Here is a 121,183-nt window from a genome sequence, read left to right as displayed (position 1 = left end):
AATCGACATCTCTTTCACAAGCTTACAAATGCCAAAATGTGGATGCAGTCGCTAATTCCACTTAAAACTAATACACAGCGGCATCACTGAGCTTTAAACAGGGGTAATCAATTTCAAAGCATTATAATATCTCCCATCAATTTGGCAGTTTTGTGAGTCAGAGAACGAAAACCAACACCTTAGTTTGTGAAAAATGGCTCAAATCACTCCTTAGCCCATGTTTCACAATGACTTGAGTTGTTTATGGTTGGTAATACTGTAAGCACATTTAGTGGCTTTTAATTTGTGGTGAAATTATGGTTACAAAGTTCTGCTTTGGCACCTTCCTTTAAAAAGACCATCACAGAATCAAAGGGAAAAAAAAAATGATTGAATACGTACAGAAAACCCCACAATTTGGAGAGCTAGTCACGATTAACTGCTTCCTCCTTTTATTCATGTTGGAATACAGCTGCAAATAAAACATATTAGAGATGCAGAAGTACATTGTACATGCTGCAAACATAGGAAGAAAACATGACAAATCAACCATGAAAACAAAGCCAATATTGATAGACTCTCAGAACGATAGAAAAAGATATAGTTTAGCCACATGAAAGCAAGGTGCAGTACATGTCACTTGAAGATTTGTTTACATTTTTTTTTTTCCAACACTTAATTTACTGTGGTTGCATTGGTTTCTCCCCCCCCCCCCTTGTTTTTTACAGCATAGGAAATCTCTCAAACAAGCTCAATCCTGACTTTTTTTTTTTTCCAGTCAAATCATTCAAAATGTTTACATCTGTCCCGTCTGATAAATTATGGTACAACAAAGAAACTTGGGAATTGTATTGTAGCTACATGTATTTCACAACATCCATGAAAATGAGTACTGCAGAGATAGTGCACCCCGACACAGGAGCAAATCAAGATGACATCCTATTTTTTTTTTAGAATACACAAGGATCTTTCTACAAGGGAAAGATCACCAAGAGATCGATTTAAGTTACAGCAATACTTTTTCTCTTAAATAAATTCAACTCTTCATAAAGTTACTCAATAGTACAATTATTCATTCAATACAAAAGATTCTAGTTACATTTGGCAAGAATCATGAGATATTGTTTGCAAAGCGGCATTGAAGTTGTAATGAGTTCATTTAGTTCAAAAGGTACATCTGTTCATACTTAAAAACACAAGCACCCTATGAACCAAGCTGGATCACAGGACAGCAACAGAAACAAAGTATCCAGGAACAGGACCATACAAAAGAAATTATGGTTTCTAGAACACTTAATTGACTTTGGATTGCTCTTTAAGGAAAAAAAAAAACATGATGAACAAATAAATGCTCATGCTCACATGACTTGTCTTAAAATACTGTAAAAAGCCGTCATTTTCGCATACAGATATTTTCATGAATGAGGAGGTTACAGATACTTTCATGAGTTGTTGTTTCGGCAATTTGACACTGATGCTATTGTTCACTCCGGTACTTCACTATACCTGGCAATATTTTTGCATGTCATTAAATTTGCGAAATTTAAACCCTTGCGATAATAACAGCTTTTACAGCATTTAATGTTGATTGTCCAACATTATGAGCATTGCATGACTGGATATCTCTGCACTTAACTTATAGTCTCTTCTGCAGTCTTATCCTTTCCATCGCTTACATCCCTCAACAACTCGGTCATAAAACCAAAACTTGTAGACTATGATCTGTTTTATATACACATCATATATACCATATACATATAAATATCCGATAGTGACAAATAATTTCTTAAAGCTCAAAAGAAACTCTATCATGATAAACATACACCGTATGATACAACAGAAAGCAACACGTGGTCTACTGCATATCAAAGACAAGAGGAAAGAAAAATAAAAGGCTCGTCGGAATATCAGTTTCATCAGTCAAATAATTGCACTTGGAATTTGATTTGATCACGATGAATCGAAACATACACACCTTGAAGCAATCATTTCTAAAACAATTACATGTAACAAATGTCCAGAGACAGATCTTGTTTGGACTTATCATAAGTTCATGTGTCAGAAGTCACTCATTTCATTTCTCACACAGGTTTGATAAACAGATCATCTTTTGCCTCTGTGCACAATGCAATTTAACTACAGTTGTATGCAACATAATATACCTATATAAAGCACAACACTAGAATCTGTCATACTTTCAGATTCTCGGTAGCAATTTCACAGGAAAAGTGTTGAAAGTGACCATAAATGGCCCTTCTTTTTTTCTTTCCTACATGTAATCCTCTCATAAACTTACCCAATTGCTGGAAAAAAAATCAATCACATATTTTGACTAGAAGCAAGATTGTCCATCTGTAAAAATCTGAAGAGTTCTATTGCTCAATCCCTCACGTCCTAGATCACACACTAAAAAATGGGAATCTTCTACACTTGTACCTCGACAGATGGTATATTTACATACTGACAGTAGTACTACATGACTATCACATACAAATGGTGTAGGTCATTTATGAACATTTCGGTCTTCTTCTGTGACTATTCTTTTTTTCTCAAATTCAAAATCCCTACTACCCCTTGGTTATGAAATAGCTACTCCCAAGATTGTTAAGTTCTCACAGTACTGTAAAAGTGGAAATTTTCATGGTGTTCAAATTTTTGCGGTGTTGAAATTTTCGCGCATTTCGCGCAACCCGAAACTAGCGCGAAAATAAAAGCATACAAATATTTTTGTTTGCCATATGTTCCAGCAGTTGATGACTTGATTCCACGGAATTAAAAACATGTGAAACTCGTCTTACCCCCCGAGCACAAAAAATTGAAATATCCACTTTTACAGTAACCCAACATTTTGTCAGCCATCTTTCTTGAACCTTGATGCAGAGCACTGAAATAGATACCATCAGTAGCAGTTTTTCTGCCCCTATGTTATACAATGCAGTCCTGACACCCACATTCATTGAATATAATTTCAAATTGACTTCTGCCAGCATATAAGGAATTCTTGCCACGTCTTCTTTAAGACATACAGGGTATGGCAAAGGAAAACATTTTGAGCCCAGAAGTGTGGTCACTATAAACTCTGCAAACAAGACTAATGCCAGGCTGGAAAGGGAACTGCTTTCATAATCACTAACATTAAGTTTCACAATGCTCTACAATTATATCTGAAAGGGAAAATGTCTCCAACAATCAATAGCACCTGGATCGGTAAAATATTTAGATGTGACCTACATCACAAAACCACCAAACGCTGCCAGATATGGCTTTTTAGATCAGGGTATATTCTGAAAGAGCAGACTCTAAGCTTTAGCATGACACATGACTCGATACAACTGGACTTTTCTAACCCATTTAGATAATGAAAAGAAATTACGCCCTCTGAAAAAGTGTTTTTTGAGAAAGAGGCTTTGAAGTTTAAGGTCTATTCAAGGGTTTATCACAGTGGGTTTGTATTTCACACATGCATTAAGTACTTTCTATTCATGACTTATCCCAACTTTCAATGTAATACCATGGAGCTACAATTTTGATACCATCATTCTTTCAAAAGTAACTGAAATTGAAAACCAAAGTTTAAAGGGTTTCTTGAGCTGTGAATCTATGAACCCAAAAATGCCTACATCAGTTTAAAAAAAATTGTTCTTGAAAACTGAAAAAAAAATTGTTCTTGAAAACTGAAAAAAAAATGATAATTTGCCTTTTGTTTTATAATCCCAAACTTCACGATCACACAGAAGATCAATTGCTCTTTCAGAAAATATAATAAAACGAACAATGACTTTCAACGTTGAGCTTTTTCATCTATTTGGAGTCCTCACTTAAAACTGAGATGGGCAAGTTCTTGTTGACTTCGTGGTCAGGAATCATTATTCTCTTCAAATCGACCAAACACAACTCGACTCAACAATTTAATTCCAGAAATGATGCTAATGTGATCTTTGTTAGACCCTGCAGTATGCACATGGGTGTGTATCAAAATGATTTGTATCTACACTTGGTGTGATAATATGTGGATGTATGGAATACTTGCATAAAGAAGCTCAAGTACAGTGTACATAAACTTTGCCATTCAAATGCCCTGCACCGCCTTATCCAACATTTTACAACACATGCGTAACACAAAAGTAACAAGGTTTTTTTTTTTTTTTTCTTTTTCTTTTTCTTTTTCTTTGTTCGTTTCTGGAGGTGCTGCTGACTACAATTTGAATTCATACTCTTTTGTTCTTGATGGAAAAAGAAAACAAGAAGTTGATCTTGAGGCATGATTCTGAGATTTACATGCACCACAACTTAAAACTGCTTCAAAAAAAAAAAATAGATAAATAAATCACTGCTTAACATTTCAAAAAACCATGATATCAACTCTGAGGCAATACCATGAATAGACAGAGCTCAAAACCTTACAGAATGCAAGCACAAAGAGTTATACCTGGTAGGAATGAGTGCATAGTCACTGGTTCACTTGGGTACAAACATCCACGATGAGAACAACAAATGAGTGCTCTTCATCTTGTATACAACAACAAACTCAATGCACATCAGTAAAAACACAGTATTGCTTGGCGGTAACAATTGCAAACCTCCTCCCTTTCTCAAGTTGCATTTGAACCATATACATGAACAATGTACAATATGACTCTTCCAACAAAACAAAATATGATTTGAAAGTAGATGTTTTTATACACAATGTACAATATGTGTGATACGAACTTCACATTACAAGTACTAAAATGTGATACTATTGTGTGTTGGCATAAGAAGAATAAGCTCATATGAAATCAGTATGAGCCACTCGAATGATGCTGACAATAAATCAAGGCTAACTTCCTGACATAAAACATTCACGAAACCAGCAAAAAATTGCATGCACTTTTGACAAAGCTTGTCTACCAAACATGTTCATCAGGACTCGTTCGTCAGAGTGCATGCATAACAGCAGTGTATGCAATTCTGTGCAGAACAGCTTCAAAAGTTTACCTTGCCATGAGTGTACAAACGGAATGGTTCTAACAATTGTAAAAAAGTACTCTCTTTTCATAGACTAATTTTCTCGCCTGGAACTTAGAGGAAACAACTTCTTTGCCAAGGTGTTATAAAAAGCATGGAAGAGACACAGTACCCTGTTCCCCATTAAGCAACTGACAACCTGCAAGAAATTATGTGCCTGTGTTTGACTTTAGCCATGAAAGTAGTGTGGATATGGGCATGCAATATCCATCCATGTGAACAAAATACTTTGTTTCTAACTTCATAAATTCAGTCGACCAATGCACTGCTCCACAAACTGGCTGAAATCTGTCCTTGCACACTTTCTTGTCTGCCACATGGAGTCTTGGATGTATGGCAAGCAGATCAGTACTGGACGAAAGTCAAAAACATGTGTGCAAATGAAACAGCTCATCTCTACAACCCCTAACAGACAGGATTTCAAACTACAAGTATCACAGAATATCCCTGTCTGAGGAAACACAACCTGTTGTTCCTACCCACATCGACATGCTCGATTCACATCTCACATACTTTACATACAAGATTTCCATAACGGGTCTCTTCCTGCAAAGTCAACGGCACACGCAGCACCAAGCTCCAACACCAATACTGATCAATCAAGTGAGTGGAGAAATATATCCACATAGTACTCATTACTGTGAAAGTCTGCTGAATGTATGGGGTATACATAATATACAATCTGCATTATGGTGTTCAAGCAATTGTTACATCTAAAAAATGTTTTGTGTTGAGGTGACATCATTATCTTGCCTTCATGTGAGTGACTAAATGGTACATCCAACTATCGGTCCTTTCAAAATGAAAATGCCAGAAGGATGATGAATACCATGGGCACCTTTCATTTCATTACATAAAACTCTTTCTCCTTCTTACAGTTACCAAGCTGAAACATGTGTAGTGGCACTCCATTGATACACAGTGTGATGAGCCATTTGAAAACTTACTATACATTCAGGGAATTTGGTACAGTGCACAGGCACAGGAAAAAAGAAAACCAATTGTTACACATGCAGTACCGGCATTCACCATTTGGATGTTACATATGGCACCCCAGTCAACAGACATTGCACCTTCAGGAATGATCACAACTTATATGCAGCTCCCAATTAAACAAATGTTATACATGAAAAGTGTGTAACTCCCAACATATTTGGCACATGATCAGAACACAAAAATATGTGTATAACAGATAACACAGGTCTAAACACACATGGTTGGTATTCTTGAAGGCAAGGCAAGTTACAACACACTTTCACTTAATAGTCTAGTTTACCACTTTGTACCAATGGCAACCCTCTTTATCTTCTGAAAATGACCCCCCAAATCCGGCACAGAACACAAAATTTGATCTTCATTCACAATGCAAAGAATTGCTATTTCAAATTTTTTCTTTAGTTTAATGAAAAAAGGAAATGTTGAAATACAAATAATTGTTTTTGATATTTGAATTGAAGTGATTTTGCTTTCAGCAGCTGCTAAAAAGAATCAACGAACTGTTGATAGCAAAGCAACCGCAGGGCGTGCCAAGTCCCTTCTGAAAGAGTTGGCAATCAGGATGATAGTGCCTCGCCACGGGCCTGGGGACTTGTACTGAGGACCTTGTGATTGACAGTTTGTGAATGATATCCACCAAGCAACAGCTGCTTCTCACGGACCCACATACAAGCCACAGCCTGTAATTTTGGTGTAATATAAAATCAAACCATAAATGTCTGCAAGCAGGTGAATTGCTTCATTATTTTTGCCGTAGAACAAAGGGACTTTGCCTAGAAGGAGATGATAATGATTTGGCATTATGTAGATGTGTAGACAAACCCTGTCATCATTTTTTTTTTCTGCTGGATTTTACATCCTGCCTTTGGCTTTAATATATACTCTGCATATCCCACATACATGTATTACATTAACACACAGTCACACACGCTTATAACATGTCTGTAGACCTCTGCGTCATACGCACGACTCCGTTAGCACGCTGTCGTTGTCGCTCTCGTAATCCTGCCAGTCTCGGTGGGACAGCGGCGATCTGAGGTTCCCTGCCACGCTCCGTACGAATGGCCTCTGGTGGGCGTCGAATCCCCCGCTGTCATCTGCCATGCAAGGAGGTAAAACATACACTGTACGTCAAAAAATGCTCCATGTTTTAACTCTTCATTCCAGGTCGATTGGGGAAAATTTCCAAAGGATGACCAAGTCAAGCTTGACTTAAAGGCATTTCTTGCATTAGCAAATATCAAACATTCATTTGCCAAGTGAGATGTACTCAGGCAAATCTAGCAATAGCTCTTTTAGAATGCATCTCCAAAATGAAAATGTCTCAAACTCAAATACTGCAAAAAAAGAGCATAAAAATTTTATGAAAATATGAAATTCAGTACATAAAAACTACAATAAAGCATTAACTCAAGAACATACTTGTCCACATGAATCGCCTCATGTCTAGAATATTCAAGGGCTCTGTTTATACTGAAGAAATCACACTAAGCATCTCAAAGCAAACATTCTATGACAGAGCTGATGGATTTTCTGTGCCTCTGCACTTTTGAGTCTAAATGACTAGCATGACACAGAGTGCTATTAAATGTATGCAACTAATTTAAGATGTCATCTTTCATTTCAAAACTTGACTGCATAAAGTATAGTTAAAAACCAAGAATGGAATCACACTCGGACATGGGCTTGTGTGAAATACAATGCAATCCTCTGAACAAAACAAGAACACACTTGACAGCTATTGTGTATTTCTTAACAGCCTTTACAGTCTCACACTGTATGTGAGCATGGGGGTCCAAGCATAATTGTCAGCACACGGAATGCACTCACCGTCATCAATCAAATCCCGTGACCCTTGCCACGACCTATGACCTGGGGTCAGCCTCCCACTGACCTTCGACCGCTCATGCTCGACGCCGTCCCGTGCCCTGTCCACCCCGTTCTGGTTGTACCACTCGGGAAGGTCCGGCCGGCCGGTGCTGCCGGTCTTGTGGCCGGGCTCGCCGCCGTTCTTGGCTTGACCGAATCCCCAGTGACCGTTGCCCTCTACGGGTGCCGTCTCGGACGTAGGAGAATTCCCGCCATGGGACGAGCCACCAGATGAAAACACACTATCCTGTATTCACAACACACAGGACATTGGGATCATAAGACGAACACTGAACTCTAAAAACCTTGTCAGAGTGTTGTTGGTTTGGTTTTTTGGTGGGTTTTTTTTTGTTGTATTTTCAGTACATGACATCCAACAACACAGGCTGGTTAGGGGTGCCACCTGGACTTTTCATGTGGAGCTTGGTGAAGTCAGTCACAATCTTGAAGACTACCGGTTGTTTGCAAACTTACTAAACTTAGGTGCATATTATATAGATGTTGATTGACAGGGGAGGGAACATACAAAATGTGCCATCCAAAGAGTTTGCAACACTACTGAGGGACTTACACTGTATAAGCTCTTGGAAACAATGCATATTTTTGCAGTCAAAACATTACGTGGACAGGGACAGAAAATTACAATCAATAGCAGTTACCTGATAAGCCATGTGGGATACTAGCAGTAAAAGTACTGTGAGAAAACACACCTTTAACTTGTCATGCAATCTCTGTTAAATATGAGGCTAATTGTCTTCAGTCACTCCCGAGTCTTACAATTCCATTAGACATAATCTTGTACATTTTGTAAATTGCTCTCTGTCGGACCTTCATTTTGTTTTCCCTTTTTTCAGCACTCTGCACTATCAATTATGCTAACAACATGTTCTTTATGGTTTTGTATTGCTTTCTATTAGTTTGCAACAACATGAAAATATTCTCTGCCACTGCAAACCATAACAAATTTTTTTATTTATTTATTCAGTCTTTTTTCAACAGGGTAGCCCCATCAGTAGGCAAGTACTGTTCTTACTGGGGGCCCTGCACAAACAAACATTACAGTTGACAAGACAGAGACATATACATCAAATACAACACACTGTATGTGGACAGGTACAATTCTTCCACTGAGTCCCCTACATACAGTCACACAATAACTATACACTGACAATTACACGTTTACTAGTCAAACAAGCGATAATAACATGGTGATGGGCCTATTAAAACTTTCACTGAGAGTGATAAATACCCCCACCCAAAGCGGGAAGAAATGAACCCAACCAGCAACCATCTTATTATATTCTTGCTAATAACAAACTTATGAACATAATAATATGTTACTCAACATAAAATAACAATACGAATACACTGCCCAATGGCATTCACATATACAGCTGTATATCATATATCCCAATATCCCAAATATCCCAAACATGATAATGTTTATCCAGTCACAGGCATCTATTCTTATCCAAGTAAACATACATTGTATTGATGCCTTGCCAACTGAGAAAAGTAGGAGCTAAAGGTTGCGAACCTCTCGTCAGCCAAGTTGCGGTCCAAACCTACCTGGCCAGATGAGGTGTTGCTGCACTGCCTGATGTACGCCGGCATGCGATGCACCCAGTGGTCCGACCCCGACGACGACGACATGGAACCGTCCGTGCTGGTGGTGCTGCCGGCGGTGTGGGTGCGCCGCTGGTAGAACAGAAGGTACGCCGCCTTGCTTACCAGGCGCTCCTCCGGTATCAGGGTGACTTTGGCGTCGTCAAAGTGGTACCACTGACCGTCCAGTGAGTTTCTGCAATAAGCTACCGGTCACAGAAAAACAAAAATAGGTAAATAGCAAATGGAACGTTAGAACATAAGCCTGTGACGTGGTCACAGTGAAATGTGAAATACATCACAACTTTGATATTTCCTAGCTTGGGACCATTTTCTTCCATTGTGAAAGTAGTAGAGGACTATATTACTATAAAAGAAGAAGAATTTTTTTTGCATTTCTTGCGAAAGTGACCAGAAACTAGCGCGAAAATAAAAACATGCAAATATTTTTGCTTTTTACATGTAACACTATTCAATGTTTTAATTCCACAAAATGGAAAACATTCAAAATTCATCTTACATGGGCTGAGAGCGAAAAAATTACTTGCCTGAAAACTTTTACAGTAGTTACTTGTGAAACTGTAATAAGAATGCAAATTTTCTCAAAACTTACAATCAGCATCGTCTGTGTGAGCATCAGTTGAGAGTACATGACTTCTCAACCAAGCTTTTCATGTTTAAATCTTTTTGGTTTTGTTTTTGCTTTTTCCCATTTTACGAGCAAGGAAGTACAATGTACAAGTGTGTGTGTCGTATCTGCTCTAATTCTTGCACAACAAAAAGTCATGCCTGGGAAGTGATTCATTGTGGCAATCGTGGTAAAAGATCCGCAAGATTCCACTGTAAGGTGTTTTAAAAATATATACGTGCGGCTGGAGATGTATAATATCCCCTAGCATCTCCTTTGACCACATGTTTTCTTCTTTCTTTCTTTTTTTTTATTTAGGGGAGGCAGAATTCTAGGAGGAGACAAGATCTGACAGTGCTTGAGACGAATGCAAAAAAAAAAAAAAAAAGTTTCTGCCCGGTGAGTTACCTCTCTACTCCCAAGCCATTGCACTTTTATATTTACCAGTGTAATGCCCTCCAGAGAGGCTCCCTGAGTGATTGCACACAGCGTACAGATCGTACACATAGTCCCCAATGAGTGTCGACGACCTGCCACGCCCACTCTGCTGTTTCCACGGCGACCATGAAGTCAGTGAATTCAGCAGGGCAGCCTACGTAAGAGAACATTTCCACACATGAGAAAGCAGAACCCATGTCATCCATCACAACAAGAAAGTGTATTCACCGGTAATTCTTTACAGATAAGTAATTAAGACTGGATTAACCTTTCTGTTTTCTTTTTCTCTCTTTATAAATCTTCAGTTACAGTTGAACCTCTCTTATCCGGCCTCCCTTTATCCGGATCTCTCTATTATACGGACGCAATCTCGCCGTGATTTTTTTTTTTTTTATAATTACGGGAGGAAAGGGAGATTCCCAACTCCTCGAGAACTCCTACACAAACACACATGAATTACATATTACTTCCAACATTAGCATACACCTCTATTTTGGGGTCTGTTACTGAGTGTAACAATGAAAAGGTTGCAGTATACACATTACTACATGTGGTACTACAATGGGCTATATCAGTACATGTGTATGTATATGTACATGTATAAAGCATTGAGTCTCCCGTATCCGGCCAAATCCCTTATCTGGATGAGCCCCGGTCCCGACTTGTCCGGATACGAGAGGTTCAACTGTATATACATTTCACCCATCGAATACTACAGCAGCATAAGACAAATTTCACTAACAAGCAATAATACGAGTATAATCACAAAACAAAAAGTAATAGGAATTGAATTTAATTTGAACAGTATGAAGAGTTGCATTTTTAGAGAAAAAAATGGTATACATTGTGAACAGTCCAGTGAATTGGACAATGAGAAAGGCAGGGGAAAGAGTAGAATTTTATGTTAGAATAAAGCATCTAAACCATTTGGAGTTGAGGGTATCACTGCAGAAAGCACTTCTATGGCTGGAATATTGCAATACATATTACATACATGTACATGAGAGCAAAAGACCAGACTCATATCCAGACAAGTATTGTACAAAAAACGCGCTTCAAGTCTGGACCTGAAGCCAGATAACTCCCCATACAAAAGGTGTTAAAAAAATTTAACCTGAGCTAAAGTTAGCCCTCTCTAGGAGGTGGTTCAGGTCTGCACCAAGCCATAGCCAACATCAGTACAAAAAGTATCTCAATTTTAGCTTGGTCTATATTGGGTGACCCAAGCCTTTGATTACGGGGTTTGTTTTCAATTGTGTTACATTGATTGATCCTAGATGGGCGCATTAGGTGGTCGAGAATGGCAGAATAAAATAACTTATCCCGAGACTCAAGTCATCTCACTTCAGAAGCGCGATAAACGTCACATGCAGAATAAAAGGGGTATTAGAGAGACAGAGGGAAGCAAAAGCTTAGTCCCACACACACTGACTGACCTGCGCGTTGCCATTGGTGGCCAGGCCCTGGGACTGCCTTCGGTGTTCCAGGTACTGGCCCATGTTCAAGTTGTGGATGGGGAAGTCTACCTGAGTGGAAAGCTTGGTCCTCGTTGCCCCAACCTATCACACAGTGTGAAATATAGATTTACATTGTATATCAAATGGTCTCCATAGATACTGGTTGGTTACTGGTCGTAACGCATACATGTGTACATGTGACTGACGCAGCAAGGATTAAAATCATCACATTGCCTTCAATGATGCGATATGTCAGATAATATGATTCCAGGCTTTGACTGGATGCCGGTGGAGCTAGAATGAATGATGTGTATTCATAAAGACCATAAATACAACAAAATATTGCATTGTCTATCATTAGTATAAAACACTCAACAGTCCCTTTTTTAGGAGTTATATTTCCCTGAAGGAAAATAAACTCTCCTGGGGAAAATATAACTCCAGTGGGGTTGTCAAGTGTTATATTACACTTTTAAAAAAGGCAATATAGGTAAATTAGATACATATGATAGTACATGTATGTACACATGATAAAATATACCTCTTACTGTTACTGATGTTTTTGTCTCATTTTTTATATAACTGAAAGGATGTCAAAGTTCAACATTCTGAGAATGTCTGTGAAGAATGTCTGTGAAGCACGAATGGCACCATTGCTCCTGAAATGATCAAGTGTTTCAAAAATGGGAGGAGGGCACAGCAAAGTTAGAATATCAATGGACAATGCACCGTGTTTGCTTGGCTGTCATTCCAGAATGCAATACATGTGTGTGTGTATACAACCTACAGAAACTCTAACACTATTACTTGTGATAAGCATGGGACTTGCTAGAAATCATTGCAATATGCCTCCACTAGACACAGACTGACGGCTGGGAAATAATTCACATCTTGGGATGATTAAAATCAATGTTTCTTCGAGCAAGTCCTGAGATCTATTTTGGTGCATGCTTCCAAATGGAGTACTGCCGCCGGCACATTGAGATATGCGTCAATGTTCTATGCATAATTCTTTGATGCTGCTCTATTTATAGCGCTGACACAATTTTATTTGACCTTGGTGAAATTCCTTTCTATCTACACTGATAATCGATGGTTTGGATTCACCTGTTGAAATTATTGGACTTCACTATCTCTTACCCTGAAAACTTAGGATTTCTCTCATATCAAACATTTTGAAACATGTGAACACACTGCAGAATCCAAATTTCGAGTATTCTAACTCTAAACTATGTCCTTCTGGTTTTCTGCCATACTCCATGGCAAACAATTTTAATATGCAAAACGCCCGGCCACATTATTGACGAAGTTCTGGCAAACAGACCTGCTTGAATCTCTTGAGGTGTAGGATGAGGACGTCCGGGAGGGACCACAGGGTCAGCTTCTTGGTTCCCTGCTGCAGCCGGCGGCAGTGTGAACAGTGCCAGGCATTGTCTTCACCAAGCTGGCAAGGAAAAAGGGGATTGTTCACACTTACACATATTTGTGAATGCAATGTCTTGAGATTGTCAAGATTTGATAGCTTTCATTTCGACTTTGCACAATTTTCTTTGAAAGTTACACGATGTGACAGTTTGTGTTTCTTCTAGTATTATCTGTTCTTCTTAAATGTCAGTAGGTTGCCTAAGGGCCATGTTATGGAAGAGCCAACATATTTAGAATGATCTTAAGTTATCAAATGAATAGTGTGTATTGTGGCTTAACTTTTACATGTGATAAGGTTCACGACCTATGGGTGTAAATTGTGCCACATTACGCCGACATACGCCAACTGATGCACAGATAAGAATGTTTCCCTGCCAGCACAGACACTTTTAATGGCTCAATTATACACCATTAGGGCAGACAGTAAAACTAATGGCTGAAAAACAACATTGACTACAAAGAGAGGGCCAGAGAGGGAGAGAGACGCTGAGGTAACATAAAAAATGACACAGGCAGTCCATCGGAAAGAAGGGTGGGGGGAGAGACAAGACAGTAATAAGTAAAAGAAGAAGGCATATGGATGGCTAGGTACAATGTATATAAGCCAATGCTTCTCTGTTGCATGTGGCAACATAGGCCCTACAGCTAACATGAAATTTCAAACACTAAAAAACGCTTTTGATACTGAACCCTAGTAAGTTTGTTTTTAATCACAAAATCCACAGGGGAAAAAAATGGCTGCCCTTTGTTGACTGCAGTTCAGAAGGCAAATCCCTGAATGGGTGGACTCCCAAATTGACTTGTAAAGAAAAATAATAGCGCAGTTATATCAATATTGGATTAGTATATCCTTGCACTTCTTTTTTTTTTTTTTTTATTGTTCCTCATATGGGCAAAGCTAATATGCAAGTAATTTTACTATCGAAGCTTGGTTTTGTAACATTCTTCTATCCATGCCTTACTTGCTCTTTTACTGTAAAAATGGAAATTTTCGCAGTGTGGAAATTTTTGCAAATTTCATGTGACCAGAAACCAGCAAGAAAATATAAACATATGAATATTCTTGCACATCATAATTATTTTCCACCAATAAAATGTCTTGATTCTGCAAAATAAAAAACATGCAAACTTTATCCTACCCAGCTGAGTGCGAAAAATTACTCACACAAAAATAATAACTTTTACAGCATTACGTGAAGCTGTCTTCTATACAATCATGTCGGGGAAAGAGGAGAGGTTTTAGTCCCATCCAGTGTTTCCCCATTGCCATAATCAGGGTACAATGGAGGGACTAGGTCCAATGGCACACACACACCTTTTCCTCCTGCGTGTAGAGGTCGATGCAGTCAAAGAGGTCGGCCCGGACCGGCTGCTGGTGGGCGGAGCGCTCCCTCTGAACACTCTCATGCTCCTCTATGTAGATGCTGAGGGCTCTCTGGGAGAACCTGGGGGGTACGAAAGAGGAGCAAATAATAGTATTAGTAATAGTATTAGTAATAGTAATAGTAGTAGTAGTAGTAGTAGTAGTAGTAGTAGTAGTAGTAGTAGTAGTTATAGTAGTAGTAGTAATAGTAATAGTAATTGTAACAATGCATAATAATAATATTAGTAATAATAACAATAATAAAAATGATGATGATGATGATGATGATAATAATAATAATAATAATAATAATAATAACAAAATAGAGAAACTACACACAAACAAAGAGAGAGAGAGAGAGAGAGAGGGACAGGGAACAAAGAAAGAAATCACAAATTATACCCTCCAATTACAATGTAATACAGTTTGATATCTCCCTTCCAACTACAATGTAGTTCGCTTACTTCACTCACATTGTTTTCATTATGGTATTTGCCATCCCATGTGTCTTAACATGAAGACAGTAAATAAAACAAAAGCCAAACAAAAATGAAAATAAAACAACAGTTTATTTCTGTTTGAAACACATTCTGGTGATTCAAATCTTGAACTACAACATATCACACAGATAGGCTGGTAAGCAATTGCATGCTCCTAAACCTTTAAAACAAGGGCTCTTCCTCATAACTAGAGAGCTGAGCTGGGTCTTGCCCAACATAGCAACAACCGCAGCATGCAACCTGGATTCCAAGTGTTAAAATGTATACAGCGTCTTGGCACAGTAGCTCATGAAGAACTCATTACTAGGTCCCCAGAGAAAGATGTCTTATACAATGATTTGAATACATCATGGCAGACCCAACCATTTACGATCCAGTGAACAACGAGACTGCACTATAAAACCGCTATTCCCTCTCATCCTCCCCCAGACTGTGTCGATAAGACATCTAGACGTCTGTACTGTTGCCATGGCAACCCCACATGTAGGCATCACATGCGTGCATTGTCTCTGACATGATAATGATGGAGAAGCACATATTAGCAATACCTGGTAGTACACATACAACTCAGTGAGTATACTTGGTGACATGATTGCACACTTGTACAAACTAGTGTGGTTTGGACTGAAACTGAATTCACTTTTTTCTGTGTTCTTGTAAAAAAAAAAAAAAAAAAAAAAAAAAAAAGTTTATGTGGCATGCATACTGGGCTGCTATTTGCACCTGACTGCTCACTATGTACAGTGTATATTGTGTTGTGAGTTGATAATAAAGTTGTTGAATATTTTTGCCTCATAGGGTCTCACAGGAGAACTTTGTGGAAAGAAATAATAGGGGTAGGAAACAAAACAAAACTCCTTGAAATTCACAATACCAACTCCAATCAATGCCTATACCAAATGTGTGACATATCATAATGCTTAAACTTATGTATTTTAGTATTTGTCTTCTATTTGGTTCAGTGCATGTGATATACAGTGTATTCATTAGATGCAGGACATGTTCCGTGTAAATGGTACAGAAGATCTAACATCTTCACACTTGCACAATTGCACACATATTTCTTTGACAGTCCAAACTGATGACTTGTGCAAAGAAACTGACCAAATATGTGCTGTTCCATTTTGGCTACACATTGGTCCTACACAATGATGTTCTATTTCAGGCAGTCTCAACTCTAAGGTGTAATAATTAGCTCCCATTCTTGACAGCGGGATTATTGTTAGGTGTCCCATCTGTTTATTTGACAGATTATGACCCAAAGGTCAGTTTTTATGTTATACCTGTTAAGAGAGTGCTAAGTCTGTTTATCTCCACAATTGGAGTAAACAGTAACTGTAAGGCCCGGTATAAAGGCAGAAGGCAAAACAAAATTCCAAGATTGCGAATTGGCTAGTTCACTTTGAACATCTAAAAACAAGGCATCTGTTTTGAGACAAATCGAATGACCGGGTCACTGGGTCTGGGGCTCATCTCAGTATAATGCACTAACCTCCCCCTTCCCCCCCCCCCCCCCCCCCCCATTCCTGAGATGTTATGAACAGGAGTAAATATGATGGACTGGGCCAATCTTAAAGTCACTTTTTAACATTGGGAGCAGCAGTTTAAAAAAAAAATGTTCGAAATATCACATTTGATGCCTATGATACGTTAACTTGTATCACAAAACACCCTAATATACAAACGTTTTGAAATACAGCTGCAAATATAAGGAGATAGCACTTATTCTCTCAATAAACCGTCACGGAGATGGCTTATTAAAAAAAAATGGTTTTTAATGAAATCACTGTTCACATTTTGTACATGTATATTAAAGTATCGATTATAATGATAAACATGTTCGTGTTGGTTATATTTATTCCTAACTCACATTTTAGAACTATTTTGAAGCACTAAAGCTGTTTTTTTTTTTTTTATCTGCAAATGTTAGCAAGGAGCTGTAAGTTCATTTTACTGATTCACCATCACTAAAAGTAAGACATTAAATTATAGTTTGAAAGAATGTACAATAGCAGACATCCTTTGCCCCTCATAATGCAAACACCAATTTTTTTATTTTTTTTCAACTGGCACACTGTCTCTGTATTGACCATTCTCCCTCAATCTTTCCTTCTTTTCATCTTTCTCCTGTTATCTTTCTTCCTGTCCTCTTTCCTTTCCAACTTCTCCTCCTGTCTTCCTTCCTCATCTTTCTTTTTCCTCCTCCTCTTGTTATTCCTTCCTCCTCATCCTCTTCTTTCTTTTTTCCTTCTCCATTTTCCCTTCCTCTTCAATCTTTCCTCTTTCCCTTTCTTCTTTTACTCATCCTTTTCATCTTTTTTCGTTCATCTTTATAATACTCTTTCCTCTTTCTTCTTTATTACTTGCTCCTTCCCTATTAAGCTCTCCACGAGAACATTGGCGTGTCCATTTTTTTTTTTTTGAGGTGCATTCAATGTTGCCAACAGCAATTTTCCCCACCAATATCCTATCTTGTGGGATACACTTTCATTCACCTTCACATCCCGAGAAGCAGCACTTGTTTGAACATGTAACCAGATGCTGCACGTGGCGATGATTGCCGGGCAGGCCAAAATCTCATGAAGTGCTTATTGCTCCTCCGCGGTGTTTAACCCACCGAATGCCAGCATCTCAAAATGCTTAAAGGGATGGTATAATTTTGGTTGGGATGGGGGATTCAGATTTTAACTTTTTGCGAGGTAATTAGAAACTCCTAATTGAATATTAGAAAGCATACAATTCAAAGAGGAATTCAATGTTTGTTTGTTTTTTTTCTGAAAATCAGTTTTAAATTGGCTGAGATATCGAAAATCAAAGAGGTCCTAATGAAAGGTGGGACCCATCTTCCATTAGGACCACTTTGTTTTACTTTGTTTTTGGATATCTCAGCCATTCCAAAACCAATTTTCATCAAATAAACTTTTAATTCCTCTTTAATAGAATTGTATGCTCTTTAAAATTTCATATAAGTGGTGTCTAATTATCTTGCAGAAAGTTAAAACCTGAATCCCTATCTCAACCAAAACTATACTATCCCTTTAAGGCACTATGCACATAGATACTGGGAATGATGCTGACTCAGCTGTATAAAAGCTGGCTGGTTGGGAAATAAGTCCTTTGGGTACTGATAAATGACATGGAGTTGTCCATGGAGGTTGCTAAGGGAGAAACCCTGCATCCATTAACTCTCAGAGGGCCATGATTTCAAAATGTCAATGATAATGTGTACAAGGAGATGGGGGAAATAATACCGGAAGGGTTAAGCCAGCAGGGAGATGGAGTTTGATAATTTTGAGTCAACACTGAAAAAGTGTCACATGAGGGGTGTTGCATTTATCAACCCTTTAATATAAGATTGACATGAAAAATGCCACCGGCAACATGTAAGGGCAGGTGGCTACATGAACGGCAATGACCGAGTTGATGCTGTTTAAACCTTCACTGCACATGCTCATATATCCGTCATATTCCACCTGAAGATGGTAATCAGCATCAGATAACGATGTGACACATCCATGATCAAACTGTGCACCTCCGAGCAAATCTGGGACTTACAAAACAAGAGAAATCCCTCCATTTTCTTTCATTTCTTCCACGGGGTGTTGTTGAAAATGCACATTGTATCTTACTCACCTCACATCCACAAACTTCATTTCTGAAGGCAATGTAACGTAATGATCACTGGTAGATTTGCTGGATAGGCATATGAGAGTATTGTTTTATATTGTTTTTTCTTCTATTAGCAGGCATGCCAAATTCTACTCATGACCAGCTTTATTCCCCTTGTAAATTAGGATTAAATATCTTTAACCCTTCAAGTCTGGCAGTAACCTTACTGCAGAATTCCCAGCAGAAATTATTACCTCATCCTCTCAAATTGGCAACATATCCTATACTACAGGAAGAGTACTGTAAAACGAGATATTTTCACGTGCATTAAACTTTCGCAAATTTTGCGTGAGTTGCGACAGTAAAATGCATGCAAAGGTGTTGTCTGCAAAATGCACTGCGTGCCAATGGCAATTTCCAATAGTTTCATGCTCCGAAAAAGAAAAGAAAAAAACAAACAAATAAACACTAAAACAAAGGAATATGATTTCTGGGACTAATTGTCTGGGAGGTGTGTCAGCACTGCCGTCTGCTCATGCAACATTCAAACATGTTTCCATGGCAGTTCTTGCTGTACAGCAAGCGTGAGCATGAAAATGAGTCAGAAGGCAGGATCTATCTAAGGTAGATAAATAAATGAGAGGGGGGGGGGGGAGGAGAAAGTAGTTGAAGACCTGATACAAATGGAGCTGGTATGTGATGCGTTCCAGCCCAGGAGAGAGAGAGGAGGCAGGATGTTTTCGTTGAGTACGACTGATGGCACACATTTTTTCGGCGCAGCACAAACAAATGCCAGAGGGAGGAAGGGAAGAACAGTCTCGCAGGAGTGGGAATGGGAAATTGAGGTTACGCAGATGCCCAAATGATGTCCAAGACGATCACATGACAACCCCCACCCCCATCCCCCATAAGAATCGAAGGTAAAAGCCAAAGGGTTTCCTCCCCGCTGCAGATCCCGGTAATTAAGTCTCTTTCATATCTGCTCCATACATCTTGGAGACCACTCTCTTGACGAGTGGTTGGTATGTTTATGCCTTTATTCCAGACACTTGATGACGGCATTAAATTTTATGTGGCATGAATATTGTAAAACGCCCTCGATGATCTTTGCGTAAAAAGCGATCTCACCACATAATACGATGTAAATGACAACTGAGGAGAGACCTAAAGGGACGTTTTTTCGGTATGCTCTCACGCCAGAACGCTGCACAATTTCAAGTTTTCCAGATGCAACCTCCCTCCGCTGTATGAAATATTCACTGGCCCAGTGGCAAGGTGATCCATTGTGCATCTAGGTTTTCCAAGAATTACAAGAGAGCAGCGCAGGGGCAGATGCTTACTTCACTCAAGTCAGTCATTAACTCATGTTCACAGTGATGAAAAGCTGCAATGCCATACTGTATACGCCATATATTTGGCAAATCTAATTTTTTGTGAATCGAGACTTCCTGACAATTTTGCGAGTGGTTAAATCTGTGATAGTAGAGTACAGTAATAAACAGAGAAATGTATGCTTGCACGTTACCTTGATGTCAAGATCAGAGCTAATAAATTTCTGTTTTTAAATTCGTGACTCGCACCCGACTCACAAAATTTGTAAAAATAAAAGCCTCGCGAAATATATGATGTATACAGTATTACAAAGTATACGCATTTGTGTGTAATATCTCTTAGCAACAAAAGCAACAATATTTTGGCCTCCACACCAGAGGGAGTATTCTTCTTCCTATCTGGTAGAGTCCACCGCTGGCATATCATCGTACCTTTGGTCAAGAGCCAAGATGGTCAAGCTATGAAGGTAAAACATTTCTCAAAACAAACATACAATATAGAATAAAGAACATACAAACACACACATAGACATACATAGGGAAAAGTTTCTTTGAGACTCACGTAAACCTGAAGTCCCGCTCCCACTCCACAATGGCTTTGACGTGGGGCGGTCCGCCCTCCTCCGAGGTAGCTTGTAACATTCTGCAGGGGGGAATAGATGCATCCAAAGCATGATTCTCGCAACAGCATGACTATTGTCAGTATTTACACACTTTGGCAAGTCAGATCTGACCAAAAAAGAGGTAATATGCATTTGGAGTGGTTGCGCCCTTGGTGTAGTGAGGACTAAGCAAATGTTTCAGAAACGTGCCTCCAAATATTGATGCTTCTCCTGTCGACATTTTTTGTATTTTCTGAAAGTCCTTATTCCATTTTAATTACTTTTTTTTCTTTTAGCATACAGACCATATCTAGCCTTAATGTACAAAAATGTACACTTAAAAGTTTGCAATAATGATCTACATTCTGTTCAGAAGGCAAATGGTCACAATTTTCCTTTTAAACGTTTATTTTGAGAATATTGCAATAGTATTTCAGTTTCACCTTGGAAAAACATTCCCATATTCACTCTGGCAAAAAAGCAGATTATATATTTGAATCTTACCCAAGACATGCAGGGTATGTAAGAGACGACATGCAGTGAGAAGAAATAATGAACACATTTTTTTTTTTTTAATCAAACTTAGAATTGTCAAGAATGAAATGGAATAATGCAAAGACCCAGACAGAACATACTGGACTCAATGAAACATGCACAAAATGAAGAAAAACTTAACCAACAACAAAGCAATATCAAGGAAGTTCCCTTCCAATATTCAATACAGAGAACTATGACAATAACAAGACTGTAATGACAAAGAGAAAAGGGGGGGGGTGAGAAAGAAGAACAGACAATTACAAACATGATTACAGACAAGTGACCCACGGACTAAAGGAGTTCATGGTGGGGAGCCTCTTATAGCGTCTGACCTTGTGATCGTAGGGTTGTGAAGCGGGCGGGCTTCTTCTACCGGAATGTAGTGTCTGCTTCCCTTTGCATCCAGAACAATCCCCAGTCGCAGGACCGGCCCCTGGGGGTACACAAAGAGACAGACATTGAGTCAACAGATAGAACAATCATTCTTTTCTACTCATACATGTAGCAGTCTCTCCCTCTCTCTCTGCTTTCTTTTTTGTTAAGGTCAATATCTTCTTTTTCCACGAAACTCTGTAGAAGACATTCTGTTGATAAAGCCCCTTCCAGGCGTTTGCCAGTCCACCATGTAAATAAATTATTCTTGGAATGAAGGGCGTGATGTAACTCAGACTGTCAGAAAAATGTCATAAAAATTACTCCAAATGTTGCAGCACATTTGCTTGAGGGGGTATGTAAGTGTACTTCAGTGAGCTTTAATTTCTTTTCTAAATAGCTCCCCCCCCCCCATTATACTGACAACACGTGAACAATTTTGAAAGTCTACTACACAGCTGAAGTTTGAGCAGACAAATGTATAGCTCTTGCTTTGCAAAGTGTGAGATTCCCCAAGCTGCAAAGCAAAATCATATCAGTAACATCGTTCACGGACATTTCTTTGTGGAGGAAGGACACTATGAAGGTTCCTTTAAATAGACATTACATATGAGATATCCCCCAGATATCAACTGCAATCGGAGCCAGTGGAAAATTGTAGGCAACATTAAATTTGTCCATCTCTTTTTCACACTGCACACAAACCCCTTCCACACTCACCAAATTAATGATAGCACACAAAACTCACTGGACATTTCAAACTTTTTTCCCATGTAGATACACATACAAATATTGCACATCTCAGCTGAATGGAGACAATGAATTACACACAGATCTCTGAGATGTGTATATGTGGATATATTGCTTGTTTGCCACAACTAAAATTTGCTTTCCTCAATTTCAGCATGTTACAACAACTGTGTATTGTCTTTCATTAGCATTTTTGCTCTTGACACAGATTTCTAAGGCATTATCTAGCTGACGTTTTGGGTAGAATTAAAAGTATCTGATGTATTCAAACTTGACATTTCACTCCCTACACTGTAGATAATTTCTAATTATGTCTCCACCCCCCCCCCCCCATGAAATAAACTCTATTAAAGCACACAAACTTTCAGTTTTATTCACATAGTTCCTTTGAAAGTTTTCTCAATAATCCTTCATTTTCTTTTGTCCATTTCATCCCTTTATCATTCTCTTTTCATTGTTATTTTTCCCCTTTGTAAGAAATATCTACATTAGCCTCTGGCCATTCTCCATACCCTAGAAATTAGATATCTAAAGTATTTGTGGGGTATTCATTACAACTGTTTTTCAACAAATTGTGAAGCAATTTTTATGGACGACAAGAACAGGAATTTTACCACTGTAAGGATATCTAACTTTTTTGTCCACTATTCCTGTAAAAGAAAGAATCTAAATGAGATGAAAATGTAGTAAGATTGGACAAAGACAGAGCTCCCAAACCAATTCATACGCACAGAAATCAAATGAAGAAGTTTGTAAGCAAAGACATGAAGAAAAATGCAGTCAATCTCCATAATGTGCTGTGAAATATTAAGAAATTCTGGTTTTTATTTTCGTACAGTTACTGAAAACTGCGACCAAGCAAGATACGAAAACAGGAATAGAATCAATGAAAATTTCAGTCATTCCCTTTTTCCCAATCTAATAATAGGTGACCTGCAATTCGGATACGCGCAGATATGAAATGTAATTAGACCACAGCATACTAGTACTCTGTGAATACTGCCTAAATTCAGGGGGGGGGGGGAGAGATGCTACCCACTAACTCATTCTGTCTTGACCACAGGAACACAAAACTTGGGACATTCCTCCGCATGGAGTACATAAACATGCTGAAGATAAATTAAAAATTATTGTTTTCCCTTTTGACTCTTGTGTGTCTTCTCTCCCACAGTATAGCCGGAGGAAAAATAGTCCTCTATGAATTCCATCAAAAAACCGCAGAAGTCGTAGCTGAAAGCAATCACATCCATCTCTCCGGGCATTGCCCACATTCCCCTGCGCAGGGAAACTGCTGCTTGTCAACTGCAATCAATTTCATGAGATATTCCTCCAATGAAGAACATTTTCTTTTCAAAGTGGTGACTCACGCAGCAGCTATTTCTGATATAACTCAGGTCGTGCTGGATGCTGTCTATTTTCTTCAGCACATAAACCTTCTTCGGATATATCTCTCTCCCCCTTTCTCCCTCTTTCTTTCTTTCTCTCCCTAATTCGGGTCTTTGCTTATATATTATATGGTTAGCTGAAAACCAGAAGGACTTTACTGCAATTTGGGGGGGGGGGGGGGTATTGAGTAATTGGTATCATGTTGTAGAGCTCAATCTCCCCTACATTATGGTGTCATCTTTCAATTATTATTATTTTTTTGGTAAATTGTTAAAAATCAAAACCACAAGGGTTCTATTTTGCCCTATATTAGGAACAATGCTTATAAATCTACCCAATTTTGATTTTATAAACTCTTTATTTCATGAAAATTGATTGTTTTGTTTTTATCTTTGATGACATTTTAGAATGCGATAACGCCCTTCTGGCTCTCAGCTGACAATATCTGTTACCATCACCTCTCCCCCCCCCCACCCCCCCCCACCCCCCCACCCCCCGATACAGTTATTTTCCAATCTTTCCTCCTTTTCCCTCCTCTGTCTCTGTTTAAATATCTATTATCATCCCTTTTCTACAAAACCAGTATCTACTAAAATACCCTCTCTTTAATGTCTGATCTCCCCATCTCTCTTTCTCTCTATCTTTCTCCATCTCCCATATCTCTCTCTCTCTCTCTTTATCTCTCACTGTTTATACATCTCTACCATTCCTCTATACTCTCTCTATTCATCTGTGGATATATTAGTCGATCACCGTGCCCACTCCCCGAGACAAATTTGGACCAGTCACTGCCGATGTGCCCTGCGATTAATACAGATCCCTAATGGAAATAAACCGTGGGGATGACGACTGTAACAAAATGTGCCAGAAGAAATCCCAAGTCGCTTCTACCGTCATCATCATTCTTGGGGGGATGGGGGGATGGGGAGAAGGGGGAATCGGAATGCCGGAAAATTTATTTTCGCAGCCATTCTTGGCGAGTCCTGCGATGATTGGCGAAGTTCGCTTCAATTTGTGTCACAGTCCTTTCCAATCGGACTGGATACCACAGAAAGGGGGGGGGGGGAATAGAACTGTGTATTGGGAGTTAGAAAGCATGTGCCCCTGTCTTCTAAGGTTGAGGGTAGAGCTTGTACCTCACATTATATGCAACAAACTGCACTGGTTTCTTACCATGAAAACCATACAAAACAATGCGGTGCCCAATACTCCAAGGACAATCCAGGGACTACCTAACTTTTCATATAAGATGCTAATCATGACAGTACATCTAAGTCTACTTGTAATGATAACAATCTACCCTCAAAATCTAATCTACTAACACAGTCATAAAAAAGTGGACAACTTATTTTAATGAAGGATTCTACCAAAAACCCTCACACAAGCATATTTATGCGTGAAAACAATTTCTTTTTCGATGGAGCTCGTATTCACTTACCTGCATATCACAAATGTCATCATCATTAGAGGTATCAAAGTAGTTGTAAGAATCATCAATACTAATATGATCATGAGGATCAACAATACTGCTATCTAACAGTTGCCGCTGCTGTTTTTGCTTATCCTGAATGATTAAAAGTCAAAAATTCTTTCCTTCACCATATGAAATTAATTCAAAAACTAGATATATCGCTACGGCTACTGATATGCCTCCGCCATAATGCATGGTTCTCCTAATAGGTCTATAGTACAATGTCTTGACAATGTGTGATGACAGTTTCACACAAGTGGCAAAATATTAAAATGACAGGTTTGACACAAATGTGCTGAATGTTCACTTTCCTACCGAGAACTAGGTTCAATTGGATGAATGATTAAAATGTCAGAGTGCAGGTATTTGGGGAACTGATGATTTTTACTTGACTTTTGACCCTTTTATAAGTTTATGCATTGAGTAATTTTCAAGGTATTGAGAAAAAGCATAATTTCAGTATCAAATGGGAAAATAGCATTATCTAAACCTGGCCTTTGACCTTTGACCTCACAGTTCCAAAGATAATCACTGTTAGGTTGAACATGCATAAATATGTAAGTTTCATGATGATACCTTGAGTTACTTTCGAGATATGGAGGAAAAAGTGCAATTTAGCACTTTCACTTGACCTTTTACCTTTTGACCTTTGACCTTTCGGCAAGAAACTTCCCCAAAAATATATATTGGGTAATACATGCCATACAACAAGTTAAAAAAAAAAAAACCTTCAGGCATATTGCATTTTAAGGAAAGTACTGATATTTTGAGGAGTTGACCTTGACCTTTGACCCCCCTGACCTTTGACCCATGACCCCCAACTTCCCTAGATAATCATTGCCCATCAGTACAAGCATATATACTAAGTTCCATGAAGATACCTTGAACCATTTGCGAGATATGGAGAAAAACATGAAATTTCAAATTTTTTTTCACAAAATAACCTGTGACCTTTGACCTTTGACCCAGTGACCCTAAAATCCACACAAAGTATTATCCCCCAAGGATATACCCTCATACCAAGTTTGATGTAAAACCACCACACGGTTCTTGAGATATCGACAAAAACAAAACGGGACGGACGGACGTACGGACGGACGTACGGACGGACGGACGGACGTACGGACGGACAGACGGACGGACGGACGGACGACCCGAAAACATAATGCCTCCGGCCACTTCGTTGCGGAGGCATAAAAATGAGAGAGAAAGAAACTCCTGAGTATGAAAAATAATCATGTTATATGTGCCATAAACAAAATTAACAATAGCATCAAGAAAAAAAAAAAATCTTGCATCAATGTTACAGTCACGAGCAGAGACTAAGCATAATTGAGTTTACAGCTGCTATTTATTTTTCATCAATCACACATGAGACTGTTATTCTGGCCAACACCAGTTGTGCCTTTGCCTGTGTCTGTGGTCAGCAAATCTGCGGGGCAGAAACGAGTTATTCAATCAACCCTGCCGCAAATATCACAACAGTCAAGATTTCACCCCAACCGATTTGTCATCCAGCACACTCCAACACCCATGATTAATAGGGGTGCGTCTGTTTTTCTTGTCGTTCTTCATACTTGTTTGTTTCTTCGGGTCCATTTATTTATTTATTCCTTCTTCTTTTTTTGTCTCAAGCCGCAAGGCAAGCTTAAGTTGATTAATATTCTCAAGTCATGCACAGTATTTCTGTTATCTTTCCTTTTACAACAAAATATTTGAGCTTTCTTTCATTCTGATGTTTGAGCTAGTTTGATTATAGTTAGGGTACATATACACATTCCCCGTTGCAGAGCTAATTTTGTAAATTTTGTCTAAATCAAAACTATCATCAAATTTCACTGGATATGGATACAGGCCTGTGGGAGATTAGCAATACTCAAGTGAGTGAATATTATATATGGTTGCTAATTTCATAAACGATCTTTTTGATTATTCTCTATATCAAAAAAATAGATAAAAATCATGATGTGAATGTTAAAAGGGAGAAATATACACTGTATCAATTCTGCCCAAGAACTGTTCAAGTAACTATTTGTTAAAATGCAAATTTTTTCCTACAAATTCCTCACTTACGACTTCAGTTCTCCATTAGGAAGCGTACTCCTTTATCAAGTACATCGGCTACAAATCAGACATTACAGCTACCCCTTTTTATTCTGCTGGTTTGTCGTTGGAGTGTGCTTCCCCCCCCCCCCCCCCAAAGCAAACCTCGTACAACTGTTCCCATCCTTGTAATGATTACAGCAATATGTCATGATGATTTAGTGAGCTGCTGCCACATAAAGTTGGGTGTATATATATATATATATGCGATGACGACGAGAAGTCTCCGCCATTTGATGGGCATGGATCGCTTCTTCCCCCTTAGGCCAGAGTAACAGACTCTCAAGCAGTTAGCGGAGGGGGAGGGAGTGGGGGGAGGGGATGCACTTCTCCCCCTCTCTCGAGGCTTCAGCTGTAAATTATTGAGCAATCCCTTACAACCAGTCTCTTGGCATGTACGATAAAGCTGAGCTTCTACAAATTTGTAGCTTGCTGGGGGCTGCTCACAAAACTGCACATGCACACATACACACATAAACACATACATACACACATACACTGTCTGGTGTCGCATCCTAAATATAAACATACGAGGAACGAGCATTAATCAATGTCTGTTCGGGCTCAAAAAAGACCAAACCTCTCCTCTATTTATTTCCTTCCCAGTTTTACTGAGCCCCACATTCCATGACCCTGCACAGAAAGTATACACTGCACATGCCAGCAGCATTCTGTAGGTAAAAATATATATTACATGTAGGATCGCATTAAAGCAATTTTTCCCCCTACGGTCTTTTTCTTCCAAACACTGATGCATTATTTTCATTGCCACGAATTCATGAGAAAGTGCATGAATAAAACATGTCAGGTACGTTTTTATATAAACTTCATCGAGATGGAGCAATTCAGTTTGTCCATGCTCCTCATGATTCATTTTACTGTGCCTGACAAAAATGATCATAATACCCATATTATCCATATTTCTGTATTCTCAGTTTTTCCTCAGCAAACTTATTTGGCTTGCAAACAGCATTGAACGTGTCACACAAGGTGCCTTGTGAACATTCTCAAAGAATACAAAGTGTGACTTTCTGCCACATAATTGTTAACCACTAATCAAAATTCACCTTCTCACATGCACACACACACACACACACACACACACACACACACACACACATATACATACTGTAAATTGAGCATGTACATACAAACGTATAAGCTGGCGCAAATTATTGGGTACTTACACATTCTACAGAAAAATGACTACTGCATACAGTAAGTATGCCACATGTTAAGTGAGTCTAATTTTTGGTGACTCGAGACTTTCGGACAATTTCACGAGTGGTTAAATTGTGCAATTGTGGAGTGAAGCAATAGACGGAAAAATGTGCATCTGCATGACGCAATCATATTGGGATTGAAGTTGATACTTTTACGTGCTGTGAAATTGCAAAAATAAAACCCCTGCACAAAATGGTGTATACAATAACTGTATTATACAACACAGCCTGCAACATGGTTAGTGCATCTGTGCTGCACAGCAGACCATAGTAAATAAATACCAAAGCCCATTTTAAACCTGGTGAAAATCTACCAAAACCTACTTAACTTTCCGACCAAGGCATACCGTCTGTTTTCTTGCTGTCTTTGTTCAAACTATGTATCTTGCAGGTTGACTACTAGGTCATACAAGTTTTTTGCACTGATTATCAAACATTCAAATATATGTCATCCCTAGAGTTCATCACTATGTTTCTGTATCTCCCAATATCACAACAACAACAACAAACTGTGGAAAGGGAGACAGACTAGTATCACATACTGCCACCTCCAGGCATTCGTTGAATGGCAAAACCCGCGAGACACGTCATCTGTCTTGCAGGGACACGTATCGTCTTGGCAATGAGGGATGCGGGATGCGGAGCAATGCCAGAACAAAATATCATATCTGACATTTAGGCCACGAGTGCACTTTTACGGCATGACTTTTGATATTCATTTATTTATTTTCTCTCACCCAGGTGCCTCTTAAATGAGAGAGAGAGGGAGAGATGGGGCATAGATGGTGACAAAGAGTGATATGTATCCTTTTAACGGGAAAATCCATGAAGAAAGGAAAGGGAAATATGGCAAGTGTCAACCCTGCGATAGCACAGACACAATTAGCAATGTTCATGCATTGCTTTTTCTCTATAACACTTTATTGTTGATCATTAAATAATGCCATGTTTCTGATATATCTCAACATGGAAATGAAAGAGATAAATGAATCAATCAGTCTAAATCAGAGAAAAATAGATGAATAAATAAACATGTGTATATGTGCAGGCAAAATCAAGAGTAAAATAAATATGAGTAAATGATACAATGCATCAATGCCATTGAATTGCATTGACTGTTTGTGGCTGGTATACAGAATATACATGACATGTTTGAATATGTAATTGACTGCTGTATCACAATTCATAAAACACTATGGTCTTTCCAATGTTTTCTGGTCATTCGCATCATGTTATTTATCATTGAGTATTGCTGTGCATCTATTTGAACAAAAATCCACTCATCTAAATACAATGTATAATGGCAACACATGCGCTTAATGTGAGAGCACTTCAAGTAACTTGATGCTCTTGTTTCGCACCAAAATAGTCAGAATCTGAATTCATTATCATTATGTCGTGGGCGCACAACCAATAAAAAAAAAAATCCCTAATGATCTTTCCATAACAGCATGTGCAAATTTAGAGTGTCGGTCGTACAGTTACAGTCAAACTGGGGTCATGTGCCTAACTCGAGAAGACGTGAAGCGTGTCTCTCTCTCTCTACAAGATATTGTTTGTCATCAGCCACTTCCATGCACTACACGAGGCACCTCACGGCATACGCCGAAGACGTCTGCATCGTTTTGACGCGGGTCTTACCGTCTGCATGATCTTCTCGACGTGCGTGCATCCCATGGCCCGCAGGATGACGAGGATCAGCTGATTGTTGGAGACGCTTCTATCAACCTCGATTGCCATCGGCTGCCCGAACCTGCAGTGAGTCATGGACGGAGCGGAACATTACCATGTATGTAAAGAAACATGTTTCACGAAAACGGTGATACTGTCTACCCCAGTTTCTGAGACGGTTATTGCCAAGCTATTAGAAGGATCTCAAGGAGTAGACAAATCTTTTGTGGATTCCTCATCATATCATGAACACATATATTAAACATAAAAGAAAATATATAGCAAGGTTCGACACTAACTACTTGAGGGTCCATTCATGCTACTAAAATCTCTAAATTCAAAGGAAATATAAGAATCCATTTTTTTAATATAGTTATCCAATTGGGCCATCAAAATATAGTGGTTGACAACAATTTTTAGTGGCCCCAGACCACCTGATCACAGCTACTGTTGAGTCCTGTTATAGATGTAAGCAGTGAATATACTACTCTCAACATGTGATGCAAAGAAGAATACAATCTACTGATAATTTGTATGGAACAAACTCAATGACACAGGTGAAATAAGCCCCAAATTCGCAGCAACTTCAGCAAACTTTGATAATTGTTCAGAAAGTTATGAAAGCAAAATGCTTTGATTGTAAAAGCAAAAGCTGATACTGTGGAGATCACCACATAAATGTTGCACAAAATAATGTTTTCAAGTCTAGGTACCTCGAAGACACTGTTCAGGTAGACTTTTGTCATATTTTCAATAGACCCCAGAACTCCTATACATTTCATGCACAGGCATGGAGCTTGCCCACTTAATCTAAAATTGTATGCAAAATGTCTAACTAGAGATAACAGCTTATGGGTAGCTTGATGCTACAGTCTGTGGTCATGTGACTTGGAGAGACCTTGTCCTTTGCTTTGTACACAAAGTGGAGCACTTATAAATGTGACTTTTCCTAGAATTGTTTGAGATGCTGTTCTTTCTATGTCAGAGCAGCTGTAGCATAACATGTCCTTACTACGGCAGGAGAGGGAACATTTTACAGCTGTCACTTGCCAATAAGGTCAAGTCACTTATTTCTTCTCGATCACTGTGGTAGATAAGTGTACGGGCAAATCCATAATTGAACTCGCACTACTCAGAGCACTTCCCTGCAACTCAATATTCCTTCATTTTCCCCCTCACAGATCTATGCGTAAAACAATGCACTGATCATTGATATCTTGTCACTCAACTTGAGCCTGATTACACATCATTCGATTCCTTAAAAGCTTTTGAGAGTGGTACAGATTTGATGTCTCCGCCCACTCCAGTCCCAAAAGCTCTTTGCGGCTTGCGATGCAGTGCGACTGAGTACACAGATTAACTCGTACAATCACAGTCTCGTCGTCAAAAAGGATATCATAGCTCTGTTAAAATCAACACGGGACCACTCCAACAAGATACCACTGAAAAATCCTGCATTACAGTTTATAAAGAGTAAAACTTACAATCTCCCCGCACATACTGATCTGCATTGGACCAGTTCATATTCATATTCTAGTCTACAAGCTTGTCCCCCTGTCCCCCTGTCCCCCCCCCCCCCAACCTAGTAATGGCTTATCTAATTCGCCCATTCTCACCAAACAAATACTTCTCAGTATTTGAAATGCAGTTTGCATGAATTATATGTTGCCATGCTGGGCAGGTCTCGAGTATTAAAGTGTTAAGGTGGTGAGAAACAATGCTTCCTTTACCAATCCAGCTTGAAATTACCATGTGGGTAGATAGGCTAGGTTTGTAAGGAACAACACATGAGGAAGTGTCAAGGAAAACAAATTTAAGGACATTAATTGGCATTGCATCATTCTAACAATTCACATTTTATTATTGATGGCTACAATGTGACTTGGAATGGAATTTAGACCAAAGCACTTCACAGCACCCTGAAAGGTATCATAGCATTAAACATAAAAACAAAAACCAGACAACATATACTCCAGGTACAACCAATATCTCATGCTGGCCACAGAGATGGGTAACAAATTTCATCTTTTACCGTTTGATCTATTATCTTATTTGTTTTGAAAAACACCTTTCAAAAAGGCAGAGACATTTCTGTCCTAAGTTGTTAATGGCACGATCAATCATGTAACACTTTGTATACCATTATTGCATCTTTCAATTTCCTGACTGTGGCCATGTATGAATTATTTACTCAACACTGCTCCTCTTATGCTGGGTCCATGAACAAGACAATAATGGGAAATAGCACAGCTACGACTTTGTGCAATCCCATGCAGAGTGCAGGGCAGATTGGCCATGGATGTCGCACTTGCTCATGACATGCACAAAACCTCGGCAAAAAAATCACAAGCACTTTATGATCATCTCAATCCAAGTGTTTTGCGATCAGATCAATGTCGCATCCAGGGATTTCTCTGCCCGACACAAAGAGCACACGAGCATAAAGTTAATTAGCTCATCTCAACGGGATCACAAATATGTGTGATCACATCATTACATCTTCTACTGGGGCTACAGGTACACTCCGTTCCAGGTATTCCTAACCGCAGTGACGTCAAAGCGAAAAAAAACTTTATCACTTGATCACGCAAGTGCCACCATGCCGATGGGGGACAAGATGGGATAATGTTTCTCGTCATCCGGTGCATTATCGCATAAGACTCAAATAATGTGCGCTATCAAACAATCGCAAATACCTCCGCATTCTCTGAGCACTCTGGGGGGAAAAAAAAAATCATAATGCCTCCAGCACCCTTCTGGGTAGATGCATACAAAGGAGACAATTCTGCTATTTGAAAAGGGCTGTGACTGAATGGATATATCCTCTGTCTTTGACATAGAATCACACTAACATTCTACAAATTATATGTGCTCAAATAACATATGATATTGCAGCAACAGACAATTTGAATCTTCTAATTTGTCACTTGTACACCTAACCGTACATATTAATGAATTAGACTCTTCTCAGGCCATGCTAAATGTAAAAGAAATTACAGTTGTATTTATATAGAGCTGCCTTAAAACTACTTTTACATTTTGGTACATCATACCTAAATGCTGTGATATAATAACAGTGGTTTACTAGGTAGTGCAGTAAATTGTTAAGATTATTCCAGAAAACACACAAAATGTACATTGCACTTGTGATCACAAATTTTGGGGTAAAAGGACTTGACATATTTTATAAAGCAAAATACATGTAACTTCCTTTTCTATGCAGTCTTGTGGTCAACGGCAATGCAAAAATTTCAGTGGATTGTGTCGAACAAAATGATGCAAGGTCAAGGCATATCATATCCTGTGACATATAATTTCGTCCTCTGAGTTAGGCATTGTGAAATCAAAACCTCTTCATTTTCAGTAATCTCTCTCTTTTTGTGGTCACAAAGACTACTCTTAATTAATATGGCCATCACAATGAAACACTTAATAAGCATCTATAGCATAAATAATATTTATCACCATAGATGTGACTGTGCACCACAAAACCAACAAAAAGTAGCACAACCCAATTTCATGGGTGAGGACTCTAATACAGTTGTAGTTGAAATGGGTCAATGCAGCACATCTTTCTTTTTTTTTTATATCTCTGAAAGATCAAATCTTTTTCTATGTAATTCTAAAATTCAGCATTAAAACTGTAAAAGGAAACTGTGTTTTACAGCTTTTCTAGAAAATAAAGAGGATTTGACTGTTTTCAAGCTTGATTTTGGCACTGTTCTGATCTTTTCCTCCCCATGTCCACCCTTACCAGCACTGGCAAACCAAAGCTGTGACCTTTGACCTCTCACCTCTTGCCTGACCTCCCCGTGCCCTGCTGGTTGATGACCACCATGGTGATGACCTCGATGGGGCGGCTGCAGTGGACGTGGAGGTAGGGCTTGACCTGGCTGTTCTGCAGCATGCTGTGGGGGTTGTGGGGCGTCTCCACGGCGTAGACGCTGTCCCCGTCGTGGATGTCCGCCAGGGGCTGGGCGTCGCTGAAAGACCGGTAAAAGCCGTCGATGTACACCTCTGTCAAGACGATCTGGTAGGCAAAGGGAAGAATGACATACAATATTGTAGGTCTATCATCATCAATCAGATTTGAATAATCTACGCAACAATCATCGATTGCATTGAAGCATTGAAAGTACTAAAATCATTACAAATACGAGAAATCACTATGCTTCTATAATACCCTTTCATAAAAAAAAAAAACAAAAAACAGAGACTCCAACCCCAAGCACCTTGTGATCTGGAGATTCTCGCGCCTGAAACCCCTAGCAAACGGGAGACTCCAAGCACGAAGTTCCTTGCAGCTGTGGTCTAGGGCCCGCTTAAGGGCCCTGGAAGCTTTAGGGTTCTAGATGCTCTCTCGTGCTATCTTAAGGCTTATTTTTCAACTTACGATGGCAATAAAGTAAGAAATCCTTTCCAACGGAAGACACAGAGCCAGGGCGGGAGAAATTAAATCTCAAGCGGGAGAACGGGAGATTTTGCAAAAATGGGCTTTAATCGGCGGGAGATCTCCCGTTGAAAGCGGGAGAGTTGAAGTCTCTGAAGAAAGGGTGACATTCCCTTATGCTGTACGTAGGTCATTGTGATTAACTGTAACTTCATGAAGCTCATGAACTTAAACCACATTTGACAGCATCTAAACAACCAATGTGTAGCCATGTGCAAACTTTGTTAGTGGAGTGAAAAAACAACAACAAACAAACAAACCACAAAACAAAACATTCTAGTCTATCAACACATAGTGTCAACTACAAACTGTATCTGTAATTTATTACTAGACGTCAAAATGTTTCACTGAAAGCCTGTTGCATCTTAAAGTGATCCAGTCCTTTCAAATAAGAAACCTGGTTCAAAAATGTCTTTACAGGTTGAATCTTCCTGCCTTAATGCCACATTGATCATGGATGAACCAAAATAAAAAGCAACAACAACAACAACCATGACATGGCGTTTGATGCTTCTTCATTCACTCATTCTTTGAATAGTGAGATTTGTGTCAATGTAACACTTAATGTGCCCAGACATTTAGCTTAACTGTCCATGCTTTTCCATCAACATTTAGGAATCCATCTAAACCTGACCTAGTTTGCAGCATGAGCAAGCCGTCTCAGGTGTAGCAATTCATGCCTTGGTCAAACAGCAAGGCCACGTTGACACAATACGGATTAGGAGGATTACGCACTCTCAATCCACTGACAAGTAATGTTGAGATGTCTGTGCCAATCGGCCGAGAAAGCACTCCAGCCTGCGTGTCAATCGCCTAACAAAGCGCAGCAAGGGATAATCAAATGCCACTCAAATGCCAATGTCAATCCAGACGCATTCAGAATTTTTCACTTTTCTTCTAGCGACTTGAAGAGGCATGACCTAAAACTCTCAAATACTGGTTTGTATTATCAGATTAAAATCTTATTTGTATACCTACATTGTACATACAAACATATACATATTTGTGTAGATACATATGCAATACATACATTCATTCATTCATTCACACATACATACATACATATACATTCATAAATACATACATACACACATACATACATACATACATACATATACATACACATAATATGCAAACTAAAACTTTGTACTAGTAAGTTCTCATCTACTGCTGATATCCCTTCTTCTCAGATCATGTCTTCTGCTCAGAACAGATGGCACATCACTCAAAATACAGAGGAAATATCTTTTGGAATACAGTCAACTCCGGATACCTCGAATTCGTCGGGACTGAAGAAAATGGTTCGAGGTACGTGAAATTCGAGGTACGCGAAATTCGAGGTACGCGTACGTACATCGAATTTTCTTCGACTTATCCGACGTTTATCGATTTTCAACATGGTATCTGTTATAGTGCCTACCGATTGTTTGCATGCTTATCAATTGGAATTGAATCGATATGTTATATGAATGAATTGAATGAAAATCGGAATTGAAATCAGAATATCAGAAATAAAGATTTTGGTGGCCCTATCGCGCCACCAAAAAAGTCGGATGTTTGCCTCTACTTTTGAAAATGAATAGCGGTAACAATCGGCTCCGTAAGATATTAAAATAAATGTCGGATGTTTGCTCATACTTTTGGAAATGAAAAACGACAAGACTCAGCACCGTATGGTGCTAAAACTAATGTCAGATATTTGATTTTGCGTTCGGAAATGATTAAGGACAACATTCGGGTCCGGAAGACGCTGAAATAAATGTCGAATATTTGCTTTGACGTTCGGAAATGAAAAACAATATTCAACTCCGTACGATGGTTAGATAAGTGTCGGATGTTCCCTTATACTTTCGAAAGGAAATAGCAATAACATCCGGCTCCGGAAGATGCTGAAATAAATGTCAGATGATCGCTTTTATGTTCGGAAGTTCCAATAACATTCTGCTCCATACGATGCTAAAATAACTGTCTGATGTTTGCTTTTAAATTTCGAAATGAATAACAGTAACATTCAGCTGCGTTCAATGGTAAAATTAATGTTTGATGTTTGCTTTAACGTTCGGAAATGAGTAACAATAACATTCAACTCCTTACGATGATAAAATAAATGCTGGATGTTTGCTTTTACGATCGAAAGTAAATGGCAATAACATTCAGCTCCGGAAGATGCTAAAATACATCTCGAATGATTGCTTTTACGTTTGGCATGTTTGAAAGTGAATAGCAGTAACATTCTGCCCCATATGATGCTAAAAAAAGTATTGGATATTTGCTATTACATTTCGAAATGAATAACAGTAATATTCAGCTACGTTTGATGGTAAAATAAACGTCTGATGTAAGCTTCGACGTTCAACAATGAAAAACAGTAACATTCGGCTCCGTACGATGATAAAATAATATTGTCAGATGATTCATTTCACTTTCGGAAGTGGACAGCAGTAAAATTCGGCTCCGTACGATGATAAAACAAATGTCGTATGTTTGAAATGAATCACGGTAATATTCTGCTTCGTACGATGCAAAAAAAAAAAAATGACAGATTGTTGCTTTTACATTTGGAAATGATTAACGGTATTAATCCGCTCAGTTAGATGCTGAAACAAATAGCGGATGTTTGCTTTCACTTTTGGAAATGGATAAGGATAGCATTCAGCTCCGTAAGATGCTAAAATGAATGTCTGTTGTTTGCTTTTACATTTAAAAATGATTAACGGTAATATTCGGCTCCGTAAGGTGCTAACAGACTAATAAATGTTGGATGATTGCTTTTACAATAAGAAATGAATAACGGTAACTTTCGGTTCTTTACAATGCTAAAACAAATGTCGGATGCTAACAGATGTCGGCAAATGCTCCCACTTTTTCATTTCAAACGTAAGTTTTGACCTCCTAAATTTTTAGGCATCAACTTTTATAATAATCTATACGCCTATTTGCTAAATCTTAAAACACAAAATAAGATGATTGGATTTTCTAATTTTAATTTCGAGTAAATTCGACCACCAAAAAATAAAGATTAGTGATACTGGTGGCCCGATAAAAGTTAGTGTGAAGCCCTGTCTATTCTATTCTTTATCATGCTCGGCCTATACTTCCACATCATGTTCCACAATATTTTCATAATCGCATTGCTGAAAAAAAAAAAAAAAAAATCAGTGCTTGCGTTCTCGGGGAAGAATAAATGAAACATTACTTCGTGAAAGGCAAAAAAAAAAAAAAAAGTTTAAAAAAGGCACTACGCAGGAGATTGATGTTTGGACAGTGGACCGTGATTAATGCCAAAGATATAACTGTCAACACCCAACACCTACGCAGGTGCGCCACGACGGTTTAGAAATCTACGCGCGCGGTATGACTATCATGATCAAGAATTAAAACACAGTGGTTAAAGAAAAGAAGATGATGGGCAGAGCGTAGTGCTATCGTAAGCACTCCATTGGCAAGGGTGCTATGTGCATACTGTGTACGTGTGTAGGTAGGTGTTGGGGATTTATCTTGTCAGCTGTGTACCGGGTATTTCTTTGGGCGCGTGATTGTTCTGGTCGGGAATATTTACAGTCGAGTGTGAAAAGATTTGTGACATGTCTTCTTCGCTGTCCACGCGCGCTTAATCGGAGATGCTGAGTGATGTTGCAATTCGATTCGAGCTACATGCTGGGAAAAACAATAAGTTAATTAAGATCGGGACAGTAGATTTCACTTCGAGGTAACCGAACTTCGAGTTATTTCTTCGAGCTACGCGAATTTTAATACACGGAAACTCCATAGGAACAATCGGGACTTTCATTTTGCCCCCGAGGTAAGTGATATTCGGCTTATCCGACGTCGAGGTATCCGAAGTTGACTGTACATACATGTACGTATGGAGTACAAGTACAGAATGACTCATAAAGTGTACATACTGTAGTGTGTGTACAGTTTAGTCACAATGAAAATTAAATGCATATTGAGGCTTTCATTTTTTTCTGTGATACTGCATTTGATTCTGTGTGGATGAAGTGAACAAGTAACAAGGGTCAAAACAGGAAAGATAGAGATTCTGGACGATTCTTTCCACAAAGTGACCATCAATGGCAGATATCACCTGGATGTTTCTGTAAAGATAAATACAAATTTTTCAATCTGTATTGTTATACATACACATATTTGTACACAGTGTATAATATGCATGTGATCATGCATTTGATTGCAAAGAGAGTGGGTTATTCAAGTGTGAGACACATTATATTTCAAAAGTATCATATTTAATCACACAAATTAATGAAATGGAAATTCAAGACACATGCACACATGGTGAAATGTGCTCGCCATTGTCATTACCCAGTAATCGCCAGAGGCAAAGTAAAAAGTTAATTTCTTATCAAAATGCCTGCTCCCGCCACGATGAACAAGTGATTCCCGGTGAATGATTGCTAATAAGCGTGCAATGATTATTAATGCAACAGCAATTCAGCGACAGAATTACATTTTGATCGCAGATGCGGTGGGTAGAGGGTTGGTTGGGGGCAAATAACTGGTGGAATTATATATGAACTAGAAATGTCGCTTTGGCGACTGGTATGCCTCCGCCATAATGCATGATTTTCCCAATAGGTCTAGATAGTACATGTGGACAATGTGTGATTACATTTTCACAAAATTGGCAAAATATTGAAATGACAAGTTTGTCACAAATGTGTTGAATGTTCACCTTCCTTGACCTAGGTTTAATTGGATGAATAGGAGAGCATGTATCTAGGGATTTAAGGACTTTAACTTGACTTTGACCCATTCATACATTTAGGCATTGAGTAATTTTCAAGGTACAGGTGTGGAGAAAAAGTGCAATTTCTGAATTGAATAGTAAATTGTTACCATTTTCATCTGGCCCTTGACCCTAAAATTCATAAGATAATCACTTTCAGGTAGAACATGCATAATATGTACTAAGTTTCAAGATAACTTGAGCCACTTCGAGATATGGAGGAAAAAGTTAGTTCAGCACTTTCACTTGATCTTTGACCTTTTGACCTTTGAGGCAAAAAAAGAAGAAAAAAAAAAACTTTCCAAAGAATTTCTATTAGGTTACACATGCATACACCAAGTGTAAAAAAATAATAACCCTGCTGGCATTGCATAAATATGAGGGAAATAGTAAAATTTTGAAGTGTTGCACTTGACCTTTGACCCCTGACCTTTGACCCCATGAACCCTACATTCTCTAGATAATCACTTCCAGTCAGTACATGTATATACTATGTTCCATGAAGATACCTTGAACAATTTTCCAAGGCACGGAGAAAAAAAAGAAGTTTTGATATTTTTACTTGACCTTTTGACCTTTGACCTTTGACCTCATGACCCAAACTTTCACCAGAGAATCTTGATTGGGTAATACATGTATACACTAAGTTTCAAGAAAATATCTTCAGGCATTCAATAGATATGGCGAAAATAGTGAAATTTCATGTATTTGACCCTGACCTTTTGACCTTTGACCTTTGACCTCATGACCCAAACTTTCACCAGAGAATCTTGATTGGGTAATACATGTATACACTAAGTTTCAAGAAAATATCTTCAGGCATTCAATAGATATGGTGGAAATAGTGAAATTTTATGTATTTGACCTTGACCTTTTGACCTTTGACCTTGAGCATGTGCACCCAAAAGTTGATAGGCACAACTTCACCCCCTAATACACATACATGCCAAGTTTCATTAGGATACCTCAACAGGTTTTGATAGTTACCTTGTCCACAAAATTCATTACGGACGGACGGAAGGACGGACGGACGGACGGACGGACGGACGGACAACCCGAAAACATAATGCCTCCGGCACCACTTCGTGGCGGAGGCATAAAAAAGGGCTTTGTCAAGGATCAAACCGGATTTATCATGAGACACTTGGGCGATGCCACCACCTGCCCTGGAGACGGAATCATGTTTCATCAAATACTGTGACTGTCACAAGCAAACTTAAAAACCCATCCCCTCTATCTACCCCTAATCCATTTGTACTTTATATAATCATTTATATTAGAAACAGGAAAAATGGAGGGGGGGGGGTGAGAGAGGGAGAAAATAACACAAGGGAAGAAAAGTACAATTAGAGGGACATAGAGATTTAGTAGAAAATGAACAACAGACATCTCCTACACATTATATCTTCAATAGAGATTTACTGAAGAGTAACAATATCCAGTAAATGAGGTTAATTTCAAGTACATTGTTATATCATACATACATGTATTAAAATCTGAGCTTTTATGCTGATGCTCCCATTTAAGCCTCAGCCTGGCACTCAAGCTACCTCCCCGTCCCTGTCTTACCTACTTATAGATTTTACTGAAGAGTGATGATATCCAGTGATGTAAATGAGGTCAATTTCAAGTACATTGTTGCATCATACATGCATGTATATTAAAATCCAAGCTTCTATACTGATGCTCCCCTTTAAGCCTTTAGCCTGACACACAAGCCACCTCTCTGTCTTAGCTCCATATAGACTTACTGAAGAGTGATAATATCCAGTGATGTAAATGAGTTCAATTTCAAGTACATTGTTATACCATACATGCTGTATTAAAATCTGAGCTTCTATGCTGATGCTCCCCTTTAAGCCTGACACACAAGCTACATGAACCTCTCTGACTCTGCCTATCACATCTCCTGTGTGACTGATGCTATCTTGTCTTCTTCTACGGGGCCATCTCATGGCAATGTCATATTACAGCCTCATGTATTTCCACTCCAGTCTCCTGATTCTCATTCTTCCCTCCTCCTCCTCTTCATCTTCCTCCTCCTCTTCCTTTCTTACTTTCCTTCTCTCTCATTGGCATTCTTGACATCTACAAGCAAAGAATTACTTCATTTTTTTCTTCATTATGAAAGTCCTTCTTAATTTCCAATATTATTTCTCTACAGAGAGAGGTAAATTCTGTATTTATACCTTTCCCTCTTTTTCTCTGGAGTAGCTCTGTGTAGCAAGACTCGTATCATCATTCCAATTTTTTTCAGTCTCATTTTCAATCATTTTGGAGCTATTTTCTCTCATCTCTACCCGTCTCTCAATCTCTCCAGCTCTGTGCATTATACAAATTTTTATCTGTCTCATAATGAGTGTTATCTTGTATCCTACATTTTGTAATGAACTTTCTGTTCTTACACCAATTTACACTGTTCTCTTATTCAAATTTAAGTACTAAGCTCCCTTTGTCAGATTCTAGAATATATTGTATGTCTCTCCTTTTTTTTACAAAAATCCTCCTGTTCACTTATCTTATATATGATGCCAACTAAAATGGTATGCATTCATCTCTATTTCCTTTAATTCACACAAGTATTCATTTGAAGATTTCTTAACCTATCAATCTTTTAACCTCAGTATTTGTTTGTTTGTTTGTTTGCTTGTTAATTTCCATCTGCGAAGATGGCTGGATAGCCCATATTCAGCTACGTTAAGCTGGTCTTCCATGGGATCCAGTTGGATGTGAGGTGGGACCACTTCACCGGGTTAGACACCCTGCTCTTTGCGATGAATGAATGAAGCGGGATCTTTTACGTGCATGAGTTATTACTCTCTCATACACAGGACCTCCATTTTATGTCCTATCCGAGGGACAGAGTGTTTTTCCTCTTGCTAGAGGGGACGGTATGTTTACACACAACATTGCTCAGTCCAGACTCGGGTTCGAACCCGGGCCGCGTGATCGTGAGGCAGACGCGCTACCGACTGAGCCAACTCACCGCCCTTAAATGTAAAAGTAATCACCGCCCTTAAAAGTATGTATTCTTCACTCTTTTCTCTATCTATATCTATCTATCTGTCTATCTATCTATCTATCTATCTATCTATCTATCTATCTATCTACCTACCTATCTATCTATCTATCTATCTATCCATCCATCCATCCATCCATCCATCCATCCATCCATCCATCCATCCATCCATCCATCCATCCATCCATCCATCCATCCATCTATCTATCTATCTATCTATCCATTTATATCTATCTGTCCACTATGTAACTACATACCTGCCTCTCCATTTCCTCTCATGTTTCGAGCACCACTTGCCTGTGGTAATCACTCTCGGCAAATGGCATTGAAAAGGGAGAAGTCTTCAAGGTCATAATCCCCCTCGTGGGGAAAATACTCTTCTTCGGGTTCACAGGCATTGAGCACAATTACTAGACACCGTCATCCACCCTGGGAATTTATCAACCCTGGCTGCCTCAGTGCGAGAACGAGGAGTGTCAGACTTTGAGTACATCACATAAACTTTCACTCTATGCACAGTAATCATTGCCGATGCTGCAACACTGCCTAAAAAGGATTTCAGAATTTCAAATTATTTGCAATACTAGTATCAAAATGACAACAACATTTTAGGAATTTGAAGTAGGTGAAATTGAGCACGAAGCAAATATTCACGGGTGAATTACTGTGAATAAATGAACAGAATTGAAAGTGAAATCTGCTTGAGCAGCGATCCATGTAGGAAGACCACTTGTCTGTTGTGACCCCTCAATTAGATACCAATCAAACCCATTAAAGATAAAACACAGTTTCCATAGAAACTATTACTTTTTGCTATAAAGTGGAAACAAATTGATAAGATATGAGAAATGACACTGTGATAACATGACTACAGATGGGTAATGCCGAAAAATGCAATTAACCAAAGAGGTACACCAGAAGTAATACAATCTCAGAGCATAACCAATCATGGTTGCTACAAGACATTTTTAAAATGATTTTATATTTGATTACATTAATAACAATATATTGGGCCATGGTGGTATCTGTCACACGAGAGTGAATAATGCAGCTTGATAGCTGCGTGCAAGTCAATACTACTGCTAGGGCATAATTTAATTATCACATACTGGTAGCGTTTGACATACACACAACTAAACTGGGAGGGCGTTTCATGAAAAAAAATCGGGTACACCGACTTTTACCATATTACACTCTTGATCTAAAAAAAAGCTTGATAGCTGCGTGCAAGTCAATACTACTGCTAGGGCATAATTTAATTATCACATACTAGTAGCGTCTGACATACACACAACTAAACTGGGAGGGCGCTTCACGAAAAAAAAAAATTGGGTACACCGACTTTTACTATTATTACACTCTTGATCTAAAAATACTCCACAGCAACTCATCATTCCTGCCAAATTCTATCAGCCAGACAAATTTCTTGGTAGAGTCTTCCAATATATTGCAAGCAAATTTCAAATGGTGGAAGATGAATTTTGAGCCCTTCTGAGAACTATGTATTAGCCTTAATGTGGTGGAATCAAATCTTTTGTATGCAGAATACTTACCCATAATTACCATACCATCTGTCTCTCCTGGGTGATATCTACAGGCTAATGTAACTGAGAGATTCTACTTCCCCCCTCTACTTTTCTCTGATACGGCAAAGATATCAAGACATAAAAAGCATCTGATCAAATATGAACCCAAACCCAAATGTCGCAATAGGTCTTTGGTCGTAATTAATATGATGTCTTGCAGATCAGTGCAAGGAATTAACGATGAGTGCCTGATATCATTCGCCCTGTAATGTGAATACCCATCGTTATTCATTCACCTTCGATAATCCTGCTGATATATAGCTGAAAGATCATCTGTAATCATGCGATAGCGATGGTCATTAACTGATATTTACCTAATTCACACAGCATGGCGCAGTCTTCCTTTACACTTTCAAAATGCCCTGAAGATTTCCAAGATGCAATTACTGCTTGTCAAGCCTGCTATACCGGTAAATTTGCATTTATGCCTCGAAATCCTCCCTTGAAACCACAATTAACCCTTGCATCCCTCAGTTCACAGAAATTCACTAATAATAGCAATTGACATAAAAAAGGATGCACTCGAATCCTGCTGAATTTCGACTAACATGCAAATCAAATGCAATATTTAGGTTAAAGAGCATGCTGTGGAATACCAAACAAAAAAAAATAGATAAGACAGCTCCTCTCATTATGAATTAAAATGGAAAATGAAACTTTTGGGAGTTTCTCTCAAAATGCAACCTCATCAAAAAATAAAGATAAAAATCTTTTTTTCAAAAAGCCATGTCTACATCAAGATTGAAAAGAAGGCCCCGACACTATTGCAGCAAGAAAACTGAATGATTTTAAACTTTTAACATTTTCTGCATGTCTGATTTATACTGTATGAACCTTCTGTACAAAATTTTTTTTAAAAATACACAAATTTCTTTCTTTTTTTCAATCTCTAAGAGGAATACCCAAAGTCTATAGCACATCGTCTCTTTAAACAGTTTTCAAATTGACATTGTGGATTTTAACAGATGTGACTGTTTACCTTGGCTACTGGTGGACTTTTTGGCGGGTTCATAAGGGGTTGACTCTAAATTTAGTTCATGAATCACTTCCCTGAATATTACTGCCAAATATTTATCATTGTAATCAATCCTAATGTCATGGACATTTGGTGTCTGAGTAAACAGTGATAAAACCCTGGAGGAAAAACGAAAACAAAATGTGCCAACATTTTCATTTTCTGTAAATCATTTGAAAACATAATTTTTGTTTTCATTCAAAATATAATTGATTGACCTTTAAAGAAGAAATGGATGAACTCTTTAGCTCTTTCATAAGTAAAACCACAGTCATAAGAATTCCATAGCAAGTACAAAATGTTTCTTCAAGGAAGACCAATCAATTATATCTCACTGTGACTACTCAGTTTTGATCAAAATTTTATTCAGAGATATATCAGCATGAGACATGATAAATTCAGTAATTGACAGCTATACTAATACCTTAAAATCAGAACTTTGATGATTAAAATCACAATTTTGATAACTGTTTATTAATTGATAATATCACTATTATTACTGCATATTGATTTAAAGATATGAGTTTAAAGTTATTTCATTGGAAACTGTTTTGAATACTTGGAGAACCAATCAATTACCAGTTTTGCAGATAAGCCTTTAATTGTCAATGCAAGCCCCTTATGTTATGGTAATAATGTCATTCAAGCTTTGCATGACAAGCCTCATTAAACTTCTACATCTCCAATAGTAAGGTTCATCTATATAACAGGCAACTTCGGTGCTCATCCATTCTTATAACTGATTGACAAATTGACCTTCAACAACGTAAATAAGCAACGATTATTCAGTGTTTTATATGTCATAGTAGCCATGATAAAAATCATGGACATACATATTCAGGTTGGATTCAAACCAATGATCTCCTGATTACTAGACAGGTACTGTATCCACTGGACTACGAAACTTCTACCCACCAACCAGTGCTGGTTCTGATTCTTGTAGCAGTTGGTACTGTATATCTATTGAAATCAATGAATTTTTTGCATTCATACTTTCTTATTGCAACTAATTGACAAATTGCCTTTGAATGTTGTAAAATATCCATTCAATGTGACAAGAATGAAATAACACATATATATTATATTCAAAAATATTAAAATTCTTTCTATCTCTCTCTCTCTCTCTCTCTCTCTTGTACTCTCTTCATTTTCTTATCTGTTCATTTTCTTAGTTCATTTTCTTATCTGCCCCTGTACTTCTACTAATTAAAAACTAAAAGTGCAATTCCGACAGGGTTGAGTTCAGGGTAAATATTGACTGAAGAGTTTTGGCTCAGTCACATCGTGTGAGTGGGGTGTTGTTCTCTATTCCAAAAGGCTCCTGATGGTACTATCATACCATACAAATTACTAGTCTTTTTTAACAGACTCTCACTTGCCTTTAAACAACTGTATCAGAAAATAGTTTTGCACCTTTTTTGTGTGTATTAAAGTGGGCAACGATTCTATAGTTGGAGGATGTAACATATGAAACAACACGCAAGGGTATTACCACCTCTCCTTACATTTGGTGTGGTGCAAAGAGCATTTCATGCACACCAGTACAGACAATTGTTCAGCACTGTCATAAATGTATCACTTTTTGGTTTTGATTCAGGTTTGTCTAAACAATCCAGACACAAGTATCAACATTCCAAATGAGTCCTACACCAGTCGTTTGGGAAATAGCTCTGTAACATGAAACTTTTTTTTTTCATAATAAGTTGTAAGAGGGTATAAAGGCTATCAAACTGAGCAATTTCTTTTTTTTTTAATGTCATAACTGTTAAGTGCATATTCAAAGTTGCTGTGGAATATCACACATATCATTTAGAATGCATCTACTTAGATGGTATTCTAATGGCATTACATGGTAATCACTCAACCCTACAGCAAAACAAGAGCAACAAAAAAATAATGACAACCAATGTCCTCAAATAATAAAATCAAACTATCTGGACCCCTCTTTTCAAGTAAACAAATGAAGTTCACATTTCTTTTCATAGGTGGATTTCAATTCTTCGATAGAAACATCTACGCAGTTTGCATTAGGAGACTATCAAGCCATTCATCGATCAAGTAGGTACTTATCGTATGTATTTTTTGACCTTGGAGATAATTTGACTGCAGTGTTGAATGCACCACGAAGTGGGATCTGAAGTAGTGTTAGAACTTGCCTTATGTGACACTGTACCAGCCATGTCTCCGAACATGTCAAAACTTCACACTGACAAGTAAACCTTTAGTTTACCTTTGGCAATTATGAGCACTGAAAGGCATGGTGTAGAGCAACAGATACTGTATATATGACATATATTTAATGGCCCAAATTCACGAAGGTGGTACAAATGAAACCATGGTTTGAACCATGGACAAAAACCATGGAGCGCCAAGTTTCGCATGGAATATTTCGTTACAAAATCAGTCATTTCGTCGATGAAATGATTATTTTGTAACGAAATAATACAATTTTGTAACTAAATGAACATTTCGTCCACGAAATGATAATTTCGTTAACGAAACGGTCATTTTGTCAACGACATGACCCATTTCGTAATGATATATTCCATGCGACACTTGGCGTTCCATGGTTTTTGTCCATGGTTTAAACCATGGTTTCCTTTGTACCACCTTCGTGAATTCGGGCCAATGAGTCTAATTTTTCGCGAAACGGGACTTCACAACAATTTTGCAAGTGGTTAAATTTGCGATTGAGGAGTACAGCACTGAATGAAGTAATGTATGTGTGCACATCACATTCATGTTAAGGATCAGAGTTAAAAATTTCCGCATGCTTTTAAATTCGCAAAGAGCACCTGACAAATTCACAAAAATAAAACCCTCGGGAAACATTCGGTGTGTACAGTAGATAGCTTGATAGATAGAGTATACCTTTTACATCTTCTATAGACAGCTAGATAGATTGATATACCTGTACATACATATATATCAGAATGGATTTAGTAAACACTGGTTCACTTACTAACTGCAAATGCAAGCAACAATCCATGTACATTTATCTCAACATTTTCTCAAAAATAAACAAACATTGGTGCTTTACTAGGCTACACCAAGACTGAATGTGTGACCTTTGCAGAAGATACATTGATGCATGACCCAAGAATACACTGCATTAGTACAGTAATAAGCTCCCAAATTGGTTCACATGGATGAGCAGGAAAGTACATGCTCACCGGGAAGACTGCAAAAGATTAGAGTCAAAGGCATGATTCCAGTTGATTATGGGATAAATTACAGTGAAGACTAACCAGGAAGGTGGATGTTTCATTGAAATGATACATAACCGAAGAAAGTCATAGGAATCTGAACATTTTAAATTAATAAATATGTAATTCATACACAAAAATGCACACACAAAGACTAACAGCAAAATGCACAAGATCATAAACATCCAAACATACAGCTGCATACACATAAATAATGTCCAATTTGAGTGTCATCATCGGAGACTAAATCTGCCTACCCTGGTGAAAGTGCCACAACTTCCGTGGGAACCAGTACCATGCATCCATCAGCAGCAAACCTGCTTTACATCATTAAGTTTTCATGACCATTTCTGCGTCGTCACGAACTGCAATTTTCGACACTCATTCCAAATATTCACTGCACAGCGCTCTGAAAAGTGCATGCACATTTGAAGCTTTCTATAACTTATCTTTTTTTATTATTACTATTCTTTTGTGAATGTGTATGTGTGTATGCTCTTTTCTTCCTCCTATCATGGATTAATCGACTTTCGATAAGCGTGTACTACATCAATATTAAGCAAGTGCAGTTTTGTGGGAATCAGGACTTTCCAACAATTTCGCGAGCGTTTAAATTTGTGATCGAGGAGTATAAAGAGTGGAGTGATGTACATGTACATACTTGTGCATGTCACACTGATGTTGGGATCAGAGTTAATATTTTCACGAGTGGTTAAATTTGAGAATATTGACAAACTCATGAATTTTGCAATTTGAATAAAAACCATGTGAGATACATGACACACAACAGTAAATTCACAAGCTGCATGAAATGATCGATGTAAGACAGAAAAACAAAAATCATAGACTTTGTATCATGACTCTACAGGGATAATCACAACCAAGGTTTGATGCATCACCATAACAATACTTCTCCCCCACCTCCCCCCATTATTCTTTCTTTTAGGGAGAGAGGACGGGGGGGGGGGGGGGGGGTGAGAAGACATATGAGGAGAGAGTGTTAAAGCACCTTGCCATCACCATGCTCAACTGCCACAGACTCTGCCTAGCTGTGTCAGAGTCATGTTTATGCATGGCCCGACACTCTTGCACGCTCCCCGGCTCTGCCGAGAATTGATTCGGACACCAGAGAGGGTAGGGAGGAAAAAGAAGAAGCTGTTTGCAGTGACACCGAACCATTCTGCATTTTACACATCATGCAGACAGGAGGGAGAAAAAAAAAAGGAAAGTCAGCCTTAGGAGGATTTTAAAGGGGAGAGTTTGCTACTTTTTTTTTTTAAGTTGTATACCTCAAAATATTGTTAAAAGATGCATTTGCAACTATTTTTTACAACTATATATCTCAAAATATGAAACTTGCAAGCATAAAACAAGCATTTACTATTCAATCTAGAGCCAAAAGAAGTAAATGATAAAAACATCAAATTAAAAAATTGATGAGATACAACTTATCATCTTAACATACAGGATGACAAGTGATTTTAATACTCTTTGAGATGACACAGATAAACTTTTGGGTTAAGACTGTTGGGGAAGTATGCCTACTTTGTTATTTTTCTTCTTTTTTTTCCAAAATTAACGTGATACCAAAGTACTGATCAAATTCGCATTGAATCATCCATCATATCAAAGTTAGCTCTACTAAAGTATGAAACATACATGAATGTTCCACTTTCCTGCACGCAACGCTATTATTTGAACACCAAAAAGCATCCAAAACTTTCAAGACCTTCAATTTAGGCATGCTCTTTACCGTTTTGATATCACAGCATAATGTGTCTTATTGAACACAGCAAATGTATAGACCTAGAGTGAACTCCCCTTTGTTTTGTCCCACCTCGTTCCTACCAAATCTTATTTGATGTATTATCTGCTACTAGAAAAGCATGTGTATCTATTTAACATGCAACAGATTTTGACTGTACATCAAACCAGAAATGTGCGAGTGTGCTTCTCCAAAATCCTCCCTTATTTTCCACAAAGGTTGCTGCATCTCCACCATGTTAACAATTCACACTACAGCATTCTCCAATTACAGGAAACTTGCATGATGGGGGTGCCCCAACAATGTCGGGTGTTTGCAAACACAGATGGAAAAGGGAAACATCCCGAGGCTCTATAAGACTGTCCTCTAAAAAAGAAAGACACAAACAATGGACATGAAAAAAATTGCTTGTGGCACTGATATATGCCAACAACACCCTGCATGGGCAGCTTAGATGAGATATTATGAAGGAAGTTGTGAGGAAAGGGATAAAGACATTAAAGGGAGATGTCATTTAAATTCCTTATGATCCTGCAGAGACAAAACAAAAACAAAAACACACAGAGTAATACACCATGTTTCACTATACAAATGTGACCCGCGACAACGGTTTCAGGCAAAAGTCGCAAGAGCAAATTCCCTCCTAGGCGGGGTACAAAGATTTTGACCATTATTTTTGTCGATTTAGGTTTTTTGCAGAAATGAAATCTTTGATATGTTTTCTACATCTAAACTAAATTTCATTGCATAAGACTAAGTTTTTCCTATCGAAAATGGAATTTTAAGCACCCTATGTTGGATCGCACTTGTCAGTTTCGAGCTTCTTTCGAACGCCGCGCCAATATCCCCAGCGTTGCTACGGCGCAGGGTCTCGCACGCGATTGGCTGGTGCGTCGCACACATCTACATAATTCGGCTTTCGGAGACACCAGTTGCAGCGTTTGGGAAACGCTTTGTCCACGCGTGCATGATTACATGCTCCATTGTTCTTGGTATAGTGGTTTATTTACGCTCGCTCTGTATAGTGCGTGCTCTTCGTTTGGCTTTCTATCCAAACTATTCTACCGCAATGTTCGACAACGGAAGTGAAACAAAAATCATGTAGCATAACATAATTGTGTGAAAAGAAAACTACAGTGTAAATATTCTCAAATTTGTCTACTTGTACATGTAGTATAAATTATGACAGCAGACTGACTCAATGGAAGGTAGATGAGAGGAAAGGAGCGGTCACATGTGACCAATTATATTCAAATACTACACGTCAAGTTCGCACCAAACTTACGAGTCGCGTTTGTTTGTTTGTTTGTTTGTTTGTTTTAATTCAATTAGCACCACAGAGCAAAGCAACATTATTATATATATGCATGCCTTGTAAAAGCAAAACAAACAGGAAGCGTGACCCTTGTCAGCACTAGCAATTTTCTGCCTTCAAAAGGGTCGTCAATGATAAAGACAAATCAACCACAATGAAAACGCGATTTGTAAATGTGTGGATTCGCCACCGCTCCTGTTACATGCACACGGACATGGCGTGTGGATGCCATTGCATAATGCGTGCACCATACACATGTACATGTACACCATACGTGTAATTATCGTATTCGCCATCTTGAAAGACGTACTGGTAAACAAACCCGAGCGAAACGCATTGTTTTTCGGCTCCATACACTGAGCTCCGAGGAAGGTGCCCGGGAAATTTGACTCTCTCAGTGAGCCAATCAGAAGGCGATGTGGTTGCTAGAGGCGGAGCTTAACATCAATTGGCCCCATCGTACGGATGGGTGATTCTCCCCTCGCATCGCCGCTCGGACATTGTCTTTGAGAAAGAGGTGAATCTTCAAAGCCTTTTTTCTCGCAATTTTGTCAGGCTAACAACTTAAAAAGTGTATTTTATTTCTCTTTCTATGCCCACTTATGGTGCCGAAGAATACAAGTGTTCTATATCAATGCAAAGCTTACGAAATGGGCAATGTGATTCAGTGAAAAAATGAATTTTCAAACTTCGCGACTTTTGCCTGAAACCGTTGTCGCCGGTCACAAATGCTGCATTAGTGGTTAGGCTTATCAAACAGTGCCCTATTCAGTCGAACAGTTGAAGCCGCATTCTAACAGACGTTTCCTGTCATGGCCAGCCTCACTGACTCCAGTGATTGGTGGTTTCTTGTCCCCATCATTGTTGAAACCCTTCTTTCAGGGCTGCCGATATTCAACGCATCAAAATCGGGGGGAGTTTCCGCAGATCAAACCAGACAGATTTCACCCGCATCTCAATGGGTAAATATAATTCCCAAATACGGGAGGCTTTTTATACACTCTCCTGTAATGAAACAAAGAGACAGATATGTCAAACTGCAGAGAGCCTCTGGCTGGACGGAAGGGACTTGGCAGCTCTGCGGTCAATAGTGGTTTTAATTCCTGTCAGTGGTCACTTTGTATGTTTCCCTCAACTAGTGACCAGACATATCAACTTGTCAGTAGCATATCTTGTTTGAAATGGTACCTTTTGCTATTATTTTTTTCCTTTTAACATGTTTTCTTTATATGGATATCATGTTATTTACAGATATGAGTGCACTAAATACTATACATCTATATTCAATTTTATCTTTGGAAAGTAGTTCCCCTTCATATCAAATTATGCCTCATCCATTGATATTTCATTACTTACAATGGTGTTTAAACAAACAAAGAAAGAAAGACTTGTGAAAAACAATTTCACAAAAATGAAACTTTGAAATGCACCCATGCTCTCATACAAAATTCAAGATACCAAATGTAACCCACTTTTCCCCTCTCTATCTGCAAACAAATGATCTCACTTGTCCAAGAACAGAACAGAGAAGTGGCAAAGACAGTTGACACCATCTCTGTTGTTTTAAACAGTCGGGTTCGTTCCTTATGATTATTTTATCTAAAACTTGAGCTCTACTTGTAGTCTCCTAATCAATTATCACAGACAATATCATCACATACAAGGGGGGGGGGGGTTGGTTGGCATATAAAAGGCAAAGGTTGAAAAGAGTAGGCTACATATGAATCGTTGATGGTGCAAGACTGATAGCAAAAAACATAGCCTTTTCTGATCTGGAGCACCATCTTTAAAGGTTACAGTATTACAAAACTGGCAGATCATGTTTGGAAATCCCATACATTAATCCAGCGCATAAAAGATAGACTGCAACATATTCCTACGGTGTGATTATGAAAGTCTGACATTATGTTAAAGTGCTGGGAAAATTGCAAAACAGCCCAATGTCGTGGGGGCATATCTCGGGAAAGTATCATGCTAATGGTATCTACTCTCGAGTAAAATACTAGCCTTCTGAGTCCCCACACCACTTTCTGGGAAAGGAAAAGAGCCTGTTAGAAAATAAAAAAGATTGTCTTTGTTTCGAACTTGAGCTGATACTGATTGCCTGTAGTGTTTTATCCACTCCTCATGACAATTTTTAGTCCACGCTATCCATCATTACAGATTGGAGGTTTTCCGTACCTTCTCCAAATCAAAATGCAACACATCCATAGAGAGTGTGAGTATGTGAGATACATGTATATAGAGAGAGAGGGAGTGGGGGTGGGGCGGGGGAAAGTGGGGATGGGAGGAGGAGAGGGAGATATATACATACGAGGTGTGAAAGGTTCATAATGTGTTTCCTTGGTAAATGCCAGGGATTATTTACTCTCAACCGCTCAAACTCCATGGCAGGCGTTAACTGGTCGTTAACTTTGATGACAGGGCTGGCTTCATCTGGGCAAATATCAGGGGTCAGGGCCCAGCTTGGCATAGTTAGCGGCAACCAAATCTGGACTATATCAAAAATTTAACTTGTGACTGGGCTATCTGACATAACCAGACACTGCCACACAGGAAATTACATTTGGATCAATTGCTATCCTGCACTGAAATTGCAGTTTTTACTAAAGTGAATGGCAAAATGTTCAAATTGACTTTTGAGACCTTTCACTTTGTTTCTGTTATGTGTGTAAGTATGTATGTGTGTGTGTGTGTGTATGTGTATGCCTGAGGAAGGACATTTCATTTTGTTCCAAAAAAGACTTTCTATGCATGGCCTAGATTAGCAAACCTCTTCAAAAGGTGTCCGTAACAATGAATGTGAGCTTTGCAATTTCGGTTTTTTAGTGATATATATATACTCATATGTGTGTGTCAGATAGTCCTTGAGCTAGAATAATCATATGAGCATAATTAACCTAAATTTCTGACAACATGCAACATAACCACTAGAATATACACAAATGGCACTCCTCAAAATGCACAACCATTAGGTCTTTCATAATGCAGAAAGTCCCCATTCCTCCCCCCCCCCCCCCATAAAAGTGTAAAAATACATGTATTTTTATCATACATTAATAAGTGGTGCAACACCCAGCTCACCACTGCATCTCAATTCCTCAGATTATTGACAAACATTCTTTTTTGCCCTGTTAGTATGAAAAATACTTTCCCAGCTTCTAATGACAACTTTGGAGGTCACTGGCTGCTATATGAATACGTGCCCTGCCTGTCAACACAGTTGATGTAAATTGATCTTCATAAGATGTGAAAGTATTAGGAGCAGAATGTTCGACTGTCTTTATACACTGTACACATTAGTGTAATTTAAGGCCATTGAGGCCAGACTGATTTTGCTTTAACACGCATTTCCCATAGACACCTGCCCGAGTATTCTCGTGCAATGTTACTATAATCCACAAGGTCAAAGGGCAAACTCACTCAGTCACTCTCTAAAAAAATCGAGTGAAAGTATTCACTCTTAAAGGAGTGAATTCAAAAAAGAGTGAATTTAGAGTGAAATAGGAGTGAATTTTGAGTGAAAATTTTCATTTTCACTCATTTTGGAGTGACCTCAGGGATCACTCGAAGATTTTGGGGTGATCCCTGAGGTCACTCTAAAACGAGTGAAAATGAACATTTTCGCTCAAAATTCACTCCAATTTCACTCTAAATTCACTCTTTTTTGAATTCACTCCTTTAAGAGTGAATACTTTCACTCGATGTTTTTTAGAGAGCATGTTGTATGCCTGCATCAGGTATAGGAAGATCATGGTTCAAACCACGGTGACACTAGCTGGACCAACGCCACAGGCTAAAGCACGCAGTGAATGGACACGAGTGCAATAGTACAAGATCTCACGCAAGGTGAATGATAGAGGTGCTCTATTCAACGAGGCGAAGTCGAGTTGAATAGAGCACCTCATCGTTCACCGAGGGCAAAATCTTGTTCCATTGCATGAGTAAAAACCATACACTAGTACATGTTTGTAAGCACACTTGTAATTGTTGACTGCGCGCGGCAAATGTTTGTTTATTGTGACATCAGAAACGTGACATGGGACAAAAACTTCCGAGTCAATCGTAAGTTTGAACACGGGAGTAAATGGAAATGGGTGATGTCAGCCATGCGCTATCCACTTTTGCTCAAACAAAATTGCACAGCGGACAGCCACAGCCTGAGAAGGTATCTTTAACAGAATGTCACATGATGGGCAATTGACCAATCAGAGAGCTACATTCATTTTAGGTAATGTGTATATATGGGGAAATACTTTATCTCGCATGGGACTGATAGGACATTAGATTAATGACATGTGAGGAGGATAGTGATAACCCACACAGACAGAGAAGATACTTCACTTTTCTTCTTTTCATTCTTTCTTTCCTCCTTTCTCTCTTTCTTTATTAATTTATCTATCTATTTCTCTCTTCTTTTTTTTTTAAATGGAGGATAAAACACCAATGAAGTGGTCCATTTAACTTGCATTCTAAATCGAGTAAAAGGCTTTTGAATGCTACCGATACCCTTGTGTTGTTCCCTGGGAGACTCGTAATGGAAAGAGACTAGTCATTGAGTGGTATCAACAAAGTCTTAATGTGCCATACAAGAAGACGAAGAGGAAACAGGAAAACGTAACGGACGTTGGAGATGAAGTAAGAGAAGAAGATTGAAAATGAAGAGAAGACCTCATACTACAATTCATTCTCTACTTTCAAGGCATTCAATGCTTGCCGGATGTTGTTATAATAAAAGTTTGCACATAGAAATCTGTACCAGTACTCTCTTATCAGTGGCGGATCCAGAGGGGGGCACACCAGGTGCGCGCCCCCTCTTTATTTTTTGGTTAAAACAAAAGAAATAAAAAGAAAAAAAATGGGGGAGGGGTTGCGTGCGTTCCCTTTAATTTTGCAAAGGTGCCTCCCCTATACGGAATTCCTGGATCCGCCCCTGCTTATGTCCTGCATACTGTCAGCAAGTCAGTTCAGTAAAGAATGTCTTGGCTTTGAGAGAAAGAACACTGCTGAGCATGGCATATGTCTGCAACCAAATATCCCAAACTGACTCACAACAAAGGGGACTTGTGCAGTTCATTCAAGTCAAACAAATTTTCAGCATTCAAATTAATGAATTCTTGCATTGAGTTGTTTCTATTGCAACTGATTGGCAAATTCTATTACCATTCATCAATGTAAATAAACACCGATCATTCAGTATTTTAATCAGTTGCAATGAATTTTCAGTGTGCAATCAGAAGAATTCTAAAATGCACTCATCAATACTCATTTCCACAGCATGTCATAATACCTATATGGACACTGATCTTGCAAATAATGCACTAGAGCCCAGGGATGCTCCAAGCAGAAAGAAAAGGAACATTACATTCAGAATTCTTTTACTTTGGTAAAAATTCACTTCAGTCTAATGTCACTCCTTGGCCACTAACCCCTTTTGTACAATTCTGTATCATTCTTTAACTAGCAAAGGCAAAAAGGAAAGAAAATTGGAGTAAATGTAGCTGGGTACTCTACGGTTTGTATGTGAGTCCTTGCAATCAACCTTCACCATCAAATCCTTTAGAAATACAACCACTATTGTCTGGAGAGATGCATGTTTGGCCGTGCCTGAAACACTATGCCCCTGACGCCTCATTCCACTCTCAGCACTCTAAGGGAGCAGCTGCCGGCATGCGGCAAGTCTACAACAATTTGGACTGGCCCTAAGCCTTAATTTCCACAGGCGTGAACGAAAAGTGAACAATGACATGCGTAGCGACAGTGATGTTGTGTTATGTCTGCCGCCACATTACCACATTCCTGTCTTTCTCTCTCTCTCTCTCACTTACTTTCCTCCTTGGGGATCATGTGCAAACATGCAAGACGTGTAGAATTGTTACGCATGAGCGCATAATTGCATTTGGTATTCCACTGTAGTCACAGATACTGGAGTTCTCACAGGCAAGAAATGCACTGCGGCTGTATAAATTCCCACTGAAATCGTATTTACTTCCACAGTAGATTGGATAATTGGGAAAAATCAAAAAAAAAGTTGAGAAATGTTATCTGCCAAACTTAAGTCTGTGACACACAATTGAATGTCAGAAAAATAAAGTTTGTTTCACAGACCAAGTCCTTGTAATTCGGGATCACTTCTTGGCAACCTCGTCTTCGTATTTTCATTCTCCCCTAAAAACTCCAAATAACTGAGCTCGACCTACCCTGTACGAACTATCCCGTTTGTCCATATACAGTGAAGTTGACACTGTCAATTATTTGGAAATAACTCAGTACAGGCTTGATGCAGAATTAGTGTATTTCTGAAAGAAGAGAGTAGGAGTATTACCGAGTAATCTAACATTGCGTCATGTGATTTTCCTTTTCAATCATTTCTAATGAATGCTCATTATCTAGATTATCAAAATACAGCATTCTGACCAACTGTCTAAACATAGCTGTAGCTATGCACTTTGTTTTATTATCATTATTGTGGGAGGACAGGATTGTCCCCTCCATCGGCACCATTCAATGAGCACATGGTGCATGCCCTCGCGGTTACCATGGCTGCCTGGCAAAAGGTGTGTGTTGTTTAGCAGCATGGTAAAACCATGCACCTTTGTAATTTTCTGTCTTTAATTACTTTAATAAATACGCAATCATTTGAAGTATAGAATATTATTGTTTTCGAGTTCTTCCTTTTCACCTTTTCTTCAAGTGTATGAGCCAGAGATTGTTGATATTTGTATGTGTGGTAGAGTAATTTCAATATGTACGTATTCATTCTGTCACATTATTATCATTATTATTCCTCATCATTATCATTATCATTATCATTACCATTATTGTTATTATTACTATTATTATTATCATTATTATTATTATTATTACTATTATTATCATCATTATCATTTAAACACATCTGCCTCCTTCAGTCCTACAGATTATTTGAGATACATGTAGTATGTATATGAATACAACAGGGGCTTGTAGGTGTACAAGTGCAATGATGTAGGGTGCAAATACATTTTCTTTGCTATGATCGTCTACAATTAAGACAAAATTATGTCGCATTAACCCTAAAATGTACATATTTCTAAGAATAAACATGCAATGCCTTACTACCTTCTTGCAGGAACTCATTCCTTATTGGTAGCAGGTGACTATTAGATTCAGACCAGTACAAGGATACGAAAGGTGGCTTCAACAAAAGGTTACTATGTCACGTCTGTTGATACTTTAATAATCTCAGGAGGATCAGAACAGTTCTGCCATTGAAAAGGTTATCACGCTTCTATTGTCCCTCCAGGAATAGTTCAAGCCGACCGGCTCAACTCCAACACTCTGTGCCGGCGGGGTTCCTTATCTCCTGTGCTACCTGAAGACCTGGAAATGTCAACACACGCAGCGAGAACGTCACACACGACGACGAATGCAGCGCAGACAACGACCCATCAGCTGAGAGCACTGCCTTGTTTGCGCAATGTGCGCATTAAATGATAGAAGTGGGTTATTAAAACTGCATAATCCATGTAGGTGGTGGGTTCATGGACCTTTTGGCAGTGCATAGTGCAGAGATCAGAGAGAACAAACTTTGTTAACTGTCGTTGCCAATTGTTATCACACATATCTGTCTCTCTCTCAGACTTCTCTTTTTTATCCATTTTTATTCGTACATTGCATATTTCAAATGCTTAAGCTACACAGCTGCCAAAAGAGAATGAAAATTACAGTCAAAGTTTCAAACTGAACTTGAAACTGGTGATATCTGACATATCAATAAAAATTTGACCATATCGGTCAAAGTTAAGAAAGAAATGTGATTGCATGTGAGTCATCTGTTAAGAATTAATTTCTGCACGGAATGGTTCAACACTCACTTCTTTTATATCTTAATTCATTTATTGGAAGGTTTGGATGTTTGTTACTGTCTTGTTGTTGTTGTTTGTATATTTGTGGTTTGTTTTTGTTTTTGTTTTGTTTGTTTTATCTTTTTTTTTGGGGGGGGGGGGAGAGGAAGAGGATATTTCTCATGAACAAGTAATACTACCAGGCTGACCTCATAATTCAACATAGGGGACTGACTGAGCAGGTACATGTATATTATGGCATTATTTAGCATCTGGGGCACGGGGACACTTGAAAATGCAAATAATTGGGTCAGTGACTTCTCTGGAGAGATCACGGTGACATTGATGGAGCATGAGGGTGCATTGAATTGTGTAATGTGGTGCTAAGTTGCCTAGCTGCAAAGTTCTCAAGATACAAATTGGACTTGCCCAGAGGAGGTGACTCTTCACTGTAATACTATTCTGCATTTTTATCTCTTGACACCAAGGAAGGAGGGTATGTTTTTAGCGGTCTTTGTTTGTTTGTTTGTCCATGTGCAAAATAACCCAAATAGTTGCAAACGGATTTGAATGAAACTTGCAGGAAAAGTTGATAATGAAAGAAGGAATAGATGATTCAATTTTGGTAGTGATCCAGAACTTTTTATGGATTCTTAAAGAACTTTTGATCTTTTGGCATATAGGGTCAATGAGCTTGGGAGTTAAAGCTGTGCATACAATATATTTGAGGTTTACATATGCACACTAAGGCGCATGCCGGGGGGGGGGGGGGGGGCAGAGCGGGGCTTGTACCAATTGATAAGAGCACATTATATTTAGTTGTCTTTTGTGCTTAAACTTAAAGGTAATCTATAAATTTGGAATGAACTGGGAGATCAAGGATGCTGTAGATTGTGTCTGATGCACTCTATCTGACTGGCGTTGGCTTTCCACTCCAGAGGAGGGGAAGTTTGACTGAATCAGTGCCGACGATGCAAAATGATTGATGAACCTGCAAACAACGCAACGCAGACTAATTTCCATCCCGAGAAACACGAGTCCACGCTTATCAACATCACGGCTGGCTTGCTCCATTTCCGTCAGCAAGATACACATCCTTTGATCCATTTCTTCCATCTGTCTGATTCTAAAGTTTCTCCGAGGAAGGTGTCGCCTTGTTACTGTTCAACCCCCACCTCCCTTCCCAACTCGTGACTACTGTATCCTCCTCTTGGAGGAAGGTTTAGTTTTCGCGGGAGGCAAGAAAACATATTTGCCAAGTTGAGCTCATCGCATAAAAGCTCGTAACACAGAATGTGCATTTTTTTCTCTCCCTCTATTTTGCTTCCTCGTCTCTCGGTATCATGACTTGTACCGATTCTTCTCCTCCGGCGGATCTCTCATATGTCTAGATGGTGAAGCTCTCATACCCAAGGGGCCTATTATTAAACAAGCTTTGCCTGTATAGATATGATTCATACCATAAAATATCCTGTCTTATTCATATTCCGGCACAATGCGTCAAATTTTGTTGACAAGGATGGTGGCTAGATTGCACAGGAGTGGCAGACAATCGCCAATGAGGAGCTAGTTTTACAGGGGTAAAAAAAAAATCACCGACAAAACTTGAAAGGTCATCTGCCAGGGCCTGAATTTTTTATACAAAGAGAAGGAAATCATCTTCATACTGATTCCTACAGGAATTCCCGAATAATGTATTTCTCTAATTTGTATTGCATTACACTGATCAGTATTTATCCCTGCATTGCCTGGCAAAACACAATTCTCCTCTGCATATATGTATTATGATTTTTCTTCCGTTTTGTGTGACGAATGCACAAGACTACACTACATGTTGTTTTCATTTTTATTTCTTTTAAAGATGGAAACCTTTTCTGCCACATTAATCTGAGCAATCCAACAATGCAATGGTTCTTCACAAGAGAACGTACATGAGCAGTACCTAGAAAATTAATCTATCTCAAAAAGTATGCAGACTAATAAGTAAATAGGAAATAAAATGAGGAGAATTAGCCTTTTAATCATGTAAATTGTGATCAATCATGTTTACTCACTGAATGAGTGGCTTTACCTCTGAAATTAACCCTTTCTGATGTGCTAGGGACTTTGCACAGTGTGTACCAGCAGCCATCACAAAAAATTAATTTACAAAGCATAGACAAGTCTTCCACTCACCCGTGTCACTGCGATGCTACACGTACTGGCTATGGTCGATCTGAGGTCGGCTACTGTACTCGAAGCCTCCAGCACGATGCCGAACCGCTCCGCTCGCGGGTCTCTGTCAGCGTAGATGACGACGATCATGACCACACGGGTGGTGCGCTGCGGGATGGGCAACGAGACGCAGACGAAGGGGTCAAAGGTGTTGCTCTGCACCCCGCAATGGGGGCAGGTCAGCGAGGAGCGGTACTGGGCCTGAAAGAGGTCGTGGACGAAGCTGTTGTTGCGCCGCATGTGGTTGGCCAGCGACTCCGCGGCTAGCAGCTCGTCATTCTTGTTCTGCCCGTTCTGTGGGTGAAAAGAGAAAAAAATGATATACACAAAATTGACTACAATTATAATGAAGAGTTGATTTGTGGCACATACAAGGCAAAAAAAAATACCCCAAAAAATTGCTTTAGACATAGCTGTTACTTCAACTCTGAACCGAGGTCATTGCTGGAAACCTTACCAATCACTGTTTGAGGGTATTACCCTCTTCAGCTCGGTGTCAAGAAATGATGATCACATTTGACTGCCTCAGTATCATGCAATCACTCTTTACTTTTGATTTCTACTCAACATACAACATACACAACTGGTATGCAGAACGGAAGCTGGAGGTCACATAAAAATACTGTTTACTCCACTCCTTTGCTTTGATGCCCAGTGGTTCATGGTGCTACAACACCTGCACATAGCCCTTGTTCGCCAAAATAACCTTCCCTAAAGGTCGTTTTATAGCAGGAGGAATGAGTACCGTGTAATGAAAATGACAATGGTCGTCATGTGTGGACAATTAATTTGTTTCATAAAGAATGGTTGTCAAGACATTATCAGTGAGTACCCGGGTAGGTTGTTCAACGGTTTTCTTTACTATCTCTGTCTCTAATGTTTATCTTTTTCTCCCTCTCTTTATAACTCACGTATATCACTCTTTCATCTCCCTCTCTCTCTCCATCTTTCTTTGGCTACGTTTATCTAACTTGAGAGAGAGAATCACGTTTCAAAATGCATTTGGAACGGTGTTTGCAAACGTGGTTTGAAACACGATTCTCGGGGAGCTGCGTTTATCTAATCATCATGCAATTGCGATTCGAGTGGTGTCACTGCGCAGCTGCTTTGCGCCGTTTGACCCGGGAAGTAAAGGTCAACTGCATACCACCAAACATGCCTCCTCAGTCACACACAAATAATGGGTAGAGAGCACTTAACCGGAAACAGCTGGGATTCGACCTTGAGATATAAACACGTTTCAAAATGGCATTGCGTTTATCTACTCACAGAATGGCGATCGTGGTCTCAAACGTGTTTCAAAATGCCCTTTGAAAGTCGTTTCAAAGCGGCGTTTCTAAACGCGCTTGAAAACACGGTTGCGTTTATCTAACCCCTGAAAATGCCTCAAACGCGTTTAGGATCATAATTATGCCTCAGAAATTTTTTAGATAAACGCAGCCTTTATCTCTCTTTATCTCTCTCTATATATCTCCCTCTCTCTGTGTCTCTATGTCCCTATTCTTTCTCCCTCAGAAATCTTGATTTTTCAGTTATTGACTACATTGCAAAGCCCTCCGGAATATTCCTAATTGCACATTATTACGAAATGTTAACAACTATTATTGCATTTCATCCCGATGCCATTAAAATGGGGGAAAAGAGAACAAGGAAAAAAAATCACAATCCTTACAAGTCAAGAAATGAATGCTGAGAAGGAAGAATTCTCGAAGGCAAAGTGATCCCTTGTGGCAAGGAGCTACTTTGATTAAATCCACACGGATCAAGCCAGATCCTGTGCCAATCAATTAGCACAAATAGTGTTGTGGGAGGGAAGTTGATCCCACCGAACCAATTAGTGGGGATCGAGGGCGCAGTCTCCATTGGGTGAACTGAATAAGGCTGAGCAATTGCCAGACACCGAGTTAGATTGATGAGCATAGCTCAGTGCCATAAAGAAATGCCATGAACAGACACATTCAAACCCCCCCCCAACACACACACACACACACACACACACTACTATGCAGAAATCTATTTCCTTTTTTATTCCTTGGAGCACAGAAGTAATACAAATATGATGATGGCTACTTTGGGGGCTGTACTACCAACAGAATGGGATATTATTTGTCTAGTACATTGGTTCCTCGCATATAACTCATCCTATGTCACTGTTGTCTGGGTTTCCCTGGTTTAACTCGGATGAAGTTTCTCTTCAATACTCACATGATTGATGAGGAATGATGGGGTGTAAATGCCGGCAAACTTTTTGGTTGTGTAAAGGTGTTTTAGGTGGGGTTTTTTTTTCCTGAAAATTTGTTGTTGCAATCACTTTATATGGCACTGTCTGGACCAATAGATTTTGAATGATGTAAAGAAGCATTTTGATTCATTCCATTTTATTTCATTTCATTTCCAACAATACAAAGCATATACACACATACATTACATACTGACCAAATTGTTGCTACTTTTAATCAAGTGAAGAAGCATATTTAAGAAAAAAAAAACCCTAAAATTCTTGACTACAAATTATGTAAGTTTAAAGAAACTAATATGGATACAGATATAAACAAATTTTGTCTCTTCAAATATCATGTCCCCAGCAATTTTCTTGTACACTGTATATGTGTTAAGGACATAAAAAGTCTCATTCACTACCATACTAGGAAATCTGACAATTTTCATATTTTCTTCCTTGTTACAATTTCCAAAGACTACATTGATTCTATTTATAATGCATATATGACATTTTAATCATACTGATACTGCTGTCAAATCAAGTACATGTCTCTGCATACATGTGACTACAGCTGCTTGCCATTGTATCCAACCCTCTCATTTGTCCGACAGTATACCTGAATAGAAGCAAAGTTGGCAACCGTACAGCCGACTATACAATACCGAGGTATGCTTCCATTTTGTTTGGCACAGGTTATCGATACTTGTTTTCAAAGAGCCGGAACAGTGAGTGGTAAATGAGGTACAAATGGGGACATCTCAACATTAATTGGGTTGAGTCACGGCAGGCTCGCCTAATTGGCTGTGTCAGAAGGTCATCTGGCCCAGGCTTTGAATGGAGAATGAATGTTTGCTGTTCCCTGCTTGAAAGGAGAACATTGCCCAATGCCACGTTGTAAGACAGAGAGCAAGGGGAAATTCCAGTCTGTGGCGTTCGGACTCTTTCAGATTACATATATATAGCTGCCTCATCGTTTTACCTGGGAGACTATTTAATAGCCAGATGAAATGTATCAGTCAGGCTTATAACATTCTAGAAAATTAGCACAATTTCCTGACATGGTTTTACAATGTAATAACAAATTTGTGATTGACCGTATTACGGTTATTGTTTTTGCAATTTGTTTCTAGACATATTGACAACTTTCATTTTATTTTCTCCAAAAATGTAGCTGATTGGCTGAGAGAGGCAACTCTAAGTACATTTAAAAACTCTCTGAAAACATACAGGTCTACTTGAATCTGAATTTGGCTGACATATAAAGGAAACCAAAACCCTAAGAGAAATGTGGATTGAGTGAAAGCAGCAACTTTAGTAGAACACATCAGTGAAAGTTTGAGGAAAATCGGACAATCGGTGCGAAAGTTATGAATTTCTAAAGCTTTGGTGTTGGAGATCGCTGGATGAGGAGACTACTAGAGTTCATGATGTCATGTGTGGCTTCCTTTGATAAGAACATCAAATCTTCAAAACTCCAATTTGTTCTATACACAAGTTTTTCAACCTTCAAGGCAGCCCGTGTACAAATCATGTGTCTTCCAAATATAATAGTATAGCGCAACGACTGTTTGCAGACAGAGCATAGCATAAACTGGTATCTGGTCCCCAAAGTCACACTGGTGGTTTAATAGCTATTGGGGGTTTCTGGGTTGGCAGTACAATTGTAGCACCAGAATAAACAGACGACATGTGATGGGGAGCAGGTATGGAGGGTAAAAGGAAAAATGGACAAGAGAACCAAGCAGAGCTCTTTTTGCAAGACCCGTTCATTCACACCCAAAATCAACAGTTTTTTAAAGCAATTTTTGCAATGTGATGCAAAAAAAAAAATTAAAATCAGTCCATTTTGGAAAATCATCTCAATAATTTCCCTCATGTAATGTGCGTGAACAGCATGCGAAGGAAAAAAAAATCTCCATTTTTGTAACCCCATGATGCACCATGCCACATTATAGTACATGTAGGTCTGCACAGTAGGTTGCTCATGCTCTGGTCAATGTTCATGGTATGCACAGTTCAGAGACTTAAAGTGCTTCACTTGCAGCCAAACAATTACTTTGGCCATGTGCGAATAGTACTTTCAGAGGGGGAAAAAATGAACAAAGAACAATAACAACAGCAAAACAAAACAAAAGCAAAAACACATAACAAATGAAAATTCAAATTTGCACCATGAATTGAAATCTGATCACTCTTGTATTTGAGCCAATACTTCTTTCTTTCCTAAGAGGAAATATTTGAGTTTTTCATCGCTTCATTTGTCATACTACGCATTGGAAGGGAAGAACACTGAAAAACACAGCATGTCTACCAATTGAGTTATAATACTACATGACATTTGTGTATATATATATATATATATATATACCATATCACCATATCAAAATTAGCTAATTTATTCATTCTCCAGGTACAATGTATGTTGATGGTCTGAGTGTCTCAACGCGGGGAAAAAAATAACTGTGATGAAAATATTTACACATTTCTGACCTGTCCTGTCACAAAATCAATTTTGCTAATTTCTTTCTTGCGCACTCCATTAAAACATGACTCTAATCAGTGTGTATTCTGATGCACAGACCAAAACTATGCACACATTGTACTTCAAAGACTGAGATAAAATGCATTTCCCACGACATACAGATGACAGCATTCAGACATCTCTACAAAGAGCTGTCAAAGGAAAGCACATGCTATGTGTACTCTTTGCTTCGCTTGAGTGACTTTAAGTCTAAGCATCGTCATGACGACTCATATTCAACATTTCACAAAGAGCATACATTGCGCAGCCAACCTTTGCAGATAGAACCATACTGATGCATAGTAAAAAGAAGTTGAGAAAAACAAAGGAGGTACACAGCATACAATAGGCAAAAAGCATATTTCATTTTAGAAATGGGAAAATTGCAAATGACAAGTGCACATGTATGCTGAATTTCATGAAGAAAAAATGCTAAAAACCTTAAAACATAGTAGCTGGCAGCCCTTCATCTTTTATCACTTTGAATCACAGTACACTTGCAATAGAAGGACATTTAAGTAACAACTCCTATTGTAAGCACAAGGACTTGCATCTGACTGACCCTTTAACATAAAGCATTAATTGCACCTACAATGGGCTGGTTTCTCAAAGACTGCAGTGATAGTGTCAATTTTACTTTATGAGTTAACAAAAAGGCTCAAAGGTTCAAATCATTTTCATTTACAAATCACTTTATTTCATTTAAGCTGACAAAGACCTTTTGGCGGTGTAATGCACTAAATCCTTTGAGTTCAAAACTTTATTCCAATCAAAGATTACAAAAGCGATTAAAGTGAGCATGTACAGGGCAGTCATTTATCCTCGGGCTACAAGCAATCCTCTGTGTGTAACTGCCTGCCGTGAGATCGCTGAAGCAATGTAGTAGTCCTATACTAGCAGATTTCTGAAACACAGCAGAGCGTGTTCACACTGATAAAGAGTGAATCATCACTAAATGATGAAAAGCCGAGCATGTGAACAGCGAAATGAGTATGAAACCCAGATTTTTTTTTTTACAATTTTTCGTACCACACTACAAATTGAGATCACATTATATGCCAAATGTACATCTACCTCTAGAATAAAATTGGGCATGAATATAATTCTTATTATTTCTGCAGTGTCACGACTCTTCACAGGATCAGCAATTACTTTTTCCCTGCTTTCTTTAAAAGAGAAAGATGAAAAATGAGGAAATATCTTTGTCAAAGCACACCTGTCACCTCAAAACCTCCTACCATTCCTCCCATTCCCCAAGTAAAGTTACAACTGTGTAGTCAAAGTTTAGTGTGGAGATATAATACTCAAAGCTGCCTCATAAAATCTCTCCTGTAGGTTTTAGTACCAGTTTGCCTTGCTCAGAAAAAAAAATAAATAAATAAATAAAAACAGAACAAAAGGAATTACCTGTAATCCTGGCATGTTTACAACCAGCCATAAATTCAGAAGGGTTAAGTGTGTTAGAAACGATTCAAACAAGTTTATAGCAATCATATGATAAAAGATACAATACTGGAATTTCACTATAAAATATTTGGAGGTCATGAAATAAACTACTAAATCTACCAGAAGATGAATCGATTGCTCTGGAAATGCAATACAAGGGCCCTGTTTTATGAAGAGTTATAATTGATTAAAAGTTGATTTCTATCAAAAGTCTATGGTAGCCTGTGTTAGAAGGAAATTTATAATCAACTATAATTATTTTGATAAAATGGGGCTAAGGAATTATATTCCACTTTTTTTCTATAATACAGAAGTATCTGCTTCAAGGTAGAGGTATATTTCTACATAACAGTTTTACAACTTTTTATGAAATAATTAAATTGCAGTGAAAGTCTGAGTGCATTAAATTGATGATTCTCTGAAGACCTCTTGTGAATTTGATTCTAGGAGTTTGTAGTCAAAACAATCAAAAGGGGGAAGGGCAAGGAGGAGAGGGTTCAAAAGTGATATAAACCTAGAAAGTCACAGTTGAAAATAATAACATGTTGGGCTACAAACAGCACAGTGCTGAATTCACTGTCCTTGAACATCACTTTAACACCAGGTTTATACTGCCTATGCATTATGTACAGTCATTCTAACACAACTGGGCCCTGTTTTATGAAGAGTTAAAATTGATTATATAGTTGATTTCAACTGTAAGTTTATGGCAGCCTGTGTGGTAAGGGAATTTAAAATTGATTTTATCTTTTGATAAAACTGGGCCATGGTGTGTACTTCAAGTTTTCCACCAAATAGGACAAAATCAAAAGGAATTTTCGTAGCTTTCACTCATTGCTGCACCGGCCAGATGCCAGTACCCAGTTCCATCACCAAAAGAGTAAAGTAATTTTACCAATTCATATCAGATCTACAGGAAATGCAGGGCACGATTACTGAAGCTGATTTTTAAGACTGGATGTGTCTGTTCTTCAACATCAAGAATCAAGCACCTAAAAAGAAAGCTAGTCAAGAGACAAATTGCTTTCATATCTACTGTAGATTCTTTAATACGTGATACATTCATCCGGCTGAAAATAACATTGCGACAGTGGAAAGTCAAAACAGTGTCTCCATGAATACACACAGTCTTTATACTTAAGATCCTCATGCAGTTCATATCAATGAGAACACTGCATTGATCAGCATTTGATCTATCAATATCATATCACAAAGAGATGTGCTGAAGTAAAGAATACCAATTAAATACCATATCGTCGGTTGAGAGTGATAAGGGCGTTAAGTTGTCACAAAACCCATAGTGATCGAGACAACTTGGAATAACGCCCTTCTCATTCTCAACAGACGATATTCAGTCATCATAAAACTTGTATAGTTGTTTGACTTCTGTAATACATTTATGACTGCTCTTTTGAGGTTAAAACTAAAGACTAGCACATACAAAGACACAATTCACGTACAATCATGTTAGAAAAGGCTGTGAACTCTGATCGAAATCAGTGAGTTGGCACATTTCAGCATCCAAACTGACCATTATCATCTCCTTGCATTTTATCAACGTGGATTTTGATCCATCAACATTCGATGCCATCAACATTCCAACAGGGATGGCTACATGCAGAAGTAGGATGGAGAAACCCTTTATAACCGTCACAGCAGGGACTTTTTAATATCCCCTTGAGTGGCAGGGGGCCCAAACACACAGGAGCGCCGGAAAATGAAGAGCCAGTTGTGTCCCCAGGCCATGCAGCTGCAAACCGTATCATTACATTCAAACATTCAGGTCGCGCAGAACCCCTCCCCACTCCATTAACACAGCCCCCGCCAAGCATGAAACAGCGGAGGCTTACCATAAGGGGGGGGGGGGGGGGGCGGCAGGGGTGGCTCGCAGGGGGTGTTTATCGCCTTCCTGAACTTGCGGAGGAGGGCATTACGGCTTGGAAGGCGGCACATGAAGACAAACAGGCCAATCCGTCTGTCATTTGCAAGTCTGTGCTATCTTTACGAGACAAGAGATGGAACATATTCTACCACATTGGTCACCTCTGAACCAACTTATCGCAGTCTGGCGGAGTTTCCTATCAGGAGGGCTTCTACGCTTTCACGAAATTGTGCACACGATTCACGACACTTGGTAACACGAAGATGGAAACCGACACTCATGCTCACACTTCATAATATCCACACAGTTTTAAATAATAAACCTGTGTGTATCTTTGAATATGTATGCCAATATGATATATCTTCATGCTAGGTGTTGGGGTTGATAGGGTAAGCTGTGAAGTCTGTTGCATCTGCGAAGCAGATGTATATGGGACGCTAATGTCTATCTTTCCTTCGAAAGTGTCTTACAAACTTGTGTGGCGGCTCAAAAACTTGCTAACTGCAATATTGATAGAGCAGGGCCTCACTGCTTCATGCCATATGATACAACTATTAACAGGACTGCCAACCTCTCCAGACCAGAAAACATACAGTAACAACAACAACAAAAATGAAAGCAAAAAACAAGAAACAAGCAATCCATCATATTTTCTCTTAAAATTGCACATTTAAAGTATGCATTACATAATCACAGAAAAAATTACTAACTTTTTTTTTTTTTAATAAACACTAAAATTTCTTATATCGATGGAAAAAAAAATCAAATACCTTCAAACAAATTTTGGCAACCCTGCACTACACTACAGGTGCACACATCATTCCTTGCAGCATGTCCGACCCTAGAACATGGGACATATTTGCAAGTTTTTCACAATCTACTTTTGGGGTTTTCAAGAGCGCACAATCTCTGTATGTGCTCCTGTGACAGGCAGGAGACCATGTACAGCACTGATCTGTCAAACTCATTACAATTTTCAATGAACCTGCAGATGTTTGGAATCTTCACTCTGATATTTTATATCCAGTTGTAAAAACAAATCAAGCAAGATGAGTTTTCTTTATAAATAATAGAATCTGTTCAAAGTCACATCTAATTGGCAAGGCTCTGAACAAAATATCTACCATACCGCTCTCTTCAGATGGTAGTGAATTACTCATATATACAGCTAGACACTGATATTTTGCCCTGGTGGCCCATTTGGGCCACTAAATCTTTGAATTTGAAATTTTGGTGGCCCAAAAAAGATATGAAATGGCATGGAATAAAAGTAAATATGAAAATTTAATTTTTAATTTTAGCTGCCCAATAGGGCCACCGAAAATCAACCGCTTTGGAACTTTGGTGGCCTGCCGCTCTCTTCAGATGGTAGCGAATTACCCATACACAGCTAGACACTGACATTTTGCTCTGGTGCCCTATTTGGGCCACTATAATCTTTGAATTTGAAATTTTGGTGGCCCGAAAAAGATATGAAGTGGCCAGGAATAAAAGGAAATATAAAAATTTCATTTTGAATTTCAGCTGCCCAATAGGGGCCAGCGAAAGTTAACCGTTTTGGAATTTTGGTGGCCTGACTTCAATTTTTAGTGACCCCAGGCCACTGCTGATGTCAAGCCATGTATAATATCGCACTTTGCAACATCCATTTTAGGGAATACTTAAAAAAGATACTGTAAAACCTCTGCAATGCTTGTACATATGGATCACTTTAGGATGAACTGAAGTACACCATACATGCACTGTTTGCCATAAACACAGCACTTCACAATTCCAGCAAATCAAATTATGTTGTGTGCAATTGAACAACATTTCACTTCGCCCACGTTGTATCGAGCAGTAATGGAAAATCATTAGGTAATTGATTTAACCTCCATACTCCATTATTCAAATCATTCACAGATCAGCTGATTAGACCATAATGTCACTGGTTGGAGTTTACCCAGTTTCATGTTATTACACTGTACTTCTTTGCTGCTGTGCACACAGTACAAATTGTATGTCATCACTACATAATATTACATTCTCACATGAGTATGCAATAAAGACAAACAAATATTCACTCAAAGTATCCACAAAGAGCACCATGCACCATGCTTGCATTTTAAAAGCCATAACTCTTTAACAAACTTCATGTCTACTTTTTGATTTTATTCATACTCAAAACGATAGTAGAGAATCTTAATCCTATGTATGCAATGGCAATATTTTCTTATCACATGAGCTGAATGTCTTTTTCATTTTTATGAATCTAAGTATACTACTTATTGGAACAGTCACATTTACAAATAATTACTAAATAAACTAAATTTTGCATCACTGTTACTTTCTGTTTTTTTTTTCTCTCTCTCTGTGGTATACTCTAAATGTATATGTCCTACACAGCACGCCAATCAATGTCACTTTCACAAGATTATTGAACACTGCTTCATTTTTGTATACTGCCATGAACTTTAGATTCACACATAATAACTGTGTGTGTAGGTCACTCTGGCCAACAGCTGTTCAATGTACAGCCTAACACCTAATTACTAGCAGACCATCATGTGGACGTATGGTGCTTTACACCCATAGCCAGACCACCTGTGATGAAGCCTGTAGTATGAGGCATTCAAGTACTTGTGCATTCACAGAGAAAAAAAAAAATGTGCACTTAGGCTCACTTTATGAATTGCATGACTTTAGGCATGTTGCGTGTTATCATGTCACCCCCTCTACTCTAATAGAGGCAAACCACTCCATCCCCTCAGACAGGACATAAAAATGGAGATCCCGCGTGTGACAGAGTCAAAACCCACGCACGCAAAAGGTCTTGCTTCATTCATTCATCGCAAAGAGCAGGGTGCATTAACCCGGTGAAGTGGTCCGCCCCATGCCAACGTGTTATAACTGGACCCCACGGAAGACCCGCCAGCAGCACTATGATAGTGCAACTGAATATACATGTATGGACTATCCAGCCATCTTGTCTTCTACAAATGGAAAAATTGAAAGAAAAATAAAAGAAAAACAACTGACTGCAACTACAACGAATTTAAGTGGTGCAAAGAAGAAAATCATGCAATATCCACTGCTCTTGGAACCTATTGCTTATCACACAAACATGGAATGTACAATCAAAATAGACTTATGCTGGGTATGACATATCCATTTTACATGCAGACTGCATGAGACTTTGAAGTTGCTCCGAAAGCACCGAAGGTAATATCTCCTTCTCAACACCCCTCGCCCTCTTCAATGTCCACTTGATCTTGACCAGATTGGTGTTCTGAGGGTGACCGCACACCAGCATGCATGGTCAGAAATCCATTCTGGTGGGATTTCCCTGCTCCTCACGACGCACTGCCCGAGACTATTATTCATGCAGGTGATGTGGCTGATGGGACACACAGGGGGCGGAGGAGGGGAGTAGCAGGAGAAAGAGAAGAAAAGGATGAAGAGGAGGAGGAGGAGGAGGAGGAGGAGATGAAAGAAGGAAAGTGAAGACAGTAAAGCAGCTAAGAGGTATAAAAGGAGGTAGAGAAAGATGATGTGGAAGAAAAGGAGGGGGGTCAAGGACAGAAGAGTTGCAAAGAATTAGCACAGGAGGTCTAAACGCAAGAAAAGGTGGAAGAGAAGGTCAAAGAGGAAAGGGAAAAGGAGAAAAAGAAAGAGGAAGAGGAAGAAAAAAGGACGGAAAGGAGAACGAAGAGGAGGAGATGTTAGTTGAGGTGAATGAAGAGAACAATGAAGGACAAAAGAAAGACATTTGATAGAAGAGAGAGTATAACATGGAGGAAGAGGAGGAAGAAGAAAATAGGGGGGGGGGGAGAGCAGGGAGGGAGGGGAAAAAGACGACAATTAGGAAAGCCTTGGACTCTTCCTGCCCCATTTCACAGGTCAATTCTACCAGCAGATGGTCACTATTGGGTTACACTACAATAGCGCATTACTCCTCCTGGGCCCTTTCTGGTCTGTATGCACTCGGTTTCCTGTGCATTGATGGCAGAGAAAAACCAACACGATTCATTATGGAAATGCTACTGGAATGGGAGTGACAAGGTGAAGTGGATGAGGCTCGAGACTCTTCAACAGGAAATCCACGGTTCATGTCCAGCCTGGTATGCATAACCCTTGAACACGACAGGCGCTATCAGTGTCCCCCTTGACCCAAGTATGAGAAGATACAAGGGTATGGGAGTATTAAAAAAAAAACCAACAACTATGTGGCCCTCTGAAAGCAAAGCAATAACCAGGGAGGTGTTTTGTCTCACCTCCTTGCACTAACACAGAAATGGTTACCCTGGCTAAATAACACAGTGATGATGATGATGATGACCACAATGATGATGATGATGATGATGATGACAATGATGATGATGACGATGACAATGATGATAATGATAATAATGATGATGATGATAGTGATGATGATGGTATTGATGATGAGTGTGAAGATGAGGGTTTGATATGGTGATGACATTCCCCACACAGACAAGGGTCTACATACTCATTACTGTAGAGAGTCAAAAACAAACACTTTTACAGCACCACCAGGCATCAAAGGCAAATACACTGTACTTCCACAGTCCAGGACAGCCTACGAGAAAGCATACCCAATATAACTTCTTCTAGTTCAAACATCTCTACAAACTGGCCTCTGGATCGTGACCTTCCCTTCTCCAATGGCGGGGAGTGATATTTCCATCCGTGCAAGGTGGAGTGGGAATGGAGGGTCGGAAAGTTCTTGTCCTCAAAGCGAGATGCGTGTGTCATGGGAAGGAGTGACGTGCGTGTCAGGAATCAATATCATGCATTTTATTGGCTGACAGGATATGAGCACGTATAGCTTGCATCCATGGATCCAAGGTGACAAGCCATAGATGGTGGAAAAATCTACACTGGAAGAACTGCATCTCACTTTTCAATATGTATGATCACGTCAATTCAACTAAGTTATGAAATTTCAGGACAGGATTAGGCCTACCGATACATTTAAAGTCACTGAAAATATCTGATGAGTAAGAGACATCTCTGAGAAGTCAACTGATTATTGACATCGCATTTGCAGATTAATGTTGGCTGTTACTGTCAGGATTATACTTTGTACAGTCAACATCATAAAGAAGGTGCAATGTTTATTAACACACATTGGTTTTGCTCTAAAAACAGTACGCACTTTACTGTATGTACACACTGCCACCTGTTTTGTAATCTTTGAAGCAGAAACTGAAACAGCAAAATTACAGTTTACAGTTTGATATTAAAAAATAAAAAAAAATTAAAAAACACTCAAAATAGAAATGTGCAAATGTTAACAAATCGTCCTTTGCAATAACAGTGAGAGTATTTAACTTTTCTGTGGACATTTTACAATTCTTACATGATGTGCAATGCACTCATACAAAATAAACCTACGTCATGACAGTATTCATATGATTCAACATTGTGTGTACTGTGCACCATTGATGCAAAATTACCTATTGTCACAAAGAAAGCATGTTTCTCTTTATTCTGCATTTTTAACCGTTCATGGCCTTAATTTTTAGATCATTTAATTAAAAGGGTCAAAGCCATAATGGACAAAACTGCTCAAAAAATGATTGGATATCATGCCTTTACTGAGGACAAAGAAAGGTAATTGATATCATTTTCCACTACCCAAATGAAATGAACTTGGTTAACTTTCTGGTAGTAACACAAGAGACTAATCATACACAAGGCCGTCATCACACTGACATCAAATTGATCCATTATCAAATTACAACCAGTCATGGTGTTAAAGGTAGCTGTGTGGATTTAAAAGAGAACGAACATGCTTAAAACATGTGAATTCAGCCAATGAAAATTCCTCCTTGTGCACATTCAACATTAACAAGACGCAAACATGCATGCCTTGAAAGAATCTGGAGAAAATTGACTTGATATAAAAGTACTTTCTGTCGGCAGGAGGCCTGCATGGCTTTTTAAAAAGCACATGGATTGATTGTGACAATCTGCACAAACGTTTGCTTAATCATGCACACAACACACACACTGGCGACACAATACACAGAGCCTTGATATGGTTCAAGAACCCATCGAGCAAGGAGACGCAGGGAATCGCATGCTGGATTGCCAATTTGGCCGCCGACGGCACGAGCTTATATTTCTCAGGGTCACGCTTGGCGTACAGTGCCCTGGCAACCACGCATTGCAACATTTCATTAGCACAACGGACACGGTGTGGTTAATAATGCATGGCCCATCACGCCGAAAATACGACCGTGCATCAAAACTGGTAAACTGTACAGGAAGCGTTACAACGTTGGCACAGGGCACGAGCACCTTTAATGTGCTGATAGATCACAGTGCTCAAGCTGCACATGAACACAATGTATTCTACAGGCTGTGTGTACAGCCCAGTTGAACTTTGCTTGGCACACATATCAGTCGTGTTGACAAAAGAAAAACTCTACAATATCTATTATTTCAAACAATATGATGACATAAAGCTCACACACAAAGAGTGGATAATTTTGTATGTTAATACATATACACACATTTGCTTTTTGTAGAAATACATTGTACCTCCATAGGTTGAAATCCTTCGCCTCATACAATTACTGATTTTATGGCTAATTTGTTACCCTAGTATGTTGATTTTCATGATCAATTTCCAGATTTTACAAAGAGTTTTCATTGTGTAATAGCAGAGTACAGGTTGCCCCTGAAAAAAGGGGACAATGGTTGTCTTTTGTATTAGATCTCTTCCAGCCCAGTGAATATGCAGTGACAGCTCAGTCCACCGAGCCTCACTGAGCGATGTGCAGTGGGGTGCTAGATAACGTTTGAGGTAGAGAGCTGCTTGCGATTCAATAGGTGGGTCTTCATCAGCTCGAGCTTGAAGAATAACCGGCTATTTCTGATCCAAAGAATTAGCCCGATCAGAAAATAGCCCGCTGATTTTGCAATGAAGACCGAAATAGCCGGCTTTTCCTATCGGAAAGTAAGCCAAAGAAATCTTGGACTTATTTGCAGAATAGCCAGCTAAGTTGCAGAATAGCGGGCTAATCTTAACGCGTCTTCATCAGCTCGAGCTTAAACATCGGCACTGCATGCGTTGCGCACCACGCAGGAATGTAGGCAGTCGGGTGGGAGGGTGTTAGCATTGAGCTTATAAACCTGACTGTGCCTGAAGCTCGAGCTGGTGAAGACGCGATTGTACATTTCAGCTGACTTCGGACTTATTTCTCTGATCCCCCATTAGCGAGCTATTATTCAAGCTCAAGCTGATGAAGACCCACCTAATTTGAGGCACACTTCACACATATTTAAAATACATATCAGGTGCCACAGTGCATGTACAAGCACAAGTATCTTTGGTTTCGAAACAAGAGATGAATAGACTGGCTTGCAAATGTATTCAAATTTGGTTGTGTTTTCTCTAAAAGGACCTAGTAGGAGGCTAATCAACTCACCTGCTTGTTATACCAAATGAATTTTGATGCTAATCAATTCACCTGCTTAATATGCCAAATACATTTCGATAAATATGTGAACTATACAGTCTATCGTTACCAGTTGCAGTAATTATCCTGGGCGAGTCTAAAACATAATTTTCTTATCATCAGAAATATCCTTTGTGGAAGATACAAATGTAGATGATATGCAGAGAATTTGCATGACACATGCACACATGCCATGCTATTCGATGAGTTTTGATATATTTATGGGAATCATTGCCCTCCTACTTTTCTTTAATAATTGTTTGGTAGATTTAGTGTACCATTTCTAAATTCTATTGTATACCATGACTGTCAATTTTTCATTTCCTCATCATCTACGTACCGGTATGTATGGCAAGACTCTTATCACATACAGTATTGCGAACACAAAGACAAGTGTGACATAAAACCAAAGACATACTGTGCTAGATTTATGTAGTGAGGATATCCCTGTTGCTCAGAAAGGGTACAATAAAAACAAGAATACACTGTAGGCCCTATGGGAAATTTATGATATTTTATGGAAGCTAGGTGCTCTTAGAATATTAATGACTACAGATTGTCATGACAACAAATGTGGCGCAACATGTTGATTTGCTGCACAGTCATTTCATCACATAAGTACTGCATACACTGTATACATGTAGTGTATTTTGTTGGGGTTTTATTTCAGTAAATTTATGGGTCAGGTGCTATTGGCGTGTTCAACAATCCCCGTCATGAAAAAATATTAATTCCAATTCTAACATGAATGTAACATGCTGCACACATTGCTATTAATCACTCTGCTCCAGGATTGTAAATTTAACCACTCGCAAAACTGTCCGAAAGTCCTGTTTGCAAAAAATTAGACTTGACTAAATTAGACTATAAACATATGGCACATGCAGTACTTTCTGACAGATGTTGACACACACTGTACTTCACACAGGGTGGATTCTCATTGTCTCAAGATGTCACATGATCATGAGATTGGCAATTAAGTTAGATTTTTGACGAATAGATAACTCATGAAGATACAGTTTTGTAGAGTCCTTGCAGACACTATTTTCCTGATTATAGGCTAAACACAACAAATAATCAAACAAACCTAATACTGAATAATGGCCGTATAGTCCACAGCTTTTCCAGGACAGGTATTGTAAACTACGTCAAACTTGGCATTCCTATTTCAAAATCCTGCACAGTCATTTTGTTAGAGGATTCATCCCTACCATTTACCCCCGGATAGTCAGCTTTGCTGTACTTCTAGAACTGAATACTTATTAATTCCACATCTTCAGATCCTAGTGTGCTTCAAAGAAAGTTTTCTTAATATGCCATCGGCCATATCAAGCCTGCCATCATAATGGATTACTTTTGTCACTACACAAAATTGCACCAGCCAGAAGAAAAAAATGATAAAGCAGAAATTTTAAAGGATATCACATGTCTGGATGTACAATACCTGGAAAGCTAATACCAACATTCATAGACACCAGGAGGTAGGATAATATGCAAAATTAAATGCTTTCTGTCCAGTATGGGCATACTGTCAGCTCTTAAAGCACTAGAACTGCTTTTGACAGGCAGGCAGAAGAAATGCATGTCCTTGACAGAAGCTTTTAGGTTTATCCTCCATACAATATCTCTCCTATTAAACTCCTCTTTCAACCAGGTGGTACGCATGGTACATACTGACTACCATGTACATACTGATGATATAGTTTGCACTCAGTCTCTCACTCACAACTCTTTTCTGCAGAATTTTTTTTTTTTTCAAATGAAAGCATAAAATGATAGCATCGATGCAGTGTTAAAACTGAAATATGTATTCAGAGATGAGGTGATAAACCAGTTTCATTGGAGGGTAAAAATATATTGTATCTGAAAGCCCACCCTGCACGGTGACTTAAAGGTCACAATTCTAGGTCAGCAAATGACATCGAGTCTGCTGTAGTATAGCAAACTATTTGCACGTTTTAAGAAAAATGATTTAAAGCTCTGCTCAACACAGAAATTCTAAATACAATAGCATGTGTGAGCATCAAGATTAGATTTACAACTATTGCACAGTCATAGCCTAGGACCCATTAAAATTTGGGAAAATCATGACGCAGGTTTTTAATAAACAGGTGCAACCTTTGTGTACCTTTTTTAAGCACATATGATGTGGATCTTTCAGTTGAATTTAAATTGTTAAAAATATATCAAATCAAATCTAAATCCTTTGTTACAAACATGAGATATTTTTCTTTGCATTTAAAGAAAATGCACATGCCACTATTTAAGCGTATCACAGAATTTCATTAAATCTGCAAATGAAATTAATCTCTATCTGTTTGGATCTTTTCCTTGAAAATATGCAGCAACTACGAGAAAGATAATAATCATAATAATAAGACTTTGTATAAACCTGGGTTGTTGATAGCAAAAGCACAGTCATTTTCTCCTTGAGATGAACACAGAAAATTTTCCACATTATTGCAGTATGACAAGGAGACCGAATTAATGAGCTCTGGTATCGCTGACAGAACAAGTGCTCGGTGAGGTCAAGATGTGATTTTAACTGCTAGAGGCAGAGAGGCCCAATGCTTCTCGTGGGTACTACCGGTAATCCATCCATCGTCTGAAACTAGCATATCATCAGATCATTGCTGCAGCATTCACTTACCTTGCTTTCACACGTACCGTGAGTGCTTAACGCCATTACAAATACGACTGCAAATAGGATTCAAATCATTGTTCACTCACACGACAGATGAAGGCTTCGCGGATTCTGCGGTTTTGAATTTCAGAGAAAGGGGAGGGAAGGGGGAATGTGGCTTCATTCCAAGTTCCTACATTGTATCAATCACTCTTGAGTAGCACACGCTTTGACTTCAGTGCGAGCATTTGAGGAGTGCAGCCTTTCTGTGGAAGTGGTTGAAAGGTCACCGTAAGCTCCAAATAAAACATGATTGGAGCCATTGGAGGTCAATTATTGTACGTTCACATAGCTGTTTCACTTCGTAATTTTGGCAAAACATGATTGGAAAACACCTCCGGACCGTCATTTGAAATATGACTAGAGTCACGATTAAAATCACCCTCGGGCAATTCCAGTTTGCATTCACACGGCAAGAATGCTTAGTTTGAAATATGATTCTAGTGATGTGTCATTACAATCGTAAGCACTCTTGGTACAGTTGAACCTCTATTATCCGGCCTCCCTTTATCCGGATCTCTCTATTATACGGACGCAATCTCGCCGTGATTTTTTTTTTTTTTTTTTATATAATTACGGGAGGAAAGGGGGATTCCCAACTCCATGAGAACTCCTACACAAACACACATGAATTACATATTATACTTGATACATTTCTTAATAATTATCTAGGTAAATCATCCCAAGAATTTATAAAAGAAAATGATTTCATTCTTGCAAACACAAACCTCTATTTTGGGGTCTGTTACTGAGTGTAACAATGAAAAGGTTGCAGTATGCACATTACTACATGTGGTACTACAATCAATAGGCTACATCAGTACATGTGTATGTAAATGTATAAAGCATTGAGTCTCCCGTATCCGGCCAAATCCCTTATCCGGATGAGCCCCGGTCCCGACTTGTCCGGATACGAGAGGTTCAACTGTATGTGTGAAAGCAAGGTTAGATATCACAGAGCTCTAAATCTTCATCTGATTCATTCTCCCAGGCATCGGAGTTGGCTCACCCAATGAAACAGTGGTTTGTACAGGACAGTATACAATGAATGCACATTTTGTCAACAATATTATCAGCAAAAGTCCAAATTAAAAGGAATCACTGATTCATCATTACAATTAAAGAATGATTTGGCTTGAAGAGTGAAATTTCTTCTTTCATATCTGTTAAAACATAACAATTGGAGAGTATTTCTAGGTTAATGTAAAGAAGAGTTTATTTGAGGATGTTACTTTATTTGATTTTTATGCTATCATTTATTTTGCACTCACAATGATCAATACTGTATTGGTTATAACTGACAAATTTACCTTTCACATTGATTTTTATGGATTTTTTGCTATGTATCTACTTTTCTTTGACTCTATACTCCTTAAATTGGGCAGAGTATGGAGTGAGGGTTCCTCTTTCAGCCATGGTCAGTTGGTTTGATATCCCATTCTATGCTGCTTTACAGCAAGAGGTTCATACTTGTACATGTACATTTGTAGTCTTACATGCAGTACGTATGCAAACATCATTCCGATGCACACACATTTACCAGCACTATGTACAAAACTGTACATAGTTCAATTGGCCCTTCTCAGACCCAAAGGGTTGAAGTGTATCAAGTCTAAATGTCTGACCATATTCTTCTATTCTTTGTGATTACTGGGCAAACAGCCAGGGGAACACTTGAAGCCTGCCTTTCATCTTGCTATCTGCATACAAGCTGTGATCAATCCTTAGCTTTAGAATCAAGGCACTGGAGCTGTTTTATAGTATGTAGGCTGTATAGTTCAAAAGATGCACAACCTGAAGGAGAGACCATTCTCCTGAAAATATACATCACGCTCTTCAATTTATTCTATGTGTGTTTTTTAAACACTTTCTGTATGTATTTCTGGGTACCGGTAGTCTTTACTCAAGACTGCTGTGATACTTGTGACGTGAGTGAACATGCCAGCATAATGCTGGATACAACACGTTTAGGTGGTAAAAAAAAAAAAAGAGAGAAAGAAAAAGAAAGCAGCTCACAGTTTGGAAATCAGGCAAGTACAAGTACATGTAGGCCAACTGCTCTGCACTCATACCCTGCTCTTCACAGTGACCCTATTTGACTTTTCCACGGCAATTTGTTTGCCAAGTACAATACGATGTACATTGTACCTGTGGTTGGTATACAGACTGTACTCTACATGAGGAAATTCAGTTCTTTAGTGGGACAAATATCACAGAGCCTAAGTCTTGCATGTGGGTAAAATCCTTGGAAGACAGAAGCTTAGATGTTCAATTGTGTTTCTTAACAAGACTTGACTTTTATAGACTGGTCTGTCAGGTTGTGGTCTGTATATTATCACTTGTTCTGTGAAATGAGCACTCACCTGCAAGGCACTGTATTATAGTACATACTTCACATAGAAGTGATCATGCTGTATTTATAATATACAATGTAGTATGAAAAATAAACAATGATCACTCTCATACGACATAATTCTTGTAGCACATGAATGAACTTTAAAGGGACTGTACAGTACTGGTTGAGGTGGGGATTCATGTTTCGAACATTCCTATTAAAAGTGAGATAATGAAAAGCCTCTTATGAAATATGAAAGAGCATGTAATTTTAAGAAGGATTCAACTTTTATTTGATGAAAATTGGTTTTCAAATGGCTGGGATATCAAAAAAAAAAAGTGCTAATAATAAAAGGCGACATGTCACCACTTTATTAGGATCTCTTTGTTTCACCTTATTTTTGGATATCTCAGCCATTTCAAAACTGATTTTCATCGAATAAACTTTTGATACCGCTTAGAACTGCATGCTCTTTGACATCTCATAGAGTGGTTTCTGAATATCTCGCAAAACGTTAAAAGCTAAATCCTCACCCCGACCAGAACTGTACACACCCTTTAAACACTGCATGTCTGCATCATCACTGAATTAATCAAAGACGTAGAGAAAAATTTGTACTATGAACAACTTTTTTTTTTAAATACTAAAGGCAGGTATACAATGACTCATATCAGAGTAGAATAACTGGATTTGACTGCCATCAACACAGCAAATTGATTGATTGATAGTATAATGTATGCACAGTAATCAATCCGAACATACATATCAAGAGACTTCTGTGTGAGACAGTACTCAACTCGAATTGGAAGAGAAACAAAACGAAAACAAAAACAAAAAATCCAACAACCATGAAATCATCCTATTGTACTCTGCCAGCCAGAGTTATAACTGACACCAGGAGAGTTCAAAACAATCGCAATATACTGTACTGTACATTTATAAATGACATGACTGATGTTGTGGTCGTATGGTCTTGTGGTTTTTTAGGAGGCAAGCAGTAAATTGCCAATTGAAAACCCCAACAGTGTACCTCACCTGCAACAAAGAGTATGACTTTATTTGTCCATCAAATGCAAGAATGCCCAAACACACAAGACCACCGAGGAAAAAAAAAAAAGGAGAAAGAAAGAAGGAAAAACAGGGGTGATGAACGTGTGGCGCCAAAATTGTGCCTCTCTCGAAAATTGACATTTGATGAGGGAAATGACCTTTATGATCCTTGGGTACACAATGCTTTCAGCATTTTGCAGGGTACACCGTGCATGACACAAGAGCTCACAATGCTCTTGACTCAGACAGGGCAATGAAAAAACATAAATAATTAATGTGTATCTTCACAGCTACCTTTAACTGTATGGGAGTAGCATCAGTGCTGTAGTAGTCCTCAATATTTTTGGAAAACAATGCTATCGTATAAATTGATTATGATATCGAATAAACATGGTATAATATGTACATATAAAAATGGCTTTTAAAAAAACTAAAAACAGAAAAAACAAATGCAGTTTGCATACTTGGGTGTGAGAAGCTAAATTCATGCTTTGACTTTGTAGCTTTGTATTTTCAATTTCACGATTGTTTCAAAATCAAGCAATTGGTAATTCATCTTTAAGTGCTGCTATACTTCATAATGAAAAGTAAAAACTATAATGTGCCAAGTATCATCATAAAGTCATCTACTGCTAAAATGATCATATCCTAGACTAACGAAGAAAATTCCCTTGCTATATTTGTACTTTACATATCACCCCAAGAACTGATTTTTATTACAAAATGTAAGTCAATACTAAAAAAAATAATAATGATAATGATAATGATATAATAATAATATAATAGGAAATATTGGTATGGGCATGTTTTGAGATATCAGGGGCCTACCTCATAATGAGGTTTGCACTTATATTTGTTGGATTAATTACAGTTGTTATGGTAACAGTCTGTAAATGATTCACTAGTTAGAATTAAGAAAGATGATGCCCCACTTATAACAATTATTGCAAATTTAGATACAAGAACTGTATCAAAACTCCATGTGAAATGGGTCCCAGGTACCAAAAACAACTGACAACTATTTCTTACAGTAGTACTTTCACAACTTTAATACCAATAATGAGAACTAGAGAGGTAGTAATTTTGTACAAATTTTGTGGAGTTACAGTGTAAAAGGAAAAAAAGTTGGCAATATTCAATTCCACTCCTTATAACTCGTGTAAAATTCAGACAGACTGAATGACCTTGTTCCCTTAAACTGGACAATTATAAACCAAGAAATTTCAGTAACAAGTTAAAGAGTAAAAATTCAAAGTTTGACATGTACATGCTTCCACAAAACTCAATCACAAATGAGACATACATGTACAACGTATGCAATAAGATGAGTTACATGTTCTGCATATTGACGCTACCACATCAAGTGCTTACATACAGTGTACATGTACGAGTACCATTCATGGTTTGTCAATAATGCAGCGCTCTCAGCTATACCTGCAACACCTCACATCTACTGTAATCATTGCTAAATCATTTCAACATTTGATACCGGTATGTGGAATTACTGAATTTCATCTCTGTATAACTCTGATAAAATCTATAGACAGCCACTTTTGAATGACTTCCACACAAATGATTGGGTCAAACTTGTGAGGCCATGATATCAAGGCATACGGTAATCTTATCATAAATTGCGCATACATTGTACATCACTCCAGTGCAGTTAAAATGTTGAAAACTGTAAAATGCCATATTTTCTTAGTGTTGATCATATCCTGATGAAGACTATTCAAAATATAAATTACTCATTTATAGATTTTCCCCTATAACCCATTGAGGACGAGTTCCGAGTATACTCGGGTAGGTGTCTATGGGAAATGAGTGTTGTAGCAAAAGCAGTCTGTCCTCAATGGGTTAATGCTTGTCCTGTTAGTGGAAGCTTAACCACTTTGTACATATTGTCACTATAACTAAAGGCAACATGCATTGACACTCACCATGGTGTTAAGGTACCTTCTTGTCTCACACAATGTGCCTCACATGAGTTTCAACAAGTATACTTCTCACCTTGTTGCCTGCTCCCCCTTGAACAATGAACTGAGCCTTGTTTGAAGCAGTTGTCTTCTTGTCAAATTCTAATTCTGAACATGCCCTGTGTTCAATTATTCCATGTGAGTTTCAGTGTGTGAGTCACCTTCTTGCCTTCTCGTTGCAACAAGGTACCTCAGAGGCAAGTTTGAACAAGGCACCTTGAACTCACCTTTTCATCCTAAAAAAGAGCACCATGTAGAGTTAGGAGAAGTTGCCTTTTTACCTTTTCATCTCAAAGACAGTGCTTTAATACAAAACATTCAAGTTCGAACAAGTCACCTTGGCACCAAAAGACTTTTGAGAAGTTGCCTTCTCATCCTGGATATGGGGCCTGATAATTAGAAGTTTGAATAAGTGACCTTCTCACCACAAATACTGTAAGCTTCTGCATTGTCTGCTTTCAACTGACAGAGATAATGTACCATCTCTTCACTGTAGACCCGAGAGAGATAGTGAAGTACGAACAGTACCTACAGAGTTCGGTATGACACATTTCCTTTGTTGCTTTGAATTTTGAGAGAGCAATAGACAGATAGATAGAGATAGATAGATAGATAGATCTAGATAGATAAAGAGAGATGGATTGGTATTATGGACAAAAGAGCATAATTATTATTTTTTTTTTTAATCAGTTATAAAAGCTGAGGATGTGGGGGTCAACTATGAACATATTTGTATGCTAGTGTGCAGTAAGTTTACATTAAACCCTTTTAATAAAAGGGGATAGAATGAAACATGATACTTTACTAGCTGATTCATCAGCTCTTTACACATTGTATTCATATTTCTAGAGCACAAATATCAAACAAGTTCACAAACTATATGGTTCCTCATCAAACACGGCTGAGTAAATGTTTGCACCATTGGCTAGTATTAAAAGCAGGCAAAACAAAATATTTGCCGAAGCAGCTTGTCTTGGGCCCACAACACTACACAGTGTATTAGTCTGATCCCATTCTCTCTTCAACAGGAAGAGACATTTTTTTTTTTGTTGAAGCCAATGCTTTTCATATCAAACACAGTCACACTGGAGGGGGCAAGGGCAGTATCCATTCAAAAAGAATCAATCTAATGAAATATAACTGTACTTTCAAGTAAACGGAAGAACAGAGAGTATCTGTCCAGATGAAATATCTATATTCCCCGTGGTGCATTCACTTCCATCAGCACTATAGTCTAGCTTGTTTAAACACAACTATACTGACCAAGCAGCATCTCAGGTTTGGATTTGGGGCAGTGAAATCCTGCAGGATCAAACTTTTCATAATGTTGATTCTGAGAAAACACCGAAGTGACAAACTAATGTCATATTTCAAGCTCCATGCTTTGCAGAAAGCTCACATAAGGACAACACTCTTTGTACTAAATTAAAATTACCAGTGAATTCTTGACTCAGGCAGGGTTTAGAGTATGAGACTACGCTGGTATTATATATAATGAACAAGCATCAAGTCAGCTAGGCATTCAACTTTCATCTCAATCCGCTCCAGGCTTTTATGAAATTAACAACAAGGTCCAAGTGAATAGGCAGAGGATAGGTCCATTAACTTTAGTCTGGGCACACAAACCATTTCTATCATTTTCCCCAAAACAAACCTAATTCATGACTCAACTGCAAGTTTCACATTCTTCTTGTAAACTATGCATCTTTGAAGGATGTCACCAATCATTACGAAGTTGTAGCTAATGCACAGAATTCATTATATCAGTGGTAAAGAAACCAAGTCAGTTTGCAATCAAGCACATCACCGCCTCCAACCGTAGACTACTACTCGATGTGACCGTTAATCTGAACTAGATATGAAAGCTCCACTTCAAAGGCTGCACTCTCTCAGATGCCACTGAATGCACTAGATACTGTTAAGTACAACATGTGCTGTGCATCCATGCATCTCATGATGGCTACATCTATGCAAATGAGATCTTACCCCCCCCCCCCACATTCCAAGAAGAGAAAATTCTGCTTTAAAGGCACATGAGTCCTCTCCTCTTGTTTCTGAGTACACTGTCTAGTTGCATACACATAGTAGATAACACATAATGTACATTTCATTCAGCAACATTTGCTGATATTTTCCACCCTGTGGTTTCACACATCATTTATCATATTCACATACCTCACTACACCATTGTTACTCTCTTCCCTCCCCCCCCCCCCCCCCTCTCTCTCTCTCTCTCTCTCTCTGTCATTGATAGTACCGGTAATTCTGGCACAACTATCATTTCTAAAAACTTTCACTGAGAAACATTATCCTCTACTTGAAGAAGGCACATATTATGCCAATTTGCTGAGTCTGGCAGGGTAGAAAGAAAATACAGTCAACCTTGCTTAAGTCGACCTCGCATTTAAGTCAAATAATCGCCCATGTCAAAGATCTTTTCTAGTCATCATATTCTCTTTACATTCCATGGATTTGAATCCCTCATAAGTCAAATTTTCTCTCAGTTGAAGCTACAGATTTCTTCAGTCCAAACAGATTTGACTTTAAAAGGGAAAGTTGCCTATAATTGCATTTATAAAGTGCACAGGCAAAAAAAAAAAAATATGCAACTTAACACAAAATACAATAATTCTAAGAATCCAACAATCCCCTTGATGTTCATAAGATGTACTTGCACACGGTGCCACTGAATTTTAGAAGAGAAGAAAGACAAACTTACACAGACAAACTGTCAGACAAATAAATAGAGGTAGGGCGAGATGGATGACAGGTTGGATACATGGAGTCAGGAATGACACCACATTTTACTATGCTTTTATTTTTTTCCTACAACGTACAATGTACGTGTATTTACAGGGATCGTATAGTTTTGGTTGAGACCATATTTCAGGTTTCTAACATTTTTTGGTGAGATAATGAGAAACCTCTTATGAAATATGAAAGAGCATGTAATTCCATGAGGAATTCATTTTTGAAATGGCTGAGATTATTACCAAAACAGTGCGATGTTAATAAAGTGTGGGACCCACACTTTTTTTTTTTTACGATCGCTTTGTTTTACTTTGTTTTTGGATGTTCAGCCATTCCAAACCCGATTTTCATCAAATAAACTTTGAATTCCTCTTAGAATAGTATGCTCTGTACTGTGTATTTCATAACCTTGTGTTTTCTTGGTATCTCGTTAAAAGTTAAAAGCCCAATTCTCATCTCCACCAATACTGTACCATCCCTTTAACCATCATTTACAGAGTACTTTGTTTTGCTCAAGGACCAATCATTGAAAAAAGATGAAATATATTGCCTTCTGTGGAAAATATAACATGCACATGAACAACTTTAACTAAATGTTAATCTGGGGGAAAAAATCTACTGATCTACGAGGAAGCATTTTTTTTTTCTTTAGTGAAATCACCGAGATGATAAGGATAAAAAATGCTTGAGTGAAATTGGAAGATGGTGAAGAGAGATAAGAGCATTATATCTTCCATGATATGGGCAACTCCAATCATTTACAGCCATCTTGTTATTTACTGAAGTACTCTTTGCTTGTTTTCTTCCTGACCTTTCATTCTGAGTGACATTATTTTTGTATTGAAATGTATGGTAAAACATTCTCAACTCCACTGACATTATGCCAGGTTGTGTGAATCTCAACGCAGACAGTGGAACACATAGGTCGGTAAGAAAATATCCAATTGCACATTGAGATTTAAGCTCGATTACGTTTCCTGCAAGTGTGACCAGGTTTGGGCGCAACTTCGATACTCGTGTTACGGCACCTGACGCTGACTTGTGACACCCGAGGTGCCAAACTGGCCCACACATTTCCAGAATTAGCCCTCAGAAGCTTGCAGCAGCTGCAACCCTGTCACAATCAGCAGACACCTTAGCCAGTGATTAGCTGAGATAATATTTTTACAGTATTTATCTGCGGCAGCTCAGACTCCTTGTAAACTTGAAGAGGCCACTGGCTGAATACCGCAAGGACAGACTTATCACGAGCACATCTTCCGATCTTTATGTAATCAGTATACACGTATCTGATTCGCCAGGTACACTTGTAGTACTGGCTGCTCTTCAGTAATGACCATCAATCTAAAAACAAAACAAAAAACAAAAAAAAACCAACAAACTCTCCAGATGATAGGTGATATGAAAAGTGGGATTTGGAATCACTGCACTCTTAGTTTTATATAAAACAAAAAAAAAGTATGCTTTTTTCTTCATATCTACATGTATGAATATCATTCAATACTATTTCATATTTCTCTATTATTATTATTATTATTATTATTATTTATTCGGCAATTGCAAAACAATACAAGTGACGACAGAGAAACAAATAAAACAAGCAAAACACAAGAAAACAAAGTGTCAGGCTTTCCCTGTTGAGCTTCCCTATCTTCTAGAATGATACCAAAAATGAACAGTCATGTAAAACTGTTTCTTCTAAAACATTTGTCTCCTAAGTCTAAATGAACAAAACTGATAGAACATATTCCATTTTAAAATGGAGAACTGGATTGTTAGCAGTGTCTACATGACGTTCACTGTAGAAAAAACATGGGCTCATAAATTCAAGCTCTTGAATCAAAAAGCACATTATATCAGTACATATTTTTCTCTAAGTTAGTCTAAGTGCACTTATTCAATATTTCACATTACATGGTATGTGATAAAAATTTTTTAAAAACAAAGCAAACAAGTGCTTAGACTTTTTTTTTTCATTTTTACAATTTACAGTTTGTGTGGGTGTCTATTTTTTCTCTCTCTCCTTCTCTCTCTTTCTCTGATTTGTAATTCTAACTTTCATTCAGCCATACTTTATACATCACATTTCATTCTGGTGTGGCTTGATAAAGCAGTACTGTGTAAAGGCAGGTGGTCCTTCTGTAGTTGATAAAGTTATGAATGGAAAAGATCAGCCACAGTGAATGTAAAACCAGGGAGGTGGTGTAAAACTGTGTGGTTGCCCTGTGCAAAGTGAGGAAGGGGTGGGGGAGGAGGATTTGTTAACCTGACAAGCCAATAAATGATGCATAAAATTTGATGATACGCTGTACACTGCACACTGCAAGCCAGCAAGCATGCCAGAAGCATAATTCGTATAATGTATGTTATAGATCTATAGCCACAAAACCTGGTCATGGAGAGCTTTACCATGAACATCAGCTGCTCTGCCAGATGCTTGACATATCACACAGTACCATCACAATTCAAAGAGCTGCCATGGTGAGGAGGGGGAGGGGGTTAGAAGAGGAAGAGGAGGAGGAGGTAGAGGAGGAGGAAGATATCAGCCAGTCCTACTGTCATTTCTCCCAGCCCCACCAGGGAAGTGAGACTTTTCACTTCCCTGCTGGTCCCACAATGGTTGGCAAAGTTTCTGCAGAAATCAAGTTGGTCTTGCAACAGAATGGTAACGACTTGTATAGTATGGTACAAAAAACACAAGTTTTATAAAGAGAGTGCAACATCAACATCACTGCTCATAATCCTCAGATAAACAATTTGTGTCCTTACTGTCATCATAATCATGATCATTATAAAAAAATGCTTCTGCTACGGGAATAATCAGTTATCATTAATTTGTCTATGAATTCATAATACGTGAAGGCAAGGCTCAGTGCAGTGCCTGTTGTCATGGCCTTGTGTATATTCAAACAAATTACATAAGGGCTATTAATTCTCAAACAAATTATGAGTCACGAGGCAGGGTTGGATAATATCATTTTGTCAATCCATGTTACTTTCATGATATCATGGGATTAAATTAAAAACGTGATATTTCTGCATAATATCTGGAATCACCATAATGACAGAATCTCCTGCCAATAAGGGGTACATAAACAGTGTATCAATTTGACCCACATCTACAATTGTACATATAACTGCAATGAAAAACAAACAGAGGAAAAAAACAAACAAACAACAGATATATTGTGTGTATTGATATTCAGGCCCAGAGATATTCATGGAAGTAGATCAAGACTGCCTTTATCATGATGATCTTGAAATGTTCAAGTTTTTGTGGGACCATGTGCTATGACGCCGGGGTCACAAGAAGCCATGCACTAGAACTCCTGACTTTTCTGGTCAAGTGGTACTTGTTGATAAGAACAATTCTGTGTCTTATCAGCAATGATAAGCAATGTGTGAACAAGCTCTTGGTTAGAGGAGGAAGTCTCATATCGTGGACAGTAGCTACCATCAATGGTACCATACTTGTAGTGTGAACGAACCTTTCACATAGCTTTTGACCTGTAAGTAGGCTATGACAATAACTCTGTTAAAGATTTACTAGTGTCGTGTTGTTGGTGCATTGTTTCTTGCTTTTGAAGTTTTCATTTTGTCTGAGATCACATGTACAGATGTCTGCTTAGAAATTGGTTCATCCCTAGCCCCAAGCTCTATCCTGCTCTTGAAGAGATGCCCTCAGTATTGAAATAATGCAATAACAGTATGTGTGGTAATATTCAAGAAATTGGATGACACTTCATAATATCATTTTAATCAACTCCTTCTTCTTCTCTATAGCTCGATGTGCCAGGCTGCTACCATTCACTGACTACTAGTATTGCCAGTCAAGTGACACAGACTACGAGGGGTTGGCATCTTCAAACTGTTTTCCTGTGCAAGTCTGTGAAATGTTTAGTAAATGTTTAGTTGTCAACATGTAGGGATGCATCACATAAACCTACATAAACAGTAATCTAAGATTCTATCTCCTTGAAGATTTACACTCCGTGTAACAAATTGCTGTTTTTGCCTTTTGGACATCAGCAAGACATGTTGTCTTTCCTGGAAAGTCATTGGTTCCTCCTAGTGGTGCTATATCATTTAACAATAATGCAAGCTAAAATCAAATCCATAACAGAAAAATAAAAACATTTATGAAAATGAAGTTTTCATGCATTTATAAGCAAATCTATACTGGAGTCTCTGTGTTGAATATAAAGTGGTATTCTGCTACAATTATGTACTTTCAAAAGGGCCACTAGCCAAACTGGAATAATTAAACAAAAACATTAAAACACAAACCGTCACAAGAAAGACTTAATCTAGCCCAATAAATTCAAAGGTAAATTTGGCCTTATACACCCACAGTTTTAAAGATTTCTAAGCAAACACATCAGGCAGATTTTCAACTCTAAAATACATTAGGGTAATTAACCTACATTTTATAATGGCAGAGGAAAATTAAATACAATTATGGTGAATTAAATTTTTTTTCCCATTACCTTCAGTTGTTTGTACTTTTTCTTTGCTGCACTGTTCAAGTCCTCATGCACTTTATCCAGCAGCCAGATGAGAAACTCTTGTGCATCATGTTGTTCATTCCCACGATACTGACTTCCATGCTTGGCAACTGTTCGCTTGAATTCTGTTGTGTGGTGTGGCGAGTACTTGCAGCCCCATATTGCCCTCAGAAGAACTGCAAGTTGTTCGGTGACTTCTCCCTTCGTTCCAAATTTTTTGCTCACTTTCTTCGTGCGATGCAGATCGGTGCGGTACTGTTCCAGGACAAAATACTCTGCAAGCAAATCGGTGTTGCTCAGACACTGGACGATGGCATTCATGAAGCACGTGTTACCATGGTTACGGAGACCGGAGAGACCAGGAACACGTCCATGTAGGAGGACAGGGCTGCAGGGGGGAGACATGGGGGAGAACTGCTCAGCGTCGCCATTGGCAATGACACTTCCAGCTAACCCTTCCTGCTCTTGCGAAGGGCCAGATGATTTGGTGTCCTCCATGCTTCCAATCTGACGCACCATCTTCTGGATCAGTGATCCAAAGGCCTTGAAAGATGGCTTCCGGGAGAGCTTCTTCTTTCCGGGACTGCCGACAGATGAAGAGAAAGAAGAGTTCAGACTGTCATCATGGTCACTCCCACTGCTGTGTTTGGTAGGAGTGTTGGAACTCGACACTGAGCGAGACAAGATGGGCCGGGGGCTAGACTCTCTGTTGTAACCACGGTAACGGTCATTTCCCACTGAACCACTGCTATGTTGTATTGATGTTGTTCTTGATTCAGTGTGTGACAGCCTAGAACCACTCTGGGACTGGTGTATTGTTTGTGACGCCCTGTATGCATAGTCTTCAGACCCTAGGTGAAAACTAGCAGCTCTTGTCACAGATGAAAGGTATTCTCTTTGGCCATTTTCTCTGTGGTGAAGGACCTCACGCATGTCCTCTCTCTGGGTATACTGATGCAGCTGGTTCGTGCCAAATGCTTGCTGCTGACTGTGGGGATAACTGAAAGGATTAACATCTCCATAGCTGTGGCCATTTAATAAGTGTCTCTGAGTCCTTCCTTTGGCCCTCACTGAGCGGGGCAAACTAGCTGTTTTACGCTTCCACAATTCATCTCCGGAATGAGTTTCCATTGCTACTGCTGCATGTCTTGATGGTGGAGCTCTCGATTTATTCCACTGGGTATTATTGTAATCCATGTGTGAGGAGTGTTGCCTTGAATATCCGTTCACGTATTCCTCAGTAGTGTTTCGAGAGCCGTAGCTCCGATCACCTCGCGAACCCCGAGCGTAGGCTTGCGGCATAGCAGCCGCTGTGCTCCCGTTGATTTGCTGTTGTCCCCCATCAGACTCGTTGAGTGCGGCATCGGACACAGAACGTCCGTAAACGGAACGACTGGCCATTTCTCTAGACTGTAAATACAATCTCACTCCACTACATACTAAGATCCTGACCGAATCATTTCGTTTAGTCCCTTTTTAAGACTGCTAAAACGGTGAAACATAAGGTCCCCTTTTCCTGGCCATATCCCTTTCTAGGATACCGCGCAATGTCAAGCTTCGATGATGATGCAGAGAGAAAGAGATTATCATCAGAGTGGTAGTGCTCGTACCTCACTGCATGTATGGGCTGCGCTGATGAGGAGGCGAGCGCTTCTAAACGCACGCAGAGCTACATGTCGCCGCAGCAAATGATTGTTGCACTGTGGTACTTGTGGAGCTGTGCGTTTGTTTATTGATACCATTCTGCAGGTACAGGTGCAGCTGTTCATCCCCCTCTGCTCTGCATCCGTACTTGGATGGAGTGGTGGTATGCAAGTCGGAGGAGTTTTCAAGGATGGTTGCTGAGACGAAAGGGGATATGTATTAATAAAATCATGTATCACTTAAATGTTAGCTTGCTGCAATACTGAACTATTACTAGTATATCGGTTTTCCGTCACCATGCACTCAACTTTGCGCTGGGGGGGGGGGGGGGGGGGCCGGGGGGGGGGGTGGTCAATAGGGATTGGTGACTCAAAAAGTGCAATTGAAGGTTCAAGAAAATACCATCAACGGTTGGAAGGATGGGGGCGGACGGCAGCCCTGTACATGATGTATGTTGATGAAAATGAATAATTCTTTGCGATATGCAGGCACACCATATCTGATAGCGGGAAGAATTTCTTCAGATAAGCCAGGTCACCTCCCAGTTCAGATCAAGACACACATTGTTTTCTGTCACGAACTTTGAAATTAAAAACATATTTTTGTTTACATTTTCTTGCTCTTCTTCCTTTTTTAAGTTTTGTTCTGAACGAAGTCTCCTCTATAGAAATCAAATAAATTATCAGAGACTGAATAAGATACAATTTACAAAATCAGAGTGAAGATTACTGTTCACCACGTCACCTAATAAGTAAACTTTTCTTAAGCATGTTTCAGGGCTACTGAAATACGTTTGGATTATGCAGGGCTGAATACACTTTACACCGTTTCTTCATGTCAAAGTGAAAGCAGAGGTGAAGAGCTCAGGGGTTGTGCCACAGAACTCTACAGTTCTGTGGGTTTTGTGCATGTCCGATGAAGAGGAAATCAAGAAAACATGGTCATCTGGTTCGTCGTAAGTGGCGCTATTTCACTTCACATTCTCATTCATCTCTTTTTAGGAGTTGAAGAAGACGTGCGCGGTGACTGTTTTCCGTAATAACACTGAGGCTGCACATAATCCTCATGGAAATTACCACAGACTTTTGATGATCATCGTTGATCATTGCCCGAATCCAATTACGAGGCTGATTTCATGAGAAAATCTTGATCTACAACTCACTGCCCTGCGTTTCATGATCTACTAGTACTTTACATTTTACAAATTCCCCATGGAAAACAGACAAGAAAAATAATTAAACAGAATTCTTCTATTATGCGACGGCAGCTCAGGTAAAATTGATGTCGTTAATCAACGTTGCCTCTGTATCTATAGAGGGTTCAAGCCCATGGTCTTCGAAGACATTACCTTATAGTGCCTGCAGACAAAGTCCACATCGTGCTCTATGCGTCAGACTTCAGTTTGAATCACAGTACAATTTTATCACTTTTAAAGAACGCATTGAAGAATGAATTAGATATAAGCAACGGGGGGGGGGGGGGACATTACTCAGTGAAGAATACTAGTGTACTCTAAACATGTCCTTTATTCATGAAGATATTACTAAGTCTACCATTGTCGTTTACTCTTTCCGGATAAGACGTCCACGCGTGTTACAACACTATTATCTTATAAAATATGCCCTAAGTTCAAGAAAGAAAAAAAAATGTGGTAGTCTCAAGTTAGTAAACACAAGCAGTTAAGCTTTGTCTGTCCAGCACCTTTTACAGATCGCACATACGCGGGAAACACTTCTCAACGACCTTATTATCAAATTCAATTGTACGTTGGTCACATGAAAGCCTTTTCCTTCTTCTTCGTCTTCTTTTTTTTTTCTTTTTAATTCCAAATGTAAATCTTTCATTGGTAACATATTCAAGAAATCAACAATTCATTATTGCATCCCCTTCATAATACATATTCATAACGAACATTAATTGGTTTAATTATGTTACCCAAATGGCTTTAGAAGAAAGAAAACAAAGCATTTATCTCAAACAAACTACGGTGCGACATTAATACACATATAGGTTTGTTTATCTGCTTGTTTGTTTGTGGGTTTTTCTTTTGGCGGGTGTGGGTGATTCAATTCCTCTTTCTACAGTACCTCCTGTACCACAATGCCTTATATCTTAGCAATCTCACGTTTTGTGTGTTAAAAATATTTTCTCCATAATCGAGAATAACCTTTCGTGGCATTTCCCAAAATTGGTAAAAGTATATGACATTGGCACTCTATTTAACAGCACACTCTGAAAATCCCGCATGTGCCAGTCAGCAATGCATGGGACAACTTTGAACATAAATATTGTATCAGCCTTCTGAAAATATTACTCTTACATCATGCAATACATTTTCTTATCAATGTATCTTCAAACCTTCGATAATATACAAAAACAAACAAACAAACAAACAACTCTATACAAAACTGAACTCTGTAATTACTATACTGATCGAATTCATACAATAGTGATTTCATTATTCGTTGTCGGCAACCAATACTTATGTACTTCAGTTATTCGTTGTTTTATGAAACAGTTTACTATCATAATTATAGTAACGTTAAAAAGTTTCACTCTCTATATAAAGATAGCTGACTGTCTCTTTCACTTACCGCCAGAATAAACCTTTTGATTATGATACTGTCTTGATAAGCTAAATAAAGCCCAATGGGTTTTGGCAAATTACCAGCTTATTACACTGCAGTCCTTGATGTTTTTGCTTGCCAATTTCCCCGTAACATCCACACACCGCATGCATGTGTAGAAGTCATCCCTTTAGTCCTGGTAGTGTATTTTCAATTCAATTCAAATGAAATTTTATTTCCAATAACACATGTTTTATTACAACAAAAATGCATTATGTATTAACTAATTTTTCGAAACAATTGCGTTAATGGAAAAGAGGGACCCACGTATATAAAAGACAAGCTTGTAGGAATGTGGCACGCAAACTTACAATAGAATGAAATTAATGTAACGGTACGGAAAAACACACATGCACACACAGGTACAAGACGCTCACAGTAAACAAGAACGTAGACAGGAGGGTTACAGCTCGTTATTCCGAAGGTTCGTTATTCCGAAGTTTCTTTAGTCCGAAGATTCGTTATTTCGAAAGTTCGTTATTCCGAAAATGTGATAAGGTTTGTTTTTCCGAAGGTTCACTAATCCGAAAATAAAAAAGGTTCGTTATTCCGAAGGTTCGTTAATCCGAAAATGGAAAAAGCTCGTTATTCCGAAGGTTCGTTACGAACCCTATTTCATTTCGGATCAACGAACCTTCGGAATAACGAACCTCTTTTTAGGTATAGGGAATTTGTGTGTTTCGGATTAACGAATCTTCGGAATAACGAACAGCACCTGACAGGACAAACAATGAGACAAAGGGAAAGGACTGGTTAGAAGGAGAAGGAAGGAGGGAAGGAAAAGAAGGAAAGGAGGAAGGGGAGGAAATGAGATGACAATATCATCATGACACTACAAATTATATTGATTTCTATAATAGTTTACAGTAGGTTATTTTTTCTTATTCCATATACCATATAACTGTTTTCTTTACTGTATGCATGATTATCTCTCTCTCTCTCTCTCTCTCTCTCTCTCTCTCTCTCTATATATATATATATATATATATATATATATATATATATATATATATTATGTAGGACCTATATATAGTTGTTGTTTTTTTTTTCATAAGATAAGTCATCATCAAAAGCACTTTGTATATGAATGTCAACCAAAACCTATTAGTACTTTGGGCACATAAATGAAGATGTGGATTTATATCTCACCTATTGATTATCATGCCACTCTTCATGAAAATCGGACACATTTACGAGTCCACGGGTCATAGAGCTCACGAATCATACAGCTCACGAGCTAGTAACAAGACCCACACCCCGAGCTTTACAGTCCACAGGCCAAAAGGTCCACGAGTGTGAATTCGATATTACATCACAGGATTTAATTTACGTGAAGTGCCGAGTTCATGAACCATTTTTTTGCTTATAGTGTCAAGCTCGTGGGCCCTATTTACCTAATGTCTATATAGTAGTGGGCCTGTTTCACTATATTTATAGCTTGTGGGCCTGTCTGACTTGGGGTCTAGCTCGTTGGCTTTATGATTCGTGGGCCGTATGACTCGTGAGTGTATGACTAATGGACCTTAATACAATCTATACTCGCGGGCCGCGCGGTTCGAGGGTGTTGAACTTGTGGAATATACTCATTGTAAACAGTATAGGCCTTACATCGTGAAAATATAGAGAGCGTATTACAGTATAACTAAACATTATAGGAGAACAGGAATATCATGTACATATACTGTACGAAAGATTGTATGGAAGGCTCCACTGAAAAGACATGCAATGCTTGTAATATGATATACTCATATCACAGGACTCGACATTACCGGTGGTCCGGGGCCACTAATAATAATATTGGTGTCGGGACATGCACATTTATGTTTGGGTTGCCCGATTGAGTAAATGAGTTTCAAAATTAATTGTTAATGTTTTGATTCGCACCACTATAGACATGTCTTTTTCGGGGCACCAAACTTTCAGATTCAAAGATTTTTGTGGCCCTATAGAACGAGCCATCAGACAAAAATGTTTGTGTCGAGCCCTGCTATATGATTATGAATGTGGACCCCTCTGAAGATGAAAACCAATACAAAAATAAGTTGAATTGAATTGAATTGAATTGAATTGAATTGAATTGATTTGAATTGAATTGAATTGAATTGAATTGAATTGAATTGAATCGAATCGAATTGAATTGAATTGAATTGAATCGAATTGAATTGAATTGAACTGAATTGAATTAAATTGAATTGAATTGAATTGAATTGAACTGAATTGAGTTGAACTGAATTAAATTGAATTGAATAACTTAAACTGCACTGGTCTTACACTCGACACACAGTGAACAGTTCCAGCACATGTATTTTCATATTTCACTTCACATCTATACATAATACTATAAAAAAATACAAACAAGCAAGATACAAAATATGATATAAAGTGGGTCATGATAAGAAAGTGTGTCAGCATAGTACATAAAAGACAATTCTCTTTAACATGTGAAATATTATGAAGGAACAGCAATAAGCAAAGCTTGTAACAGCGGGTTCCATAGGAAAAAAAGTACCAATGTAAATTCGTTCTGCAATGGAGATAGGACACTAAGTACCAGGGGCCGCGGAACGTTTTTCATTGTGGGGGGGGGGGGGGGGGGCTGCGGGACCGGGGGGGGGGGGAGGGGGGAGGGGTGGCAAGGTCAAGACCCCCCCCCCCCCCCCCCCCCGCTTTGACGGGAAGAATCTTAGGGCTGAATCTTTGGGAATTGAAATTCATGAGTGTTGTGATTTTTTCCCCATTTTTTTTTCGATTTTTTTTTTTTGACGAACCAAAAGTGTGGGGCTGCAGCCCCCAGCCCCCCGCTTCCGCGGCCCCTGAGTACCAATGACGAAACTATGATAAATGAAAGCTAAGTTCGGAAGCCCTCTTCAAGTGACAAGACTGACATGGCAATAACACAACAGAAGAGACAAGTGGAAAATAAAATTAACGGAGACAGCGACCTGCAGAAGTATATCGAAGTAGTTAATAGGCTGCATGAAGAGGGAAAGGAAAGTAGAGGAATTACAGAAATGACATGGGGAGAGACAAAGCAGTAGCAACTGTGTGCATTTGGGTATTATCATACATGTAGCAGCAATGAAATGAGGAACAATGTAGATTTTGCAATTGAAAAAGAACAACCCTATAATAATGTACAATAATGGTAATAATGATAATAATGATAGTAACAGTAGCAGTAGTAGTAGTAATCGTATTAGTACCCTCTAAAAAATCGAGTAAAGATGTTCACTCTTGAAGAAGTGAATAACAGAAAAGAGTGAATTTAGAGTGAAATTGGACTGATGTGTTTTGAGTGAAAATTGCACATTGTTAAACCTCAAAAGCTTAACCACATTCTATGTTATTAATTTTTTTCTGGTGCCACTTCCGGGGTGAAAAAAAGGGGGGGGGGGGGGGCAAAGTGGTTACACCCTATGTATTCCTATGTACATGTATGGTGCAAAAAAAAAAAAAAAAAAAAGGTGGGGGGGGGGGGGCGAGCCCATCCCCCTCCCCCCAGTTTGTTTTTCCCAGGTTTTGTTATGTTGGATCTATTTATATCTATTTTCCTCTGTATAGTGCCGACGAACCACTCTGTGTGTGTGTCTATGCGTGTGTGTGTGACCAACTGATGCTCTAGCGCATTTCAAATATCATTATGAGCGGGGGGGGGGGGGACCATGTTATCTTCAATGTTTCAGGGTTTTTCCCCTCGTACATTTGTATAATTATAAATGTATATATGTTATACAGTGTGTCTCCTGATCGGTATCAGGGAAACTCATACGTTGATTTATCTTGCCAAGGAACTGCGTACTGGGGAGGATTAATTTACATTGTTCAAAATTCGTTTCTGGTACATATATGTATGTGAGTGACGGAGGAGGAAAATAACTCAGGGGCAGATCCAGGAATTCTGTAAAGGGGGTGCAACTAATATTTCTGGTGCTACTTCTGGGTTCCATTCCATTTTTTCTTTTTTTTTAATTTCTTTTGTGTTTAACGAAAAATAAAGGGGGGGGGGGACGTGCGCGCCAGTTGCGCCCCCTCTGGATCCGCCCCTGTAAATGGTGATCTTCATGATGGAGGGTATGGTTTTTCATCAGTCTTGAGAGGCAATGGAGATGTCTCATCTATAAATCAAGTTTCCTTTCTATTGGGTCGCACTGCACATTAAACCTTGCCATTTTTTAGCGTTGTATATTACCATGTTAGTGTTGTTCATGTACGTACTTCTCGATCTCGGCTGGCTGGCCCTTTAAGATAGATTCATGTTGACGTGTTGTGGGTTTCTTTGCTGGTCAGTTAAGATCGAGAAGTCCATTCATAATGGGCCCCACTAACAAATTCTGCTTCTCATATCCATTTGCTTCATGTTCATTCATTACTGTGACTATGTCTGGTTTTCAATAAATTTAAATTGAAATCAAAATTCAAATGTTATAACTAGATTTTTTTTTTTTTAAATCACTGGTCTCAATAGTAAACAATACGCGTGCCAAACCTAACTTCCATTACTAACATCGAACTAATTTTGAGACAAATTGAACGTGTGTATGTAGACGTTGTTATATTTGAGTCAAGGTCTTATACAGTAACTATATTAATTTGAGGTCAAGATGAGCAATTCAAAGGCAGTGTTGTGACAGTTTCAGAATCACCGATGACAACTTGTTGCGCAATCCTTGCACAGACCTTGGAATTGTCTTTCTGCAGGTCGGAAGCGCCCTCTGTCATCATGGCACATTATACAGGTATTCATGATTTTTAGGGGGTTATAATATGTTGCTTTAATTATGACTTGAAAGAAATGCAAATATAAATTATTCATTATACAGAATAAACATTCAATTCAGGAAACAAATTACGGAAATTGTTATAGGATTGGCGCATTTATCACAACAAATGACAGTTCAATTATGATTGATTACCATTGTCTCTAAAATTAAATGGAATATTCCACTACACTCACTCGACTCGCTCATAGCCTCGCTAAACGCTCTCGCTCGCCGACTACACATGCGCAGCTCGCACCCCCATGTTGTGTCTACCTGGACAAACAGCTGCTATTTATGATGGCTGGAGCTGCAGAGAAACGATATTTTTGTGTTTTCAGTTCGTCCGTTGTCGACCTCTAGAATTTCGATGCGTTACATCAGAAACCAACTCCATAAAGGAGACTCCCGAATGAAAGCCAGTGGAGGGAAAATGCGTTTGCCAAAGGCAAGATTAGCTCGGACATGTTTGGGACCGCAAGTCGCTTGCAAGGTTACGTTACGTGGTTTATGTGCATAATATAGGAAGTGGATCTGCATGGTGTCTGTGCTGCAGTGTTTGTTGATCGTGTGAGAACCAACCCACTCGTCTCGGCTTACCCAACAGCCAGCTCACGTCACGCTGGTCCATTGCGATAATAGATAGGCCTATTTAGCTTTCAGTTAAAGGAACAGTTCAGTGTATTAAACCGCTATTGCATTTATCCTTTATATATAGCTGTAAAGTTCAAGTGTAATTTAAACAGTGTGTGCTCCTTTTGACCATAGAAAGTATAGTAGATCTAGGCCTACGATCTACGTGTCTGGCTAGTGAAGGTAAATTAATGATCGTTGATCGATGGTATTCAAAACTAGACGGTGGCTTCATTTCGTAGTGAATTATGTGATTAGATTCTGATGTGCTTCCATTGAGTATCACCTGGAATTGATATCGGGACATAGGTAGGCAAGTGTTTCGTGACGTGAGACGATCATCTGGACTGTGATGACAAGATGTAATGCGGATGATTCATACACGAAAGAGACGTGACCTGACAAAGTCGAAAGTACTGCTGTGGATGATGGATCAAACTTAGTTAACGTTGAGCAAAGGAAAGTGCTGGTTAATGTCTTTGTGCAACTATATATACCCAATCACTGAGATGTGATAAACACCATTTTGTCATTGAAAGCAGAGCGAAGGAAGCAGCTACAACTTCCAAGTTTGTACACTGCTTGCAGCTGCATTCCCAAGCTGATCACCCGACTGATGGAAATTTGTGTGGTTGGTTGGAGCAAAGTGCAAATGTGATTGATGGAGCTAAAGCCTGACTTCATCTGCTCCGATCCCACTCGTGACTAGCTGAACACCAGAGAGCATACATAATCAGCATAAAAGAGTTTTTGTTTGACAGCTGGTCCATCACTTTGGTTAACCTGCCCACCCTTGCCATACTGTGGGTCTATGTGCTATTTTGGTCTTCTTTCTGTTATTGCTTTTTGCCAAAATATATATGTCTACATATAATTCCTGTTGAGAGTGATGAAATAACTTTGATATTTTAAATACATTGATAAGTTTAGGAAAGGAAATATTAAAGAAAGAAATTCCACACAAACTTCTAGCCTTTTTAAAAAAGAGACAAGGTGAAATACATCTCTTTGTTAATTCATTGGATGTGAACATTCATCAAGTCGAAAAGCAAGTTCAATTACAAAGACAACACAACTTGTGACAAGATGGCGGCTATCGTCACCAACTTCCTTCCCGACTCGCCAAGTCAGGAAAACCTGAAGTCTCCCACTACTCCGACGGGGCCCGGCGGTGGGTTTCCCGGGATGGCTGCCAGTCTCTTTTCTCCAGACGCTGCAGTTAATGGGGATGAGCAGGACATGGGAGAACTCCATGCAAAGGTGAGGGCAAGGCATTGAATGTACAGTACACTGTATTTCATGTAGAATGTAATGAGCTCTTTTGCATCCGGGTATGAATACAGGTACATCAATTGATGCAGAGTATTGTGATTAGTAAAGAGAGCAAGAGGCCAAAATCCTGTATTAAAAGGCAGGTTGTAGGCAAAGCTATTAGTGACAAATACTAACAGTGTTGCAGTTCCCATGGGTTTTTTTTTTCTGTTTGTTTTTGTTTTCTTTTGTTTTTGTTTTTGTTTGTTTTTTTCAGTGAAGAAGAAACAAGTAGAGAGAATTTCTGTGTAGCTGATGTTCAAAATGTTCTTGTTCATGTTAGCTTGTAGTATACACAGTGTACATTTGTAGTTTTGTACACTGTCAAGCTACATGTACATGCTTGGCATGAAGAGACCAGTTTGGATGATATTGGATTACAATGAAGACAAACGAGCAGGTGTGCATTCATCTGCATACAGTTACAGTATCTGTACACACTGGCTGTGGTCTTGGATTTCAGAAAGCAGAGTACAAAGTCCACATGGCGATCCCTGGTCATAGAGTGGAGCATCTTGACAACTCCCCAACCCAAATAGGTGTGCATGAAATATGATCTGTTTTTAGGCTTTCCATGGTATTTACTGTTGATTATTAGCATTCTCCCCAATCCCCCCCCAAAAAAAAAAAAGAAAAAAAGAAAAAAAGTTGATCCATTGTGACGTGACAACCAACTCTATATCAACTGCCTCACTGTAGTGTATATATAATGTTTGTCCTTTGGTGACTTCTGAAGTTGTTTTTTGTCTTGTTCTGCTGACAAAGGACAAGCTGGTGTGTCCATCTGATGCTGTGTACGAAGCCCTGCAGAAACAGCTTCAGGAGAGACTGGACGAGGGCCAGGGGGAGATGATCTATGCCGTTGGAATTGGAGGTGAGACAGTAGTGCAGTTACCCAAGATGCAATTATTTTCTGGTCATGCCCAGATTGCTCGACCCTGTCTGATGATGTATTTAATCCTTTTTACACTATAAATGCACTCCTGCACAGTGGCTTGCTGTTCAACAAAGCAATTTTAAGGACATTGGGCAGATAATATCCCATGCCATAAGATTAAGGAAGAGGCTTAGCTTAGATTAGCAATGGTATAATGTCCCGGTAGTCCCAAAAGCCATTGCTATGCCCCAGAGACTGAGGAGACTACAGTATAATCTCTATTCTTTTGAGGTTAATTTCAGGACATACAATATGTGCTGGTTGGTGTTATAGTTCAGGTAGGGATTATGGTTATTCCAACAGTATTCCATGCAATTTTACCAGAAGTGAATGTCACATGGAATTGTGTATGAGATTTGCTAACCATTCCCTTTACAACTTGCATAAAACACTGACATATGTTTGGCAAGCAGATTTCATGGTGTGAGAAACAAAGCGGAAATATTTTTTGAGTGCATTTCCTGTGACACTGTTATTTCTGAAAATTTGAAACAAATTTAAGCAACAAAGTGGCAAATCAGTTCAAGAAATGAATCAGAAGAAGTGATTTTTGCAAAGTGTTCATCAATCGATTCCTAGAATTGTAGGAGCAGTGTGGTGTTTATTTTTGAAAAGAGTGACATTAGCTGGTAAGTATGGTTATTATTTCTCTCCACACTATACTTAATTTGATTTGCATGTGGTTAAAGTCAGTTCTCTGAAAAACAAACTGCTGAAAAGTGACTGCTTGTTCTACTCAGCAGCAGAACCAAGGTCAGATATTATGGCACTGAGATTTTATCATGTTAACGCAGTATCAATCATACAAATAGTGATGTTATGAAATACAGTGTACATTTGATGTAATGTGCATTTGAAAATAATGAATTGAATATATATGCAATGTGGAACAGATCAAGGATACAGTGAATTCCTAGAAATTGGTTTTCAGTGATTGCACCCAAGTGTTCTGCAATGACCCCTTTTAAAGGAATTTGCTGTGTTGATCCTGTGAGAAATATTGTAGAAAGGAAATGTGTAGTTCCAAGTTTTTTTTTTTTTTTTTTTTTTGTTTTTTTTTTAATGTTTAAATCAGGCATCAGAGTGTTTGTAAAGGGTGGTGTAGAAACCAGCATAGACAAGGGAAACTACTTTGTGATATTTTTCTATTGACGTTGTGTATGAAAAATGTATCAGACAGACTACATACTTCTCGGTTAGTGTGATATAAAGATTTTGATTTTAAAGCTAACATTGTTACAGTATCTGTTCCCTGTACAATGATAATATACCGTCATTGTACAGTACTGGTCACCATTTAGTCTGACACGTTTACACGTTTCGGGTCCGCTCACACGTTTCGCGTGAGCGAATCGAGTGGAAGTGAATGAAACACGATTCGCTCGCACAAGCCCACCCGCGGAGGGAAACGTGTAGCGTTCAGAACTTCACAATTCAGTGCCAATGTCCGGCGTGGACAATGGTTACCACTTTTTTTCCCCAAAATATCAGATGTTCAGGACATGTTTTCTAAAAAAAACCAAAAAAAAAAAACCAAAAAAAAAAAAGAACATGATGAACAAAGCACTTTTTGTCAGAATTTGATGGGCCATGATATATTGAATATAAAGAAAATGAAGTGATCCTCTACCCCCAACATGGCCATGATTCACTCCGGTTTGTCACTATTGTTTTGGAGTCGAGGTATTGCACAATCTTGCACCAGCCATCAGCCAGGAGCTCACAAGCCACACTGAGTGACTACTTCCTTGTTTGGGGGAGGAAAAAAAAAGTTCACAAAAGGGCACTGAGGAGGGCATAACAGAGGTGTGTGAGGCTGAGAGTATTGCACAATCTTACAACAGCTGAAAACCAAACCTTGCTTCAGTCTTTGCAAGTGTCTGTCGGTGAATTCAGCCCTTATTTGTGCTGTATACTCATGTTTTTAATTCAAGACTAGATACAAGCATTGTAATATATTTTTAGTACATTTGGATATCATCTTGCAAAGAGATTGCATCATCCTGTCATGGTTGAATTGATCTTGTGGTGCAAGAGAGTGCACTATATGTTTGATGCACAAAGTGAAGCTTTGATGTTTCCCACCCATTGAGAAGACTAACCTTCCAATTCTACTAATCCTTTACATTTTACACATTGATTTGATAGGCTGTTCAAAGTAGATTAGGATACTTTATGTAATTTGACTGCCTGTATGTGCAAACTATATACAATGTAGTCCAGTGTGCACTAAACTGCTGTGCTACTGCCATCAAGATCCAGAACTCAATTGTTCATGGGAAGTCCTGATAGTATTCACATTTAGACATGAATGTTTCTTAAACCTCTGAATTATAATCCCATGTAATTCCTTGTATCCTGTGACCTACACTGTGAAGTCAGAGTCAATCAGTCTCCCACTTAGAGGCCTTTTTTTTCTCTCTCTCTCACTCAACATCTCCCTCTCTCTTGCTTGATTTAAGTTTCTCCTGCTCTAGCTGTATATCTCCTGATTAAGATACATTTGTACAACATCTAAGGCATAATATTTGTATGCATTTTATATTGATCTAACAGTTCTTCCACTCTGCTGAATGAAATGAATGTTAATTGTTCAAGGAATGTATAATTAGGCATTTGATCTGAAAAACAAACAAACCCACAACAGTAGAATTGTGTTGCAGTTTATTCAAGAACGATATCACTGATAAAATATACTTGCAAATATTTGCATACATTTGTGAAGAAGTACTAGTATTGCACTGTTTGCTGTAAAACCTTGATTAAATAATGATTATCCATGTGTGTTGCATTAATTTTTAATGCTGTAATTTGCTCTCATTGTACATTTATATTGTAAGTGAAGTGTGTATGGTTATTGCTCACATACTGTAGACAATTGACTATCACTGTCTTTGTCAGTGTACAGTATGTGTACTTTTAGTGTATCACTGAGCATTGTAGTACAGTGTATTGCATACAAGTATTTCACAAACGCATCTACAGCCATGTAAAGATCATTGTACATTATACATTAAATGCACATCACAGGCCATGATTCAATTGTAAATTAAAGTCCTGTTCTTTCCATGGAGGACTTTTTGCTTGATTGGCAAATGCAGCATCCCATCTTCTTGCACAGTTCACTTACATTTGTACTGTAATCAGAATGTATGCATACAGGGAAGTCAAAAATTTGTACCAGGGTAGCAGCAAAATGGTGATGACTAATGGATAGTTGTTGGGTCACCGTTTTGTGTGATGTACAAGTACAGCTGTACACCCATGTGCTGTATGCTTCTCATGTGAATCGTTGCTGGGGCCAGATGAAAATTACCTGGTACAGTAATCAAAGAGTTTAAAAGTACCTTTTAAAGTGCTTCAAGTATAATATCTGCCTATTTACGTTGTAGCTCAATTATACTGTCCACGGTGTACATGTACAAATGTATGTCTTGAAACAAAGTACTGGATTATTTGTTTCATTGTCTCTTTATTGTTCTCATCAGTATCAATCATTTTTAACTTACAAGTGTATGAGACAATGAAAACAAAACATTTTGATGTAACACCTGCAGAGATGTACATACATGGAGTATGATACAAAATGTATGAATGTAAAATGTTCTTATCAGTGTTGGTTTAGAATGATTAGGAATACTGTATTTCAGCTGTTTTGCGCGGGTTTAATATTCACAAATTTCTCGAATCACGATTGGACCGCTAATTAACAACATGCAAAAATTTTGCCATGCGCAAGAGTAATAGTGCATTTGCTGTACTCACGGTGTCAATTCGCGAAAACAACATCTCACGAAAATGTTGGAGACCTCCTCATGTACTAATCTGTATGTGAAAATAGCAGCTTATACAGTTGTGCAAATGTACATGGAAGAGTTGAAAAGTCAACATTTGTGTTTGTAAGCATATGAATGTGCAGTATGTGCATTATGTTTTGTTTGTTGTATACAATTGTACTTGTTTGAATACTTTGCATGCATTTGTGGTTGTGTGATGTCTTACAGACAATGGCACCAAGAGTGGGCTGAGTTCCGATGAGCTGGCAGCCTCTGTGGCCACCCTGGAGAGGATGGCTCAGAGCATCGAGGCCGACGTCGTCCTACTACGTGAGAGAGATCTGGAGAATGGCGTGGTGGCTGACTATCTAGTGAGGAGAAAGGCAGATGACGAAGACTTCTACGAAGTCAGGTAGGCACTCAAATCCTGAATATTAATGCTAAATACAGCTCGACAGTTCAACGTAGGTCTGAAAAACACAAACTGCAATTTGTATTAGACCTGACAATACCTGACCTCAAATCAGACCTGAAATACAAGTATAGTGTATAATATGATCTGTTATGGTGATATTTGTGTTCACATTCATGTAGGGTATGTTCTGGCTTTCATATGAAACAGTCCAAATTGTTTATACTTCTGCCAAGAAGGTGCACTAAAAAGGTGTACGGTATGTGTGTACAACATATGTACATAGTACTTGTGTATGCTTGTACAGTTGTATGTCAAGATGGGAAAGTCCTGTAGTGGCTTTGCCATTCCTTTTTGTATGTGTTATGGACAGGTTTGCAAGTAAAACTTTGCCAAATGGTATGCATTAATGACTGTATGTACGTCTGTTCCTCTCTTTGGTGCTATAATGAGAGACAAGTCATTAAACCGTGATAAGCCAATCAGATAGCTCTAGATGGGTCAGCCTAACATGTAATCATGTCATGTCGCTACAGAGTTGCAGTGGTCGGCAATGTGGACGCTGGGAAGAGCACCCTGCTGGGGGTGCTGACCCACGGGGAGCTGGACAACGGGCGCGGCTTTGCCCGGCAGAAGCTCTTCCGCCACAAGCACGAGATGGAGTCGGGGAGGACGAGCAGTGTCGGGAATGATATCTTGGGATTCGACAGCAAGGGGGAGGTGGTCAACAAGCCTGACTCTCATGGTGAGTGGCGGTCATTAGATGATGTGACATAGTGTCCAGTCTAGGCAGTATTATGAGCACTGTGGGAATTATGTTTGATATGATTTGTTCTGTCAGTTATTTCAGAGCAAACTTGACAGTGCTAAATTCATAAATAATGAGAATTAAGTACTTATGCATTTTGTTTGCCTTGATTGGGAGCATATTTGCTTTTGAGAAAAGCGAACATATTCATACATATCTACACCAGGAGAGCATTCCATTGGGTGAAATTTTCTGCTGTGTACCAGGGTTGTTCCCTCTTTGCTGTGAATGTGTAGTCATGTACAGTATGGCTTGTTCACACATTTGTGTCTGCCATTTTCCAGGAGTAGTTTCTGACGTAGAAAATTGCAACATACTTCTGCTGTTGATTTCAATTAAAGAATGCTTACAGTGAATGTGTGCAACTTGTGGAACAGAAATTGAAAGTAAATGACATTGAAATGAACTGCCACAGGATAACTGACTAGGTTACACTGTTATCTACCTGAGAATTGTGTCTTGTGGTTAGAATGCCAGTCACACAGTGATGGTAATCTTTTTCATTTCAATGTCTCTCCACAGTAGAGAAGTCCTTTTAAGCAGGCGCAAAATTTGACTGTCATGTTAATACAGTTAACAAATAATATCCATTAGTTCCACACTTCTCAAGCTTTTGCAACCTGAGGCCCACTTTGTCTCCTAATTTTTTTGAGGCCCAGTTTGATCAGATATTAGTTTCTTTTATGTCATTTTTTGGCCAACATGCAGCCCACCAGTTCAGAAGCAAAGCAGTAGGTGATGGCTTATTGCCATGGAAAGTTCTTTTGTTTCATTAAGATAATCTTTGCAGTATATGGTTAAACAAGGGAATAACCTCGAGGAAACGGGCAAAGCTTTGGTTTTATTAAAGCTGCCAAAGGTAGGAATGCACAAAAAAAAGAAAAAAAGAAGATAGATCTGTAATTTTGTACTCTCCATGATGTTTCTCGAACCCAGGAGGCAGTCTGGACTGGGTGAGGATATGTGAGCATTCCTCCAAGGTCATCACCTTCATTGACCTGGCGGGTCACGAGAAGTACCTCAAGACCACTGTCTTTGGGATGACGGGGCACGCGCCGGACTTTGGCATGCTCATGGTGAGGGGCAAAATGTGTGCAGTGCACTTCCATTGAAATAACGAACACGCCTTTAACGAAATCCCGAGTACAAGGAAGTAAGAATTCAGGCTGCAACATCATGGGCTCTATGTTTTTTATTACCTCCGCCAAGGGAGGAGGTTATGTTTTCGTTACTGTTGGTTTGTGTGTTCGTTAGTTAGTTTGTCCGTGTGCAAAATAACTCAAAAAGTAGTTAATGGATTGGGGTGAAACTTGCAGGAAAGTTTGAGAATGACACTAGTTACAAACGATTAACTTTTGGTAGTAATCCGAGAATTTTTGGGGAATTTATGAAGGATTTGGATATTTTGGCAGGTAGGGTCAATGAACTTGGGAGTTCAGGCTGCGCGTATTTGAGGTTTGCATGCACGCACTAAAGTGCATGCTCTAGTTTCTGCTAGGGCAAGGCGCGCCATGCAGCTGAGGGTTTATGACATAATAAAGGCTTCTATATTGGGAAATCGGGCGACTTTCAGCACACTATCCTTTTTAGCATGCTGTAAGTACGTATGGGTGGAAATCACTGATATCTCTATGGAAGAAAAAGATCAGTGATAGAAATGAGCTGCATGCTTGGCGGAGGTCTGCGCTCTCATTTAGAGTGCTTCTCTAGTTGTTTATTTGTTCAGTTAAAACAAAATTTGGATATAACAAAAAAACAACAATCAAAAAAACAAAAAACAAGAGAAAAACAACCGCTGGTCCCAAGGACGTCATTATGACAGGAGTCCACTTTAGTATCACTATATGAGACCAAGCTTACTAAATAATTCACAGAGCTATAATTTGCCCTTGATGATGTAGAGAATTAATGCTCTTCAGGATTGTATTGTGAAATTTGTGTTTGTGGTATGCTATTTGATCACTACATGATGTAGAATCAAACAAAATTCAGGCAACTGCAGGTGTGTGATGAAAACAGAAAAATCATAGTTAAATGTGTAACGGGTTGATTCCACATTTTGCATTTTATGAGGAGAACAGTGATGAGAAAGAGTTGAATTTGGGAAGGATGGAATAGCAGAAGCCAAGAATTGGAGAAGCCAAGAAAAGGAGAGGAAACTTAATAGGTAGCCATTAGCATGTGGGGTTATAAAAATGCAGAATCTTTGATAAAGTCTCATAGGTCATGATGGACACATAATTCCCTTGGAAGGAAATCCAAGTGGGTCATATTGGAAAGACATAAAACACCAGAGTGGAACTGAAATTTGCTGTTTTCATGCAAAGCTTATTTTCTTATTTTGCTATGGTGATGTGTGATGTCAGGTTGGCAGCAATGCTGGAGTGATCGGGATGACCAAGGAGCACCTGGGCCTAGCGCTGGCCCTCAGCGTCCCCGTCTTTGTGGTGGTCACCAAGATCGACATGTGTCCCCCCAATGTCCTGCAGGAGACCCTCAAGCTCCTGCAGAGGATCCTCAAGTCTCCCGGATGCAGGAAGATCCCGGTCCTGGTCAACAGCAAGGAGGACGTTGTCATGACGGCGACAAACTTCAGCTCGGAGAGGTGAGCCTCTCAGCCTCTGAATAGCAGTGTTTAGAAGACCATTACATAGATGATGACTGGCGGGGGAGGGAACATACCGAATGTTCCACCCAAAGGGTTTGAAATGCTATTGAGGGACTTATAGCCTCCCGAAATAGCATTTCAAACCCTGAGGGTGGAACGTTTGCTACATGTTCCCAACAACAAAAGTCATCATCTGTTATATTATATGGGTTAGTCAAATCACACTTTCGTATAATCGGTCATCTGCTTTTTCACATTGTATGGAATAGGCCAAAGAGTATAGAAGCTAGCGCTAGCTTCTATACTCTTTGGAATAGGCTAATTTGTCCTATTGATTGCGTGAAAAATATGATCATTCAATCGTTTGGTATCGTTTGTCATTTGTTATGTGAAAATGTTTTCCCATGGAAGAACATTACAAAAATGTTCTGCCCATGGGCAAACATTACCAATGTGCCTCCATCAAGTGACTGTGTTTAGCCAATCACTAACCAGTATTTGACTAACCCATTTAATATAATGGAATGTTGTGGTTGGCTTTGTAATATTGGATGTCTTTTTTGAAGATGGGCCTTTTCAGAACCCTTTGTGTGCCCACTTAGCAATGCTGTAGCTCAGTGATAATTGTACATTGTACACAGTTGACTATGTTGTACCAAGTGCATAAGGCTGCAAGAAGTGGAATGTGCTCCTTGACATGCAAACCACATTCAGAGTGAAAATGTAGTATGGGTGACCCATCATAATTGTTTTCATGGACTTTGCACTCGCAAGGCAAGTTTCTAGTATGCCAAGTTAAGACAGTAAGAGTGTAGAGGCATGATAAGAGATTCTTAGTAAGTACGAAAGGTAATAGACATGGCTTGATGAAAGGTTTATTGTTTGTCTTTCTGTCAGGGTGTGTCCAATCTTCCAAGTCTCCAATGTGACCGGAGAGAACCTGAACCTTCTGAAGATGTTCCTGAACCTCCTGACGACGAGAACCATGTATGATGAGTCAGAGCCAGCTGAGTTCCAGATTGATGAGACCTACTCTGTCCCTGTAAGTACTCACCCCCCCCCCCCCATCGTAATGCTCTTATGCTATTGTTTTGTGTGGATTGTTATTGATATGAATCTGTGTGAGCACATTGTTCTCACATGAATGTGTTTGTATGAATGCATTGAGTGAAATAACTTGGTATCATACTGAAGAAACATCATGTTTGTCCACAGTGATATGCACAAGAAATCATGTGATTCAGTGTATGATTACTCTCAGAGCAAAAGTTTGTCATTCATTTTATGCATTGCTTCAGTGCATAATTCCATGCTACTTTATGTAAGATGGGATGTTACAGTATGCGTAATGACATTAGTTCTAATGTGTCATAGGTTTTGAGGTGAATATTTCCATAATTTCATGTTTTGTGCTCATTTTCTGAGGATTCCATGCTAAAAATCAATGGAAAATTGAATGAGTACTCATAACTTCTATTCTTTATTTGCTCTGATCATTCTGCCAATTGTTTTGTAACAAGATTTTTCTTCTGGTCCTCTGTAGGGAGTGGGTACAGTGGTGTCTGGCACCACTCTCAAGGGGATGATTCGTGTGAACGACGTGCTGGCCCTCGGGCCAGACTCACACGGTCACTTCCAGCAGGTCATCATCAAGTCCATCCATCGCAAGCGCATGCCGGTCAGAGTGGTCAGGGGTGGGCAGACCGCCTCCTTCGCCTTGAAAAAGGTACGTGTCCGTTGAATGTGGCATCGTGAATCTAGTTTACTCAAGTGTCCCTGGTTAATTCCAAAGTTTGTTGGGAGGACAGGTTCAATAGCATCGTATTATGATCTTCATGTTGTGTGCACATTTACTTGGCTTCTGCTCAACTGTTTGATTAAGGCATGTACACTGGCCATAAGGCATTACTGTCCATACTTGCAAAAATAATATGTGACATATATTTGATTGAAATTTGAGCAGTGCATTCGTAACATACCATCTGATAGCAGATACTTTGAATATGAAGGGAAAAAAAAGTCTCTTCACACTACTGTTTATATTATCATTATCAAAGTATTAAATCGATTGTACATCATTTTGCATTCTACTTTTGACAGGTATGATATTTAAGATTTTGTAGTTAAAAAAGTATTATTTTACTGAAAGACTTGTATAGATGGAGATCGATGTGTACGGAAAGTAGTCCTGGTTGGTCTTCCTTGTTACATATGGAAAAGTGATGTAGAAGGCATGACCCACCTGTAATCATGACCTTGATATACCATAGGCATTCTGTGCAGCACAGTTACCTTTGAAAGCAACGAAGGCAAAGGAAAAGTGCAGTAACCTCAGTAAAAAGATAATCACTGTGTCATTCTCATTGCCTCGCCCCATGCAGCAAATCAAGCGCTCCCAGGTCCGCAAGGGCATGGTGATGGTCTCGCCCCACGTGAACCCCATGGCATGCTGGGAGTTTGAGGGGGAGATTCTCGTCCTGCATCACCCAACCACGATAAGCACTCGCTACCAGGCCATGGGTATGTACTCAGCTTCAGACACACCTCTTTCATGGGTGGAATTCAGTAATAGATGCAATGTATTTGGCATTGGAAAGAAAGATGACGTGGTAGCGAACATGCAAATTTCCTGATGAATATTTATGAATGAAGGATTGATCAGAATGTTGTATTTATTGTAATTTGTTAATAAACAAGGGCTGCTACTTGGTGTCTTAAGTTATCTGTAGGATATGTGTATTCAGTTTTATGCAAGTGGAAAAAACACAGATTGTGAAAAGTTGTATAAAGTTGTTTCTAATGATATTTTCTAAATGTCACCCATATTTGTTGTGCAAAGTATGTCCTCAACTTCTAGTATGCCTTCATAACTGTTCAATTTTACCAATGTGTCTTGAAGTTATATGTTGTATTAATTTAGTTTATTTTCTATAGTCTCCCAATAAAAACAAAGCAAAATACAGCTGGATGATTTTCATAATGTTCTTGCAGCAAGCAGTGAATTCATGAGCAGATTGAAATTTTAAATTTGTGTATTTCATTTTGAATTTGTATCAAACGTTAGCATGAAACTTTGTTGGCACAGGGGGGCTGTTGTGGGCAAGTCAATACAACCACAATTTGTTAGTCTTAAACTACCTACATGAGCATTGAGTCCATAGGCAGCAGTGATAGTGCCCTTGGGCAAGGCACTTTGTCTACCTTTGCCAAACTATTACAAGGGAGTTACAGCTCACAGACATGTAATGGCTAGCTAGCTTAATAAGGGTCCTATGAGTAGTGACTTACTATAATAAACAAATTCAGACTTCAAGATGAATTTCAATTTGAATGAGAAACATTGACCGCTCATGTAATACTGCCCTCTCTGTTCGTCTCCAGTCCATGTTGGCAGCATCAGGCAAACGGCCTCCATCATCTCTATGAGCGTGGACCACCTGAGGACCGGAGATAAGGCCACCGTCCGCTTCCGCTTCATCAAGAACCCCGAGTATCTCAAGGTGGAAAGCCGCATGGTGTTCAGGTGAGATGGCAGACCGAAAAAATCTTTGTCAACAGAAAGAAAACTGTAGTCACTGATCATCCATGAGGTGTAGAGGTTGCCCATATGTGCAAATCCTCTGTCGGGATGTCAACTTGGTAGAATTTCATTGTGATAGAAGAAGATGGCTTGTATGACAGATATATGACAGATATATTTTGGGTATTCTATATCGTAATTTTCAGCGCACTTTTAGCTTCATATCAGTGAAAACCAGACATCGATATGACCCTTCATTGTGAAATTATAAGAGTTTGAATGAGAGTGTACAATACAGACACAAATGGATTAACTCAACATACATAGTTTGGTCCAAAGCTTGGAGTAAACTTTGCGTACTGTAGACTGATTTGGCTTGATTGCACCACTTATCAGGAGTTTTAAATCATTGTTATAACATGAAATTCACTTGAGTAAATTAAATGTTTGTGATATGGGAATAAGTGCATTTTTTATTCAGTCTGCATTTACGTGAAATGGAACTTTAGCCCTCAAAAAGAGTGACCCTTTCTTTTCACACCACCATAAAGGAGTGCAGTGATATCTGAATACAGCAGAATTACAATTCAAGTTATCTAAATTTTTGACTGTGTATAGGAGTTACTGGTTCATTGTGTGTCTTTTTTTTCATGACTTCCATCATAGGGAAGGCAGGACTAAAGCTGTGGGGAAGATCATCAACATCCTACCCCACGCTGTGGCCACGGAAAACAAGCAGAAACACAAAGTGGGCAAGGGACGGGGCCACCACCATCACACGGGCCCCAAGCCCCCAGACAATGCCTCCATGGGTGGAGCAGGAGCAGGAGTAGGAGGGGGAGGGGGCCGAGGGGCGGGGCGCAGGGGACGCCATAAAGGGAAAGGTCCAGGGGGTGGCGGGCTGCCCCCTGGACCGGGGGCGCTTGGCATGGCCACAGGCAAGCAGTCTCCAAAAACCACCGCGGTAGGGGCCTCGTAGTGAAAGTCACCGGGGTTCATCTGTGTAAATACAAAGTGAAGGTTTCTGGCTTCTTTCCACTGTAGATCTTTTTCAAAAAATGAAGTGTTCTCCATGTTAAACAAGCAAGTGAAGGTGTTAAGGATTCTCTTGCATGATTCAATTCTACAGGAATAGTCTGTCTCTTGGAATATTTTACGATAAGATGAAGACCAAGCATGGTTTTGTTCGTGACACATTATCCCACTGAATTTTAAAGAAATTACTTAAATTTATGTTCTGTTTGGGGTTTTTTTTTTCTGGTCAATTTCAACAATTTCAGTATACATTCTTAGTGAAGAGTAAGTGCAAACTTTTGGACAGTATTAGAACTTGCCTACAGCAATATGCTAATATGAACCAGCATAGTTTGGACATTAGAGTAGCATGAATACTTACTCCAACTTTGTTTTTTGTTTTTTCTATCTACACAGCATGTCCATAACTGGCAGCTCTTCTGTCTAAACGTAACATGATGCTTTTAAAAATACAATCTTCTTTTAGAAGAAAAGCATATTATGCTCCCGTTTGTTTGTTTGTTTGTTTTTTTAATTTACTTTCTTAGTTCTCATGTTACAAAATTTTAACTTAGGTTGTTAGTTATTCTCAAATACATTGTAGCAAAATTAAGATTGTTGTCTTGATGGTTTCCTCCCAGAATTTATGAAGAGTTTTACAAAATTCAGTTTTTTCCCCCCACTATATTTGACCTGCATCTGGGAGCAGTAATAACCGAGTGGAATGTTCCAACAGGCTCTGCATGTCTGCAGTATTCAGTATGCATTTGTGCTCTCTCAGCAAGCAAGAAATTGAGCATGATTATGACATATTATCGCAAGGTATCATTGGCTTTTTTTGCAAATCGCAAAGTTTGATGTGAACCACGTTTTCATCTTAGCCACCAAGCATCTGCAGCTTCAGTCCATTTTTGCAGCCTTTGTTCACTGAAGTTGTGTTGCAGCTCGCAGACTTTTATAGTGATGACATACGTGTATTTGTTAAACCTGTATCTGTCAGACAAGAGATTGTTCCTTCAGTGCTGGTTGAAGGAAAGTTGAATACACATGATCCAATCACAAGTTGTACAGAGGGTAGGTTTGTCTGATATTTTTTTATTACTGGAGATAGACATATAGTTTTATTATACTTAGGATCAAATACGCCTTCTTCCACTGCGTGACATTTTTGTGTTCTTCCCCCATTGTATTCCTTTTTTTTTTTCTGTAATTCAGTGAAAATACTGTATAATTCCAATATGTACACTTTAAAAATGCATAATCAAGTGTGCTGTGCTATGCCATTGTTATTGTACACTGACTGAGAAACCACAAAAGATTTGCTGGAACATTACTGAGACACCAGAAATTTTTGGGTGCATGAAACGTTTACAAATTTTGCAAGGAGCCACGACTCCAGAAAGTAAAATGCATTTATGTGAAAGTTTTGCATGCAAAATGCGTGGAATGCCAGGCGCCAGTTTGTGAAAGTTTCATGCCGCGAAGAAGGCCATCGGCTGCAATTTACGGCAGTTTCATGCCCGAAATGTTTTTGGTTTTACAGTATACAGACTGGGAACATGTGTACGAGAAGCAGTGTCTAGGTAGTGGCCTGTACACACAAACACCTCTGAGGTGGACTAGGAAAGTTTCTCAATTTATGTTTAAGTTTGCCTTGGGTTGCGGTCAAATGCCTTGCTGTTGAAATTACTGCATAACCCAGTGAATAGAAGGGGGAATTGTCAATTTCATCTGGTTTTACCTTTAACAGTGAAGTTGTGTCTCACTCTATGCAGATTTGATTGGAGACGTGGGGGCCCTTTAAACTGTGAAATTCTGTAAGCATCATTTTAGCTTGATGCGACTATGCAATGGTGATATTCCCAATCTGTTGTTATCTGTCATATATAGCAGATCATATTCCAAACGTATCTCACACCAGAATGGATTATGAGTGTGGAGATGACATTGGGGGATCAGACAACATACCAGGCACTCTGGAAGTCTAGAGAATCAGACGAATGTATCATAAAAGGCCTCGACTGCACGCAGCTAGTTAACACATGTTTAGGTTAAGCGTTATTATTTTTTTCTGGGGGGGGGGGGGGGGAGGGGGGCAAATGAAGAAGGGGTAACTATTTCTTGTAATTTTTTGATAACATCTTTTGACTATAAACCTTTGCTTTCTCACAGATTTATGAGACAAGAGACTGTGCAATGGATATGACTTGTTTAGGCAAGACACTCTTACTAATGTCAAATATATTCCTAACCTTTGATGGGTTGTTCGGGTTTGTTTTTCTTTCTTTATACATTTTTTTTTTTTTGCTTTCTTACTTGCATGTCATTGAATTTAGCAGCTTTTGTCCCTTTCCTCCCAATGCAACCAATGAATACATCATTGCAGATGAAACATGGTATGCAGAGAAACGTTATCAAGAAGTGAAGTGTCATCACTATGACACTTTATTACCATAGCTAATTTGATGATATATACTGTTCATTACTCTCGTTTCTGGTGCTGAAGGGGGATTTGGTTCTGAGAGAAAATGTACGTGACAAGTATGACAGATACATTTTTTTTTTTCCTTTTCAGTTCAGTCCTGGCATTTAATCTAAAAATAATAGATCCTGATTGCCCACTCATCTGAATTTTCTAGCCATGATGTGAAAGTTGTATTGGTGATCAGTCAAATTTGGTGCAGTGATATGTTTTCTGCACAATCCAAAGTCAATTATGTGAACTCCAGTATTGTTTTTCCTCTTAAATATCTGATCTGTTGAACCCAGCAGGGATTCTTGGGAGAGAAAGTTCTGACAGAAGTCTTCTCTTCGATTCTAAATGTTTCATACACTAGACAATGAAGCAGACGTAAAGCAAAACATGTTGTTGAGCACTTTCAGAGGCCTCTTATTAATTCTGTGTGCTTTGAGTGCTGATTAGCCCAGAAAATCATCAAGCAGTATACAGTTCTGTCCAAGGTCTCTTGCACAGAAGGGGTTGAGAAGCAGGTGTGGTCATTGTTGGTTCAGTCAAAAGAGATTATTAGAACCGAGTATGAAACTTTTTTGAATTAAATGCCATTTAACTCGTTGAGGACAAGTCCCGAGTACACTCAGTGTCTATGGGAAATGTGTGTTGTAGGAAAATCAGCCCGTCCTAAACAAGTTGCGTGTAAAGCTCACTACAGGGGCAAAGATAGAAAGGTATTTTCTAACTTTCTGCAGTCCATCGATATTTGATTGCACCTCGGCTTTGATAAAAGGCGATGCAAAGGGACAAAGCTTTAATATCAAATACTTTTGCATGCAGCTTAACACCAATGCAAAGTGCACATGAGACTTTGGAATTGTAGCCCCAGTTGTGGCTTTGTGTGTGTCCACGCTGAAGATGGGGAGATGCATAAATATTCATATGAATGCCGTGGCTGGAGTGCTGTTTTCAATATCCCATTTAAAATTAAAGACTTCATTAATGCCAACAATTCTAATAATTCATCTGAAAATTGATATTGGGCCCTTGACTTTTACTTGTACCCTGTTGTCTTTTTAAAAGCTTGCAATTTATAGCTTTGTGTACAGTATGTGAAGTTGTGATAGTAAAGCCAGGAATAAATATAACATGTTAAACAGAAAAAAACAAAACCCATTTCTAGTCTCGTGTTTGACTTGTGTGAGGAAATACATGAGTGATGACAATGTGCTGTCTGCTGCACTGCATAGCAGTGCTGTATCCAGATTGTGTATTGTTACTGTATCTGTGCTCAAAATAAGAGATTACAATTGTACATCATTGGTCTGCAAGATTGATACCGGTACTCCTGTGCCAATGTGTTGTACAACACACGTGAACTCTCTTCACAAAAGCACTCACGCACACACCCACACACAGACACACACAGAAACATACTGGCCATCACAATTTAGACAGTGTTGTAATGTTGCTTTGCCTAAAAACTACAACTTTGTAATTACACAGTTGCACCTCTTTCGCATTCCCCTTGAACCCTCTTTTCCCTCACAAGAAAAAAAAAAAAAAAAAAGAGGGGAGTGAGATTTCTCTGGCATTTCTCTGGCTTCTTAGTACAGTGCACTCCCGTTATAACGAACACGGTTATAACGAAATTCCGGTTACAACGAAATAAAATTTAGGGCCGCAACATTATCAACTCTATGTATATTTATTGTTTATTCATTCGGTTATAACGAAATTTCGTTGTAACGAAAGAAAACTGCCGGTCCCGAGGACTTCGTTATAACGGGAGTCCACTGTATCATCATCACAATTACGCTGTACATCGTGACTTGCATGGGTGCTTAATATACCCCAACTCCACACAGATTTTCCTCATCGGTCACTCATTGGAACCAAAGTTTGTTGCTTCCGACTGCCCACCAAAGTGTTTCGGATCGCAGTCTGATGAAACCGACTTGTGTTGGACTATCAGGTTAGTGATGGATATGTTGCGCTTGATCCTCATCGACAATCTTACCTCACCAGACAAGTCTGACAATGACCCGATAGTCTATCCGATACATTTTGGTTGGTGGCAGGAAGCAAATAACTTTGCTACCGACAAGTGACCAATGAGAAGAAATCTCTGTGGAATGGGGGTATTAACTTTGGACAATACGGTCATAATAAGAAAAGAGATGGGTTACATTACAATTACTGTATATGCCATATATTTAGCGAGTCTTCATTTTTTTTTTGAATCGGGACTTCCCAACAATTTCACAAGTGGTTAAATTTGCGATCATGGAGTACAGTCCTGAATAAAGAATATATATATCCTGCTGGGATTAGATTTATTATTTTTGTGTCCTGATGACTTACAAAATTCATGAAAATAAAA

The 121,183-nt window shown here is 38.8% G+C and overlaps 2 protein-coding genes across 2 annotated transcripts; one reads left to right on the top strand and one right to left on the bottom strand.

Annotated features, from left to right (window-relative positions):
• Nucleotides 1–8,880: 8,880 nt before the first annotated feature.
• LOC140231821 (ubiquitin carboxyl-terminal hydrolase 31-like) lies at nucleotides 8,881–93,786 on the bottom strand. The gene is made up of 12 exons (XM_072311973.1): nucleotides 92,284–93,786; nucleotides 61,427–61,759; nucleotides 34,117–34,352; nucleotides 30,293–30,404; nucleotides 21,679–21,779; nucleotides 20,770–20,850; nucleotides 14,720–14,849; nucleotides 13,304–13,423; nucleotides 11,959–12,081; nucleotides 10,529–10,676; nucleotides 9,421–9,662; nucleotides 8,881–8,892 (listed from the first exon to the last, which is right to left on the bottom strand). The coding sequence occupies exons 1-12, from the start codon at nucleotides 93,700–93,702 to the stop codon at nucleotides 8,881–8,883; spliced, it is 3,057 nt and encodes a 1,018-aa protein (XP_072168074.1). The 5' UTR covers nucleotides 93,703–93,786.
• A 9,187-nt stretch (nucleotides 93,787–102,973) lies between these two features.
• On the top strand, nucleotides 102,974–118,416 carry LOC140232389 (GTP-binding protein 1-like). Its single transcript, XM_072312515.1, has 11 exons — nucleotides 102,974–103,222; nucleotides 104,039–104,147; nucleotides 108,215–108,398; nucleotides 108,935–109,143; nucleotides 110,143–110,282; nucleotides 111,573–111,811; nucleotides 112,712–112,856; nucleotides 113,358–113,540; nucleotides 114,196–114,334; nucleotides 115,196–115,337; nucleotides 116,001–118,416. Exons 1-11 carry the CDS (start codon nucleotides 103,049–103,051, stop codon nucleotides 116,311–116,313), a joined length of 1,977 nt encoding a protein of 658 aa, XP_072168616.1. The 5' UTR covers nucleotides 102,974–103,048; the 3' UTR covers nucleotides 116,314–118,416.
• The last annotated feature ends 2,767 nt before the right edge of the window (nucleotides 118,417–121,183 follow it).

Source organism: Diadema setosum, chromosome 8 (genome assembly GCF_964275005.1).
Source record: "Diadema setosum chromosome 8, eeDiaSeto1, whole genome shotgun sequence".
NCBI lineage: Eukaryota > Metazoa > Echinodermata > Echinoidea > Diadematoida > Diadematidae > Diadema > Diadema setosum.
The sequence above is the reverse complement of the archived record's forward strand: the minus strand, read 5'-3'. Positions and strand labels throughout refer to the sequence as shown.

Excerpts from the sequence above, each read along its gene's own strand:
- LOC140231821 (XM_072311973.1), bottom strand. The coding sequence starts at position 93,702 with ATGGCCAGTCGTTCCGTTTACGGACGTTCTGTGTCCGATGCCGCACTC. Across the intron at positions 30,405-34,116 it reads ACGGGGAGGTCAGGCAAGAG|GTTCGGGCAGCCGATGGCAA; the intron begins GTGAGAGGTCAA and ends GACTCACTGCAG. Across the intron at positions 9,663-10,528 it reads CTCTGGAGGGCATTACACTG|CTTATTGCAGAAACTCACTG; the intron begins GTAAATATAAAA and ends TGTGACCGGTAG.
- LOC140232389 (XM_072312515.1), top strand. The coding sequence starts at position 103,049 with ATGGCGGCTATCGTCACCAACTTCCTTCCCGACTCGCCAAGTCAGGAA. Across the intron at positions 109,144-110,142 it reads CAACAAGCCTGACTCTCATG|GAGGCAGTCTGGACTGGGTG; the intron begins GTGAGTGGCGGT and ends TCTCGAACCCAG. Across the intron at positions 113,541-114,195 it reads CCTCCTTCGCCTTGAAAAAG|CAAATCAAGCGCTCCCAGGT; the intron begins GTACGTGTCCGT and ends CGCCCCATGCAG.